We start from the raw sequence: 121,896 nt of genomic DNA on the forward strand, positions 1-121,896 counted from the left end.
AAAAAAAACTCAAAAATTGAAAGAGACCGCCCCTGCCCAAGCAGCATTCCGCCACAGCCAGGCCGGACGCCCCCGGCACCGTCCAAGCCAGACCACGGACCCGCTGCCACCGACCGGGTCGGAACACCAGCCAGGCCAAAACCAACGCCCGTAATGGACCCTCTGCCAGCACCACCTAGGCCGGAACACGCCGCCAACTTTCGAATCGGAACACGCCACCGACCGCCCAGGTCGGAACATGCCGCCAACTCCCGAGTCGGAACACGCCACCGAACGCTACTCCTCCTACAGATCGACGTCCACCCGGCCGACGGAATGGTTGGCCCGAAGGCCACTCCCAGGTTCGGGCCAACCCCAGACCTCGGGGGTGGCCGCGCGGCCTCCCCAAGGACCGGGGATAGCCGCGCGGCCACCCCCTAGTGGTCGGGGGTGGCCGCGCAGGGCCAAGGGTGGCCATCAGGCCAGCCCTAGATGGATCTAGGGTTGGCCCGAAGGCCACCCCCAGACCCCGGGGATGGCCGCGCGGCCGCCCCATGGATCGGGGGTAGCCGCGCGGCCACCCCCCAGTGGCCGGGGGTGGCCGCGCGGCCATCCCCAGCCAACTTTGGGTCCAAGAAGTTCGTCTTCTCCTTCCCGTACAGGGACTACCCACCACGTTCATCTTCTCCTTCGAGTTCTGACACCGTGGAGTCGCCGATCTAGCCGTGGAGTTGCCGCCGAGCTCGAGGTCTGGCGTGGCCGCGTGGGGCAGTGGCTGGGAGGAGGATTTTTGGTTTTTTTTTTTTTTTTTTTCTAAAGACTAAAAGAGTGAAGGAAGGAGAATGATCCGGTGTTTTTGCCTACACTTTCATTTTTTGTGTTTTTTTTGTTTCATGCTGATATGTCAACTTGCTATTGGTGGGCAAAAAGGTGGTGGTTTTTGCCACCACCAAATAGAAGTTATTCTCAGAAAAGAAAGGAAAGAAAAGAAAAGGAAGAGGGAAAAAGATGAGGGACACGTGACACCTTGTGAGTGGGTGAGAGGAGATAATGAAATCCTTACAGGCCAACCGGATTGTGACATGTGATATGTGACAGAGGGAGATTACTTTTCAATTTAAAACCCCCAACTTATGTGGATTAGAGTGGGATCCCGTTTTATTAAAATCTCTTCATTTAATAATTATCATTTAGCCCCACATATATTTAAACTACACTTTAATCAATGTAATTAATTATTCATTTAATTAGGACATACTATAATAATTATCCATCTAACTCTGTTGTATTTTATTTTCATGACATAAATATTATTACCAAGGATATAATTATTAGGGATAATTGCACCGTTGGTCCCTGTGGTATGCAATAATTACATTTTACTCCCTGGGTCGATTTTTCGTCCACCATTTTGACGGAATCTGTTAGCCCTACACATCAGCGCCACGTGTCGCCAATAAGATGGCGACACGTGTCCATCTTAATAAAAAAAATATAAATTTATTTAAAAATAAATAAATAAACTTAAAAAAAAAAGAAAGAAAAGGGCAGGCCAGCCACCTCCAGCCCATTGGGGGTGGCCGTACGCCACCCCCGGCCACTGGGGGTGGCTGGCCTGCCCTTTTTTTTTTTTTTTTTTTTTAAAAAAAAAAAAAATAATAAATTTATTTATTTATTTTTTATTAAGAGGGACACGTGTCGCCATCTTATTGGCAACACACGGCGCTGACTTGTAAGGTTAACAAATTCCGTCAAAATGGTAGAAGGAAAATCGACCCAGGGAGTAAAACGTAATTATTGCATACCACAGGGACCTCCCATGAACTTTTTAAACCATAGGGAGTGAAAAATAATTATGGCATACCACAAGGACCAACGGTGTAATTATCCCTAATTATTATTCCAATTTTCCTAACAGAACTAATATGGGTAGTTGGGCAGAACGGTTATAGCCCATTTTCTATTGTTTGTTAGGTTAATTGAGTAGTGAGGCCCATTTCAATAGTCAGTTGAGTAGTTAGGCCCATTTCAGTAGATTGATTTTAGTTCAATATTGGATAAATCTCTAAAAATGTATTGTAGAAGGGATCTGTCGAGAATAATTCAGAAACTTTTCTTTCTCTGGAGATTGACTATCTCGAATTAGTCACCCCTATCAGACACCAATTTCATTCATACAATTCCACAAACACATGTTTACAACTAAATTACATCAACTGCCAATCCATTGTAGAGCCATTCGATTCTGCAATGGATCGGCAACGAAGAACGTCAGAGATATTAGATGAATTGGCTCTAAAACTAAGCCAAATTGCAGAAAGTATGAACTTTTAGTAGATAATTCACGAAAGATTTCGAGTATCAAGAGAAATTTTGAGTCAATTGAACAATCTTATGGAGATTATAGAGATCGACAGCCAGGAACTTGTTGAAGCGCTGGAAGGATAAAAAGAAACAAGTGCAACAGTATAGTGATAACATGAAGCAGCAATATTACTTCCCCTCTTGATAGCATGGAACGCACAGAATGATGGAGCAGCAGTTATTCTTGTTGCAAATGACAAGATTGAACCATTGATTATCATGGACATTCTTGAAGAAGAGAATGTTGATGCTGCTTATCTACACATCCTTGATTGAGCCAAGTCTTTCCAACATCTTGATGAGCTTAGGAGTCAAAAACCAGGAAAAGAAGAATTAGGTCCTGCCCCCCAAAGCGTCCACTTCTCTGGTTATTTTGTGGCTGATGATGGAGGTGTCATTCAAGATGATAAAACCATTTTCTTGAACCAGAATGTAGAGCAGTTGTTGAATAAGGGGAAGTAGATGATTGGATCTTGATGATGAAGCGCCTCTGTAAGATTTTTTCATGAAAGCCGTACCTTGCTATGCTTCCAACCATTTTTGGAAATCCACTTTGGTTTAATGATGATGAGTTGGTGGAGGGTCTTGTTCGTGACATTGACTTTTGCAATCATAATTTGAAGGCGGCAGCAACATGGAAAGTTGATGGAACAGGATCAATAACTAGAGTTCCTTTCTCTATGTACCTTCTTCCTGCTGAAAAAAGTCCCTTTGAAATCGAGAGAGATTCACATCAGCTATGGTAATAAAGGAAATGAGGAACTACTTTATATCTATGGCTTTGTCATTGTAAAAGTTGCACAACAAATGTTTGACAGAATGTCAAACTCAGCATATGATCCAATAGTCATTAATAGGAATTCGGATGACTATCTCATGGAGGTAATCCGGAATATTCCTTTCACGGACTTGAAGGCCCAATTTCTGGAAGCACAGAAGGCTGAACTAAGATGTCGTTTACAAAGAAGTTTGTTGGATCATGGTTTCTTTTCGGAATGCACAGCAAAAAGAATAGGGAATGATAAGTGTGACTGTGTGAGGATCGAGTTTTAGTTCTCCACACAAAGACGATGGATCTCGAAGAGAATTTCGAAACACGTGACTTTGAGATTGAACTACTTAAAGGAGCCCGCATTGCTGAAACCCAGGTATTCGTGTCAGTCTCAATTTGCATGTTCCCGGACCAAACTCAGTCTAACGCTGTCATTGACGACGTGTCGTGCATGATCGGCTGCAACTGTTCCAGTTATCCAGCTTCATCTTCATCGCCACCAAGAAAGGCGCCGTGGTGGGTCGACTCACTTTCAGCGGCTTTGATTCCGTGAAGAAGAATCTGGGATGGGTTAAGGAGCTGAATCTGATAGTGAAGACGAAGCAGAAGGCGGAGATTCAGCTTTGAGTCCGCTTGAGTTCAGTACTTGTCTGATAGTGGTGTGGTTTTGGATCAACGGCTACGAGAGATTATGTAACGGTTTTGGTGAAGACGAAGTAGTGCATCTGTTTGTTTACTTCCAAGAGAAAATTGTTCTGCAAGTATAGGCTGTATAGCTATGTTGGAAGAGGGAAAGGTAAAGAGATGTGTATGGGTAGTTGGGCTGAACGATTGTAGCCCATTTTCTATTGTTACGTTTGTTGAGTAGTGACTAGTGAGACCCATTTCAAGAATTAGTCGAGTAGTTAGGCCCATTTAGTAGATTGATTTTAGTTAAATTGTATAAATTTATAAAAGGATGTGTTATTTGTAGTTTGTACACACTTTTTTTTACACTCACATTTAGTGTGAAATCTATATATATGAGATAGTTCCACATGCATAGGTCCTACACTAGCTAAATATAAGAATGCATACAAATATTATTTATTTTCCTAAAAATGTATTGTATAAGGGATCTTTGATGAATAATACATAAATTTTCCTCCCTTACTTTCTTGTGAGATGAACCAGTCACCCTTATCACAAATTTCATTCAATTTTAAAAAACAAAATCACCAATTTCATTTATACAATTCCACAAACACGTGCTTTACAACCAAATTACTTTCATCAATTTCATAAAAAAATTAAAGAGGCTTGTTACAAATAATAGTAAAACGCACCTTAAAAGTTGATTTACAAGAAAAAATTTATAGATTCATTATAAAAATTGCACTTAAACCGTAAACGATACTTAAGATTGTAACATACCACATCACTCTGCATCTGATATTCACAACGACTCACTCTACTCTATTGACATTGATCCGATAATAAACTATTTATCTTAATGTCTTTACTCACTTTTCAGTATGCAATGACTTAACATTATACTTATACATTATGCCAAAACATTACATTTTAATCCAGCCTATAATAACCCCCTTCCCATTCGATCCCATATTACAAGACATCTCCACCGAAGGTTGGCACTAAGGCAGACATTCCAAGGACGCAAACGACCAGGAAAAACCAGTGCTTAGATATTTTGCCCCAGCAAATATACTTCCAATTTGCAAACTGGTCACAAATTATAATTGTTTAAAACTTCAACGCAATCAACCGCCAACATCACCGATTAACCAGAGGTGATGAAGATGATACCCACGTGGTAGCGGGTTAATCGGCTATGTGGATTTTAAATTTATAAGTTTACCACTCGCAATAGTATGTATCGATTGTACTATAGTAAGGGTGATCGAACCACAGAGATTATTGGTTGTTTTTGCGTAATAGAATATCTAAAGGAACGTATCTAACTTAACTTAAGAGTAAAAATAAAAGTAAGGGTTGTAGAATTGAAGCTACAACAATAAAGGGAATGAATGAAAACGGAAAATGAAAACAAACTAAGAGAAAACTTAGGGTATTGATCTTGTCCAATCTTCAACCAATGAAATGCTTAAAGTCTATATGGATCTTCTTAACATGCATGATATGAGCGCATAACGAGCGTCAACCATTACGACGACCTCGATGTGAAAACACTTTCGTTAAGACGAAGTTATAAAGCACCTAGTTTTACATTAATCTACTCCACGTAAATATTAGCCTATAATTGAAAAACGTTTACACTACGAAAGGTATGGAGTGATTAATGCTCCCTAGCTTACTACTCTACAACACATCCTAATAAGTATACAAGATATACGAAAATCCTAACTAGGCCACAATCATAAGGTATCTAGTTTCACATCGGTCTATTCCATGTAAAGATTAAACTATAATGGAAAGACATTCTACACTACCAAATATATGAAATGATCGCTGTTCCCTAGCATACCCTATAAGATGACTCTAATAGGTAATCATACATCAAGTCATATAGAACCATTGCAAAAGACATCATTCTTATTTCTAAAAATGTTGATTTTACTCAAGAAATCTAAGAAAACTCATAGACAAGTTTAACTCTTTTTAATGAATAAATAGATTGGAATCTTGATAACAATCATCAAACATCTCAAGAAAATCCTAAGAACATCAAGAACACTTCATGGTTTTTGGATTGAATTTTGATCAAATCCTAAGAACTAATTTAGCTAGACATGAATTGAATATAATCTAAGCATGAATTTAAAGGAAAGCAGTAAAGAAACAAGAAAGAAATGAATCAAAAACAACTATATTAAAACTATGAAATTCGGATTACAAAAAGGGAGAAAAACCTAAGCTAAAACATGAAGAACAAAGAGGAAAAAGAAGAAGAAATTGCTCTTTGGAATTAAGCCCAGAAAACGTGCATCAAAGTAAACTAAAACATGGGAAATTAAAGTGATTAACCTGAGAAAATCCGAACAAACCCCAAAAGATGCATCATTAACCTAAAACCCTAATCTCATATATATAGAGATTTAATTTACAAGGGATTCATCAAGGATCAATTCTAGCCGCACAAACAGAGCTGGTCGCCGTCCATTTCTATCCATTAAACCCAACTTTTGATTTGGATCGCACAAAGATTTGAAAATATCTTGACCTTCTGGAAGATGCGAAGTCGATCGATCAAAAATTTTGTGCTCTGAGAATCGATCGATCGCATCTGGATCGATCGAAGTTAAGTCGACAGAAAGTCGATCGATCGAATTATTAGCTGTACAAATAATCGATCAATCGAAATGCCTTGGACAGTTTTTCATCTTTTCAGGATCAGCCTCGAACTCTGAAAATGACCAAATTGCCCTTGATGTATTTTCAGGTCTAATTCAAATATTTTGAATTAGATTTCAATTAAGACCTGAAAATAATACAAAACAATAAACTACAACAAAACGTTATATATACAACGAGAACTAGGTATAACAAATGCAAGTTAAGGGGTCTTGAATCGAATAATTCAAGACTTATCACCACGTTATTCAATCGCAGAGCAAGTAAAAACACCCCGATCTCCCGACAATATTCTTTATCGATCTACACTCGTATGTATGTGTTTGCAAAACCAAACACCGTTGGGTACTTAGGTTCGTCGATTTTTTTTCTCACATCTCATTAAAGGAAAAAAAAAAAAGGGAAAAGTAAGACGTTTGGAATTTGGCAACAACAAATTACGATGAAGCAATAATCAACATAATGGACACACTCAGGTTCTATCCAACTATCTGCATTACAGCAAACATAAACCTTTTTCTTTTTTTGGCCTGACAAAATCTTCAAAATCCTCGACTCGGCGAATTAGTTTTTTACTTGGAAGCAGGAAAGAACTATCACATCCTGATAGATTATCAGATTTACACCCTTCGTGTATTTAATATTCAGAACAAAGCCAAAAATGTCTACGACCAGTCAAGAATGGGCCTATAAAAACAACTAAGCTCCAAAATTACTAAAAGTGAAAGTGACAACAACTAGACTCCTCCTTTTATCGCTTTAATTTTCACGTCGGGCTGACCTTCGACGAGGAGCAGCAGTATCTTCCCTCTCCTTCTCTCTCTCTTCCTTCTCTTTCTCTTCCTCCTTTTCTCCACTGCTTCCTTGACTATTAGAAGTCTCGGCAACACCTGTATTTTTCTTTTCCACTATTGCCTGCACATAAGCGAAACAAACGTGTAAACAACTTCTCAAGGGATTTCCGTAAAAGCTGGCTGCCTAGGACAGAAAACAAAATGGCCAAATGAGAGGGGTACTATACTCACATTCTTCTTCCCACCAAAAATGACCTTCAAGAGAATCGAGAAGATGACAACCACAACAGAAACAAGAATGCCAATCGTGAGGTTTGGCTGTTTCTCTCCCTTCTCAATGAGATCCTGCAAGACAAGCTCAGATTTCAGGGCATGTTCCTAAAATCACCCATAACTGGATAGTAACGAAAGAGAAGTCCGATGACTTACAATTATCTTAAGCTTGTAGGCACTTAAAAAGGGAATATCCGCAATCTTGTAAAGGACATCAAATACATTTTTCTGCAGGAATCGAGTAAAAGTTCAGGTTAGAGCATTATAATTGTAAGAAATCCAGAAACTAGAACTATCCAACTCATTACCTGAAAGCCTGCAAGACCATCTGAACCAGCAGCTAAATCTTCAGCCTTCTGTTTCTCTTTCTCAACTTCAAATTTTGGCTTCCAAGTGGTCTCCCGGTATGACTCAGCAGTCTTCTCATCTTTTGCAATCAGGATATTGTCAAATAATATGCCATCTTGCATTGTCCAAATCTCAATTCCGATAGCAGCAACAGGCTCAAAATCAGGTTTTTCAAGTTCAAAGTAGTCAGGGTTTGGAATCTGCTGAGGCTTCCAAATACCCTTGTAGTTGGGGTTATCAATAAGTGGAGCATGCCATTTTCCCTTGTAAGCTGGGTTCCTCTTCATGGGCCTCTTCCATTCACCACAACCAGGAGCTGTCTCACACTTTGGGTTATCAATCTTTGGGGCCTCCCATTCACCATCCTCCTCATCATCCCAGTCTTCTGGTTTTGTTGCCTCAGGATCATCTATCTCCTCGGGCTCATCATCCAGCCATCCCTCGGGTTTCACAGCTTCGTCATCTTCAATTTCCATGGGTGCATCCTCATCCCAATCATCTGGTTTTACTGCATTGGGGTCTGGAATTTTCGCTCTCTCATCCCAGTCCTCGGGCTTCTTATCATCCGGATCAGGAATTGTCTTGGCAGGAATTAGCGGAGGCTCGAAATCTTCAGCTGAAAGGAAATTTGCTGCCTTCTTCTCCTCCCCATCAATCAAAATTCGCAACTCATTGTCAGGTTTCAAAATTGCAGTATACACGTGAGACAGCTTGTCTGAGGGTACAGACGTTGGGTACTTGAGGTGGTGTTCAACGTATTCGCCAGTCTTGGGATTCTTGTGCTTAAAAATGAAGTGAGCCTTGTTTGTGGCCCCACATTTGTCAGGTCCAAACATTATGGTATAAGGTGACTCATTGTCAAATTCCTTTGGTTTCCATCCAGCCTCCTGTGGTCGAAGATATTTGAGATATGCACCACCACATTCAAGCCCTTCCTGGAGCCGAGTTTCAAACTGGAGGACAACAGTTCCATCCTTTAGACTCACAGGCTCATCAAGCTCTTTAACTATTGCATACTTCCTGGCCTTCTCACTCACAAGAAGCCCGTAATCATCATGTCCCTCACTCTTTGAATGCTTCCACACACCTTGAACCCCGAAGATACAAGTCAATAAAAGTTTCTAGCCCCCCGAAAGTAACCAAATTGCTAATATCATAATTCATAGTTTGAAATTTCATCGCGACAAAAGTTCACCATGTGAGCATGATTTTTATCATATCATAGACAGATAATCGATGCACGAAAAGGAGCTGAGCAGTAATAATTACAACTAGAAGCTTAGAAGGCGCACAAAAAACAACACAATGCATGGAAAAGGATAAGCATGCAAATCCAGTACAAACTCTGGATCTGTCCAAAGATGAAAGATTTAGACAGAGCACAAAGCATTCAAAACATTAAGAGACACACATGTACGTTTGTATATACATTGTCCTGTTTGTTGTGTATGTCTGATTCCGCAACATACAAGTATACAACCACTCAAGAAGAAGATTTAGCCAGTATTAATAGCTGAACCACAAGCACGTGTTCAGCTGTAGTTGTTTCAGCAATTGAATATTTTTCATTTTTTACACATGCACAAAAAAAAATATCAAAATAAATATATGAATAAAAGAGTTGCTCTGTGCTTTTGTTATCAAGACAAAGACATTGTCAAACAACTCAAAATACAAAACACACAAAAAAGATAAATAAATAAATAACATAAGAGGTAGGGAATCATGTATGAGTACAAAAATTGATTTTGTGTGGATGATTCAATGCACATAAAAAATCAGAATAACATAAATTCAACATCCTAAAGACCAATGTCAGAGGCCTGTGCTTTAGCTTGAAGAAGGAAGAAATTTCCCATCGTGTAATTTAACGGGTGATCTACAACGAGTAAAAGACGACGAATTTGAAGTAGTATTACCTTGATAGTCTGCTTTGTCAGATGCGATCCAACGGCCTTCGAACGGCTCGTCAAATGACTCGTAAAAGATCTAAAACCAAAAATCAAATCCGATTTCAGCGAATCACAGATCTCATACTAGGATTCCTTTTTTATTTAGCGAAAGTGACAATATATAAGTAATTGAGGTATACCGTATGATCGTCAGAAGCGGAAAGCTCCTGCAATGAACAGAAGGCGATCAGAAACAGCACCGCAAGAAGTTGCCGAGGTACAAGTTTCCCCCTTCCCATTTTTTTTTCTTTCCCCGAATACAATTAATCTTCTCTATCTGAAAGATCTGTCCTTCTTCAATATTTATAATTTTATAGACGACCTTAGATCTCCGTACCCACTGGGCTTCGTGCTGTTTCAACCAATCATCTTACATGCCACGTTTTACTCTCCAATGGAATTTGGCCACGTATGCAGCCTGCGCAACCATATACCCCGCTGTCCTCCTCGCACTTCCGCACCCCATCCTCTCCTCCTAGCGGACTTTGATTGACGGACTCCTCTTGGCCCATCTCTTTTAACAGAATTGAGCCCACGTACTTCTTCTTGGGCTTTTGATTTCGGCTCAGAATGGTATCTTTCTTTATTACGCTCCAAGCTTAAAGTACGGCACGCTGATTTTACTTGTGTAGTGCTTGGGCCTATCTATATAAAAAGGCCGAGGTTTTATGTCCAAAATCTGCGCAATATATAATATATATGCCATGATGAACGAACCGAGTACATCCTCCCTCCCTCAAAGGCTCAAAGCCTAGATGAACAAGGGAAACAAGGCCATTCTCCAAGGTAAGTTTTACTGTACAGTACGAGGAAGCACTCTCCGCACTTGGAAACGTGCCGGTGCCAACACCTCAAAATCAAATCAGGACTACTCCTGCAACAGATTTTGCTTGTCTTTGTCTCTCTTAGAAAATCACCAACACTCCTCCGACCATTTCAATCAAATTCTGTCGCATGCAATTGCTTCGGGCCTCTTCTCAGACCCCTTCATATCCAGTAAGCTCCTCCTTGCCTCTCTCTCACTCCCCCACCATCATGATCTTCAATTCCCTCATGCTCTTTTCTTTCAAATCAAGAACCCCAATATCTTTGCCTGGAATTTCATGTTCAAAGCCTACTCTCGGAGCTCTTACCCGGAACAATCCATATCTCTTTACAATCTCATGCGACGACGTTTTGCGACTTTGCCCGACAACCATTCTTTCCCTTTCCTCCTCAAAGCCTGTGGCCGTCTCTCGCTTTCTCAGAAAGGTCAAGAACTCCACTCTCTGACCCTCAAACTCGCACTTGAACCAGATGTCTTCGTGCAAAACGCCCTGGTGTCCATGTACTCCCTCTGTGGCTTGCTTCAGACTGCCCGCAGAGTGTTCGATAAGGTTCCAGCTTCGGTTCGCGATGTAGTATCTTGGAATAGTATGATTTCTGGGTACCTACAGCGCGATTGTTGTTGGGAAGCCTTGAAGGTTTTTGTTGAAATGCTGGCTGATGGGTCCATGAGGCCAGATGGGGTAACTTTTGTGAGCGCTCTGACTGCTTGTGGAAGAATCGGATTTCTTGATCTGGGGCTGAAAATCCATGGATTACTTGCACGGAGTGCATTTCTTTTAGATGTCGTTTTGGGTTCCTCTTTAGTAGACATGTACGCCAAATGTGGGCAGATTGAGAACGCTAGAAAGGTTTTCGACAGAATTCCAGATAAAAATGTAGTTTGTTGGACTTCTTTGATAGGCGGTTATGCCCATTCACATTTATTCAAGGAAGCGATTGAGTTGTTCAGGGAGATGCAGGTTCATGGAGTCAAAGCTGACGCTGCGACTGTGGCTTGTGTAGCTTCTGCATGCGGGCATTCAGGTGCGCTGGATCAAGGAAGGTGGGTGCACACCCACTGTGAAAGGAGTGGCATTCACATAAACCTCTCCACAAAAAATGCTTTGATTGATATGTATTCAAAGTGCGGAGATATCGAAAGGGCTCTCCAAATTTTCCATGAGTTGACTGAGAGAGATGTATTTTCATGGACGGCGATGATTACTGGGCTTGCCATGAATGGGCAGTCTGATAAAGCATTGAAATTGTTTTCACAAATGGACATGTCCGGCGATGTTAGGCCAAATGAGGTCACATTTCTAGGAGTCTTGTCTGCATGTTGTCATGGTGGATTTGTAGATGAAGGGTTCCACTATTTTAATGACATGACTCAAAGTTACAAGCTCACGCCTCGTATTGAACATTATGGGTGTATGGTTGATCTTCTTGGCCGTGCTAACCTCTTGGCTGAAGCAGGAAAGTTTATCAGGGCAATGACCATTGAAGCTGATGTGGTTATATGGCGATCCTTACTTTTTGCATGTACATGTCATGGGAGCATAGAATTGGCAGAGCTGTCAGCCGAAAGAATCGAGGAACTGGAGCCCAGAAGGTGCGGGGGACGTGTTTTATTATCCAACATATACGCTTCAGCCTCGAGGTGGTCTGATGTGAACAAAATGAGGAAAGGTATGGCTCTTCAGAGAATCCAAAAGCTTCCTGGCTGCTCTTTCATTGAAATTGATGGTGTTGTTCATGAATTCTTTGTTGGGGATGGTTCGCATTGTCAGATAAAGTCCATATATGAGACGATTATTGGAATTAATAAGGTTATACAAGCTGAAGTTTTTGACCCATATATCTAGGATTGTCAATGACAGTTAGATATAGGTTGATTGGAATTCTAGGAAACTTTAGCTTGTAATTACCAGATGAACTTTATGGAATAATGAAATGCTACTGAAAAGTAGCACTTTAGACTAAACGAGGAAACAGTTGTTGCTTGAAATTTCGCAGCAAGGCAAAATTTCATAAGGGCAAAGTAGGGTTGTACGAGTGGATATTGAATTTACACATGCCCGGGTTTGATTAAAAGGAACTGTTTATGTATTATGAGGACCACATTTCATAAAGTAGAAGTTACTAGTTCGAATTCCATTCTTTTCTTTTTATTGAGATGTTAAAATAAAATTAAAAAAAAAGGTAGGCAACATCATATAATTACAGCATTGTTATTAATTAATGTGTTTGCGTCTGGTGGATACGCGCGTGCATTCGTGCAATATTAATTATCATCGGCACTCTAGCAGACTAGCACCCAATCATGAACCAACCACATGATGATCACATTAATTTACGACGATGGATAGACATTCACAAGGAAAAACCAAAAGATATAAATTATAAAACAGTAGTGGAAGTAGATCGACAGGTCTAGAGCTGCGCGCTTAATTGGGCTCAACCCTAACGGACTTGAGAGTCTCAAGTCGAGGGCGGTGGGCGTAGGCATCTTTACGGATGGGATCAGGGATGACCTGCTTCTCAGGATTATTGAACTCCTGCACATGGGCCACCTTCCTAAAGAAAGATTTCCTGATGAATTGCTCGGCCTCCTCCGCTACATGCTCTGGCTCCACCACCTCCGGAATCGTCTCCCTCCTCTTCTTACTGACGAACACCGACGGATTGCGCGCCAGATGATGCGTCGCGGTGTGGAGCCCCAGCCCCACGGACAGCGCTATCATCCCAATGGCCACGTACACGGGCACAAAGTCACCCTTCACGGGCTTTGGCTTGGTAGTGCTGTGTTGGTACTGATGATCATAAAGCTGGGCGTAATCTGCAGCTGGGGCATAGGTCTTCAGCTTTGGCGAGCTCGACGTCGCGTATGTTGCGCTTCCTGCTCGTAACCCACTCACCATCCCTTTCAAGTAACTCTGCACCGTCATATATATATATACGTTAATATATGTATATAGTGAGAAACGTACCAAGACTAAAAAAAAATGACAGTAGTCAGTAGAGATATATATATAGCAGCGCAGCCAGCAGAGACCACATACCGTAGACCTAAACGCCATGATCGATCGGAGAAATTTATATAGAGAATATTTAAACAAGACGTGCGACTTAGAGAGTAGTAGTGAGAACCCCAAGAGGGAATTTCTAGCTTGCTTGCTGGTGGATGCTCGGCAAGATGGATATTTAACAGCCAAAACAGCCGGTGAGAAAATTAAAGAGGAGAGGGTTCTGGAGCCACGTAGCATAGTATTGACACATGTCACGTTCCCAAAGTGTACACATATTACCATAGAAGCCTCCCGAAGCAGCACGTCATTCTCTACTTATTTTCCTTACAATTCATATATATAAATAATTTATCATTTTTGATAAATAAATCAGCCGAGGGTATCAAAGGCTAATTTGAAATGGGGCTTGTTATTTGCACTTTAAGTATACAACAGGAGCACAACACCCCTTCACATGGGATGGGTCCCAGTGTGTGGGGCTCACCCATATATGAGAGGGTGTTGTACCCCTGTTGTGCACCTAAAGTACAAATAGCATTTTTCATTTGAAAGAAGCTAACGAGATATAATATGTTGCCAGCTCATGACATAAATATTGACACAATTATTAACTTTTTTTTTTTTTTATCAAACAAAAAATTACAAAATCATGTAAATGGGTTGGGGTTTGATTTTGTAACTTTTATTTAAAAAAAAAAAATCAATAGTTGTATCTTTTTGTGGCAAAATATCATTTTTCGAAACTAATTGATTGAAAAGTGCAGCACGTATACAAAGAGCTATACTTAATCCACCCTAAACGCTTTCACCAGAAGCAGACTTAGGTCAGTTGGGTGGCTGGGCACCCCATGTAATTAAGATGGCCCATCCACCCCAAATATGGCATGTTATATGTGCTTTTTTCTATCAAATTTAATGATCTTAACTAATGGAAATAAGGTTTTTGGCACCGATCGATAGTCGAAGGAAGTTGAGCGTTACATGTGGTAATTGAAAAGGTTAAAAGTAATTAACCTCAGTTCAAAAATCATGTAATTTTTAACATCTCCAATGCCTTGGCCATTTTACATTTTTAGCTAATAAAAATGTCAAAAAAACACCTCCATCACATTATGCAAAACCAAATGCAAAATACGTTAATCGTTTATAAACAGCAATTAGCTAAAATGGTTCATGTGGCGTGACACTATTCACGAACTTATAATTATTTTATTGTTTCTCTCCTTGCCCCTTGCCTCTTGTGCTCCCATTTCTTTCAACATTAATTTCCCTTGCAGCTGTGGCTGGGAGCGACCGAAGACATAATATGGCGGCATCATCTCACCTGCTCTACCACCTCCTCTGTCCACATCCATCCAATTTGTGATTTGTGTGATTTCTCTCTTTTTTCTGCGATTTATGATTTCTCTCTCCTACATTTCTCTCATAGAGAAGCTGAATTCGGTGATGCTGGATTGGTGATGGTTGGAGAAGTGTAATGGTTATGTTGCCAACAGATGAGGGTGGAGATGGGTTTTAAAGTAGAGAATAAATTTAAATAAACTGTTGGATAAGTCGTTAGCTAAGGTTAAAAAGAAAAAAAAAATAAGTATGTTTTATTTAGTCATTTTAGATAAAAATAGAAAATGCTCTACTTCCCAAATTCTTTTTCCTAAAAGTGGTTTTCAAATGATGTCACATTTTTAAAATAGTAAATTTCATCCATGATTAACCCATCGGTTAGAAATTAGCTTTTTTTTTTTCTTTTTTTTTTTTAAGGGAAAAGTACACATAACCTCCTCAAACTACCACTCAATTGTCAATGTACCCCCTAAACTACCAATTGTGTCAATGTCCCCCCCTAAACTACCAAAAAATGTCAATGTCCCCCCTAAGACCAACAAAAAGACAAAAATGACCTTAATTTTTTTTTTGAATAAGACAAAAATGTCCTCATAAATTCAAAAAATTAAAACTAAAACTAAAAAACTAAAAAAGAAATATTTTAAAAAAATTAAATAAAAAACGAATTTTTTTTTTTAAAAAAAAAAGAACAAACTTTTTAATTTTTTTTTTAAAAAAAAATAAACAAAAAATAACTGATTTTCTTTTAAAAAAAATAAATAAAACAAATGAAAAAAGAAAAAAGAAAAACCAGTTTTTATTAAATTAAAAAAACGAAAAAGAACAATTTTTTTTTAAAAGAAAAAAAACGAAGAAACAAAAAATAACTGAAATTTATTTATTTTTTAAAAAAATAAAACAAATGAAAAAAAATACAGTTTTTATTAAATTAAAAAACGAAAAAGAACATTTTTTTAAAAGAAAAAAAAAACGAAAAAAAAAATAACTGAAATTTATTTATTTATTTTTTAAAAATAAAACAAATGAAAAAAAAACTGTTTTTATTAAATTAAAAAATCGAAAAAGAATAATTTTTTTTAAAAGAAAAAAAAATTGAAAATTATTTTTTTAAAATAAAAAATAAAAAACAGTTTTAATTTTTTTTTTGGAATAATTTTTTGTTATTTTATATTTTTTTAATATTTTTTTTTAGTTTTTATTTGATTTTAATAATTTTATGAAGGGCATTTTTGTCATTAGGGTGACATTGACATTTTTTGGTAGTTTGGGGGGTACATTGACAATGATATAGTAGTTTGAGGGGGTTATATGTACTTTTCCCTTTTTTTAAAGTATAGCATTTCTCAACAGAAATTTAAATAAACCATTATAATACTCTAACAAGCAATAGCTTGAACATTATGGTAAAACTTAGGCTCGAGTTAGGCTTATTTGCAGCACCCTATAGACCAGGGGTAGAGAGGACAAAGCCCCTTGTCCAACGTGTTTGGCTTGTAGCATTCCAATAAAATTCGTTGGAAGACGTTGGCAGTCGGTATTAAGATCCTGTTTGAGATTATGTCGAGAAATAGAGCTTTTAAAGTTAGAAAAAGCTTCCATATATTTTGAATTTTGGCCATTTTTAGAGTTTAAAAATAATAATAATAATAATAAAACTTTTGGACTTTTGGACTTTTTTTACCATACAGACCAACTTTTTTTTTGCCTCGCAGCTTTTTAAGTACTATGAGTACTTTTTAAACTTCCTAACGTATTTCCAAACATACTCTAAGTATCCTTAAGAAAGAACCTGGATTTACACGTTATGTGATTCATCGAAATAAAGATATAGCGAATCTGAACAGAATGTATTGCTAGCATACTTCGATCTGCTGTTTTCCAGTTCCGTCTAAACCGAATATATCTCATCCCTCCGGGGATGCAAGCTATCTAGCTCCCGCGATGAAATCATGAGTTAACTCCGTTCAACTCATGAATCAAACTACAACCAGCGTTCTTCTTGACCCTCGTAGCATTCATTTTCCTCCTAACCTGAACGACATCATCCCATTGGTCTACATTGGCATAAATGTTGGCCAAGATTGAATAGACCCCACCATCTTCAGGGTTCAACTCCATCACATGCTCGGCTGCTATCTTCGCAATCTCAACATCTCCATATATCCTACATCCTCCCAGCAATCCACCCCACACATACACATCACCCCCCATTGGCATCCTCTTTATCATCCCCACTGCTTCCTCAATCAAACCAGCCCGCCCAAGCAAATCAGCCATGCACCCATAGTGTTTGAGTTCTCGAGGGACCCCATAGATAGATTCCATCTCGTCAAAGAGCTTTTGGGCTTCACGGACCAGACCCGCATGGCTGCACCCAACCAGGACTCCTAAGAAGCTCACACCGTCGGGTTGAACTCCAGCCTCTATCATTCTGGAGAAAAAATCCAGCAATAGGTGGCAGTGACCATGCATTGCAAGCCCAACAAGCATGGCATTCCACGTAAACAAATTCTTGTCTGGGCTCGACTCAAAAACCTCGCTGGCAGTCTCAATACACCCACACTTGGCATACAGGTCCACAAGCCCGGTGGACAAGAAGGAATCTATTCGTATCCTATTTCGCTTAATGAAATGATGAATGGCCTTGCCGACTTCCAGTTCCCCCTGCTGGGCGCAAGCAGAAAGAACAGAAACCAATGCAACATTGTCAGGTTTGAGTCCTAAAGCTAGCATCTGCTGAAAGAGCTCAATAGCCTCTTTGCATTGGTTCGTCTGTGCATACCCCGTTAAGATGGTGCCCCATGACACAGTATTTCGTACGGGCATTTCGTCAAACAGTTCACGTCCTCCGGAAATCTCGCCAGCCTTGACAAAGCCATCAATCATGGCATTGTAAGAGACAACGTCCCTATACGAGCTTTCATTGAACACCTGGTATGCATTGCCAAGGCGGTCGGACACCGAGTAGACATGAATAAGAGAATTCTGGACAAACAAATCATCTGCGAACCCAAACTTGAAAGATTGGGAGTGAAGGGTTTGGGCCACGGGAAGCGAACCAAGCTGGGAGGACGCCTTGAGAGCAAAAGGGAAGGTGTGAAAGTCGGGAGGGATAGAGAGGCGGCGCATACGGGCAAAGAGGAGGAGGGCGGGGAGAGGGGAGGACAGGAGGGTGTGGGCTCTAATGATGTTGTTGTAGCAAAAGGTTGATGGGTGTTGAATGGAATGGAAGACTGAGATTGCATATCTCGAAAAACTCACAGAGGAGGCGGCGGTGGAGTTGCGGTTGAGGGTGGTGGTGAAGGCGTAGAGAATGGAGGTTAAAATAGGACAAGAGTGGAGGGAGAGAAGGCCAGTGGCGATGGTGTGGCCATGCAACTGGTGGAGCTGTTTGATGGTTTTGCATTGCTTGATTAGATTTTTCGTTGAGTGGATATTGGGGATGAGCATTCATTCATGCCCAGTGAGAGTCTCCTCTCACTAGCGGGATTGCGAGCAGGGGCGGCTCAAGCCTTAGGCAGGCCCCAACTAAAATAATTATACAATAAAGATTTTCTTTCGAGTAGTGCTACACATCATCCTCTTGTCCACCTTTCATCCTCTCAAAATTGATGTAACTCTTAAAATCACCATTGGATCAAAATTCAATAATGATCTATCATAAATTCAATGGTGATTTTAAGAGCCACATCAAATTTGGGAGGACAAAAGGAGAACAAGGGGATGATGTGTAACATTACTCTTTTCTAAAAGACCCCCCCTTAAAAAAAAAACACTAACATAATACAAAGTTAATAAAATACTTTCTAATTGAGACCCCAATCACTAATCGAACAATAAAGCTTCATTCCAAACAAAATTTGAAGGATCTAATATTGTAAAAAGCTAATAAATTGTAATATCCCAAAAAGTAATTATAAGAGTTACCACAGTTGAATTACACGAATAAGACAAGTGAAACTAATAATAAAAAAAGAAACACTTAAAAAGTGAGAAAAACCTTAAAATTGGGGAAAAAATTCCTAATGCTATAGTTGGCGTTCGAACGAAATGTTTCAAAGGCAATACAAAACGTTTTTTTTTTTTTCGCTAGAAGCGTTCGAACAGTGTAGGCTGTGTAGCAAACAATGGAAGTTTGAATGGGACAAAACATCTCGTTCGAACAATGCATGTTCTAATAGGAACGTTCGAACAATGGCTTATGCAATCTGAACGCACGTCGTATTTGACATGGTAACTAGAATTAGAAACACGATTTTTGGCCTATTTTTCACATTTCTGGCTCTCTCTTCACAATTTTCTCTCTTCTCTCACCTAGGGTTTAAGCTCAAACCTTAAGTAATGATTCAAGGGAGATTCTAAAACCAAATCTATTCACGGGAACATGGTTCTTAGTGTTAGAACATCGATTTTATCGATCGATTTGAAGCAAATCCTTGAACTCTATATTATCCTTACTTTTGATTGATTTTTTGGGGTTTATGTTTAATTCCTCAATTTTTTTTAGGGCTTTTGTAGTTTGTGGATTTCAAAGTGTTCCTTTAGCAACATGTAGGAGTTTTGTTGTACGAAACTTCAGTTTTCTCCATAAATCAAGGTAAGACCCCAATCACTAAATTTTCTCTAAGTTTTGTAAATTAGGATGTTGGTGTCTAACGCTAGAATTTCTCTACGTGTTAATATTATTAATTAATGAGACGTCAAATAAAACTTCAGAATTTATACGAGTTATTATGGATAGATGACACTTGTACCATTCAAGTATTATTGAGTTGTGTAGAGTTGAATTAGGTTGCGGATTGTGAATAATAGTGGTTTTGCAATGTGAAACAAGCAATTGGCATTGCAAAGCTTGGGTTAAGAGTTGTTTCTCTAAGGTCAAGCAGATATTGTAAGTATATTACTTACTGAGTAAAGATACTCTATTTTAAATGCTTTTATGCTTTAATGTTTAATGAGTATTTTACTTGTTAAACGAAATAATGAGTTTTCAAAAGAGTTTCCAAAATATGATATGACTGTTTAACCCGAGCCAGTGATATGTTATGATAATATATTATTACATGATTACTTTTGATGATTTTTTAATTGTCTTGAGATATGCTTTAATGGATAATTTACATATATTTGCTTTGGTCTACGAATGATGAAGAATGTTCGTTGAATTGTATTAAAGATAAAAGTAAGAGTAATGTTTCTTACACAACTTTCTCACAACTTTTGCACAACTCTAACTACTTTTTGTTATGATCAACCGTTGGATTTGTTTTCCAACATGTGGGTCCTAAATATTCAATGGCTGATTTTAAAAAAAAGTTGTTAGAGTTGTGTAAAAGTTGTACAAAAATTGTGTAACAAACATTACTCTAAAAGTAAAGGAAATAATAATTTTATAGCATGTATCACGAATATGTACATGAGAATGAGAAATAATAAAAAGAATAGGGAAATAAGACGATAATGTATAAAGGATTAATGAGCAGGGAAAAAGTTCTAGGTGGGAACAAGTCTCACGACTCTCACCCGTTCAACAAAAGAGTTGGACGAGCACGAAGAAAATTCCCGGTGGGAGAAGAAAGTACCCGGTGGGAGCAAGTCCCATCCATCGGTGAATAAAGATGATAAGGACAATTTCTGCAATTTTATTTAAAAAAATCATTTTTTTTTCTTGCCAAATTGAGGGACCACATGGCACATGCACCTTAAAGCAAACAAAAACGTATGCTAGGTGTCTAGCCCACTTAGTTTCTTTTCATGTTTGATAACAACTTCGGCACGTCAACTAATTATGTCTTAAATGGATCCGGATCCTCTAAAGTTTTCTATCCAAATCCTATGGAATTCGGGTAGGAGAATGAGAAAGGAGGATCAGGGCCCGAGATGCCTAGAACAGCCCAAGGTGCAGGGCCAACTTTTTCAGGGTATCTCGGGCCTGAATACCCTTCTCTCATTCCTTGTTGAATTCCATAAAATTCGAACAAAAATTTAGAAGATTATATCAACATGACTTGGTCATGTCTAAGTCTCATTATTCTTTTATTAAAAATATGATGGCCGTTTTGTGATCCCTTTATTGTCATAGGATAATCAATGTTAGTAGCTTATGCATAAATAAATAATTAAGGGTCCATTCAATAAAAGGTTGAAAATGATTAGTCTATTTAGGGTGCGTTTGAAATTGCGATTTCATATATAAAAAATAAGATTTTAAACTAAATCGTAAAAAATGAATCGTTTGGAATTGCGTTTTTAAAAAATTGCAATTTAAAAACGCAAAAAATCTGTTTTTTCAAATCGTAAGCATGGGGTGCTCTTTTGGAAACACAGAATTTTAAAGGTTAGCCTACAATTTTAAAGACTAAATTACGATTTTGCTAAACACTTAACTACATTCTTAAAAATCACTTTTTGAAATCACACATTTTAAAATTGTACTTTTTAAAACCACAAATTCAACTAGACTTTAGACAGTTATTATCCACTACGTAATCAAAATCTCTATTGATCATCTCTCTCATAAAATTATGTGCTAAATACCCTATTGGTATCTGAGTTTTAGGCTTTTTTAAATTTAGTACCTGAGTTTTCATTTATTTCATAGGTGGTATCTGAGTTAGGGGTAAAAACTCATTTGGTACCTCTGTTACATTTTCCGTCCAAATATTAACGGCTCACCACATATCAACCGCTAAGGTTGACACATGGCACTATATAAAAAAAATTAAAAATATTTAAAAATAATAATTATTTAAAAAAATAAATAAATAAAGAAGAAGAAGAGGGGTGGTTGAGCCACCCCATTGGCCGGTCTGGCGTGGGCCACAGGTCGAACCACCCCCAAAGGCCAAAACTCATAAATAAATAAATTAGAGGGTTTGTCCATTGGGTACATTTTCCGTCCAAATATTAACGGCCCGCCACATATCAACCGCTAAGGTTGACACATGGCACTATATAAAAAAATTAAAAATATTTAAAAATAATAATTATTTAAAAAAATAAATAAATAAATTTTGAAAAAAGGAAGAAAAAAAAAAAAAAAAAAAAAAAGAAGAAGAAGAAGAAGAAGAAGAAGAAGAGGGGTGATTGAGCCACCCCATTGGCCGGTCTGGGGTGGGCCACAGGTCGAACCACCCCCAAAGGCCAAAACCCATAAATAAATAAATAAAAAATTACAGGGTTTGTCCATTGGGTACATTTTCCGTCCAAATATTAACGGCCCGCCACATATCAACCGCTAAGGTTGACACATGGCACTATATAAAAAAATAAAAAATATTTAAAAATAATAATTATTTAAAAAATAAATAAAAAAATTTTGAAAAAAAAAAAAAAAAAAAAAAAAAAAAAAAAAAAAGAAGAAGAAGAAGAAGAAGAAGAAGAAGAAGAAGAGGGGTGGTTGAGCCACCCCATTGGCCGGTCTGGGGTGGGCCACAGGTCGAACCACCCCCAATGGCCAAAATCCATAAATAAATAAATAAAAAATTATAGGGTTTGTCCATTGGGTACATTTTCCGTCCAAATGTTAACGGCTCGCCACATATCAACCGTTAAGGTTGACACATGGCACTATATAAAAAAAATTAAAAATATTTAAAAATAATAATTATTTAAAAAAATAAATAAATAAATTTTGAAAAAAAGGGAAGAAGAAGAAGAAGAGGAGGGGTGGTTGAGCCACCCCATTGGCCGGTCTGGGGTGAGCCACAGGTCGAACCACCCCCAAGGGCCAAAACCCATAAATAAATAAATAAAAAATTATAGGGTTTGTCCATTGGGGTGGCCGTGGGCCAAAACTCATAAATTTTTCTCTCTTTTTTTTTCAATTTTTTTATTTTTAATTAATTTTTAACGATTTTTTTTATTTAGTGCCACATGTCAACCTCAGCGGTTGACACGTGACATCCGTTAATATTTGGACAGAAAATGTAACAGAGGTACTAAACGGATTTTTACCTCTAACTCAGGTACCACTTATGAAACAAATGAAAATTCATGTACTAAATTTAAAAAAGCCTAAAACTCAAGTACTAATAGGGTATTTAACCCTAAAATTATTTAGCTTAACATGAAAGGCTCCCCACTAGCCAGCTCGCGGGATGGCATCACTCTGAGTCTCCGAGTGTCTTCGTCTTCCTCTTGTTTTGCAGGTGTCTGACCGTCATTCAGACCAATCATACAAAAATCTTCATCAGCAATAACTATTGGGGTTATCCCACATTGGTTGTAGAAGGGGTTGGTGGTCAGTTTATAAGCGTGAGAGAAAGTCTCACCTCATGAGCTAGCATTTAGGGTTGAGAGAGACCCAAGACCATCCAATATTGGTATCAAAGCCCAGGTTTACCAACAAGTCTCAGGCCCAACAGTCCGCGGAAGAAACGAATTATTTCTGCTCCAACCCAAGGCCCGATGTGTGAGGGGGAGATTGTTTGGGTTATCCCACATCGGTTGTGAAAGGGGTTGGTGGTCAGTTTATAAGTGTGAAAAAAAGCCTTGCCTCATGAGCTAATTTTTGAGGTTGAGAGAGGCTCAAAGCCACCTAACAATTACCAACTTGATAACCCACCTTGCATCGGACTGCTAAAGGTTTGTTTGGTTTGAATATTATTTAATATTCTAATCGGGTTTTTGAATAAAACCCGGAAACCCACATCCAACCCGAATAAAAACCTGGATTTAAATATTCTAATTTTCAAATTCCCTTATTCAAATGCCATGATTATTTCAATCATTATCAACATTAATTTTCATAACACCAATCATTATACACAATTTTTCATATAATCCAATCATTTTCAATCACTTCTTACCATTAAAAAATATTTGTTTCCAATCTAAAAAATTCAACACCCAAACACAAATTCAAAAAGAATCTGAATTCTATTCAACATCCAAACAAATTTTTTTTGCCTCGAAATTCATTAACAGTTTCATAATATTATTCTTATTCAAAAAATTTAACAACCAAACAGACCATAAATGATTTCACGAAAGAGGTGCATGCGCATGGGAAAAGAAGCTTTGGGGCGGAAAAGAAGACAAAATCAAATAATAATCTCAAAGAGGTTAAAGTAGATCCACAATCTGCTAATCAATACTTATGGCTTATCTTAGGTCTTCTTAAAAGTTTGGACTATTCTCTAGTCATCGTAGACGATGTAGAGCCTTTCCACATTTAGCTCTCCCACTTAAATGGATTTTAGTGCCTTTGGGCTCAGATTGTAAGGAGCATGTAGCATCTATGCAGGGGCAGGGGTAATTTAAGAAGTGGACGGTGCAAAGTGATTGTACCCTGTTAAAGAGAAAGTGCAAATCCATTTTTGTTGTTATAACTGCTTTAACTAACTTTTCAACTGTTTATCATTTGGAGGAGCCATCCACGGTCCACCTGCTTTTTATCTGCATGGAATGACTAGGCACGCTCTCTCTTTTTCAATAGAGTATTAATAATGAAATTTTGTAAAGAAGAGGAATACTAATATTCTTTAGCGGAAGATAAGCACTTAATTACCTAATAAGAGAAGGAAAATGTTAGATTTACGATACCAATACAACAACTGTACAACAATCTCTCACATGAGAGTGGGTCCCACATACTGGGGCCCACCCTCATGTGAGGGGTTGTTATACAGTTGTTGTATTGGTATTGTACAAGAATCAAATCCCATAAGAGAATAATGCTTAGGGGACCATTTTAAATCTGCTAATATGTTCTCTTTCTTTCTTTTTCTTTTTTCTTTTTCTTTTTTTAATTTTATAATTCCTAATGTTGCAACCTAAGACTCTTAGCAGAGGTAGGTTATCAGAAAAATACCAACTGTCAAGTCCTCAGAGCACTGTCAGTTCTTTGGCTCCTATAATGTGGTGGAAGCAGAAAAAGAAGAAGAAAGAAGGAGGAGAAGATGAAGAAGAAGAAGATGATGATGATGATGATAATGATGATGATGATGGTGATGAAGACATGTACAGTTCTCTTCATTCGTGGATAGCGGCACCCTCTTCCTCTTCTTATGGGATCTGAGGGAGAAAAAAAGGCAAGTCATACAGGCAAAGGGAAGGCAAAGCCTTTCTTCCAGGTTTGTTATTTCACTAGCGGAATTGCGTCTCTACTGCCGGTACGTAGTACTTCACCTATGCCCGGCCTGGCATCTTCAGTGTACAAATTACTATTTACGCTTGTGTTCATTCGATGATATGCAGTTTATTCCTGCTCTTTAATTAGTAATTCAAAGGTTCAAACTCCAACAGGAAGTTAATGACTTGTTATTGATACGGGACAAGACAAGTTTATTGGGTCATGTACTTTTATTTTAGTTCTATTGGTTACTAGTATTTAGTTTTCAAAAGTTTGTTATTTTGTAATTCAATAATAGGTTTGGCCTAAACTATTTATGTGAACTATTGCACTTCAATGAAGACAAATTTGATGGATTAAACAAATTTTATTTGAGGTAGTTTGAGTCTATTTAAGTGAACTATTGTACTTCAATGAAGACAAATTTGATGGATTAAACAAATTTTATTTGAGGTAGTTTGAGTCTATTTAAGTGAACTATTGTACTTCAATGAAGACAAATTTGATGGATTAAACAAATTTTATTTGAGGTAGTTTGAGTCTATTTAAGTGAACTATTGTACTTCATGAAGACAAATTTGAGTGTGCATCCTCTTCTGTCGTGGTGGTGGTGTAACTTCACCAAATTCCCTTTCTCTCTTCTTCTCGGTGGTAAAATTCAACCAAATTCTCCTTCTCTTTGGATAAGTGTAACTCAATCCCTTCTCTTTTTCCCCTTCCCTAGTTCTTCTCCCAAATTCCCTAAGTCCCACATGACTTATGGTTCTCTTATATAAAAGGGTCAATCCAAAATTTCTAGTTCAAATTATGTTTCCAACTTTTTAAGGGCTTCCTTAACTGGTCAAGTACTCTACTTAATTAGCAGGGCAAAGCTGCAGTGTCAGAGCCAACAAATCAATTGTGAGCTAGGGAAAAAAGATTTTATGAAATCAATCAAACAAACAGTTGCTTCTTGAGCAATTGAGGTGCTAACATAAACAATCATGAGTAGTTAATTATGAGGTTTTTGTTTTAGTTTAGTCCACACAGCTGCTGGTGCATCTCAATGCACGTGTTTGTATTTAGAATTTCTATAAATGTATCCATAGGTACATCTATTGACTATTGTATACTTTTCGTGTACAAAGACTTGGTGCCATTTCCTTTCAATAAATTATTATTCATAAACATACCCTTGATTGAATGCGGACACAGATCATTCGAAGGCAGTTGAATAGAAGCAACGCAGCATATGGAGGTAGACATGCTAGCATTTAGGTTGAAAATTTCATGTCCTAAAAACAGAAATGCTTCAAACCTTGACTTGAAAAATTCAAGAGCTTTGGGGCGTAGTTCAAAGGAATTTAAAGGAACCGATGGAATTAATCAATCTCCATTCAATCATTCAACAGACGACAAAAGAAGCTTGACGCTAGATATGATGAGAATAATCAGAATATAGTCCACCAAACAACTCCTTACAGCCCAACCACAAGTGGTGGAAGGCATGATCGAATCTATTCTTCCCATAATTGCAATACACATAGGATGATATTCCCATATATGTTTCACTCACGGTAAAAGGTCTGTCTACTCATCACTTCCGATCTCAGTTTAAATGCCAGTAACCAACAGGCAATTTAGTGGATAGAAGATAATTCTGCAACTTGTAAAGTCTACAATGAAAATAAATTTGAAATTTATGCATAACTTAAATATAGAAGATAAGCAAACAGAAAACTCAGATCATTTGTATTTGCCTCTTGAAATAAAGTAAAAAAAAATGCATATAAAAAGAAAGAGGAATTGGATATATTCTCTCTCACCTCGCAGTCAGACATCAAAATGTTTCTCAACAATTAGTTCAGATAAGCGTGGGGAAAAAACTTTCTGATCACCAAATCATGTCCCCCGTACGCTGATGGGAATACCATATATCAATAAAAGGATGATATAACCTACTTGATCAGTAATCTTATTCTTTTTATCGTCACCATTTACTACCCTGGAATCAGCTTAATTATCATTTCGGCATAACTGCAGCACTCCCTAACCAAGATCTAGACTCTTCTTCATAGTTTCATAAACCAAATAGGTAATGCTTGCTGCTGGCACAACTTTGAGGAGATTCGGAAAGAGTCCTTTGTAGAAACCTCTGTAACCTTCATGCTGAAGGGTTCTCCAAAATACATCAGACATCCCCTTATAAGCAGCAGCATCATTAGAACGTTGAACTTGCATTCTGAAAAGCAATAATAAACTCAGCTGGACATGGAGTATGGATTAAGATACAGCAACACTTGTTCAGATGAACCGAAGGAACCAAAAAAAGAAAAAAGAAAATAAAATAAAATCATATGTACGCAAGAAAGAAGAATTACTTCTAATCATAAATAGCATACCTCGTTCGGATAACCTGCAATGGATAAACACATGTTGCTCCAAGTGCTCCTGAAATTGTCCCACAACCCAGTTGCACGAGGGCACCGGGTTCTATAGGACAGTAAAAGTTTTTAGAAAGCAATTTCCTCTAAACATCTATAAGTTAAAGAAATTAAAAGCTAAAAGGGAAGAAAATGAAAAAAGTGAAACCAGATAAATGAACAGACAGGAGATCATACCACCATCATGAAGAATATACGTCTTTGACATTTCTTTCAATGTCTCATATGCAGCAAGGTCAATGCCAGCATAAGGGATGATCCCCAAAACAGATGGTACAAGACCTTTATAGAAGGCCCGAGGCCTCTCTTGAACCCATATATCTTTTGTCAGTTTCCCCAGCTTTGGAACCTTCCCACCTTCACATGCACAAGTCTGCAAGCGAGTTTTGACGAGATCCAGGGGATAGATAGCAAATTGTGCAATTGCACCTGCCATACCACCAGCAAGAAGTCTTCCAGCAGCACCAATATCACCCTTGTCTACACCAGCACCATCTCCAATGATGCTCTTTAACATTTCATAAGCATAAAACTTGATGGCACTTTCAGGGGCTACTTTCACAACATTCAACCCATTACCTCGGAAAAACCCCAAGAAGCCATCCTCCTTCCATATCTTCTTTATAGCTGGAACAATACAAGCACGAGTTGTCTGGACTTGCAACACCACCTTCAGGCGATCAAGAGGAGCAGTTGCAGTACGAGAAGCGGCTCCTGCTATTCCACCTGCAATAAAATATTTGCTTCTATGAACATGCTTACTGATGCCCTCAGGAATGACAGCCTGTTCTCCAATATCTACAAGGCATACCCTTTCCCAGTGATGATAAATATTCTCAATAGTAACTTCATGCGGATAGAGCAGAAGAAAATCTCTCCATTCTTCAAAAGTTATGATTCCACTATTGTCCTTATCAATGTGCTCCACAAAGCGGGCAAGTTCTTCATCATCAATCTCTATCCCTGCAGAACAGAAACTGCCAAGGCTTATAAGATGAAACAAATTGGTAAATTAGAAATCAAGGACCAGGGAAAGCAGCCACTGTAACCATGAAAAAGAATTGAATGAGAAATCATACTAATAGCACGGCTACAAATTTTGATGCCTTCAACGAAAGTTTGAAAGAGAGAACCTAATCACATATGGCATACGGAAAGCATATAAAGAGAGCTCAGACAACGCATGATGAAAGTACAAGAACATGCAAATGCGAAAGCTTGGTATCCCGGGACTACAAAACATATATACAAGAAGTTTTTGGCAAATTCCAGTTCCTAAGAGTTGTTCTTGGAGCTGGAAAAACTTATGCATCTCAGAGAAGTTGCCAAGAAGTTGTTGAGTTTCAAAGTGGGATCGGGCCATAATATTTCTCTTTGGTTTGATGCATGGCACCCGGATGGTAGACTGATTGACATTTATGGTTTTCAGGCTGTCTATGATTCTGGCCTTAGTCTGAATGCTTGTGTCTCCATTGTTCTACATGAAGGTTCCTGGAATTGGCCCCCTGCTAGATCAAATGATCTGGTGGCTATTCAGGTTAGACTTCCGGATGTTAAAATTGGAGAAGCGGATGTTGCTATTTGGAAGTCCAAGAGTGGTGTTTACTCTTGTGGAGAAACATGGCATTTTCTTAGACCTAAGTTTCTTGTGGTCCCTTGGTGGAAGGTTGTTTGGCATCCCATGGCTATTCCCCGGCATGCTTTCGTATTGTGGCTGGTTTTTAGACAGGCCATTGCAACTAAGGAGAAAATGTGTGGCTGGGGATTTATAGGGCATACCTTATGTAGGTTCTGTTTTCATGTGCAAGAATCGATTGATCATTTTTTTTCCAATGTGGTTTCAGCCGTCATATTTGGAGAAACCTTATGGCGGATTGCTTAAGTCCTAGTCCTATTGTTAGCTGGGATGATATTGTGTTGTGGGCTTGTAGTCTTAAGGGTAAGGGGCTGCACACCACTCTTTGCAAGCTTAGTTTGGCTGCAGCTGTTTACCACATTTGGAAGTTGAGAAATGAGCTTTGTTTTGGAAATTCCCCCTTGACAGAGGAAGCCTTGATTGCTCAGATCAAATGGGATGTTAGGACTAAGGTGTTGACCCGAAAATTTAAGAGATCTCCTCTTGATAGGCAGCTTTCGGATTTATGGATGTTGTAGCCTTGATGTAGTTTGACTCAGTTTGGTGCTTGTTTTGGCTGTTTGATATAAGGTGTTTTGTGGGTCTTCTCCTTTTTCTGGAGGTGTATTTGTTTTGTGTTTGGTTATAAAAGCTTTGATTCATCCAAAAAAAAAAAAACAAAAAAAAACAATATACACCACCACGGATAACAGGGGAACACTGAAGGCAGACATTTTGTCATCCTCAATTCAAAAGTTCTTTTTACCAAGCAAGTCCTATTCAAGGTCATCCTGTGCATTACATTTTTAATGACCATAACCTTGCCAATTACATATTTTTCATTTTCCTTCCAGTGAGAGTAAGTTATTGCCATCCGTCAATCTTAACATCCTCGCCCCAACTACACATCCTTTCTTCCTCTATTTTGTTTTTAAGTATGTAAAGGCAAATATGAAAAAAAATTAGTGGAATTGCGGGCTAAGAAGAAACAAGCTAGCTCTAATTATATACGAAAAAGGTGAAAAAAAAAAAAAAAAAAAAAAAAAGAGTAGAGAAATTGAATAAGAGTACCAGCCTGAACAAGCGCATCCCAGAGCTCCTCGGGATGAATGCAGCCATTGTGTTCGACATCGATGGCCTGAAAGATTCGATAGAGGTCGAGCTCCTTATCATCCATGTAGCGACGGAACTCGGGGTAATCAACCCTGCCGTCCCTGTCGGCATCGCAGACCTTGAAGAGATCCTTGGCATACTTGTAGTGGGCGGGTACGTGGAGCGCGGACAGTCCAGCCTCGATCTGCGCATAGTCCAGGTATCCCTGATTGGCAGCGTCGAAGAAGTTGAAGAGGCTTCGGATTCTGAGATCCCTTTCGTCCATGGTCTCCTCCAATGCGAGGAGGACGTGATCCATGGATACGGGTCCTCCTCCGGGTTTCTTCACGGGATTGTTGTGGGTGTCGCCACTACTGACTTTCGCGTCCATCTTCGGAAACCCCACGTGCTCTACGGCCCCGGACATGTCCCCTTGAAGAGAAGGCCGAGGAGCGAGGAGGGTGTAAATTTGCCCCCTTTTGTTATTAAACCTTAAACTTATTATGGCCGGGAGCGGTGGCCTGCTTTCTATTTCAGTTCCGGACAACACAAGGAAATAGGAAGAAAGATCTTTTTGGCGTAATGGAATTTGTGGCACGTGCAACTTATTATGAGGATGGAGGAGGGGGATGGTGGCAGAATGGGGGACCTCAACGTCAGACGCAGGTCGGAAAACTCAACACCGTTTGTACTTTGGATTTTCTACGTGTCTTTATCTCGATCAAATCCTGTTCTATTTCTCTTATTTATTTTACTCTTTTTTGGACCTCCATGACAAAACGTGGTTCAAGCCGAATGGGATCTCGGATATTCCTCCTTTGTCTGCTGCCCCTTACCTCCCTCCTTACCTACCTTCCTCCTTTTTACAAGTTCCCCCACCTATTATCTGTACGAGTAATGCTAAAAACGTCTTCTTATCTTCTCAAAAATTTTGACGTGATTTTCTTTGCGATTCATAATTGACAACATTTAATTTTTTTTTTCCCATGATGATCATAAAAACTTCATAAGTTACAAGTATATTTCTTTTGCCAGACACACAATACAACCTAATTTTAACAATTGATTTGGTAAAGATATTTCTTTCTCTGCCCGAAGAAATTATACTCTAGCGGAGCAGTAATTGATTAACCATTAACCCATCCATCATTGTCAATCAGACTGCCACTTTACCCATTGTCGTTTGTCTTCCACGTCCTTCTAAATGCTCCTACCTCATTTATTGACTTCGGAAATGAAATGGAGTGCGCAGTGAAGGCATGGGCTTTGGCAATTGGTCCGACTCTATGTGCAACCAAAATGTAGAAGATCCGCCCAACCAAAATGTAGAATCTGCTTTTTAAAAAAAATATTATTTGCGGAAGCAGACGTGGATTATAATTTTAATATTAGTGTATGAAAATGTAGTTACTATTTATATATAATATTTAGTGCATATATATATATATATATATATATATATAATTAAATTTACTAAATGACGTTACTTCATATGCAAATAGAGAACGATTTTTTAATATTTTTTCTCTTGACTAACTATAAATAGATGGTACATAAAGCTAAATAATGATGTATGAAAAGAAAATTTTATTAAAAAAATATATTAGTAAGAACAAGAATATTTAAAAATAATAATTACATTGCGCGAATACGGACATACAAATATTAATAATAATTTCATTTGCATCCGTATTCTGCCCCCTAAACTCATAGTGACCCGGCCCGTCAACGAGGAATGCGTTGGGACCCGCTTAGACCTTTGCAACCGCGAAGCATCTGATAGAGGAGCTGAAACTCCCTTGCAGTTGTCGTGCGGCTGAGAGCTCTTGCCTGTCTTTATCCCTGATTTTGTATTTTCAATTTCGATCTTCCAGAGGGATAGAAGAAATGGGGAGCAAAGAACGTGCAAAGGAGAGAAGAGAAAAGAGGCTGCAAGAGATTTCCCTTCTCAGGACCATTCCCTATTCGGATCACCAGAGGTTTGGTTTTTCACATTTTATCCACCAATCTCTTTTCAATCCTTCTGGATGCTTTTGCTTTTGGATATTGTCCAATTTCTTGTACAAATTGCAGTCGTTCAGTGCTATCCGCAAACCCACGAACATTTTCTTTGTAATATTATTTGCTTTACATCTTCCCCATCCCTGTGCAAGTAAAGCATCTCCCTTTGGGTGTATTTATAGGTGGTGGTCCTCAGAAACCATTGCGGTGGTGACCGGTGGTAATAGAGGAATTGGATTTGAGATCTCAAGACAGCTTGCAGTACATGGATTGACAGTCATACTGACATCAAGGGACAGTAATGTTGGCCTTGAAGCAACCAGGGTCTTACAGGAAGGCGCTCTCAATGTTCTCTTCCATCAACTCGATGTCTTGGATCCTTCATCTATTAAACAATTTTCTGAGTGGCTACAACAAAACTATGGGGGTTTAGATATTCTGGTAAGCTTCCAATGCCATATCTGTTGCTGCGTTACGGATATGTTTAGACTTTAGGACCAGATGCTCCGATCTTATCTTGCAATTCTTTGTAAAATGTCTTAAGTTTGCTTTAGCTTTGGCAAACGGAAAGGGGCCTTAGATTTAATTGCACTTTTGGTTTAAACATGTAGAATGCTCTGCATGGATATTGTACAGAAACAAAATTTTAAAAGACCCAGTAGTATATGGTTCAATTTCTTTCTTGCTTTCTTTCTTTTTTCAATTTCCCTATGGTAGCTAATATGATGTAATTATCAATATGTATACATTTTACATAGTAGCCTCTATAATGCAAAAAGATATTTTGCAGGTAAATAATGCTGGTGTTAATTTCAATCTCGGGTCTGATAATTCTGTCGAATATGCCCAGAAGGTTGTTGCGACCAATTATTTTGGCACTAAAAATATGATTCAAGCTATGATCCCATTGATGAAACCTTCTACTGCCAGTGGTCGAATTGTTAATGTGAGCTCACGACTAGGGAGATTAAATGGCAGACGGAACGTAAGTAAAGAAATTCTTTTTGTCCTTACTATCAGTTTTTCTCAATCTCGGCTAAACTGTGCTTGCTTATTGTTCCTGTAAAGAGATGCATGTTCTATCTTTCAAATCGGACAGCTTACAACTCAATGTAGATGCTTGTTGTGCCATGTGGTTGATATTAGCTGTCTAATTGGTAGCAGATGAAACAGGCTGCGAGTGTAAGAATCCTTGCACTCTCATACACCCATAGTTACTGCCTAATTCTGTGCCAAAAACTTTTTCTTTCTTCTTCCTTCATATCATTTTTTACCCGAATGATTCTGGCACTGAAGTTTCTGAGTTTTCTTAGCTTATTCTTTGACAATGTATATATTCTGTTGAACTCCTCCAATCCTTTTTTTTTTTTCTTTTGGTAAAAGACTTTCAAAGGTCATGTACCATTTGGTGAATGGGGGTGCTGTATCTTAAGTAGGGTCAAAATGTCCAAGCTCCATATCAATCTACTCATGGTTTGCCACTTTGCCCGACTGAAAGAGATATCAATCTATTCTTTTCTTCTTTGGTTGAGACCTACAGAGACTTGAAGACATGACTCTCAGACAACAACTAAGCAATATTGACACACTCTCAGAGGATCTGGTTGATGGGACTGTATCTACTTTTTTACAACAAGTAGAAGGTGGCACTTGGACATCAACTGGCTGGCCTCAAACATTTACTGACTACGCAATATCAAAACTTGCAGTTAATGCTTACACCAGGCTAATGGCGAAGATACTCTCTGACAGGCTAGAAGGTCACAAGATTTATATCAACTGCTACTGCCCAGGCTGGGTGAAGACTGCTATGACAGGTTTTGCTGGGAACATTTCAGCTGAGGAAGGAGCTGATACTGGAGTATGGCTTGCCTTGCTTCCCGACCAGGCAGTAACAGGGAAATTCTTTGCAGAGAGACGTGAGATAAACTTCTAAAGGAATTAGGCTGAAGACTGCTACAGGGTTTGAGAACCAGTTATGTTTTCTCCTTGAGCTGGTAAATATCCAAAAAGCCAAAAGAGAGTTTGAAGCTGTTAAAGAAAATGTTTTGCTTCTCAAGGATTTCTTGAAATTTGTTGATGAATAGACCCAGGAACTGTCACTTTTGGTATAGAGATGAATATGATGAATAGCCTAATGTGTTTGATCTCTGAATGGGAATGTCAAGCACTTTTGGGTTACTCCTGCCGAAGTCAGAGTATGTTTATTGACATCTATGAGCATATCAATGCCACAAACTTACCCAAGTGGTTGGGATTTAAGGCTATCTTGCGAGGTGGCTTCCTCTTGGTTACTTCGTGTCTTCAATTATCTCATTCAAATGTACCTGTAATGATAGTGGAATTTTTTTTTATTCTTTTGAATTTTAAGCAATGTCTGTCTTTTCATAGGAAGACTCATTTTTTTTTTTTGGTAGTGAGATCATTATATCGGATGTTGTTGCTGCACTAATTACATTAATAGAGGAAATTTATGATTTGCAGCTTCATCATGATTTTTTTTTTTTAATTAAAATGATAATTACTAGTGTAAGAGCCATTATTGACCATGATCCGACTGGAAAAAAATGTTGCATGAGTCATGATAACCAATGCCAACATGTACTAGACACAAGACGAAAAAGAAAAAGATCTACATATAGTTTACTGAAGGGCTACATCTCAAAGGTTAAAAATTTATGATCTCTAGCAGTCATATAGTAGTTTACTAAATAACATACTCTAATCAATTTTAACATTTACTAAATAACATACTCTAATCAATTTTAACTTCAATCTCTACAAACTAGAGCTGCTTAAGAATTGTAAAACCATGTGTTGACAGCTTAAAGATGCTACAAATAAGAATTTTTTTTTTTTTTATTTATTTATTTTTTTTTTTTTAACAGGTCCCCACCTTCGGTGAGACTAATCCCATGTAGGCAGCTAGCGCAGCTACCCACCACCACAACTCTCCACTTAAATCACTAGTTTTATCCCAGGGGGAATCGAACCCGAGACCGTGCGCCTCACCACACAGTCCCTTAATCGCCCTTACCACTAGGTCACCTCGTGGGTGGGTTAGAAGAAGAAAAAATATGCCTCAGACAGAATCATGTTATTGAGACACAACAGTTTTACTCCAGTGATTTGTTTAATCTGCATTATTTGCTGGTCTGGTTTAAACAAAACCAATGTACTCAATTTGAAGTATTATAAAACAAATGGATAATTGCACCGTTGGTTCCTGTGGTATACCATAATTATTTTTCACTCCCTATGGTTTAAAAAGTTCATGGGAGGTCCTCGTGATATACAATAATTACAAATCGATCCCTAGCGTCAAATTCTATTAAAATTTTTAACAGATTCCGTCAAATGCCACGTCAGCGCCACGTGTCGCCAATTAGATGGCGACACGTGTGGTGCACGGCCACCCCCAGTGGCGGGGGGTGGCCGCGCGCCACCCCAGGCGGCCTCTGGGGGTGGCGCGCGGCCACCCCCTTTCCCCATTTTTGATTTTTCTTTTTTTTTTTTGTTTTTTTTTTTTTGAATTTTTTTTTTAAAAAAAAAATTAAGTATTTTTATTTATTTTTTAATAAATTTATATTATTTTATTAAGATTGGACATGTCAGCGCCACGTGCCACCAATAAGATGACGACACGTGGCATTTGACGGAATCTGTTAAAAATTTTAACAGAATTTGACGCCAGGGATCGATTTGTAATTATTGCATATCACAAGGACCTCCCATGAACTTTTTAAACCATAGGGAGTGAAAAATAATTATGGTATACCACAGGGACCAACGGTACAATTATCCCTACAACAAATTAGATTGCAGATTGCTATACAATTAATTTTCAAGTTTCTCTTAAAATGATATTTTTTTTCCCTTTTCTAAATAAATGCAAGACAGTAAAGTTAGCAAGTTTCTGAGCTCGTATTTTGGTTTCATAGCCAATTACTTTAAGACAATTAAAGAAACTAAATCTCTACAGGTGCACGAAATATGCTTGAGCTATTGTTTGCCTAAAGAAAAAAAGAAAGAATTTCATATATTGAATATTATCAATTCAATACATTTTTTTTAACTATACAACATCATCAGACAAAAGAGCATATTTGATTATAATTATAAATCTGTTAACATGACTTAATGATTCCTGCCTAAAATCCAATAAACAAATGGCACATACACCTACTATAATAAACATTCCCATGCAATACTAAATTTTGCTTGACTTCATATCATTACCATCTATTTCTCCTCTGTAGTGGTTAACTGTTTCTGCAGTATCCTTATCTGGTTATTTTGCGAAAAACAGTTTGCCTGTAAAAGAAACCCAACATCTCACAACCTTTTTCATTTTAATAGTAAAGCCATAATATGTAAAGGAAACAATAGAACAAACAATGTTATTAGAACAGTGAAATCAACCTCTAGTTCTTTTACATCTTTTATCAGGATGTCCCGATATCCAACAAGGATTCGTCCTATTGCGAGTGGTTATTTATTATTGATATATTTTGGTAAACAAAAGACCACATCAACTCCGCAACTTCACAAAAAATTGCGAACACATGCCAACGTCACAAGGCTGCCAATACCAAACCCGTTGGTTTACTGTAGCCCCTGCCCATCCTAGAGCACGTGTGGTCGGACATATCCATGGATTTTATCGATGGGTTGCCTTCTTCCTACGGCAGAACAACCATCTTTGTAGTTGTAGGCCGCCTCTCCAAAATATGCCTCAGACAGAATCATGTTATTGGGACACAATAGTTTTACTACAGTGATTTGTTCAATCTGCATCATTTGCTGGTCTGGTTTAAACAAAACCAATATACTCAATTTGAAGTATTATAAAAACAAATTAGATTGCAAATTGCTATACAATTAATTTTCAAGTTTCTCTTAAAATGATATTTTTTTTCCCTTTTCCAAATAAATGCAAGACAGTAAAGTTAGCAAGTTTCGGAGATCTTATTTTGGTTTCATAGTCAGTTACTTTAAGACAATTAAAGAAACTAAATCTCTACAGGTGCACGAAATATGCTTGAGCTAATGTTTGCCTGAAGAAAAAAGAAAGAATTTCATATATTGAATATTATCAACTCAATACTTTTTTTTAACTATACAACATCATCAGACAAAAGAGCATATTTGATTATAATTATAAATCTGTTAACATGACTTAATGATTCCTGCCTAAAATCCAAGAAACAAATGGCACATACACCTACTATAATAAACATCCCCATGCAATACTAAATTTTGCTTGACTTCATATCATTACCATCAATTTCTCCTCTGTAGTGGCTAACTGTTTCTGCAGTATCCTTATCTGGTTATTTTGCGAAAAACAGTTTGCCTGTAAAAGAAACCCAACATCTCACAACCTTTTTCATTTTAATAGTAAAGCCATAATATGTAAAGGAAACAATAGAACAAACAATGTTATTAGAACAGCGAAATCAACCTCTAGTTCTTTTACATCTTTTATCAGGATGTCCTGATATCCTACAAGGATTCGTCCTATTGCGAGTGGTTATTTATTATTGATATATTTTGGTAAACAAAATACCACATCAACTCCGCAACTTCACAAAAAATTGCGAATACATGCCAACGTCACAAGGCTGCCAATACCAAACCCGTTGGTTTACTGTAGCCCCTGCCCATCCTAGAGCACGTGTGGTCGGACATATTCATGGATTTTATCGATGGGTTGCCTTCTTCCTACGGCAGAACAACCATCTTTGTGGTTGTTGGCCGCCTCTCCAAAATATGCCTCAGACAGAATCATGTTATTGGGACACAATAGTTTTACTACAGTGATTTGTTCAATCTGCATCATTTGCTGGTCTGGTTTAAACAAAACCAATATACTCAATTTGAAGTATTATAAAAACAAATTAGATTGCAAATTGCTATACAATTAATTTTCAAGTTTCTCTTAAAATGATATTTTTTTTTTCCCTTTTTCCAAATAAATGCAAGACAGTAAAGTTAGCAAGTTTCTGAGATCTTATTTTGGTTTCATAGTCAGTTACTTTAAGACAATTAAAGAAACTAAATCTCTACAGGTGCACGAAATATGCTTGAGCTAATGTTTGCCTGAAGAAAAAAGAAAGAATTTCATATATTGAATATTATCAACTCAATACTTTTTTTTAACTGTACAACATCATCAGACAAAATAGCATATTTGATTACAATTATAAATCTGTTAACATGACTTAATGATTCCTGCCTAAAATCCAAGAAACAAATGGCACATACACCTACTATAATAAACATCCCCATGCAATAATAAATTTTGCTTGACTTCATATCATTACCATCTATTTCTCCTCTGTAGTGGCTAACTGTTTCTGCAGTATCCTTATCTGGTTATTTTGCGAAAAACAGTTTGCCTGTAAAAAAAACCCAACATCTCACAACCTTTTTCATTTTAATAGTAAAGCCATAATATGTAAAGGAAACAATAGAACAAACAATGTATTAGAACAGCGAAATCGACCTCTAGTTCTTTTACATCTTTTATCAGGATGTCCCGATATCCTACAAGGATTCGTCCTATTGCGAGTGGTTATTTATTATTGATATATTTTGGTAAACAAAAGACCACATCAACTCCGCAACTTCACAAAAAATTGCGAATACATGCCAACGTCACAAGGCTGCCAATACCAAACCCGTTGGTTTACTGTAGCCCCTGCCCATCCTAGAGCACGTGTGGTCGGACATATCCATGGATTTTATCGATGGGTTGCCTTCTTCCTACGGCAGAACAACCATCTTTGTGGTTGTAGGCCGCCTCTCCAAAATATATCTCAGACAGAATCATGTTATTGGGACACAATAGTTTTACTACAGTGATTTGTTCAATCTGCATCATTTGCTGGTCTGGTTTAAACAAAACCAATATACTCAATTTGAAGTATTATAAAAACAAATTAGATTGCAAATTGCTATACAATTAATTTTCAAGTTTCTCTTAAAATGATATTTTTTTCCCCTTTTCTAAATAAATGCAAGACAGTAAAGTTAGCAAGTTTCTGAGCTCTTATTTTGGTTTCATAGCCAATTACTTTAAGACAATTAAAGAAACTAAATCTCTACAGGTGCACGAAATATGCTTGAGCTATTGTTTGCCTAAAGAAAAAAAGAAAGAATTTCATATATTGAATATTATCAATTCAATACATTTTTTTTAACTATACAACATTTTTTTTTTTATAAGTAAAAAAGATCAGCCGCGTGAATATTATCAAAGATCGGTCAAAAGATCAGCTGAGTGAATCTGAAGGTCGCGTGTTGGTTTGACGCTGCCAATCTCACAAGCCTTTACCTAGGCTATGAAACGGAGTAAGCAAAGTGACTCACCCACTGAGGAAGGATTAGGAGAGATGTTTACAAACATAAGTGTCTTTGACTCCCCACCTAAACAAAGGCCGGTTAACCAATGATTTTAAAAGATTAGAACATCTCAGTTGATCATATCCAACAAGAAGAGTATCAAGAAAAGAGTACTGAGGAATCATACTATGTTCCTTTGCTTCTACTTTTTTTGTTTCAACATATTTTCTCAACCAAAATCTATCCACCTATATTAATTGGGTCCAAAAGAGTTTCATTAAAACAAAGTTTGGAGTTCATCTTTTCAAGACAGATTATATTGGTTTCTAAAATCTTTTGCGCAGGGAAATTGCTAAATCAGGTGAGTAATTAAATTCCAACTTTCATCTCAACCTACAACCTGGACTTGAATCATAAAACCAACTAGTGATTCCCATTCAGTGACTCTAAATGTGATAATGAAGACAGAAATGTCACCATATCTTGAAAGAAGTGAAATCTATTTTGTAAATAGAGGCAACACTAAATGGCATAGGCTTTTTTATTTTTCTACTTCACCATTTTCAATGATGATGGGTGAATTTCTTCTATAAAATGAGACACTCCAGGTCATCCATAGTAAAGCTAGGAAATTAAAGAAGACCCTAAAAATTGAATCTAGATAATCTTCGTAAATCTCTAAATAACTTACCTGAATAAGACAAGTAAGCTTTGAGTTCCTAAAGGGTATGTGGCCTTCCTTCTTTGCTAATGCAAGTATAACATCACTCAGGGATGATAAACTTTTATTAATGGCATGTTGCAATTGCAAAAGAGAAATGTTTGATTTTTGAAACTACTTAATGAAAAACATAAAAAAGATAAAGAGATCAGATTAGTTTGGCTAAAATGCTTGAGTTTCTTTCATTCGGTCCCCAGTTGCTCCACTCTTAGAAGACGCCCACTCCCAGCAAGATCAATAAGATTCAAAACTCCTTGTACTTGTTGTTTAGTGCTCTAGTACATAGATAGAAATTAAGAAAAATAAGTTTCAATAATACAAAATCTGAGAAAAAGAAGAGAGGATCTAAAACATTCTAGTGGAGGTTACAAGAAGCAAGTAAATGTTTGTACCTCATGAACACCAAATATTCGTAGCGTGAAAACAAAATGACTTCTTGATGATTGCTCATTCATCTGAGTCTTGCCTACAGACATAAAAGTATAAAAGTAAAATATTTATAATAATAAATCATTTAATCAAAGTTAGATAGCTATTTAATTTTACTTGTAATGTTCTAGGCTTTGACCTCCAATCTGATTTTGGAAAGAAGATCACAACACACGTAGGAAAATTGTAAAAAATACGAAACAAGAAACAAAAAAGAACAATCGGAGAACACAATGCAAAGAAAGAAGCGAGAGAGATCGGAAAAGGGGGGAAATGCAAAACCAAAAACATACATACCAGAAAGTCCATTTTGATATGTGCCTGCTGAACGATTCATAAACCAGCCATGAGACTTTTCATCAGTAAATCCAGGTATTCTCTCCATCCCATGCTCATATCCACCGAGATAATTCGGTCCATAGCCGCGGCAGGGGCTCCGCCGCCCGAACCGCTTGAAAGGCGAGGGCGAGCAGCGTGGAAGCCAGGAGTAGCGACGGTCCTGGTACGGCGGAGCGGTCGCTGGCGCAGGCACAGGTGGTGGCGCGTCGTCGTTAGCGAAGGGGTTGGGAGACTGTTCGACAGCGTCAGGGGACATGTTCATCGCCTCAGCCGAAGCCCTGAGTTGGATTTAGGAGTTTGTGAATAAATGAGAATGGAATTCGAGCACTTCTGGGTTATAGGAAATGGGAGTGATTCCACGCTACTTTTCATAACACCAATCATTATACACAACTTTTTGTACCTCCAATCATTTCATACCATTAAAAAACACTATAAGCTCGTCAAATAAATAAAAAAGTAAATTAATAAAAAAAGAAGAAGCCATAATAAAGGAATTATAAGCATAAGAGAAATGCTTGACATCCCAACATTTTTTATCTAGAATTTGGTTCCAACCTGATGTGTCACAATCCAATGAAATTGTGGCACATTAAGATCTCAAAGGATTAAGATCTCATATGATTAAGATCTCATAGGATTAAGATTTCATAGGATTAAGATCGCATATGATTAAGATCTCATAGGATTGTGACACATCAGGTTATAACCAAATTATGGAAGAAAAAAAAAATGTTTGGATGTCTAGTATTCCTCTTAGATTGAAAATATGTCAGAAATATATTTTCTCAAATTCGGACGTTTACTATGCCAAAATCGCCCCGCAATAAAAGACCGCAATTCTGCACGAATTTGGAATCTTTTTCCTACTTGGTTGAAGTTTCAATCTCCTACTTGGACAAGAAGACTCAAGAGACGATTTTTATGAAATTCCAAGAGCTTCTAGGCCTCTCCTAATCTGTAAAAATAGATCTCTAAACATTGAAGAAAAACACACTGCTACCTAGAGCAAATTCAGAGAAAACTTCTTGAAGGCTTTAAGAGTTGAAGAGAAGTAATCATGGCAGGAGACCATTGTAGCAGCGTTATGAGCGGCTAAAAACCTTTGTAGGGTATTGATGTAGCCCTATCCAAGCATAATGGTTGGATTGTATTTTAATTTAGAGAATTTTAGTTTATGCATGTTGATTGTATAATTATGAGAATTACTACAATTTGATATTGTTCTTCATCTTTTAATGCAATTGTTCTTCAATTCATAATTAATATTGGTAAAATTCTTCTCTTATCTTATAAAGATTTTTACCTTTATTGAACTCAAATCATTCTTATTTTCTGTGATTATGAGAATGATGATTATACAACGGGTTTAATTGACATATGATTAAGAGGATTATATAGGCTATGCCTAGGGAAGACGAATCGTACTACATCCTAGTTTAGTATAATTTAGGTAGACGATTCGTACCAACCGAAGATGGGTTATACTTCTCAATTGATTGTATGTATCCTATTAAAGACGTAGCTAATCCATGCCTATGGAAGACGGGTCGTACCGCATCTTAGTGGTTAGGTGGTTGGTCCGTGCCAACTAAAGATGGATTATACTTATTCTTTAATATGGTAACTTCTTGTTTATTTATAGCATGCATAAAATGAATTTCTCTAATTAAATATGATTAACCATTGATGTGCGGATAGCGGTGAAGTCAATACTCTACTCTCTCTCTCTCTCTCTCTCTCTCTCTTATATTTCAATTCTCTTTTACGTTTATTGTATGCACTTTAGTTAATTACAAATTCAACAATCTTTTCTTTAGTTATTTTTACTCTTTACAAACTTGATAGCAATACCCCTGCAGTCCTTGAGGTTCGACACCCTCTCTATAGCCTTATCCTACAAGGATTCGTCCTATTGCGAGTGATTATTTATTATTGATATATTTTAGTAAACAAAAAACCACATCAACTCCGCAACGTCATAAAAAATTGCGAATACATGCCAACATCACAAGGCTGCCAATACCAAACCCGCTGGTTTACTGCAGCCCCTGCCCATCCCCAAGCACGTGTGGTCGGACATATCCATGGATTTTATCGATGGGTTGCCTTCTTCCTACGGCAGAACCACCATCTTTGTGGTTGTAGGCCGCCTCTCCAAAATATGCCTCAGACAGAATCATGTTATTGAGACACAATAGTTTTACTACAGTGATTTGTTCAATCTGCATTATCTGCTGGTCTGGTTTAAACAAAACCAATGTACTCAATTTGAAGTATTATAAAAACAAATTAGATTGCAAATTGCTATACAATTAATTTTCAAGTTTCTCTTAAAATGATATCTTTTTCCCTTTTCTAAATAAATACAAGACAATAAAGTTAGCAAGTTTCTGAGCTCTTATTTTGGTTTCATAGTCAGTTACTTTAAGACAATTAAAGAAACTAAATCTCTACAGGTGCACGAAATATGCTTGAGGTATTGTTTGCCTGAAGAAAAAAGAAAGAATTTCATATATTGAATATTATCAACTCAATACTTTTTTTTAACTATACAACATCATCAGACAAAAGAACATATTTGATTATAATTATAAATCTGTTAACATGACTTAATGATTCCTGCCTAAAATCCAAGAAACAAATGACACATACACCTACTATAATAAACATCCCCATGCAATACTAAATTTTGGTTGACTTCATATCATTACCATCGATTTCTCCTCTGTAGTGGTTAGCTGTTTCTGCAGTATCCTTATCTGGTTATTTTGCGAAAAACAGTTTGCCTGTAAAAGAAACCCAACATCTCACAACCTTTTTCATTTTAATAGTAAAGCCATAACATGTAAAGGAAACAATAGAACAAACAATGTTATTAGAACAGCGAAATCAACCTCTAGTTCTTTTACATCTTTTATCAGGATGTCCCGATATCTTACAAGGATTCGTCCTATCGCGAGTGGTTATTTATTATTAATATATTTTGGTAAACAAAATACCACATTAACTCTACAACTTCATAAAAAATTACGAATACATGCCAACGTCACAAGGCTGCCAATACCAAACCCGCTGGTTTACTGCAGCCCCTGCCCATCCCCGAGCACGTATGGTCGGACATATCCATGAATTTTATCAATGGGTTGCCTTCTTCCTATCAAGTCGAGCAAAGCAGCAGTACATTAGCTTAAAACTATCAAGTGAGGGTCAAAGTGTAATTTCGGCATTCTCAATTGTGAAAATCAGATATAAAAGTTTGTGGATTAAATTCCTCCGGACCTCCCAGTCCTCAACTTTCCTTGTGCCTCTCTGACACATCCTATCATGTCTTCAGAGTTCAGAGCAAAAAACAATGGCTTCTGCAATCAACCCAATATCCTTCTCTCTCCTCATTCTTGTCTTCTTTCCTTGGACATCAGAATCAAAATCTAGAGACCCAACTCCGGCTGCGTGGCCTCACCAATTCCACTCAGTGGTGTTCATGAACAACAGCGGCACCCTCCAAGTGGTGGACCTTTGGTACGACTGGCCCAAGGGCCGCAACTTCAACATAATCCAGAACCAGCTGGGGAAGCTGACTTTCGACTTGGAGTGGGACAATGGCACCTCCTTCATCTACACTCGGGATTCCAACCAGGAGTGCAGGGTTATGCATTTCCCTGTGGGAATTCTCCGCCCCAACTGGCTCCAAGGCGCAACCTACCTCGGCCAGCGCCACGCTAATGGTTTCCTCTGCAACGTGTGGGAGAAAGGTCGACTTCATCTGGTACTACAAGGATGTCCTCTCTAAAAGACCTGTTCACTGGGTCTTCTACACAGGTACAACCGTACAGTATTCATACCCTTAAATCACACACCACATCTCTGTGTATATATATTGCCTAAAGTCATCATTTCAATCTCAATCAATCAAACATGATCTTATTCTTTTCAATATAATAGGGTAATTTCAATATTGGGTCCTGGTTAACATTGATTATGATTTTGTGAGAAATTCGTTTCCAATATTATGGAGTGCAGGATACAGTGGTCATGTCATGACATTTGAGGTGGGAGCAGTGCTTGAGGATGCCGAGTGGCAAGCCCCTCTTTACTGTTTTAGTGCTGCCGCTGGTGAGGAAGAAGAGAGGATGAGCCCTCTGCTTGAACCCGTGGCTGGTGGTGCTTCTCATGGAAGCTTCATGAGAGGGCCGGATATCAGTACAGTGTAAATTGTGTATTAATGTAATCCCAATTTGAGACATTTAGAAAACTGTTAGTCTGATATCATAAAATAGCATATATCCTAATCCTGTCTAAGCTTCTTTTCTTTTCTTGACGTGTTGAATAATTTTTTTGTGGTGTGTAATTAATAACCCTACTATGATAGTAAGACCCTAATGATAGTAAAAAGTTAGCCAACGATATGTAATTAATAACCCAACTATGGAAAAATTCTTTAGTTTTAAGAAATTAAAATCATCAGGCGATAATAGTTTGCAAAAAAAAAAAAATTTGTCTTAATTTTGAAAATTTTATCAAATATGATATTTATTTGATGGGTTAGATTTATTTTAAAAATCAAAAGTTTTAATTTTTTAATTTTTTTTTTTAAAAAAAGGGTTTTACAAATAGAATAAAATACTTGAATTGACATACTGTATTATATAAACAGACTAAAATTCTTTTCCAAATGCATATATCATTTACATAATTTTATTAATAATATTTGTTACAATTACTTCTACATAAAGAAGTTTTTGAAAACTAAAATTGATAAAATCTTATTTAGATAGATAATGTCAATTGAAAATGAGATGTTAGAAAAATTTAAATATAAAAATTTATAACCCACTTAAACTTTTAGCCTAAAGCTTCAAAATTTATCATTGGGTATATTATTACATTTGTTTCTTTGTTGGGCTACGGATTAGATTATTGGACATTTTTAGGTTTGTGGCCCTTATTACACCTTTATGCTGCACCATAGGTGGTACCCCTTATCAAACCGCGTTAACTGACAACTACTTTTCTTAGTTTTTACCAAGAATATATAAGGTCACGTCATTTATTTGATGCATTTTTTTTTAATTTCTGTTTACTATCACTGATGAGGTTAATTTGGAGCTCTTTGTTAGGTTGTCAAACCCTATATTTTTATTTGTAGTAGGAGAATGTTAAACATCTCAAATTTTGTTCCCAAATAATGTGTTAGAATTTCATGGGTTTTGTCATTTTTGAGATTGTGACGTATCGTTTAAAAATTAACTTTTTTAAAAAAAAAATTGAGATGTACAGCATTTATCTTTTCCTAATAAATGGAGGTTACGTGACAAAGCGATAGCGAAAACTCTAACACTAGCCGACGGCCAAAACTTGATTTCCGATACTCTTTTGTACTCTTATCGCACACCCACGAAGGCCACGAGGTCGAAACGTGAAACCCCAACTCTCTCCCTCCACCCGATTGATCGGATTACCTTTTTTGGTATTCTTTGAATCTCAATTATTCATTAGGAGAATTCCTAAAATGAAGCTGCTCTCTTTTGCTTTGTTTTAGCTGCAAAAACCCTAAAACAAGATCAAGATGAAGATGAAGATGGCAGTGGATGCTTGGCGGTGGTGATACCAATAGAGTACGAGTTAAAAACAGAAAGAAAGAGATGGGTACGGGAAGTCGAGCGCGGGGATTGGTGGTAAAGACCCTGCTACTGATTGGAGGCGCGGTTTTGCTCAAGCGGCTCACCAAGTCCACCACTCGCTGGGACCATGCTCGCATCGTTGGTAACTCCCTCACTGGCCAAAAGGTACCCGCTACTGATATTTCCCTCCTCGTCTCCCACCCATCTCTTCCATTTTCAATCATATTGTTCATTCAGCAATTTTTGTGATCTGTTAAATGGGGGTAATGTGTTTGAATTTTATGATAGTTTTCCATGGAGCAAGCATCCAGAGCTCCTGACAATTACTTCAATTTCAGGTACTACCGTAGCCGTAGGCCTCCTATCCTATTATAATTCATGTTCCTATTTTGTTGCACAGTAACCACAAACTTTCTCAAGCTATCAGATTTTTCCATCAAACCCATTGCTGAGCTTCTTATCGATAACCAATCAAGCATCTCTAGGCATGGGTTCTTTCTAAAACATTCAAAGGACCCTTTTTGTTCTAGTGGATTACCTTTTGTCTTTTGTCTCTGGCAATCTGCAGAATGCTTACGTGCCCAGCAGCAGAGATAGTAGATGGCTCAAAGGTTTTATATTTTGAACAAGTGAGTATATAACTCGCTGCCTATTTGCTTATCGAAGAAAAAAATTAGAAGCTTTCAATGGCTTTCTGTTCATTATCTTTAGACTTTATATATATACTGTCAATTGCTTTGTGCCATAAAATAGCTTTATGATGGTGTTATTTCTGTTGTTAGGCATTCTGGAGGACTCCTCAGAAGCCCTTTCGGCAGGTATGCTAGTGTACCCTATCAGCTTTCAAACTTGCTGCATTTGTTATGCATGAATCTTAAGTGAAAGAAATGGTTTCCTCGGGCATTGTCTCCTTCATTCTTTTTTCTTTTCTTTTTTTCTTTTGTTTGCGCGCGCTTTCATGAAAGTTCAACTTCAATGACGTTCCTGTAAATAGAGTTCTCAGTTCAGGTTGAATTTGCCTGTATTCTTTCTCCAGATTGGAACCTTATGGCCCAAGCCTTGTTATTTTCTTCAAGAAACATTTTTAAATTGATAAATTCTAAATTCTAACCTTTACTGATTGCAGAGATTCTACATGGTCAAGCCCTGTCCTAAAGAGTTGAAATGTGATGTTGAGGTTGGCATATACTCTGTTTTCCAGTTTAGTTTTGAAGAGCATAATTTTCCTTTGCATTTTTTGGGATTTGGGTAACTCTCCAATATTTTTAACTTTGCTCAATGGGCAGGTAAGTTCATATGCCATTAGAGACGTGGAGGAGTACAAGAACTTCTGTGATCGCCCAAAGGACCAGCGCCCACTGCCTGAAGAAGTTCTTGGGGTAAGCCTTTCGTCACATCAAAATCATGGTCTTAGTTACTTAGATCCATATAATATGAAAAATATTTCTGCATATGACTTTGTAGACTTTGTATGTTATCTTTTGCTTGAATTTGCAGTTTAAAAGTTCTGGTATAGAAAATTGTAATTTGAAGGAGTGGCAAAGCCTATGTACATGTGGTGCACAACAACGAAGTCTTAAAAGAGGTCCCGGAACAAGTTTTATAAATTAATAAGGAGGTGCAACATGGATTGAGGTGGGTGGATGGGTTTCGAGCAGAAAATGTTTTAAATTGATAGGTATGACCTCAAAATTGAAGACTGTTAGTAACAATCTGTGATGTTTGACCCCAGTTACCCTACAAACGTCCAATGAGTCAGTTCTTTAAGACACAGGTTGGCAGGTGGTGGCATTGTGGTGAGTTAGTATCCCCTAGGATTCAGAAGTAACTCACTAGATACGGGTTCTGATGTTTCCTGACTTATTGACTATCACATACATGACTTACCTGGCTGCTATGTTGTTTGCTGATAAGCATAAGGTGATGTCTTAATATACCTAGATAGGGTGTTGGATGCTTAGCTATCTTTTTCCTTCTTTAAATATTTCAAGCGAGAATGAATTGGAAGGAAGTTTTCTGATATCATAAGTTTTCAGTTTATTTGGAAAAGTAGTTGTATAATTTTTCTGTGGCATGCCTCGCTAGATTTGTTCTTGCTAAACCTGTTATTTTATGTGAGACGAATCTGATGGTATATTCTGCTTCTTAGTTGAATGATAGCATGGGCTAACTTACCCTAGGTCTAAGAACAGCGTAGAGCCGTACAGCCTATTAGTCAAGCCCATATAATAACCGGTATGCTTGTTTTTAGGCTAATGCTTCAGCTTGGGAACATTCGATAACTTGGATTCTTGATGTATTGTCCTGCACTAATCGCATTAATCTTGTCAGTAAGGTTTCATGCCTGAGTGTGAGACTACATATATTCATTTGAATGCTTTCAAATTGTTACTTTTTGGGAGTTCACATTCTCCAAATGTCCTCTACTTGTGCAGGACATTGGGGAACATTTAACAACAATATATCTAAAACGCTGTGAGCGTGGAAAACGCTGCTTATATGAAGGTTCAACTCCACCTGGCGGGTTTCCTAATTCATGGGTAATGGTCTGTTGACCCGATTTGCCTTCTCTGTTTTTTTTTTTTTTCTATTTATTTATTTATTTTTCTGCTTACACTCCCCTTGTCAGCTGTCTGCAGTAAAAGCTGCGAGTGGGAAGTTATTTCTCCTCAATATTGATCAGTCCAATTACAAATATTCAATGATAGGTTCTTCCTTTTTCTTTTCTTTTTTTTCTGTCTCTTTCTTCATGACAGAACGGGGCAACCTACTGTACTTCGGAGCTTGCAATCTTGAAGAATAACGAGATACATTCATGGGACAGGGGCTATGATATTGATGGAAATCAAGTCAGTTTTTGTAGTCTTAAATTTGCATTTATTGATTTACCTTGATGAATATTTAAAAGTACTACTTTGGATTGAGATTAAGGCAGAAACCTTTAATGGGAATGCATTTGTTCACTCGCTACAGGTTTGGGGAGCAAAGGAAGGTCCTTACGAGTTCAAGCCTGTACCTGCCTCTAGTTTCAATGACATGGTTTCTCCTTTAGATTTCCCTCCTCAGCAATCGGTGGAGAAACGAATACAGGGTTCATTTGTTTTGCAAGACTGATCATTTGTCACATATAGCAATTATATGTAAATCTCTTAGCATTCTTAAATTCTTATCAAATAATGAATCATTCAGTTACCACCTTAAAACTTTCACAATTTTGTTTCGTGGAATATTCACCAATTGATGGGCAATAAACATGGTGTGGGACTGAATAATGGGTTGGTTGAGGAATACATCCGTTTAATGTGATCATCAATCCATGTAAGATTTGGTTTCTTTGAATAGCAGGTATGTGCATGCGGTGGTCTTTTCGTATGATGGACGATTTCTTAACCTGTGGATTATTGTATTGCTTTATTTACTAGCTTGAGTTGGGATCGTCCTCCCTTCTCCAGGAAACATCTTCTACCTCCCAATTGAGGACAAAAACTTCAATGGCTTTTGTTTGCTTGTGTGCTCAAAACGGAGAGGAAATTACTTTTTCAGCAATTAGGATCGTGATGGGAAAATGTAAAGTGGAATCTGAAGGAAGTTTGAGAAATAAAATGAAAAATTACAGGAAAATTTTGTCAACCCTAGTCACATAGGATGACTGACAGCTCAACCTGTTCAGCTAAAGGTGCTATTGAGGTAGAAGTATAATCCTGCAAGTGCCACAATTCCCACCACAGCTGCGATCGGGAGCGCCCGCCCATTTGCCAGGCCAAAAATATCACGCAGTAAGGAAAAGTGTTGTGTTGAATTATGCACAAGGAAGAAAATGGGAAAGAAGACATATTTATAATTCTACTGAAATAAGCAAGGATTATGTTTACCCAATTGCTTAGTCTCTCTTAAGTTGTTCATTCCGTGCCTTACGAACATCTGTGTCATTAGCATTTTTCACCACAGCAGGTTCATACGGCCTAAATCTCCGCTTAGGAGCACCACAGACCGTAAAGCACAATTGATCAGGATGCGTATTATTACAGGTCAAGACTTAGCGCGATCAACATTTTCATGACTTCTTTCTTTTTAAAAATTACTTCATTTCTTCTTCTATTTGAAGCAGTAAATGCACTGTGTAATGTGGATCACTCTCTCTCTTGCGGCCTTCACGTGACACCCTAAAAGTTAGTCTCATTTTAGGTGGGTGAATTGCCACGTGGATTATAAAGTTGTCCATAGGTGTAAGCTAGTCGATCTCACATTGGGTGGGTAGATCATCACATTGCGTGAATTGATTATAAAGGTGCTCATTAAATGCAATATTGAACTTTATAAGTAATTCTGAAGAGGTTCAATTGTAACTTAACTAATCTATTTAGAATAATATCTAAATGTGACTAGACTATTCCTAAGTAGTGACACTATATATGTTACTCCTCATTCTCTATTCGGTCATTCTATTATCCTCTAAGATCCCCTCCGTAAGTTCCATTCCATTATCCTCCTTCTAATGGATTCGATTTGATATTTCTTTTACACACTGTTGTTTGGATGATTCGTGGTTTAATAGGACTGTTAGTTTAGGTGACTTCGTTAATTATTGTGACTAGCTCATAACCCGCGCTATGCGTGGGATTCTTCATTATAATTTAGTTTCAGAATTTAAGCATATTTAGTCTTTTTATTATAGGTTAAAAAATGCATGTAAAAAAAAAATTATCACATATTTTTCAGTAAGACCCTTAATTTTATTTTAACCCCAAAAAAGCAAAACTTTTTAAAATATTTAAAGAAAAGAAAAGAAAATAAAGAAAGAAAATCTAAATTCTAAATATTACAGCATATGTGCTGTAGTTTTTTCAATGGTCAAGATGGTACTGTAATTTTTGTTTATAGCACCTAAGCCAAATCCTACAAAATAAAACAAAATTTTTCACTAAACATTTAATAAATCAAAAAAAAATCTTCTCACATCGCATTCAATGCTTAATCAAATAATTTTTTGCCTTATTTTGTTTTTAAAAGCAGGAAAAAAAAACAATTCAAAAAGAAAAAGAAAAAGAGTGAATCATACCAAAAAAAAATTTAAAATATATTAAAAAATAAGAAACTTTAATTTTATTTTAATCCATATAAATTAAAACATATTAAAATATTTGTTTCCATATCAATAGTTTAAAATGAAAATAAGTATAAAAAAAGAAGAAAAAAAAAAAAAAACTGGAGACAGTGGCGGGCTCGTGAGTGTTCGACAGTGGCTGGCTCGTGAGTGGTCGATAGTGGCGGGCTCGTGTGTCGTCGATGGTGGCAGGTTCATGGTGGGGTTTAGGAGAGGAGATGGAGAGAGAGAGAGGGAGGGAAAGATTTGGGGGGAAAATGGGTTTTGGGGACAAAAAATTGGTATAGAAGACGCACTGCTCTTTTTCAAAATCATATATTTGCTTCTTTTTTTCTTTTTCTTTTTTTAAATGAAAAAAAATATATATATTAAAAGGGAAAAGGCCCTTTCCACGTAGGAAAGGGCCGGGCAGGGGAAGGCGCGTCCCTTGCCTATTGGCCTTGTTTGCCAAGCACCAGAACGTTACACAGTAATGCGGGATACTGTTCATGTCCTTTTTCTTTTTCTTTTTTTTTTTCACTTTTTCATATTTTTTTAATACCAATCAACATCAAAACATTCCCATTTTTTTTTTCACTTTTTATATCATATCAATAATTTTTTATCACTATTCAAATAAAAAAATTCACTATAATATATATATTTTTTTTTTTTTTCACTTTTCTATACAAATTCTTTTTATTTTATATCACATCATCACTTTTTATTAATTCTAAAATTAAAAACCCACTACTCTGTTCTGTACATGTCTTTACCAAACAAGCTCATCATTACTCCTCAACGATAGATTAAAGAAAGAAAGAAAGAGAAGAGGCTATTGTTGTCATGTCACCCTGAAGCTGCACCATCCCATCATGTAAATCCTTCAGTTGTTGGATGTGGTCTGCCATTGTAGCTGTGCGGGTTTGCATAAGCTCAAGAGTGGAATTTTTATTTTTTTGTTGGGTAGAATAGGAAGCAATGGGTGTAGATCGATTGGCTCTTGATACCAATTGTAACAGGTATAATTCGAGTTTAGGTGTTTAGAGTGGATTTAAGATGAAAATGAGTAGAAATGTTTACTAGAATTTCATCGAAGCAACAGAAAAGCATGGATATGGCAAGTTTGAGGCTGCCTTCCCTCCATAGTTAGCTTAACAATTCATCATATACCTAACCCTTTCCATAATAGGTCTTATATACTAACCTTTACAACATGATCCCTTGAACGCACAAAATAAGGTATAAAACGACAAGGATAAAACGACACCGAACAAAACATAAAACGCACTACATATACTTCTCCTCAACGCACCGTTTAGGACACCCAGAATGGGGTTTAGGCGTTTAGCTTGATCGCATCGCATCACCCTCAGGAACTGTCCCTTTCTGCCACGTGTAAGGACTGAACTCAGAAACTCCACCCTTCTAGACTACTCCTCAACTCTCGTCCTCTCTCTCTCTCTCTCTCTCCCAGAAACTTCAAAGCTTCAAACTTTTGTTCTTCTATAGATCAATCCATGACACCCTCCCTCTCTCCATCTCCTCCCTCAACCCCACTGAGCGCCACCGTCGACCACCCACGAGGCCGCCACCGGTACGTCCAACTCCATCTCCGGATCTCCGGCCATAAGTCACCGTGCGTTCTCCATCTCCGGTTCGACTCCGACGAACCAACCAGCGTACTACCACGAGCAGCCCCAGCAGACCACCAATGCCAGCCAAAGATGCCATTGAAGGTCTGTGTGCATGTGTCTGGAATTGATTTTCTATTTTGAGGGTTTTTTTCTTTTTCTTTGAGGCTTTTATTTTCTTTTCTGTTTTGATTTTGGGTACCATGTTTCTCTTTTTTACTGTGCTCGATCTGCAAGAACCGCTACTCTCTCTAGACTCAGTGCTTGAATGTTATGTGCCTGGGTATTTGAGAATGTAATTTCTAAGGATACCATGATAAAAGACAATAAAAATAATATCTTTAGCACTTCGAGGGGCTAAATCCTCCTTTTCACTCTAACACGCGGTTAAGAGATGAACCTTTTGATAATTTTCTGGTTACTTTCATCGAAGTTAACTAACTACCCACTAACCCATTACACTGAAAAGGATAACCGCTAACCATCCACTAACCCATTACATAACTAGCCAATGATAACTACCCATTAACCCCATTACATAACTGACCACTAACAATTAAAGGCACATACTAAACACTTACTAATAAATTACAATAATAATATTAGGCCCATAACAAACTCATCTGCTTCAGAAGACCTTGCCCACAAGGTCGGTAAATTAAAATTTGCAAGCACACCCCTTAGCAGTCCCAATCTGCCAAATAGCTTCTGGAAGTATTCTACTGGGACATAGAAAAGAAATTGATGATCGGCAGTCACACACAAAGCAACCATTGAGCTGTTGGTAACATCACGGCAGATGTGGAATCCCTACTCATGTCTGAGTTGACAGTAACACCAGATGGCTTTCGCTCAAACAAGTCCCATATTCTTTCAATCTCTTGTTCACTAATTGTGATAAAATGAATTGCAGAGGACCCACTTGTTTTCTTCCCACTTTGCTCATAGAATGAAGCCACTAATGAAGTAAAAGAGCTCCCAAAATGAATTAAGTACAAAGCTTCAAGTACCTCATATGATGGTACAATTTCTGTGAAACCATAATCATGAAGGTCCCACAAGTGTACAGCCTTGTCTCTTCCAGCATTAAGCAAAATTTGTCCATCTTCAGATATAGCCATAAATTTGTCCACTCTTATTAAGGTGTCAGCAGCTGCCAACACGTAACCCCAGCATGCACGAGGCCCGTGTCTCCCATCAACAAATAGGGAGCACATATTGTGGAGCACATTTTTGTCTTTTACAAAGAATAAACATCTTTTCATGGAGTAGGTGGCTAGAATCTGTAACTCTCCCTTCCTCACATGTGTTCCTCTGTCCAAGACCCTCGTGCTGGCAGAGAGCAGCTCCCTCATGCTTAAAGTCTGGTTTTTCTTGTCTTGACCTGCAACAGAACCTCCTCTCCGATAAAGAGGGCGATACCACAACACACATGCTCCAGGGACTTTTGATAAGAAGTAGATGATAACTAGAAGCCAATTTCTCGAGCCTTCTCCTTTGATCCAGGATATGGTCATGGCAAGGCCACGATATTCCACAAAAGACACAAAAGAAAACCCAAATAAGTTGTAAAAGTAACATACTGAATTCTTTCATAACAAATCCAAAATCCATCAGCTGCATAAGTCTCTTCACAAGCCCAGCAACATCTGTCTCCATGCTCCTTATCATCTTCCTCTTCTAAACCTTCCTCATTCTCATCAAAGAAAACTATAAGAACTACCGAAGCAGCAGAGGACACGTTCAACGAATCAATCCTCTTGAAAGCACAAAGTGGAACAAGAAACAGCACCAACACAACCAAAATCATCAGTTGACTCCAATCCCCATTTCCCAACCACTGATCGGATACCTCCACATGGTGAACCAACCCCGACATGACATCCCCCAATACAATTAAATACACTACCGTCACACCTACATTGTTAACAGTCAGGCAGTTTTCTGATAACAACATCGCTGGCCTTCCCATTGCATATTGCACAACCTCACCGTACACAGCGGCCTTACATAACACCGAAAGCCTCACCAACAAGTTGGCACTAATATCCATTGAAATTATCAAAACAAACTCCAGAACCAATCCAAGAACCTTCATTGCAACCGGGAGGGCCTTAATCTCAGCCCCAATAATTGAAGTGCTTAAATTAAACACAGCCCCAGAATTTTCAGACCCAGTTTTAGACCCCCCATCACTAAGAGGATAACAGAGACTCTTAGCAAGACAGGGACTCTTACCTCTCGGAACTAACGACATGGTCCATCGGTCTTGTGTGCCGCTGTGGTTCCAAGGACCCACCAACGCAGCGACGACAGCTGACTGGAGTACGGGGTTCTGGGTTAGTTCCCGGGATGGAGGCATAGGCCTGGGCTTCTCTTTGTCGCGGAATTGAGGTGGAATCTGCTGATGAGTGTTTTGGCGGTGCTTCCGCGCCAACTGCGCAGCCTGGGTTGCAGCCACTATGGTTAGCTCACCTCCCATTTCAAGATCGTGCAGGTAACACAAAATCTTCCCAAGATCCGAGGTCGGAGTGGCCAATACTTGAATCCCTTTGCCCGCCATTGTCAACACCCCAACTGTGCTCTCCGGGGTAAACTGGGTTTCAGCACCGCGGAGGGGATCAACGGCGTCAGAGCCACCATGCCTTAAGAGCGGTTTTTCCTATGCGTTTCCCGTTTTCTTCGCAGCTTCCCCCATTGGGTCCTTCACACATCCCTCTGTAATCCCTTCCTTCTCCCTATATTGATTGAGCACCGCAAGAATACCTTCCACCTTTTGCTCCAGCCCATTGTCCACGAGCGCAAGCCACGCCCTCATGAAAGGAAAATATATTTTGTTCGCTGAAATGTTGACACTCAAGCTTTGGTACTGGTTGCGTCTCTTGACCATGCGGTTTCCGCCATTCACCGAATTGATACCCACTGGAAAGTTAAAGCCAATCAAGCCTTCAACGTTCAGGACATAGTCTCCCAATGAGATAATTTTCCAACGCCATCTGTGCTTTGAGGTTCCAAAAAACTACATTAGCTTCGGCGCTGCAGACACGCTTGCGAAGGGGCATAGATCAAATTTCCGGTGCTTATGAACAAATTGTTCATTATGCTCTAATTGGTCCTCCGATACTTTAATATCTGTTTTCACCCCAATTGCATCTTCTTCAAGTACCGTAACAAGCTGGAACTCTCCAATCTGCAGGGCTTTTTCTCTAGACACTTCAATAATTTCTGTAGGATGAACATCTGAGCGGGCATCGGTTGCGAGGGCTGCTTCTAACTCTTGGACCTCGTCATTTTGTGGTTGCTCTTGCTCTTCTTCTTCTTTAAGGGCTTCTTCCACATTAGTGAGCAAAATTTCCTGCCTCTCCATACTCTCCGTCATTTGCTCTGTACTCTCCTTTAATTTTGCAAGAGTAATCTTAATCATCTCCAATTGTTTCCTGATTTCTTCCTCTATTGCTTGATTCTGATTGTTTGCGGCTGCAAGAACGTGGTTCATGGTCGCAGGAACGCGGCTCTGATACCACTTGTTAAGTGCCTGGGCATTTAAGAATGTAATTTCTAAGGATACCATGATAAAAGACAATAAAAATAATATCTTTAGCACTTTGAGGGGCTAAATCCTCCTTTTCACTCTAACACGCGGTTAAGAGATGAACCTTTTGATAATTTTCTAGTTACTTTCATCGATAAGAGCATTCCTAGTAGCCTCACCAAATTTTACTCACCAAAATAACTAAAAATTACTTTTTTCTATTCTGGTGAGCCACTTTATTAAAATTCCCCCAGCAGCCTCACCATTTTAACTAGTCAATATTCACTATTCCATTTAAATAATAATTTTTTCATATTTATTTATTTTTTCTTTATATAATCTTTTTACAAAAATCATTCATATTCATGAAATAAGGACATTATCGTGTGAGAGATGGGAGATGAGAGAAGAAAATGAGAGAAAAAATGAAAAAAGTGTGCTAATCATGTGAGAGAGAAAGGTGAAACAAAATTTGGTGAGTGGGTTGTTGAGTGAAAATGTCTCATCTAATTTGGTTAGTAATTTTAGTCATCAATTTTTTTTGGTTAAAATGGTGAGGCTGCTGGGAGTGGTTTTTCAGGATTTTCATCAAATTGGCTCACTAAAATAGCTAAAAAACTATTTTGGTGAGGCTACTAGGAATGCTCTAACAAAGCTGAATTAAATACAAGAGACAATAGAAGTTAACTAACTACCCACTAACCCATTACACTGAAAAGGATAACCGCTAACCATCCACTAACCCATTACATAACTAGCCAATGATAACTACCCATTATCCCCATTACATAACTGACCACTAACAATTAAAGGCACATACTAAACACTTACTAATAAATTACAATAATAATATTAGGCCCATAACATTGAATCGGTTTAAGACTCAGCTCTAGACCCATCTTTTCTCTTGTGAAGATTTCCACTCTTCTTTACTAAAGTAGTAAAGTTTCCATCCCAACCTTTCTTGAACAGCAAAGTAAGTCAAGGAAATAAGCCAGTGGTGGTTCTATGGTCCAACGAGCACAAGCATGATTTTTGGTGATGGGAGAGAACAGAGTAGGAAAATGGAAAAAGTCAGAGGGGTTTGTGAGTTGGGTTAGGCTGAACCATGATTGCTAACTACGCCTGTGACTGTGAGTCACAAACAAAAAAGAGATTAGCTGGTTTTTTTTTTTGTTTTCTGTGAATTGAACGGCAAAGTAACAATGTTCGTGTCAAGTGCAATTAGATGATTGATGAAAAAAATGGGTTTTGTGCTTCGCTTCATTGCTAATGAATTAAACATGTATATGGGTCTTTGTATGCTGATGACTATGTGATGATTTCAGTATTATTGGTTTTATTGAGAGAAATTGGTAAATCTTTAATATACACATTTGATTACTAAGTTAATTTTCTGTAGGTTAGGGAAATTTTGTTAAAAGGTCGAGAAACTTCTTTTTGTGTATCACAAATGGCCTCAAATTTTGGTGTTCTGATTTGATATAGCCGGAAAGCTTTGAAGTTGTTTTTTAGTGGTTTTGATTTTATGGGTAGATTAAAGTTGATTGTTGAATTTTTCATGGAGATCAAAATTGGTGGGGATAATTTTTCAGGATTGGATGTTGTTTTAGGGATTCCGATTTTATATAAATTGATTGAGTGATTTTCTTGGATGGAAATTGAGTGGGTGATTGATTGGTAATTGGGATTGTTTGTTATTTTAATAATGTTATGATTGATTCAAAGATAAATGAAGGGTTTGGAGTAGTTGTTTTTGGTGGGTTAATTTCTTTGAGTTGGTTTTTTTTTTTTGTTAAGTTTCTTTGAGTTGATTATTGTGACCAAATGATGAGATTCTCTTGGTTGATATGCTGGTTCTTGTTGTGGTTAATTTTCTAACATTCAAAAGGATAACCGATTGAGGTAAATTGTCGCTATTCACATGAGTTGTGTAGTTTTGATTATATATGCTTGCTTTTTATTAATAATTTAAAAGAACTAATTGAACAAATTACCCGGACTTGGATTTATTTGGACAAAAGATATTACTCGGACATGAAAAATGGATATTTTTCTTGGACAACAGACGGTGGATATGTTTACCTAAACACGAACTTGGATATTACTTGGATAACAAACGTATTTACCTGGACAACGGACATATTTATCTGGACATTTCACATTAATGGACGTGATTTGGACACAGGACACCGGACAATGAAAACTTTACTTGGGCAAAGGATTTAATAACTATTATTAAGGGACCAATAAATATTAATAAAAATGTATTCATGCTGGACAATTTTATTATTGGATATTTGTGGAATAGGAACTATTGGACTAAGTCTAGATTTATTTTGACATTTACAATTTCCCGTGTATTTATTGTACTAAGTTTAGAGTTCTAATGCATGGTATATGTTAATTGGTTTATTTTGTGAATTGTTGGGTTGTAATTGGATAAAAGAGAGAGGAAGCCAAAGGTTGTCCCAATATCTCAATCTTGGAGACTTGGACACTAGCATCTTTTTAGTTTAGGTATATGTCCATTAAGGTGTGCAAAAACCCTCTTAAGCACACATCTGCTCCGCAATCCGCATCCAAAGATTATGCGAAGCCAAATGCTTCAGATGTAGGAATGATATCTGATGATCTCCAACATGGTATGATTTAGGGGAATTAACTATTAAATGCAATGCATGTTCTATCTGTTTGGAAAGCTTGCTGTTTTTTTGATATTCAACAGCAAGCTTTCCAAACAGATAGAACATGCATTGCATTTAATAGTTAATTCCCCTAAATCATACCATGTTGGAGATCATCAGATATCATTCCTACATCTGAAGCATTTGGCTTCGCATAATCTTTGGATGCGGATTGCGGAGCAGATGTGTGCTTAAGAGGGTTTTTGCACACCTTAATGGACATATGACCTAAACTAAAAAGATGCTAGTGTCCAAGTCTCCAAGATTGAGATATTGGGACAACCTTTGGCTTCCTCTCTCTTTTATCCAATTCCAACCCAACAATTCACAAAATAAACCAATTAACATATACCATGCATTAGAACTCTAAACTAAGTAGTACAATAAATACACGGGAAATTGTAAATGTCAAAATAAATCTAGACTTAGTCCAATAGTTCCTATTCCACAAATATCCAATAATAAAATTGTCCAGCATGAATACATTTTTATTAATATTTATTGGTCCCTTAATAATAGTTATTAAATCCTTTGCCCAAGTAAAGTTTTCATTGTCCTGTGTCCAAATCACGTCCATTAATGTGAAATGTCCAGATAAATATGTCCGTTGTCCAGGTAAATACGTTTGTTATCCAAGTAATATCCAAGTTCGTGTTCAGGTAAACATATCTACCGTCTGTTGTCCAGGAAAAATGTCCATTTTTCATGTCCGAGTAATATCTTTTGTCCAAATAAATCCAAGTTCGGGTAATTTGTTCAATTAGTTCTTTTAAATTATTAATAAAAAGCAAGCATATATAATCAAAACTACACAACTCATGTGAATAGCGACAATTTACCTCAATCGGTTATCCTTTTGAATTTTAGAAAATTAACCACAACAAGAACCAGCATATCAACCAAGAGAATCTCATCATTTGGTCACAATAATCAACTCAAAGAAACTTAACAAAAAAAAAAAAACCAACTCAAAGAAATTAACCCACCAAAAACAACTACTCCAAACCCTTCATTTATCTTTGAATCAATCATAACATTATTAAAATAACAAACAATCCCAATTACCAATCAATCACCCACTCAATTTCCATCCAAGAAAATCACTCAATCAATTTATATAAAATCGGAATCCCTAAAACAACATCCAATCCTGAAATTATCCCCACCAATTTTGATCTCCATGAAAAATTCAACAATCAACTTTAATCTACCCATAAAATCAAAACCACTAAAAAACAACTTCAAAGCTTTCCGGCTATATCAAATCAGAACACCAAAATTTGAGGCCATTTGTGATACACAAAAAGAAGTTTCTCGACCTTTTAACAAAATTTCCCTAACCTACAGAAAATTAACTTAGTAATCAAATGTGTATATTAAAGATTTACCAATTTCTCTCAATAAAACCAATAATACTGAAATCATCACATAGTCATCAGCATACAAAGACCCATATACATGTTTAATTCATTAGCAATGAAGCGAAGCACAAAACCCATTTTTTTCATCAATCATCTAATTGCACTTGACACGAACATTGTTACTTTGCCGTTCAATTCACAGAAAAAAAAAAAAAAAAAAACCAGCTAATCTCTTTTTTGTTTGTGACTCACAGTCACAGGCGTAGTTAGCAATCATGGTTCAGCCTAACCCAACTCACAAACCCCTCTGAGTTTTTCCATTTTCCTACTCTGTTCTCTCCCATCACCAAAAATCATGCTTGTGCTCATAGAACCACCACTGGCTTATTTCCTTGACTTACTTTGACTTTTGGTTCACAAAAATTGTGGAAAGGAAAATGATTACAGAATTATTTACATTAACCATTTTTCATTTCTCGTTCTTTCCAAGAGCCAAAATTAGGTATATACTTTTCCTGCAATCTTTTTGTTCCTCAGTAAATAAAGCAACTTCAGTAAAATAAAAAAAATACTAATGGAGATATATGATCCTTGTCTATCCTCTTCAAAGCAGTCATTGTGCCTATAGGAAAATTGTGTGCTCTAATCTATATGTTTTCGCTCTAAAGCAGTATAAATGTCTAACATATGTCAAATTGGAGTAACATCACCTTCCCCTTTCAATCCACATGCCCATTTATAAAGAACACCTAGTCTGTAATGGTGTAATTCTTAGCCCTAAATTAGCATGTAATTCTTAGCTCTTGTAATGGTGTAATCGTTTTTCAGTATCAATACAAACCGATTCTCTCTTTTCATTCACAAATCTCTCTCTCAATTCCACAGTTTCATCACAAAATCCCCAATTCCGTAGCAGACTTGTTACACTCACTAGTATGGAAATATCCGGACCAGCTCGGCGTTTAAAAGTCAAGGTATTTGTCTTTTGTGTTTTCTTATTGTGTTTTGCATACTCTTAGTTGATGAATATATTACTGACTCATGCACGAATTGCCGTGGTGGCAGGATATGAGCGACAAGGTGGTAGATAGCAATCCTTATAGTAGGCTAATGGCACTTTAGAGGATGGGAATTGTAGAGAACTATGAAAGAATACGGGACTTCATGCTTGCCATAGTTGTCTATATTTATATCCTCTTTCAACGTTTCTTTTGTTGCTATAGAATGGAAGTCTATTGTACAATATTACATATATATTTTTATGATATGCATATGTTGCACATGTGAATTGATATGTATGTCATGTTGGTCATTATTTCCTAGGGAGGAATATATGGCGCTATCGGGTGTTTTAGAAAACTAATTCAGAAATTTAGGCTAGTGAAAGGATGAGGTTCTTAATAGAACTGAATCTCTGGCATGTTTTACATGAGTGGCTTGGTTTACTGTTTTAGGTATGCCACTGATAAAACATAGGAATTATGGAAGTTGAAACCGTGCTCTTTACCGAGCATTCATTGATCATATATAGAGTTTGATTACAGAGTTTAAGCTAAACACTAACTCTAGTCTAGCAACCGGTTTCTACCTCTAAATACATTCAAACTATAACACTTGGAATCTTTATCATAGGAATTATGGAAGTTGAAACCGTGCTCTTTACCGAGCATTCATTGATCATATATAGAGTTTGATTACAGAAATTAAGCTAAACACTAACTCTAGTCTAGCAACCGGTTTCTACCTCTAAATACATTCAAACTATAACACTTGGAATCTTTATCTAGTTATGAGACTATTGCATTAGGACTCTATAACATGTCTCGGCTTTTGGAATTTGGATAGAATTAGAGAACTTCTTAGTAGAGTCCCGGTTGGACACTTCCACAGATTGAGCTGCACAAGACTCCTGCTGAGACTTTGAGTCTTGTGCGAGAGGTGTTCTAATACCCTCCCGCAAGCTCAACGGGGGAGATCGCACGTTGAGCTTGAAACAGAGTTGTTGAAACTTGGCCGAAACAAGTGGTTTTGTAAGGACATCGGCAAGCTGATCGGAGCTAGGAACAAACCGAACCACCAATGACTTATCAGCAACGCGATCTCGAACAAAGTGGAAATCAATTTCCACATGCTTGGTACGTGCATGGAATACCGGATTAACGGACATGTAGGTGGCACCAATATTATCACACCAAAGAGTTGGGGGTGAGGAGGTCCGAACACCAAGTTCTTGAAGGAGTGCCTGGATCCATAAGAGTTCAGCTGTGGTGTTTGCAACAGCCTTATTCTCAGCTTCTGTAGAGGACCGAGAGACAGTGGGTTGCTTGTGGGAGCTCCAAGATACCAAATTTGAACCAAGAAAAACACAATATGCACCGGTGGAATGACGATCGTCTGGACATCCAGCCCAATCAGCATCCGAGTAAGCTTGAAGAACATTGGAAGATGAGTGATGAAGAAGAAGCCCATGAGACAGTGTATACTGCAAGTATCTGAGAATTCTTTTAACGGCCTGCCAATGTGGTTTAAGTGGTCGATGCATGAATTGGCACACGCGGTTTACAGCAAAGCTTAAGTCTGGTCTTGTGAGAGATAGATATTGTAGGGAGCCGACTGTACTGCGATAGAGAGACGGATCTTCCATTGGGTCCCCTGAAAAGGCAGAGAGGACGGACGAGGAAGCCATTGGAGAAGTAATAGGCTTTGCTTCATGCATGTTTGTCTTCTTTAAAAGATCCATAATATAGCGCCGTTGAGAGAGAAGAAGACCTGAGTTCAGTTTGTGAACTTCAACACCAAGAAAATAGTGTAAATCACCCAAATCCTTAACCGCAAATTCAGCATTAAGGAGGTGAAGTAAGTCCGGGATGGCAGCTGGATCTGAAGCTGTGATGATGATCTCATCAACGTAAATAAGCAGGAAGACGGTGACTGACTGTGTTTTGTAGAGAAACAGAGACGAGTCGGCCTTGGACCCGACAAAACCAAGTTGGATGAGCTTTGTACTTAACCTGGAAAACCAGGCTCTAGGCGCCTGTTTGAGGCCATATATAGCCTTGTGAAGCTTGCATACATGATGAGGAAAGTTAGGATTGGTAAATCCCGGTGGCTGAACCATATGAACCTCCTCGGACAAAAGACCATGAAGAAAAGCATTTTGTATATCGATCTGTTTCATTGACCAACCAGCAGAATATGCAAGGGACAGCACTGTTCGGATCGTAGTGGGCTTAACAACTGGACTATAAGTTTCTCCATAGTCCACACCTGCTTGTTGATGGAATCCTTTGGCTACCAGCCAGGCTTTGTGTCTCTCAATGGAACCATCGGCCTTCCTTTTTAGTTTGAACACCCATTTGCAACCTACTGAATTTTGGGAGCCATGTGGAGGTACAAGAGACCATGTCTGGTTATGTAGAAGAGCATTAAACTCAAGTTGCATTGCATTTCTCCATTCTGGAATACTTACAGCATTTGAGAAACAGGTCGGTTCCTGAGTGGCTGAGGCATGTTGTGTTAATAAACCCCGAGGAGCAGGGTATCGGACAGTGCCATCTGTGAGCTATCGTGGCTGAACTATATTGTTCATAGACCTGGTATGCATGGGATGTACTCGGGCAGGAGGAGTTTCCTCATAGGAACTGGAACAAGAGCCGTGTGGTTTTGCAAAATTGGAAGAAGAGGAATTGGAAGAAGAAGGTGGTGATGCAGGAGGTTGTGGTGAAGATGGAGCGGGTGGAGGGACAAGAGTAGGAGGAAAATTAGGAGCTTGAACAGAAGTGAAAGTAGGAGGAGTTGCAGAATCTTGAGAAGCATAAGGAAATCGGGATTCATGGAAGATGACATCCCGAGAGATGTAAACTCGGCCAGATTCTATGTGAAGGCATTTATAGCCTTTGTGATGTTGACTGTATCCAAGAAAAACGCATTCTGTGGAGCGTTGGGAGAATTTATGAGTGTTGTAGGGTCTGAGATTTGGAAAACACGCGCACCCAAAAACTTTAAGAAACTTGTAATCAGGGACTTGATGAAATAGTTTTTCAAAGGGGGACTGATTATTGAGCAATGGAGTTGGCATTCGGTTGATGAGATAACAGGAGGTGAGGCAAGCATCCTCCCAGAATTTTTGAGGGAGCGAACTCTCGGCCAGTAGGGCTAGAGTGGTGTCAATTAAGTGGCGATGCTTGCGTTCGGCACACCCTTGCTGTTGGTGTGTATGAGGGCAAGAGATACGATGTGTGATGCCTTGAGATTGAAAATAAGAGTGAAGGTTACGATATTCACCCCCCCAGTCCGATTGTACACTGATTATTTTTGTGTTTAAGAGTCGTTCAACCATAACTTGAAATTTAAGGAAGACAGACATGACATCTAATTTGGCTTGTAGAGGAAAAACCCAAGTAAAACGACTAAAGGCATCAATGAAAGAAACATAAAACCGACTTCCGTTTATTGATAATGTTGGAGAAGGTCCCCATACATCGGAGTAAATTAATTGTAAAGGACTACAAATTGAAGTACTAGAAGAACTAAATGGCTGCTGATGACCCTTGGCTTGTGCACATGCAGAGCAGGGGGAGGAAGCCTTATTTGAAGAAACTGGAAGGTGGAACTTAGAAAGAACATGCTGAACTGTGCGAAAAGCAGGATGACCCAAGCGCTTGTGCCATGAAGCTGTAGACGTGCGTTCACCGACAAAGGCTTGTTTTATTGACGAAGAACTGGCTGACGGAAGAAGGGGATAGAGGCCATCTTTAGTTGGCCCTTGGTGGAGGATGGCCCTGGTTTGAATGTCCTTAATCAAGAAATAAGATGAGTGAAATTCAAAAAAGACAGAGTTGTCAAAGGCAAATTTTTGAACTGAAAGAAGATTTTTAGAGATGGATGGAACACGAAGGAGTTGGTTAAGAATAAATTTACGCCGAGAAAAGATGAATGATGCAGAACCAACATGAGAGATAGGCAAACCTGTTCCATCCCCTACTCGGATCTGATCCTGGCCGTGATATTCCTCACGAGACAAGTTGAGGTGTTGTAGCTCGTTAGTGACATGATGTGTAGCACCGGAGTCCGGATACCAAACATCCTCTGCTGGCAGTGCTGGGGTTGAGTAGTAGGCCTGTGGAGAAGGGAGAGGTTGCTGTTCTGGAATAGACTCCTGGCGATGGTAGCAACGAAAAGCAGTGTGGCCAATTTTCCTGCAAATTTGGCAGGTAGGACGGGAACCAGTAGCAGCATCAGGAGAAAAGTAGGATCCACGTCCACGGTTGTTGGGAGAATAGCCATGACCACGGTTGAAGGGTCGTCCTCCACGGCCACGATAGCCCCTGCCTCGAGGGGGGAAGGAGCGATTTGTAAAATTTGCAGCAGCCGGAGGAAGATCAAGGGCAGAGGTCTGCTGGTCCAAACGCATCTCGTGGGCCAGTAGATGACCATAAAGTTCATCAATGGATAAGGGATCAACCCTGGTGGTGACAGAGGTCACATATGGGTCATATTCAGAGCCAAGACCCTTGAGGAGAAAAGAAACACTCTCAAAGTCATTGAGAGGTTGTCCGGCAGCAGCGAGAGTGTCACTAAGAGTCTTGATGGTTTGGAAGTATTCTGTAATAGAGCTGCTACCTTTCTTTACTGTGGCAAGCTGAAAATATATTTGCATGACTCTAGCACGGGCTTGAGATGCAAACATGGAAAGCAGAGTGGACCAGAGAACAGCCGAGGTGGCGCTTCCAACTGCATGAACCACGTAGGGTTCGGTTAATGTGGATATAAGGATGCTGAGTATCATCTGATCACGCTGGTTCCACGCAAGAAATTCTGGGTTGACAATTGTGGCAGGCGCTCCATCATCAATTGAAGGATTCGGAATCGTTTGAGGCGGAGGCTGAGATGACCCATCAAGAAAGCCGTAGGTGTCCTGTCCTTTGATGTAGGCGAGAGTCTGAGTTTTCCATGCCATAAAGTTTCCTTTGGAGAGTTTGATATGAAGATTCGGATTCATGTTAGGTACGGTAAAGACAACCGGTTGCGGTTGGGGAGGTGGTAGATGAGTTTGAGTGGCTATGGAAGCCACCGAACTGGCAGAAGCACTGGATTCTGAATCGGAATGAGCCATAGCTCAAGACGTGTGTCTTTGAGATGGCTCTGATACCATGATAAAACATAGGAATTATGGAAGTTGAAACCGTGCTCTTTACCGAGCATTCATTGATCATATATAGAGTTTGATTACAGAGTTTAAGCTAAACACTAACTCTAGTCTAGCAACCGGTTTCTACCTCTAAATACATTCAAACTATAACACTTGGAATCTTTATCTAGTTATGAGACTATTGCATTAGGACTCTATAACATGTCTCGGCTTTTGGATAGAATTAGAGAACTTCTTAGTAGAGTCCTGGTTGGACACCTCCACAGATTGAGCTGCACAAGACTCCTGCTGAGACTTCGAGTCTTGTGCGAGAGGTGTTCTAATAGCCACTTTCTCAAATATATGCATAAGATACAATTAATGTAATGTTAAAATGATGGGAGCCCAACCTAACTGTGTTTATATTATAATCTGGGTTTAAAATCCAATATGGAGGTTATATTCAATATATATATATATATATATGAATTCAATGTAATATTTATTGTTTCACTTATCTCGCTGGTAGTAATGGTAGTGTGGCTAAATGCTCAGCATGGCCCACTGGGTGAAATTATTTGGAATTTAGATACTCTGATTTGTAGGCAGCTTTAGAGTGGCAATAGCAAACCTAAGTCTGGTTGAGTCAAGTTGTTTTTGGCCCTCTTCCCCCATATGCCCAACTTATATATTTATTTTTAACGTGTAAAATACTTTACAATCGTCAACACCTTCAGTAGGGTTGCTCTGATTTTCGTTTATTGATCACAGGGTATAGGTGGTGTAGGAAGTGTTGCAGCTGAGATGCTGACAAGGTGTGGTATAGGTCGCCTTTTATTATATGATTATGACAAAGTGGAGTTAGCAAACATGAATAGGTTGTTCTTTCGTCCGGAACAGGTATTTGTCATAAATCTTATTCTTAATTCCATGTTTTAAATTTTCATCATATAGTTTCCTCATTTTTGGATATTATATGCTTCAAAAGTTAAGTGGCAATGGTTTTGAACTTCCATCTTCCTAACTGTTATATGGACCAAAGATGATTATATTTTTTTAGCATAAGAAAGTTCTTTTAGTGAAGGAACACATAATCTTGCCAATTATGGATGTAATGCGATTTGTCTTTTCAGGCGGGTATGACAAAGATAGATGCTGCTGTGCAGACCCTCTCAGATATAAATCCTGATGTTGTCCTTGAGGTAAACACTTTTATTGGATCTTTATTACTAAGTGACTTTGTTACATATGTCAAGTAGTTATATTTTGAATTCTCTATCTGCGAATTTGAGGAATAGTTCATCATTGCTAGCATGGGATCCTTGAATGAACTTATGGATTCAAACACATCTATTACAAATTGGCCATGCTTAGTCCATCCAATTTTTTTTTTTTATAAGACTTAGTCCATCTAATTTATTGAAGCTCATAATTGAAGTTTTATCATGAACTTAGGCTTTGAACTCATCTATTAATAGTTGGCCATCCTTAACATGTCATAATTATAACCCAAATGGTTTGCATTTGATTAACTTTGGCTAGCTTTCCTAATCTTGATTCTCGCATATGATATGTTAATTTGAAATTGCCATTCTTAGATAGGATAAGTATGCAGATGCATAAAACAATCCTTGAGATTTTGGATTTACCAATATAGCAAGAGTTGCTATGTAGGAAAATCTACCTAAAACACTTCTGCAATCAAGGCACTACACCCTTGCTTTGTTTTTTCTCATGCTCCTCTCTCTTGTTTAAATACTATAGAAACTTTGAACAATATATTGTTGAATCATTGATAAACTCCTCTAATAATTTTCAGAGAATCAAATTCATGGTTTTTCCTATCACCAGTATTGTATATGCAAATTTAAGATTTTCTAAGTGGCATAGAAATAGTTTGGAGTTTATTCTCGGGGAGTTGGCTGGGTCTCGTAAGCAGCTCTTAATTGATGATTCCAAGACTATCCTAAGTTTTAGTCTGGCTTCATCCTTTATGAATAAGCTGTGACCATATCCATGCTAAATCAAATAATTAGTGACCCTTATCAGATCTTACACTTAACAGCTCCTTTTACAGAAAAAATTGATTTCAAGAAGCCTGCAAAACCAAGAAATATGATTTGACATAAACTCGCGACTACACTAATCCACCTCCTTGTTTTGTGTTCGTCAATGCTCATGTTCAACACTTTCCTTTCCTTTATTTTGATCTATAGTCTGATGTCCTTTGAGTACCGCATGTGCTGCATATATAGGCTGAACTCTGCTTTCTTTCTTTCTTTTTTTCTTTTTATTCTTATTTTCTGTATTTGTTGTTTGATATAATGTATACTACCATAAAACGATGAGTTTAGCTTGGAATAAAAACTTGGAACTTCATAACTTCAATTCTCTTACATACGACAAAGAAGTCATAGAACTTACATGAGGAGACTAGATCAAATTTTGGAGAAAGTTATGAGATGGAAATATATTTATAATATGTATAGTTTCTCCTGTAGTGACACAGTTAAAAAAATATCCTTGACCATGTTCTATTAGGGCTTCCCTCATTCTGATAAGTTCATCTTGTGTTTTAGAGCTTTACACTGAACATCACAACAGTGCAAGGTTTTGAAACTTTTATGTCAAGTTTGAAAAATAAGTCATTTCGTCCAACTAAAGAAGGTATTGGAGTGGACCTGGTGTTAAGCCGTGTGGATAATTATGAAGCAAGGATGGTTGTTAATCAGGTAATCAGATTTTAACACAAGTGTCTTATTATTGTTTGAAATTCAAAGGTCTTGTCTCTCTCTCTCTCTCTCTCTCTCTCTCTCTCTCTCTCTCTCTCTCTCTCTCTCTCTCTCTCTCTCTCTCATATTTTCATATCTAACTTTATAATTAGTTATACAGGCTTGCAATGAATTGAATCAGACATGGATGAAGGGTAAGCAGAATTATGGGCTAATGCAAGATTGCAAGTTTCGTATGTGTGGATGTACATTGATTTGCTTTATAAGGAAATTTACTTGAAAGACATAAATTTTGCCAGGTGTATCTCAGGATGCTGTTTCAGGTCATATTCAGTTATTGATACCCGGTGAAAGTGCCTGTTTTGCATGTGCACCTCCCCTGGTATGTTCTTTCATTTATTTGAACTTGGATGAGAGTGCAGGAAGCCTATCGTTTCTCTTTTCCTAATAAACGGAGGTTACGTGGCAAAGCGATAGCGAAAACTCGAACACTAGCCGATGGGCAAAACTTGATTTCCGATACTCTTTTGTACACATCGCACACCCACAAGGTCGAAACGTGAAACCCCAACTCTCTCCCTCCACCCGATTGATCGGATTACCTCTTTTGGTATTCTTTGAATCTCAATTATTCATTAGGAGAATTCCTAAAATGAAGCTGCTCTCTTTTGCTTTGTTTTAGCTGCAAAAACCCTAAAACAAGATGAAGATGAAGATGAAGATGGCAGTGGATGCTTGGCGGTGGTGATACCGATAGAGTAGGAGTTAAAAACAGAAAGAAAGAGATGGGTACGGGAAGTCGAGCGCGGGGACTGGTAGTAAAGACCCTGCTACTGATTGGAGGCGCGGTTTTGCTCAAGCGGCTCACCAAGTCCACCACTCGCTGGGACCATGCTCGCATCGTTGGTAACTCCCTCACTGGCCAAAAGGTACCCACTACTAACATTCCCCTCCTCGTCGCCCACCCATCTCTTCCATTTTCAATCATATTATTCATTCAGCAATTTTTGTGATCTGTTAAATGGGGGTAATGTGTTTGAATTTTATGATAGTTTTCCATGGAGCAAGCATCCAGAGCTCCTGACAATTTTTTCAATTTCAGGTACTACCGTAGCCATAGGCCTTCTATCGTATTATAATTCATGTTCCTATTTTGTTGCACAGTAACCACAAACTTTCTCAAGCTATCAGATTTTTCCATCAAACTCATTGCTGAGCTTCTTATCGATAACCAATCAAGCATCTCTAGGCATGGGTTCTTTCTAAAACATTCAAAGGACCCTTTTTGTTCCAGTGGATTACCTTTTGTCTTTTGTCTCTGGCAATCTGCAGAATGCTTATAGTAGATGGCTCAAAGGTTTTCTATTTTGAACAAGTGAGTATATAACTCGCTGCCTATGTGCTTATCGAAGAAACAAATTTGAAGTTTTCAATGGCTTTCTGTTCATTATCTTTAGACTTTATATATATACTGTCAGTTGCTTTGTGCCATAAAATAGCTTTATGATGGTGTTATTTTCTGTTGTTAGGCATTCTGGAGGACTCCTCAGAAGCCCTTTCGGCAGGTATGCTAGTGTACCCTATCAGCATTCAAACTTGCTGCATTTGTTATGCATGAATCTTAAGTAAAAGAAATGGTTTCCTCGGGTATCGTCTCCTTCATTCTTTTTTCTTTTTTCATTCTTCTGTGTGTGCACGCGTTTTCATGAAAGTTCAATTTCAATGATGTTCCTGTAAATAGAGTTCTCAGTTCAGGTTGAATTTGCCTGCATTCTTTCTCCAGATTGGAACCTTATGGCCCAAGCCTTGTTATGTTCTTTAAGAAACATTTTTAAATTGATAAATTCTAACCTCTACTGATTGCAGAGATTCTACATGGTCAAGCCTTGTCCTAAAGAGTTGAAATGTGATGTTGAGGTTGGCATATACTCTGTTTTCCAGTTTAGTTTTGAAGAGCATAAGTTTCCTTTGCATTTTTTGGGATTTGGGTAACTCTCCAATATGTTTAACTTTGCTCAATGGGCAGGTAAGTTCATATGCCATTTGAGACGTGGAGGAGTACAAGAACTTCTGTGATCGCCCAAAGGACCAGCGCCCACTGCCCGAAGAAGTTCTTGGGGTAAGCCTTTAGTCACATCAAAATCATGGTCTTAGTTACTTAGATCCATATAATATGAAAAATATTTCTGCATATGACTTTGTATGTTATCTTTTGCTTGAATTTGCAGTTTAAAAGTTCTGGTATAGAAAATTGTAATTTGAAGGAGTGGCAAAGCCTATGTACATGTGGTGCACAACAACGAAGTCTTAAAAGAGGTCCCGGAACAAGTTTTATAAATTAATGAGGTGCAACATGGATTGAGGTGGGTGGATGGGTTTTGAGCAGAAAATGTTTTAAATTAATAGGTATGACCTCAGAATTGAAGACTCTTAGTAACGATCTGTGATGTTTGACCCCAGTTACCCTACAAACGTACAATGAGTCAGTTCTTTAAGATACAGGTTGGCAGGTGGTGGCATTGTGGTGAGTTAGTATCCCCTAGGATTCAGAAGTAACTCACTAGATACGGGTTCTGATGTTTCCTGACTTATTGACTATAACATACATGACTTACCTGGCTGCTATGCTGTTTGCTGATAAGCATAAGGTGATGTCTTAATATACCTAGATAGGGTGTTGGATGCTTAGCTGTCTTTTTCCTTCTTTAAATATTTCAAGCGAGAATGAATTGGAAGGAAATTTTCTGATATCATAAGTTTTCTGTTTATTTTGAAAGTAGTTGTATAATTTTTCCGTGGCATGCCTCGCTAGATTTGTTCTTGCTAAACCTGTAATTTTATGTGAGACGAATCTGATGGTATATTCTGCTTCTTAGTTGAATGATGGCGTGGGCTAACTTACCCTAGGCTTAAGAACAGCGCAGAGCTGTACAGCCTATTAGTCAAGCCCATATAATAATCGGTATGCTTGTTTTTAGGCTAATGCTTCAGCTTGGGAACACTCGTTAAGGGAGTTGCTTCTTCTTGAGTTTTGAGCTTCTGGGTTCTATTCTTTTTTATTATCTCATTACTTAATCCGGATCCCGGGTACTGAAAGCAAAAAGATCTGAGTTAAGGGGGTTTTGTATTCTATTTTATTATCTCATTCCTTGAAAGAGCTCAAACATCTACGAGTTATATGAGCGGGGTTAAGGGAGATCCCCCCGAGGGGGAAAAGCGTAGCGAAGGGGGGTAACGATCCTTCTATCCAATAGGATGTTGTTGCTCTTGCCCTAGAGGTTGTTCCGTCTGACCCCCCGCAAAAAAAGTACTCAATAGATGAGGGAGCCTTTAGAGTAATACTAATGTCGTTTTGGATTCTGGATGTATTGTCCTGCACTAATCGCATTAATCTTGTCAGTAAGGTTTCATGCCTGAGTGTGAGACTGCATATATTCATTTGAATGCTTTCAAATTGTTACTTTTTGGGAGATCACATTCTCCAAATGTCCTCTACTTGTGCAGGACATTGGGGAGCATTTAACAACAATATATCTAAAACGCTGTGAGCGTGGAAAACGCTGCTTATATGAAGGTTCAACTTCACCTGGCGGGTTTCCTAATTCATGGGTAATGGTCTGTTGACCCTATTTGCCTTCTCTGTTTTTTTTTCTATTTATTTATTTATTTTTCTGCTTACACTCCCCTTGTCAGCTGCCTGCAGTAAAAACTGCGAGTGGGAAGTTATTTCTCCTCAATATTGACCGTAATTATCCCAATACCATAGTTGTATATGATCTCATTTGTAATTATTTTCATTTTGTTGTTTTTTAAATTTGAACTTTTTTCTCAATCATAACAGGTGACTGTAGTAAGCATGCAACGTGTTCTAATTGGTGAGAATCTTGGTGGCTGTGCATTTGTGTGTGGATCATTGAGCTTCTTGGACAAAATCTCATGCGGGCTTGCCTTGTATGTTCTTTAATCGTTCCAAAGTAAGTCATCTGAATCTTCATTTTCTGCAACAGCTTAACATAAAGGATTCTTTTATATGATACTAGGTACTTTGTTGAGAGTATCTGCACTCCCATGATTGTTCAACTATTACGGTCCTGTTGATTTCGGAGTAAAATATTTTTTGGAAGACATTTTTTTCTTTCTTTCTTTTTTGTGTGTTTGGTGTGGCATAAAATAGTGGTCAACATGAAAATGTTTTCCATGTGAGTTTAATTAGTGAAGCGGTTGGATATTTTATTACATAAACAATCTTGGAAGCTCATGTAGCTTTATTTAAGTGATCTAGCAGATTTAGAAAATTTACTTGAAACATTACTTATGCGGGTTTGGAAGTTTGATACTGGTTTTTCCGGACATGTAGTTTCTTCTAATTGCCAGATTAATTCCTCTGTTAATTGTTGTCTTCTGAATTTGTAATTTGCAGACTTCATCAGTAGCATTATTAACACTTTCTTTTTCCTCGTTTTTTCTTTTTTCTTTTTTCTTTTTCTTCCTCTCCAGAGGACCAGAACTTCATTTGACCAATCCAATACATGTCTATATTTCAGTTACAAGGATTGGTTTGGGTCTCATACCACCATTTTGTTCACTAGTTGGGGTGGCAGTTACATACACCATGAAACTCCATACCCCCTTTTCGAAACCCATAATGGAGCCACTGTTGGAATAGAGTTTGAAAAAAACAATTTCCTTAAGAGAACTCTTACTGTAAGATGTTGGAGCATTTGCTGTTGGTTTGATTATTTCCCTGGAAAAATGCTTTATAGTGAAGCAATTACATAGGATGCAGATCTGGTTCACAAAGCATGTGAATTCCTTCTTCTTCATTGAATTTAATTCTTTCATTGAAGTCATTGTTGTCATGCCCGCTGGACTTGGTTATGTATATAATCATGATGTTTTGTATTCATTGATGAAAATTTCATTCATTGTGTGTTTTGAAATTTGAATGTATCCTCCCAATTATAAGGAAGACATTTTGTTCTAGATTTAAGAATCGAAACTTTTGGGTTTTATTTGATGATGTGATCAATGAGATTGACTTGAGTTGAGCACCATCGCGCTAAAAGATGGTTATCTTGAGATTCAATTCTTGCAATATTTGCTGGCTATCTAAGTTTTGTCGTGCACCTATCTTGTTGAGCAAAATAAGATTGGAGTATAATTCTGACCACAATTAGTATGCACAAAAAAAATCAGACTGCAGAAGGTAAGATTGATAGATACAAGGCAAGATTGATTACAAAGGCTAAAACTAGAAAAATGCATTTGATTATAATGGAGTTCACCCACTTTGGATACTGCAAGGTTGATCATTTCTCTTTAGCACATTATCATTGGAAGAATTATATATATCAAATGAATGTGAGGATGATATTTATTAATAGCTACTTGGGAGAAGTATATATGCTGAACGGAATTGGATTCCCATAAATTTGTTGTCCGAATTGCTAGACTGGGGTAGTAAATGCAAGAGAGCTCAAAATTTACTCGGACATGTGGGTCCTATAGGAGCTCTTTCACATTATTCATGAAGCACGTTCATCTCCTTGTCTTAAAATCGTCCAAGTCTGTTGAGGTGACTACTCACACTGCCAATATCGAGGTGATCACGTGACTCTACTCAATTGAAAAAACATTACCCACCAACTCCACCTCACGTGACTCTACTCAATTGAAAAAACATTACTTACCAACTCCTCTTCTGGTGTATTATTTATTCATTTCCCATATATTTCATTGGAATGCCTTTACCCAAACAATTAAAGCACGTCAATCAATACACGTGAAAACATTGAAGATTGGAATGCCTTTGGTTAATGATTTATGATCTCTAGTGCAAACATTGATTAATTTAAAATAAACTGCTTTTTTTGAGTAGGTAATGAAACAATTCTTCGAAGCTCAATTAAGGGTTCGTAGTAGTAATGGTGAAGAAAAAATATATATTATGTCACAACACATTGGGTTCGGGAGAATTGCTACGCTTATCATATACGGATCCCACTTAGCAAGACCAGATGCCAATATGGGTCGTCTCAATTGCTCTCTTTATGGGCCTACAAAGGGCATCGGCCCAAAACCCAATGGGTGTAATATTTGAAAGAGTGCAAACCTTTACTAGTTAGATGTGGAATAATAATTGGTTTTAGTTTATTTGGTAATATCTCGAATCCTTATTATTGTTTTTAAACTAAATGGTTGGAAATGTCATATAAACATTTAACAGAATTTGACGCCAGGGATCGATTTGTAATTATTGCATACCACGAGGACCTCCCATGAACTTTTTAAATCATAGGGAGTGAAAAATAATTATGGCATACTACAGGGACCAATGATGCAATTATCTCATAAGCTTACTCACATGTTTCTGCGTATTCATAAAACACATTTTTTTTCCTTGACTACCACGTCATTGTTATATTAGAGTAGTGTAATATAAATATAAAAAAATTATTTTCTTAAAACTCACTTGATATTTGAGTCTTGAGAGGAAACAAATAAGACAAGAATTACTTCCTCTACCATTACTCCACTTAAAAAACGCATAACAGTTGAAAAAAGTAAAAGGTATAATACATTGATATCCCAAAATACAACTCATTATTATCTTGTTCACGTGACAACTTCTTTTTTCTTTTTTTCTTTTTAAAAAAAAAAAAAAAAAAAAAAAAAAAAAAAAAACTGAAGCTAGCTGAGAGGAAAAGTTACCACGTGGATAAGGTGATTATGTTAAAGAATAATGCTAGAGTTCCTTCTAGTATATTTCATTATATGCAGACATGGCATCTTGTTTTTATTAATAAAAATATGAGAGATAAATCAAGATGTAGTTTTTATTTATTAAAAACAAGATATCATATCAATATAGAAGGACCATAAAAGGACACTAGAATGAACTCTAGCATTCCTCATCTCAAAAAGTAAACTAGATGTCCGTAGTAGTGTAAAAGTCATAATAAACGTCTCTTTCCTTTTTCTCTTCAAGCATCTTCTGCAAGCTCTCATTTCTTTAATATTAATAAGGAATTAATCATTTTGACTGACTGTTTTGACATATATTATAAGTAAAAAAGCAGTAGGAACTATAATGAACAGTGCAGTAGCAATAAATGCGAGAATATTTACTTCCATAATCTCATCGTTTCATTTTTAATTAATTCGCAATAACTCGAGATTTCATCCCATAGAGCTGAGAAATTTTTCGCCTGTAAATTCAATATTCAATGGGATGAATTACATCTCGACGCTATCGAATCGGAGCAATATCATGAATAACAATATCTGAGCTATCAAATTGATTCATCGTCGAGAATTAACTAGTATACCATAGGAAGATCTTTTATCCATACCGAATTCAAATTTTGATTCCTGATCTAATAAATAATTCATTTACTTTCTTTACCATTCTTTTCCATTCTTTCTTTTATATAACCTACGCCCCTCCTTGACTAATTTGATACTTATTATAAAGAAATTTTGAATTTTTTTATTAAAAAAAAGTGAAAAATGAAGTTATAAAAGTAATTTATTTATTTGATATAAAAAGTGAAAAAAAATATATATTATACTCGAATTGAGATTACTATCCTAATTTAACTCGAAGTAAGATTATTCCCAACACCATTTATTTTGACAAAATCTAAGCATAGTTAAATATTTACGTTTCTTGTTGGCATAGAAAATAATTTTTTATATTTATATTTTTATTAGACAACCACAAAGGTCTCTAAATTCATTTTGATAGTACAGAAAATAATTTGCAAATTAAGTCAACCACAAAGACATGTTATTAAAAACACATGGTATTAAAAAAAAAGACAAAAATAATAATAATTATTAAAGTTGTATTATTTGCATACACACCTAGCTTGTACACACATTAAACACATATTTCACGCTAGGTGTGAGAATTTTATCCGGATCAATATTTCCTAGTGTAATCATGGGTTCAGAGTCTCCAGACCAAGAGGAACTCCAGTATTCCTATGAGATCAACTTGAAATATATGAAAATTATTGCACCCTACTAGCTAGATACGGTCTAGCTATTCATTACGTGCGTGTAAGGTCAACATGCTAATGCGAATTTGAATGTAATTATTTGTAATAAACGCAGTCACATTTTCTGCGAATTTGAATGCAATTATTTGTAATAAACGCAGTCATATTTATAAAATGTGAATATAATTTTTAAATATTTGCATTTATATTATAATTTTATTAATTGAACTTATAAAGTTATTACTATTAGTATTCACTATTCACGTATTAGGTAATGATAATTTGGAGCATCTTTTAATGAACTGTTTGGGTACAGAAATGAATAATTATTCAATCCGGGTTTTTTCTAAAACTCACCCACCCGCCCAAAAACTCGGATTTTGACCCGAATTTTGAGATTACTGGTGGGACCCAGCGCAGAAAAAGTTGACTCAAAAAAATATTAATATTAATAATTTAAATCAATTAAAATAAAAGAAATTAATATTAATAATTTAAATTAAAAAAAAAATTAAAAAAAAAAAACAGAGGGGTGGTTGCCAACTTGGGGGAGGCCGCGCGGCCTCCCTCGACTACTGGGGGTGGCCGCGCGGCCACCCCCGACACTTGGGGGAGGCCACGCGGCCTCCTCCGAGTATTGGGGGTGGCCGCGCGGCCACCCCTGACCCTTGGGGGAGGCCGCGCGGCCACCCCCGACCCTTGGGGGTGGCCGCGCGGCCTCCCCCGACCTCCTCTGGGGGTGGCGCGCGGCCACCCCCAAAGGGGTGGCTGCCAACCGGTAGCCACCCTTGCTTCATTTTTTTTTTTAAATTTTTAATTTTGATTTCAATTATTTTTTTTAAAAAAAATTATTTATTTATTTTTAATTAAATAATCAATATATAATAAATTATTATTATTTAAATTATTATTTCACACAACTTTTCAAAATACCAATCATTATACACAACTTTTTAAACTATCAATGATTTCTTACCATTAAAATATAATATTTTTCAATCTCAAAATTTAACACCCAAACACAATTTCTTACCTCGATATTTGTAAATAGAATTAGAATTCAATTCTAATTCTCAAAATTCAATACCCAAACGAACCATAGTCTTTTGGGTTTTTTCTCTATTTATGCTAGGAGTGGCTGACATGGCAATAAGAGGTGCTCTCTCGGTTCCATGTAGGTACGATGTGGGTAAACATGATGGATTTAGAAAAAGAAAATATGGTTAGCTTAGGCGTAGTTTATTCTTGAATGGGAGAGATTCTAATTGAGGATTTTTTTTTTATTATTTTTTTTAATGGTTTAATAAGTTGACAAAATCATGACGGTGCAGTGATTCGACTGTAGTATTCAAGAAAATGAGTAGATGGAGCTTTTAATATTTGTATTAATTAGAACAAAACATTTTATTAAATAAAAAAAAATAAAAATACCCTACAATACAATAACAAACGTGCTAAATTATACACTTTAGATCAGTTTAATTATTTAGAGTTACTCAAATTATTTGATTAAATCGAAGATTTTGTAGAAATCATAAATGTCACATAAAAAGCGATCTGATGCTTCGAAACACAGTTTTGAAAAGTCATCAGTCTTCTCGCATACTACTTGACAAGCCCTTTCTTTTCATTTTAGGAAGGTTCTTTGACCCTACGCTTCTTAGGCATCTCGACCCTTTCCAATCATGTCTTATCGTCGGTGGCCAAGCAGGACAAGTCCTCGACTGATTTTTTTTTTTTAGATACTTGAAAACGAGATTACAAACTAAAGCTTTGAAAAACCAAAGCTTAAACCAGAAATAAAGCATTATCTAATACATAATGTAAACATAATGTACAGAAATAAAGAAAATTCAAACTAATCAAAAGGTGGATCCTTCCCACTACTATTCGGATTGAAGGGGTTGGTGGAGGATAGGTGGGAATGCTGTCAGCTGTAACCCTAGCTGCGGCCCATTGGGCTACATAATGAACACAAAAATTTGCACTTCTATTGACCTTCCGTGCAGACCTTTACTGATTCCTTTCGCGGGTGTTCTTGAAAGTTGAATGAGGAGACAACGTTAGAGTGCTCCGTAGCTTCACGTAATTATCCAACAAACTCCAAGCCAATAACCGTACACGACGAGACCGCTTGCTGTTCCTGTACACGTGTATGACCCAGATTTGTGGCGCATTGAGGCTCATAGGGCTGATGAACATCTTGGAGCTAGGGGCTGGGATGTTCGACAATTCTTCTGTGGGTACCCCCCGAGCCCATGCCTTTTGATATGCATCTATCTGACCGAGGAATGCAGCTTTAAGCAGGGTCCTTTCAACAAAACAATGATGTCTTTTTTTTGCAGAGATACAAACCGATTTTGTTGCAGGATTCGAATGATGTCTTTTTTTTAATTAAGTTCGATGTCTTTTCAACTTTGAAATAAAGGATTTGCAGTAAATTTGCAGGGTTTTGAAAATTTTGGTGCACTCTCGGATTTTTTATATATTTTTTTTCCTTCAAGGTAATGTTAAAAAATTTAAAATAATGACAAATCATTTCATAATGATGAAATAAGTAGTTAAATAATCGCTTTAGATGGTGTTGCAGTTGCACAAATACGACTTAATAATCAACTCCAAATGAGCCAAAAATTAAAAAAAAAAAAAAATCACCATATTATTTTCTCATATTTCTTATTATGCATATTTATTGGAACAAATTATAAAGCATTCATCATTCCCTTGTCTCCAAATATAAATGGTATGCCATCGGAACAGTTATTTATACTTTGTTATTTTAAAATTCTCAACTGACAAACTTAAGCTCATTAATTTATGGGTGATTTGATCATTATATATACTTTGTTGGATATGGTCATGTTAGAATTGCAATTTTTGAACTGTTTATATTGTAGTGACTAAGTTCAATTAAAACTAATATCATCAATGAAATTGAAAAAAATTATAAATGCCGATACAAGTTTTTTTTTTTTTTTTTTTTTTTTTTTTTTTTTTTTGTGGAGACGTAAAAAATAACTACTATATAATTAATTATAATCACAAGCAAACCGTGAAAAAAAAAAAAAAAAAAAGGAAAATAAGGGAAAGAGAGAGAAGGAGAGAGGCCCAAAAGATATATTTAAAAAAAAGATGTATTTGTGAATAGTATAGCTCCACACGTAAAGTTACACTATTCACAAGTCCAAGACAAATCTATTTTGCATTTTTAGTAGATAATGGGATGGAATGCTTTTTTTATGATTTTACTTAGCTATTCGAATTAAAAGTGAGAGTTAGATAATCCACTGAGAATGCTCTACTAAAGAGAAGTAAATTATGAGAAAAGTCAACATATCCCACTCAAACTACCACTCAATTAATAATGTTTCCTCAAATTTTTAATTAGGATAATGTCTCCCCAAAACTATCAACACATTGTCAATGTATCCCTCAAAGCCAATAAAAAGACAAAAATAAATTTACAATTTATTTCAATAAAACAAAATACTCTTATAAATTTTTATTTTTATTTTTTAAAAAAAGGATTAATTTTTTTAAAAAAATAAAAAACGAAATTTTTTAAAACATTTTTTTAATTTCTTAACAAAATTAATTTTTTTTAAAAAAAAACAAAGAATTTTTAATTTTCTTTTAATTTTTAAATTTGGCCACTCTTGGGTTTTTTTTTTTTTTTTTTAATGTTTTTTTTTATTAAGGATAATTTCGTCATTTGGGTGGACATTGACAATTTTTTATAGTTTGGGAGGACATTGTCCAAATTATAAGTTTGGAGGGAAAATTGTCAATTGAGTGGTAAATTGAGGAGCCGGGTATGTGGGCTTTAACCTAAATTTTGGGATAGTCTATAATTATTTATCTGAATTTGAAATATTATAAATGATTGTTCAAGATTATTTATAGAACTCATTTGATAAAATAAAAATTGGACTGCTCAATCACTTATACGATCAAATAAATTCTATAAGTGGCCTATCACAATTATTTTCCTTGGCTAAAGTGAGGGAGCAATATCACTCTCCCCATTTTACTCTCTATTTTCAAAATCCCAGTTAAATAATGATAATAAATTAAAATAAATGCGATATTCTATTTAAGGATTGTGGTCCATCTGTTCAACTTCTAAAAATGGTAAGCTAGCTAGGATTGTGGTCCATCTAAAAGGAGCTTTGCCTCGAATGCCACGCGGCCCATGCTATTGCAAAAAGAATATTGAAAAGCAACAAAGACCAGCCACACTTCAGCTCCGTACACTCTGAAGAAGACCATTTTTCAGTGGACCCCTGGCAGCCATTAATGATCATCGCCATGCTTTGACTCCCACTGAAAAAGCTTTAACAAGTCCCGTGAAATAGCTGCAGAAATCAGTCCGTAGATGGCCCATGCAAAAGATGTGTTGAAGAGGACCACCCTGCTTTGACTCCCACTGAAAAAGCTTTAACAAGTCCCGTGAAAAAGCTGCAGAAATCAGTCCGTAGATGGCCCATGCAAAAGATGTGTTGAAGAGGACCACCCTGTCAATCCCTATAATACCCCTATCTGCCATAGTTTACAAGTAACCCGACCATTCATCTAGATCCAAGGCTTTGAGTCCAACAGCCCCTGTTCAGGAGCTTCAGAGCACTTGTAGTGAACTCACCAAAGAGACGAAATCGTGAAAATCAGACGAGCTTCATCCATTTCCTGTCTGCAACGAACTCGTCTCTGCTACAGGAAATTTGGTGAGTGCCGATTTGGCTCGTCTGCTCTGCTGAGCCAATTTCCTCTCGTCTCTTCTTACTTTTCATTTGTTTATTACCCTTCCCGCGCTCTCGATCTCCTGAAGCGAAAATTGGAGCTCCTTCGCACCTTTTCTCACAAATCACCTCTGCAAGCTTTTGAATCCCAGGTTTGTTTTGCTTTTATGGGTTTGGTTTGATTTGGTTTATGGGTTTTGATTTTGAATCTCATATTTTGATTTTAGTGTGTGGGTTTTGAATCTCTCTTCCTCTTGTCTGTGGCTGAGTTGCGTGATAATTTTTAGTTAATTGTAAACCCACCAACAGAAACTTTGTGGTTGAAGGGGTTACAAATGATTTACTGGGTTTTGGTTATGGGTTTCTTGGATATATTTGTTTCATTGGAATGTTGCGGTTGGGGAGCAAAGGTATAGGGCGAGAATGGGTGCAAATAGACGAAAAGCAATGGTGTCTTCGTTGGTGTTGCTACTCTCTCTGTCTTTGCCAATTTGGTGAATGTGGTGTGCTTAAAAACATGTTTATTGTGTTTTTGTGTTTACAGAGAGCAAAGTCTTTTCAAACAAGTACCAAACAAGCTTTTTTTCCTCTTCCGTGGATGCGATCAACTTTTTAGCTTTTATGTTTGTCCGTAACTTTGGAACATTTTATAATGAGGGAAAGAGAGAAGAGGCTTTCATTATTATTTTTTTGTTCAGTAGACCCTCTCTGAAGTTCTTTTTGGGAATATATGTCAGCAGCTAGAACTCTGAATGGATTCCCGAGTTTCTATAATCTCCTTTTAGTTATAGGATAAAAGAGGAACATGGTTTTGCATGCAGAATACATGTTTATAGTGAGAATGAAGAGTGCAATATTATTTTTTTCTATAAGAAAGAATGTAATATTATACAATCGATGACTTGAAATATATAAACCATGAAGGAGACATATGTACACTTCTAAAAATATGCAGCTGTATGATGGAACATGACATTTTATTGTTCAACCCTTGATATATCCCTATGGTTATACTCTCTTGTGGATTCATCACTTTGACATATCATTATGACATTTTATTGTTTAACCTTTGATATATCAAAAAAATATCATTCATAAAAAAAATATCATTATGGTCAGTCAGTGGCTATAGGTTAGAAATGTGAGGTTTTCTGGTATTGAAAGTTATTAAATCTCGTGATCTAAGTGTAGCGAAGAAATAAGAAACAAGAGTTAGAATTGGGGCTTAAAGAAGGTTAGAAAAGGCTGAGAGTTGGATTGTTCTGGGGTTATGAAGACTGCTGAGAACGGTAACAACATTGTGTTGGGAATTTGTTGACAGTGTTGTGTGCTTGATGGGGGGATGTTATGGGTTATTCTTTCAGTGTTCCAATTGGCAAGATTATGTGTTCCTTCACTAAAAGAATTTTCTTATGCTAAAAAAATATAATTATCTTTGGTCCATATAACAGTTAGGAAGATGGAAGTTTAAAACCATTGCCACTTTACTTTTGAAGCATATAATATCCAAAAATGAGGAAACTATATGTTGAAAATTTAAAACATGGAATTAAGAATAAGATTTATGTGGACAAATACCTGTTCCGGACGAAAGAATAACCTATTCATGTTTGCTAACTCCACTTTGTCATAATCATATAATAAAAGGCGACCTATACCACACCTTGTCAGCATCTCAGCTGCAACACTTCCTACACCACCTATACCCTATGATCAATAGAAGAAAGTTAGAGCAACCCTACTGAAGGTGTTGACGATTGTAAAGTATTTTACACGTTACAAATAAATATATAAGTTGGGCATATGGGGGAAGAGGGCCAAAAACAACTTGACTCAACCAGACTTAGGTTTGCTATTGCCACTCTAAAGCTGCCTGCAAATCAGAGTATCTAAATTCCAAATAATTTCACCCAGTGGGCCATGCTGAGCATTTAGCCACACTACCATTACTACCAGCGAGATAAGTGAAACAATAAATGTTACATTGAATTCATATATATATATATATATTGAATATAACCTCCATATTGGATTTTAAACCCAGATTATAATATAAACACAGTTAGGTTGGGCTCCCATCATTTTAACATAACATCAATTGTATCTTATGCATATATTTGAGAAAGTGGCATACCTAATACAGTAAACCAAGCCACTCATGTAAAACATGCCAGAGATTCAGTTCTATTAAGAACCTCATCCTTTCACTAGCCTAAATTTATGAATTAGTTTTCTAAAACACCCGATAGCGCCATATATTCCTCCCTAGGAAATAATGACCAACATGACATACATATCAATTCACATGTGCAACATATGCATATCATAAAAATATATATGTAATATTGTACAATAGACTTCCATTCTATAGCAACAAAAGAAACGTTGAAAGAGGATATAAATACAGACAACTATGGCAACCATGAAGTCCCGTATTCTTTCATAGTTCTCTACAATTCCCATCCTCTAATGTGCCATTAGCCTACTATAAGGATTGCTATCTACCACCTTGTCGCTCATATCCTTGACTTTTAAACGCCGAGCTGGTCCGGATCTTTCCATACTAGTGAGTGTAACAAGTCTGCTACGGAATTAGGGATTTTGTGATGAAACTTCAATGGCATCTCTTGCTGGCAGTGGTGGTCGGCTGGGGCTGCTCGTGGTAGTACGCTGGTTGGTTCGTCGGAGTCGAACCGGAGATGGAGAACGCACGGTGACTTTTGGCCGGAGATGGAGTTGGACGTACCGGTGGCGGCCTCGTGGGTGGTCGACGGTGTCACTCAGTGGGGTTGAGGGAGGAGAGGGAGGGTGTCATGGATTGATCTATAGAAGAACAAAAGTTTGAAGCTTGAAGTGTTAAGTAGTTATATTTTGAATTCTCTATCTGCGAATTTGAGGAATAGTTCATCATTGCTAGCATGGGATCCTTGAATGAACTTATGGATTCGAACACATCTATTACAAATTGGCCATGCTTAGTCCATCTAATTTATTTATTTTTGATAAGACTTAGTCCATCTAATTTATTGAAGCACATAATTGAAGTTTTATCATGAACTTAGGCTTTGAACTCATCTATTACTAGTTGGCCATCCTTAACATGTCATAATTATAAACCCAAATGGTTTGAATTTGATTAACTTTGGCTAGCTTTCCTAATCTTGATTCTCGCATATGATATGTTAATTTGAAATTGCCATTCTTAGATAGGATAAGTATGCAGATGCATAAAACAATCCTTGAGATTTTGGATTTACCAATATAGCAAGAGTTGCTATGTAGGAAAATCTACCTAAAACACTTCTGCAATCAAGGCACTACACCCTTGCTTTGTTTTTTCTCATGCTCCTCTCTCTTGTTTAAATACTATAGTAACTTTGAACAATATATTGGTGAATCATTGATAAACTCCTCTAATAATTTTCAGAGAATCAAATTCATGGTTTTTCCTATCACCAGTATTGTATATGCAAATTTAAGATTTTCTAAGTGGCATAGAAATAGTTTGGAGTTTATTCTCGGGGAGTTGGCTGGGTCTCGTAAGCAGCTCTTAATTGATGATTCCAAGACTATCCTAAGTTTTAGTCTGGCTTCATCCTTTATGAATAGGCTGTGACCATATCCATGCTAAATCAAATAATTAGTGGCCCTTATCAGATCTTACACTTAACAGCTCCTTTTACAGAAAAAATTGATTTCAAGAAGCCTGCAAAACAAAGAAATATGATTTGACATAAACTCGCGACTACACTAATCCACCTCCTTGTTTTGTGTTCGTCAATGCTCATGTTCAACACTTTCCTTTCCTTTATTTTGATCTATAGTCTGATGTCCTTTGAGTACTGCATGCGCTGCATATATAGGCTGAACTCTTCTTCTTCTTTTTTCTTTTTTTCTTTTTTTTCTTATTTTCTGTATTTGTTGTTTGATATAATGTATATTGCCATAAAACGATGAGTTTAGCTTGGAATAAAAACTTGGAACTTCATAACTTCAATTCTCTTACATACGACAAAGAAGTCATAGAACTTACATGAGGAGACTAGATCAAATTTTGGAGAAAGTTATGAGATAGAAATATATTTATAATATGTATAGTTTCTCCTGTAGTGACACAGTTAAAAAAATATCCTTGACCATGTTCTATTAGAGCTTCCCTCATTCTGATAAGTTCATCTTGTGTTTTAGAGCTTTACACTGAACATCACAACAGTGCAAAGTCATTTCGTCCAACTAAAGAAGGTATTGGAGTGGACCTGGTGTTAAGCTATGTGGATAATTATGAAGCAAGGATGGTTGTTAATCAGGTAATCAGATTTTAACACAAGTGTCTTATTATTGTTTGAAATTCAAAGGTCTTCTCTCTCTCTCTCTCTCTCTCTCTCTCTCTCTCTCTCTCTCTCAAGGATGAGATGGTTGTTAATCAGGTAATCAGATTTTAACACAAGTGTCTTATTATTGTTTGAAATTCAAAGGTCTTCTCTCTCTCTCTCTCTCTCTCTCTTATATTTTCATATCTAACTTTATAATTGGTTATACAGGCTTGCAATGAATTGAATCAGACATGGATGAAGGGTAAGCAGAATTATGGGCTAATGCAAGATTGCAAGTTTCGTATGTGTGGATGTACATTGATTTACTTTATAAGGAAATTTACTTGGAAAACATAAATTTTGCCAGGTGTATCTCAGGATGCTGTTTCAGGTCATATTCAGTTATTGATACCCGGTGAAAGTGCATGTTTTGCATGTGCACCTCCCCTGGTATGTTCTTTCATTTATTTGAACTTGGATGAGAGTGCAGGGTTCTCAATTTACTATGTGTAGATGTTATGTAAAGTATTTCCATTTGGGTGTGTTTTATTTTCGAAGTCTGTTTTTATATAGCTGGTGACTTGGATGTTGAAGGATTCTATTTTGATTATAACATCTCACTTGTCTACTATCAATAAAAATAAGAATTCTATCCTCTATAAATATAATTTTATTTTTTTCCTCCTTTTTGTGTTTTAGGTAGTAGCATCAGGAATAGATGAACACACGCTGAAGCGTGAAGGGGTTTGTGCTGCGTCTTTACCTACCACCATGGTACAAGTTATCCCTTTCCCACTATTTACCTATCAAAAAACGAAATAAAGTTTTCTCTTCCGACATTCTATCAACTGCTCTTCTTGGGTAGCTGAATCCTATTTCACGTATAACATGGTGATCAGCTGGATTGTAATTTTTCTTAATCATAAAATTCATAATTAACATTGTCATTGCGTGAAATTAAGCTAGTTTGATGGCTTAGATTGATTTCCCTATAATTCTTAAAGTGCATGAATAATGACAGTAATTACCATCTGTTAGTGGTTGATTGAGTTGTGCTGTGTATGTTATTATTCTTACTGTTGTATTTCCTTTATGGCAAATTTTGTTTGGTTTTTTAGGGATTTGCTGGGCTTGTTGTCCAGAACACTGAAATTCTTGCTGAAGTTTGGACATGTGTCCCCGTACTTGGTGGTAAGTCTTTACAAACTTCCTCTCTCTTGATGCTGACTTGCACATAGCTGAGGCAGCCTATTGTAGGTTAAGGTCGCTACCTATGTTTGTTGTAAAATCAAGCAACATACTGATCTCATACCTTGGCTTTGCTTCCTTCCAGGGATATAATTCTCTTAAAGACTTTCCCAACCATGGAAATGAAGCCGAACCCTCGGTGTTCAAATGTAGCTTGTCTAGAACGACAGGTAACAAAATTCATTTCTACCCGTGGTTTACCAAAGTTCATGTCATGAAACACACGCACATGTTATTAGTTTCCCTTCTGATGATGGAAATGATATGTTCTGTTTGCAGAAAGAGTACATTCTTGCAAAACCAGCTAGGGATGTTGCACTTGGAGCAAAGATGGAAGCTGAATCCTTATCAGTTCAAGAAGGCCCACTTCATGCTGACAATAAATGGATAGCTGAGACCCATTTATTATTAGCATGAAGTGGGCCTTCTTCAACTGATAAGGATTCAGCTTCCATCTTTGCTCCAAGTGCAACATCCCTAGCTGGTTTTGCAAGAATGTACTCTTTCTGCAAACAGAACATATCATTTCCATCATCAGAAGGGAAACTAATAACATGTGCGTGTGTTTCATGACATGAACTTTGGTAAACCACGGGTAGAAATAAATTTTGTAACCTGTCGTTCTAGACAAGCTACATTTGAACACCGAGGGTTCGGCTTCATTTCCATGGTTGGGAAAGTCTTTAAGAGAAATATATCCCTGGAAGGAAGCAAGTGCAGCTCTTGAAATTATTTTTTGTCTTGATATAATTATGAATGGAGAATTGTTTCACAATCCTTGGAAGGAAAAAAAATTAGAATGAAGAGTACTGAATTACGTAAATTTTAGAGGAAAATGTTGATGCTTATTATAATTGGGGTCAACGCATATTCTTAATTAAATGCTGAATTGTTGATTCCCTTTGCTGAGGTACCAGGTTCTTTCCCGAAACCATATGACACCAAGGTTAGCTATAATAATTTCTTCTATACATTTACTTCGATGTTCACTTGGCTTTCAAAACTCATAAACTCATTGGTTGTTGCATGTTGCTTTCATTAAATACTACCTTCACGTTATAAACACAGGCAACAAGTAAGTTTTAATGTTTTACAAGCTTACTGAAAGTTTTTAATTTTCCTACATATATCCACAAGTATGATTTTTAAGAAAGCTAGAGATGTATTTTTTTCAATGAATAAGTTATGCGGGTTTGGTATTCATATGAGGGTTGCTTGTTAGGTTTATAGAGCTAGGGTTCGATATTGTTTTGACATTGGCTCTTTTTTTTTTTATATATATATTTTAATTCCATTCATTTAAATAAGAGTATAATGTTGAATAACAACATGTGAATTTCTTTTTTCATTACTCTTAATGTTTAAATTTTCGCATTAAGTAATTTCTGAAGATATCATTACTCTTAATGTTTATAATTGAATATGCTGGTTTGTTGATGTTATCTTTTTTGTCTGCTAATTTTGCCTCTTAACATGCTAAGTTGCTAACCTTTATGTTTTGTTTGATTTTTTTTTTTTTTTTTTTTTTTTCCAATTATCTCATCAACAGAGATGCTTTGCTGGAGTTTAAGGTAAAAAGCACTTAAAGTTCTTAAATGTTAATTTGGGTACTTTTTATTTTATGAGAACTTGATAGACTTTATTTTTTAATATAGGGGATTGGGGCAAAGCTAGCAACTCATATTCTTCAAGTCCGGCCATTCGCAAGTGTAAGTAAATGAATTAGGTTGATCATTAAAAACAAAATAAAATAATTGGAGACATTTTTTTTGTTTTGCAGGTTGATGATTTGGCCGCCAAGTTGGAATACACGGATGAAGAGGTAGTTTTCTCCTCTTCTGTTGACTTTAACTTGAGATAATAAAATATTGCAATTAACAGTCGGTTTTTAATTTTATATACGGATGAAGAAGTTGCTACGATCTTAGGTAAAGAGGTCTTTGCCTCGGCTAGTAGCAACCTCTTCATCTGTATATAAAATTGAGAACCGATTATTAATTGCAATATTTTATCATCTCAATTTGAAGTCAACAAAAAAGGAGAAAACTACCTCTCCATCCATGTATTCCAACTTCGCGGCCAGATCATCAACCTGTAAAATAAAAAAAAAGTCTCTAGTTATTTTATTTTGTTTTTAATGATCAAGCTAATTCATTTACTTACACTTGCGAATGGCCGGACTTGAAGAATATGAGTTGCTAGCTTTGCTCCAATCCCCTATATTAAAAAATAAAGTCTATCAAGTTCTCATAAAATAAAAAGGATCCAAACTAACATTTAAGAACTTCAAATGCTTTTCACCTGAAGCTGCAGCAAAGCAACCCTGATGATGAGATAATTGGAAAAAAAAAAAAAAAAATCAAACAAAACACAAAGGTTAGCAACTTAGCATGTTAAGAGGCAAAATTAGCAGACAAAAAGATAACATCAACATACCAGCATATTCAATTATAAACATTAAGAGTAATGATATCTTAAGAAATTACTTAACGAGAAAATTTAAACATTAAGAGTAATGAAAAAAGAACTTCACATGATGTTATTCAACATTACACTCTTACTCAAATGAATGGAATTAAAATATAGATAGAAAAAAAAAGTCAATGTCAAAACAATATCGAACCCTAACATTATAAACCTAACAAGCAGCCCTCACATGAATACCAAACCCCCATAACTCATTCATTCAAAATAACACATCTCTAGCTTCCTTAAAAATCACACTTGCGGATATATGTAGAAAAATTAAAGACTTTCCTTAAGCTTGTAAAATATTAAAACTTACTCGTCGCCTGTGTTCATAACGTTAAGGTAGTATTTAATGAAAGCAGCCTGCAACAACCAAAGAGTTTATGAGTTGTGAAAGTCAAGTGAACATGGAAGTAAATGTATAGGAGTAATTATTATAGCTAACCATCCACGGCAACCCATTTCACCGCTGATGATCCCAACCGAAGCACCACCACAGCCGACGAGCCCAGCCATCAAAAGAGGTAAGCTCTCACAGTTTGGTTCTTCGATTTTTTGTTCTTTTCAAACTTCGTTTCAATTCCTCTACAGAGAAAAAGAACTAAATCTCTGCAACCATGCTAGTTTACCAGGATCTTCTCACAGGTAAAATTTTATCTCTATTTTTCAATTATAATCTCTTTCTTTCGGATTGGTTTCTAGGGTTTTTTTCTATGCCTCTATATAAAGTTCTTTGGATGGAATTTTGACTGGTGCTTGTTTGGACGTAAAATTTTTAAGTTTTGTTTTTTGGGCTTGATTCTATTTAAGCGTGAAAGGGTGATGTGAGCTAATTGAAGCTCAAATATTAATTAGATTCTCTACATCTTTTATCAATTATAAGCCTGAAAAAAGTATAATTAAGTGGTATTTCTGAATCTGTTCAGTAATATGGTTACTTTTGCAAATTCAGAGGTGGACCAAATTTTTATTTGTAGTAGGGGATGTTAGACATTCGAATTTTTTTTTTCAAATTATGTGTTAGAATTTCATGTGATCTATCATTTTGAAAAATATGGTACAATTTCATAAAATTGTGACACATTATTTAAAAACTAACTTTTAAAAATAAAAAAAAATAGGATGCCTATCGTTTCTCTTTCCCAAATAAACGGAGGTTACGTGGCAAAGCGATAGCGAAAACTCGAACACTAGCCGATGGGCAAAACTTGATTTCCGATACTCTTTTGTACACATCGCACACCCACAAGGTCGAAACGTGAAACCCCAACTCTCTCCCTCCACCCGATTGATCGGATTACCTCTTTTGGTATTCTTTGAATCTCAATTATTCATTAGGAGAATTCCTAAAATGAAGCTGCTCTCTTTTGCTTTGTTTTAGCTGCAAAAACCCTAAAACAAGATGAAGATGAAGATGAAGATGGCAGTGGATGCTTGGCGGTGGTGATACCAATAGAGTAGGAGTTAAAAACAGAAAGAAAGAGATGGGTACGGGAAGTCGAGCACGGGGACTGGTAGTAAAGACCCTGCTACTGATTGGAGGCGCGGTTTTGCTCAAGCGGCTCACCAAGTCCACCACTCGCTGGGACCATGCTCGCATCGTTGGTAACTCCCTCACTGGCCAAAAGGTACCCACTACTGACATTCCCCTCCTCGTCGCCCACCCATCTCTTCCATTTTCAATCATATTATTCATTCAGCAATTTTTGTGATCTGTTAAATGGGGGTAATGTGTTTGAATTTTATGATAGTTTTCCATGGAGCAAGCATCCAGAGCTCCTGACAATTACTTCAATTTCAGGTACTACCGTAGCCATAGGCCTTCTATCGTATTATAATTCATGTTCCTATTTTGTTGCACAGTAACCACAAACTTTCTCAAGCTATCAGATTTTTCCATCAAACTCATTGCTGAGCTTCTTATCGATAACCAATCAAGCATCTCTAGGCATTGGTTCTTTCTAAAACATTCAAAGGACCCTTTTTTGTTCCAGTGGATTACCTTTTGTCTTTTGTCTCTGGCAATCTGCAGAATGCTTATAGTAGATGGCTCAAAGGTTTTCTATTTTGAACAAGTGAGTATATAACTCGCTGCCTATGTGCTTATCGAAGAAACAAATTTGAAGTTTTCAATGGCTTTCTGTTCATTATCTTTAGACTTTATATATATACTGTCAGTTGCTTTGTGCCATAAAATAGCTTTATGATGGTGTTATTTTCTGTTGTTAGGCATTCTGGAGGACTCCTCAGAAGCCCTTTCGGCAGGTATGCTAGTGTACCCTATCAGCATTCAAACTTGCTGCATTTGTTATGCATGAATCGTAAGTAAAAGAAATGGTTTCCTCAGGTATCTTCTCCTTCATTCTTTTTTCTTTTTTCATTCTTTTGTGTGTGCACGCGTTTTCATGAAAGTTCAATTTCAATGATGTTCCTGTAAATAGAGTTCTCAGTTCAGGTTGAATTTGCCTGCATTCTTTCTCCAGATTGGAACCTTATGGCCCAAGCCTTGTTATGTTCTTTAAGAAACATTTTTAAATTGATAAATTCTAACCTCTACTGATTGCAGAGATTCGACATGGTCAAGCCTTGTCCTAAAGAGTTGAAATGTGATGTTGAGGTTGGCATATACTCTGTTTTCCAGTTTAGTTTTGAAGAGCATAAGTTTCCTTTGCATTTTTTGGGATTTGGGTAACTCTCCAATATGTTTAACTTTGCTCAATGGGCAGGTAAGTTCATATGCCATTTGAGACGTGGAGGAGTACAAGAACTTCTGTGATCGCCCAAAGGACCAGCGCCCACTGCCTGAAGAAGTTCTTGGGGTAAGCCTTTAGTCACATCAAAATCATGGTCTTAGTTACTTAGATCCATATAATATGAAAAATATTTCTGCATATGACTTTGTTGACTTTGTATGTTATCTTTTGCTTGAATTTGCAGTTTAAAAGTTCTGGTATAGAAAATTGTAATTTGAAGGAGTGGCAAAGCCTATGTACATGTGGTGCACAACAACGAAGTCTTAAAAGAGGTCCCGGAACAAGTTTTATAAATTAATGAGGTGCAACATGGATTGAGGTGGGTGGATGGGTTTTGAGCAGAAAATGTTTTAAATTAATAGGTATGACCTCAAAATTGAAGACTCTTAGTAACGATCTGTGATGTTTGACCCCAGTTACCCTACAAACGTACAATGAGTCAGTTCTTTAAGATACAGGTTGGCAGGTGGTGGCATTGTGGTGAGTTAGCATCCCCTAGGATTCAGAAGTAACTCACTAGATACGGGTTCTGATGTTTCCTGACTTATTGACTATAACATACATGACTTACCTGGCTGCTATGCTGTTTGCTGATAAGCATAAGGTGATGTCTTAATATACCTAGATAGGGTGTTGGATGCTTAGCTGTCTTTTTCCTTCTTTAAATATTTCAAGCGAGAATGAATTGGAAGGAAATTTTCTGATATCATAAGTTTTCTGTTTATTTTGAAAGTAGTTGTATAATTTTTCCGTGGCATGCCTCGCTAGATTTGTTCTTGCTAAACCTGTTATTTTATGTGAGACGAATCTGATGGTATATTCTGCTTCTTAGTTGAATGATGGCATGGGCTAACTTACCCTAGGCTTAAGAACAGCGCAGAGCTGTACAGCCTATTAGTCAAGCCCATATAATAATCGGTATGCTTGTTTTTCGGCTAATGCTTCAGCTTGGGAACACTCGTTAAGGGAGTTGCTTCTTCTTGAGTTTTGAGCTTCTGGGTTCTATTCTTTTTTATTATCTCATTACTTAATCCGGATCCCAGGTACTGAAAGCAAAAAGATCTGAGTTAAGGGGGTTTTGTATTCTATTTTACCTTGTAGTTTGTTATTCTATTTTATTATCTCATTCCTTGAAAGAGCTCAAACATCTACGAGTTATATGAGCGGGGTTAAGGGAGATCCTCCCCGAGGGGGAAGAGCGTAGCGAAGGGGGGTAACGATCGTTCTATCCGATAGGATGTTGTTGCTCTTGCCCTAGAGGTTGTTCCGTCTGACCCCCCCCAAAAAAAGTACTCAATAGATGAGGGAGCCTTTAGAGTAATACTAATGTCGTTTTGGATTCTTGATGTATTGTCCTGCACTAATCGCATTAATCTTGTCAGTAAGGTTTCATGCCTGAGTGTGAGACTGCATATATTCATTTGAATGCTTTCAAATTGTTACTTTTTGGGAGTTCACATTCTCCAAATGTCCTCTACTTGTGCAGGACATTGGGGAGCATTTAACAACAATATATCTAAAACGCTGTGAGCGTGGAAAACGCTGCTTATATGAAGGTTCAACTCCACCTGGCGGGTTTCCTGATTCATGGGTAATGGTCTGTTGACCCTATTTGCCTTCTCTGTTTTTTTTTTTTTCTATTTATTTATTTATTTTTCTGCTTACACTCCCCTTGTCAGCTGCCTGCAGTAAAAACTGCGAGTGGGAAGTTATTTCTCCTCAATATTGATCAGTCCAATTACAAATATTCAATGATAGGTTCTTCCTTTTTTTTTTTCCTTTTTTTTTCATGACAGAACGGGGCAACCTACGGTACTTCGGAGCTTGCAATCTTGAAGAATAACGAGATACATTCATGGGACAGGGGCTATGATATAGATGGAAATCAAGTCAGTTTTTGTAGTCTTAATTTGCATTTATTGATTTACCTTGATGAATATTTAAAAGTACTACTTTGGATTGAGATTAAGGCAGAAACCTTTAATGGGAATGCTTTTTTTGTTCCCTCGCTACAGGTTTGGGGAGCAAAGGAAGGTCCTTACGAGTTCAAGCCTGTACCTGCCTCTAGTTTCAATGACATGTTTTCTCCTTTAGATTTCCCTCCTCAGCAATCGATGGAGAAACGAATACAGGGTTCATTTGTTTTGCAAGACTGATCACTTGTCACATATAGCAATTATATGTAAATCTTTCAGCATTCATAAATTCTTATCAAATAATGAATCATTGTCAGTTACCACCTTATACTTTCACAATTTTGTTTCATGGAATATTCACCAATTGATAGGCAATAAACACGGTGTGGGACTGAATAATGGGTTGGTTGAGGAAAACATCCGTTTAATGTGATCATCAATCCATGTTAGATTTGGTTTCTTTGAATAGCAGGTATGTGCATGCGGTGGTCTTTTCGTATGATGGACGATTTCTTAACCTGTGGATTATTGTATTGCTTTATTTACTAGCTTGAGTTGGGATCGTTTTCCCTTCTCCAGGAAACATCTTCTACCTCCCAATTGAGGACAAAAACTTCAATGGCTTTTGTTTGCTTGTGTGCTCAAAACGGAGAGGAAATTACTTTTTCAGCAATTAGGATCGTGATGGGAAAATGTAAAGTGGAATCTGAAGGAAGTTTGAGAAATAAAATGAAAAATTACAGGAAAATTTTGTCAACCCTAGTCACATAGGATGACTGACAGCTCAACCTATTCAGCTAAAAGTGCTATTGAGGTAGAAGTATAATCCCGCAAGTGCCACAATTCCCACCACAGCTGCGATCGGGAGCGCCCGCCTATTTGCCAGGCCAAAAACATCACGCAGTAAGGAAAAGTGTTATGTTGAAGTATGCACAAGGAAGAAAAGGGGAAAGAAGACATATTTATAATTCTACTGAAATAAGAAAGGATTATGCTTACCCAATTGCTTCGTCTCTCTTAAGTTGTTCTTTCCGTGCCTTGCGAACATCTGTGTCATTAGCATTTTTCACCACAGCAGGTTCATACGACCTAAATCTCCGCTTAGGAGCACCACAGACTGTAAAGAACAATTGCAACTACTGATCAGGATGCGTATTATCACAACACTTAGCGTGATCAACATTTTCATGACTTCTTTCTTCTTAGAAATTACTTCATTTCTTCTTCTATTTTGAAGCAGTAAATGCACAGTGAAATGTGGATCACTCTTTCTTGTTGCCTTCATGTGACACCCTAAAAGTTGGTCTCATTTAGGTGGGTAAATTGCCGCATGGAGTTGATGGATTATGAAGTTGCTCACAGGTGCAAGCTAGTCTCACTTTTGGTGGGTGGATCATCACATTGAGTGAATTGATTATAAATGTGCTCATTAATGCTAAGTCTTACATTAATTCTTTACTAGGTGATACTGAGCTTTATAAGTAATCTTAAATGTTCAATCGTAACTTAACTAATCTTTTTAAAATAATAGTTAAATGTGATTAGACCTTTCCTAAGTAGTGACACTCTATGTCAAAAATAACATGCACATTTGTCATTGCACACACAAAGCAAAACATAGGTGTACTACCTGTAACGACTTAAGGAAAACATTAGTCATATATGCGCTATCACACTCTAAAATGATTAGTCAAGTTGCAATTAGAGGTCCTTAGGATCGTTTCCAAAGCCTAACCTCACCTAGTAAGAAACCATTGTAGGACTTAACACCCTGAGCTTCTTTTAATCGACTCACTCTATATGGGTTATAAATATTCTCAATGTGGGACTAGATGCCACGTTATGCAGTGTTCCAATATTATAGGTTGCTCTAATACCATTTATAACGATAAAGAAAAAGCGCTAGCCACATCTGCGCTATCACTCTAAAAGAACTAGTCAAATTATAATTGAAGCTCCCTAGTCCTTAAAAATGTACGTTTTTAAAGCCTAATCTCATCTAATAAGGAACTAATGCAGGACTTATCACCCATGAACACCTTTTAATCCACCTACTCTAAAAGAACTAGTCAAGTTACAATTGAAGCTCCCTAGTCCTTGAAATCGTTTTTAAAGCCTAATCTCATTTAATAAAGAACTAATGTAGGACTTATCACCCATGAACACCTTTTAATCCACCAACTCTAAGTGAAATTGCTGAAAATATTTTGCACAATTTGTAGTTGTGGTGCTTGTCAGATTTGGGTTCCGGGTGGTTCTTTTGTCTTTATACATAGTCCTATTGTGAGATTGAGGTGTTACACTACCACCATCCTGTGGATATGACCCTGAACTGTACCTATTTCCGTTTGAACAATTTACAGAGGTGGTCATAAACATGATAAAGTAAATGGCTTGTTTTGTTAACCAATTCTAAGAAATGAACACAAATTATTACAGATTATTAAAAAATAGATAGAGAGAAAGAGACATAATTGCCTCTTTAAGCATGCATTATCTATCTAGATATAGGTGTTGTACTAGAAAGACATTAATTGTCAGAAGACCTAAGGATATCTCAAAGGGTTAGTAATGATGAACCAGCTAGCTTCATTTGTCAAAGGAGCAGCATATATAGTATACCCATTTCTCCATATATATGTTGAACGGTAATTGTAAAGGAGAAGAAGATTGAAATACAGAAGGGGTGAAAATGATTTACCAGGACAGAAGTACTTATCAGATAGTTTCTCAAAGGGAGTTCTGTCATTGTAAATATACCTGCATCAGCAAAATTGGAATATGATTAGCCAAATAACATTCAAATCCAAGTTGAAAGAAATTAAAGCAGTGCTGTAAAAAGAAGCTAGAGAGGTTATATACCCGCAATCGCGGCAAATATAGGATTGCTTGGAAGCGACACGCATGGAGAATCTGGGAGCAGGAGAAGCAGGAGTGTTCTTCTGGTGAGGAACAAGCAAGAGGTTAAGTGATGGAGAGAAGAAGGAAGACTTTAGAGCAAAACGATCGGAGGGTCTTCGCAAACCAGCATTGCCGATTGTAGCCAAAGAAGACGCTGGTAAAGACTTGTTTAATATTGTGTGAGGTCTGGAGGGCATGGCCATTTTCTATTTAATTAGCTTTTTCTTTTTTCTCGATCTTCGATCTCTTCTTTCAGTTCCTCTCAAAGATCAAAGATGTAGTAGTTACTAGTTAGTAGAGTGAGAGGTAGTAGGAAGGGAGAAGAAGATAAGACAGTGGAAGACGTACGCTAGATCGAAACAACAACATATGTGGAAGCGTGGCTTTCATACTCCCCACACAAGTCCCCTTTACCCACTTTTACTGCCTTTCTTATCTTCTTTGGACAATTTCTTGCGTGGCTTCCTTATGCCGCCCCAGTCTCACCAGTTTATTTGGCGTTTCACATACACAAATTTATGCCCAATTATGGATTAAAGAAAGAAAGAGGCCAGGGGCAAAACAACTGTTTAATTATTCTACCCGGCCAATAGAAAGAGAAAGAAAGTCTGATCAGTGATGAGACTTTTTTGATGATGTGTTTTGCTTTTTTGTTTGAAGTATCGCGACGTGGGATAAATCATAAAAAATAAAATAAAAAAATTATTGTTGAAATAGGTGTTATTTCGATAAAAGAAATGATCCTTACACTCATTTTTCACAACAGTCCCACAACAAGCTGACGTGGCTGATAATATTTTATTATTTTTTTGTTTTGTTTTCATTTATTTTTGTAAAAAAATAATAAAATATTACCAGCCACGTCAGCTTGTTATGGGACTGTTGTGAGAAATAAGTGTAAGAATTATTTCTCTTTCGATAATTTTGGGATAAAGGGTTGTTATTGAAATTGTCAGGATCAGCTTAGCAGGAAAAAAAAAAAAAAAAAAAATACCATGAGCAAATATATCTTTAAACTTGCCCTTCATGAAGCAGTTGTTCCCAACTTCCATCAAGAACAATGTACATAGCCATGTTCTCCGCCAACGTTCACTATGCACTGTGCGATGATCACTTTGGGTAAAAGAGTACGTGTGTTTCCCTCAGTTCACACAAATTTTGGGTTGCCACGTGTCGGTGAGACCTCTCAATACTCTTGCATAAGATGAGATGGATCATGGATGTGCTCGACTCTTGAGACCAGTTGAAAAAAAAACTGATTACACAAACTTTCTTTGCCATACTTATTTCATTCTAATTGCTGTATGCCTCTATTTCATCCACTATTTTTCTTCTTTAATTTTAAAAATCCTATGATCCAGATCATGGTCCTTAATTTATTTTGATTTAACGGTTATAATTAAATAATCATTATTTATAAATTTAATTCAACGATCAAGATTAAGAGTCTTTTAATATCAAAATGTCATATTTTAATGACTGTCGAATTAGCATTTATTTTTTTGTTAATTTTTAAATTAACTTTTACATTGAAACTGCTAAATTGACACTAGATAACCCACTGCAAATCAATTTTAAACACACTAAAAATTTCTCTTCTTTTATCTCTCAAAAATCTTGTGTAGTTTTAAAAAATTCACATCTCTTACCTTGCTAGGATAAAACCTATGATAATATTCTAATTTGGTTTTCGTTCCATGCAAAATGCATTCAAACTTCAAAAGTTTTTTTTGGCCTCTATTGTATCATGGAGAAGTGTTTGCTATAACTCAATACATAGCAATTAATCAAAATTGGTTAGGACAAATAATTTCTTAAGATAATAGACTCTGTAACACATTTTAAGACTTTTTTTTTTTTTTTTTTTTATAGATTTTTGTACCAACAAATATGTCAAATCGTCCTTCTCTCTGTCCTTTGCCTTTATCTTTCTTTCTTTTTTCTTTTTTTTTTTTTTTTGGGAGGGGGGTTAATTACCTCCCAAAAAAAAAAAAACTATAAATAAGCCTCCCAAAAACAAACTATCACTTATTTATACACATTGCTCATGAACTACCTCATGACTCAAATCTATCTTCTCCCTCCTCCTCTCCCTTTTGTGTAGACATGTAAAAAAAAAAAAAAAAAATTCATGAACTACCATTCTCTTTTTCTTTTTCTTTTTTTTTTTTTTTTTTTATTTTTTTTATTTTTATTTTTTAAAAAATCCTACCCTTGTCAAAATCGTTAAAAGAATGTGAAATAACAAACACACCCTAAGTTTAAAGACTAAATTTACTTAAATACCCCTAAAGTTATAAAGAAAAGATATTTAAAAAAAAAAAAAAAAAAAAAAACAGAGAGAAGAAGAAGAAGAAGACGACACGGGCATCTAACCACCCCTAAGGATGGCAGAGCTTGATCTAGGACATAAAATCACATTATTACCATATATGTAGTCAAGATCCCATTTGATATTTTCAATTGGATGCCTGATCTGGTAGCACCAAAAAAAGAAAAGCATGATGAGAATGTTATATGCTCATAGATGCTTAGAGAGACAGATACAGCTAAAAACCAATGTGCAGCCAAATTGAACTCATTAACACAGCCTTATATCACAAAACAGAGAAAAATCATTAGTCTTAAGACCATCAAGAGAGAATTTACCGAGATGCCAAATTTTTTTATGACAGTCAAAGTCACTATATTCTACAAGATGCAGTTAAGCAAACGAATTGGACAAATATCAGTCCTGATTTAAAAGTTGCTTTCTTCCCTTAAGGGTAGGTGATGACATAAAACACAAAATGACAGCAAATTCAAGAAGAAACTAACCACTTAGCAGACAACAAATGCTGCCCACCTAAAACACCATGAAGGCATTTATACTACATTTTTGTCAAATAAAAAATTAAACTTAATGAACGAGCACCTCGATTACAACAACAGGCTCTGAGAAGATCAAGAGGGTGAGCCAAGGGGCATAACGCCAAGAATTCTGGTTAGAGTTGAATACGCGATATCATTAGCTGCTACCAAGGTTTCAGGTCACCCACTGGACCTGCAGTCCAGTTTAAGATCTTCTCACCCGGCTTCAAGTAAATATTCTTGTCGTGCGGCAACTTTCGTGCCAATCCATTCAGAACTTGATGGAAAGCATCTCCTGATTGAGCAGGTTGTGGAAACAACATTGCTTGCTTCATTGAAGGGTTAGCAAGCAATCTTTGCTTCCTCAATATTACATCTAATGGGATTGAGGTGAGAATGGTGTCCAAGTCCGGAACATCCTTCTCAGCTATAAAAACCCCAATTTCTTCCCATGGGATTGCATCAGCAAAAGGTAGAACAATGTCATCTGCTATGATAACGGGGATGCAACCAAATATCACTGCTTCTACCAATCTCGGGCTCCATGGTGCCCAGCCAAGGGGGCACAAACAAAAGACAGCTCGTTGCATGTCCTCATAATATGTGGTTGGGTGCTCTGTGGAAATGTCAAAAAGTGGATTGTCCTTAAAGTTCTCCCACACTGCTGCACGTGCACCTCTGTAAAATTGTAGAATGAGGTTAGATTCAGGAATACTTAACCAAAAAAGGAAGATAGATTTAGACATGCATTGGCCTGAACGATCTAAATCTATTTTATGTTTGGATTATTGGACAAAACATGGAACATGCATGTACCATTCTTTTCTGCATAATATAAAACTTATTGCCTTATGATTTCTTTCCCCTTTTGACATACAGTTTTTACCATAACTTTTGAGAACAACCATTCTACATTTTGAATGTGTTAATGTTTCTAATATCATAATATGGCAAAAATCTGCTGGTCAAAATCCTGTCCTAATTCTAAAAATTACCACAATGAATCCTTAGACTTTCAATCTAATTGAAAGGATGCATTTAAGGCCTCAAATTCTAAGCAAAGAAAAGGAAAAACCTTGGATGCTTAAACAACCTCTTGTTGCATGTAAGTTTAGTACGAAATACCTTGCATAATAACCACCTTCTGGATCATTTCCCACATCATAAAACAATCCTCGGAAGTAGACAAAGATAGACCTAGGAGTTTTCTCAGGAATCAGGTGGGTTTGCATTTTCTGAGGAGGAGCATATGGAGGAATTATAATTGAGCCCTCTTTTAAGCAAACATGATTCTGTTGTCCAAAAGTCTGAACCAATGTAGCACGTTGGAGCAAGGGAAGAATTCCTCTTTCAATTGCCTTCTCTTCCTGCAACAATTTAAAGTGAACAGGGAGTCATCAAATACAAAATAATGACAAGGAGAAAACTAAGTTGTCAACAGACAGCAATTTTAACAATAAATGATAACATTTAGATGCATCATAAATAGTTAAGCTCTAATAGACTCTTCAGGAATCCACAAGATCAGGCCAAAAGAAACATGGAACACTACTTACCTGATAATGGAAGCATGCTGCAAAGTCATGAGGCACTACAAAAAAGTGATCAGCCCCCTCTGTCCGATTCCAGTAAGGCCAGTTAGAAGAAATGAGCTGTATCGCACTTCTCATCATCCGAGGTGACTTAAAAGGCAAAGGAAGGCCATTTGGTGTCAAGTCGCAAGTTGTGTATACAGGGGTGTAAAACCAATCAGCTTCTTCAGGATTTAGGGTTCGAACAGGGCTAGATAAAAGAAATCGATGCATAAAGATCTCAGCTGCAAACATGTGGGTGAGGCATCTCGGATCCTTTTGCAGAATTTTCTTGTTGTATTTACTTGGAAGCTCATACACAAAAACCTTCAACCTTCCCACTGGATCGTCCTCCAAGACATCACCAGCACTACCTACACTCAATGCAACCAAAACTTAATTATAAGATCTCACATTTTGAATACTATAGCAAGTAAATACCAAAAAGTTTCCAAACATTTTCATGGTTTGCAATTTAAATGGGACAATTGCAACACAGCACAAGAGGATAGCAAAAATTGTCACAATGCATTATACTTTGCAAGTTTGTTGGGAGCTACATTCTAGTTAAAAGAAACCTGCTATTATGTGATATATAACTTACGTCTGTTCTTCACGATGATGAAAGTAAGTCCTTGACAACACAAACTAAATTTGACAACAATATAAATCAAACAAATATTCACAGACTAGGATTTAGCTAACCAATTTATCTTTGTATTCTTGAAACAGGATGAAATAGCACTTCCCTCATAAGAATTGGGGTGGAGGATGAAATTGTAGATTCAAAACCCACTTATATAAGTACATGTGCAACCGACCCAAAAAGAAAAGGCTCAAAGCACACAAAATGAAGTACATAAGACTGATTGAACATCTTGCAATTTTAATTAATTAATAAGAACTAATGCCTACAGCAACAGAAGAAGATTGATCCCTCACTACTATCTTCTGACAACAAAAATTGGGTTTTCCAGTCTACTTTACCTAGCATCATACTTCCACAAAAATTAATAGGCCATTTTTCCTTACAACTTCAACCCACAATAACTTGGCCTTCTCTTTGTAAAAACTCACATAGTGATATAAACCCTTTCTGGTAGAGACACGTCTTAAACCACATAAATCCTTCATAGTGCAATCAACAATGCTTAAATTATTATTCAAATGGTCTCTGTCCGCATCAAGCCTCAGTATTTCCAACTTCTTACTTCTTTTTACTGCATTACACGTGTCATATTGCAACTCCTTATTCTCTATCTTTGTATGAACTTGGTTTCATGGGTAAATGTGTCCATATCACAGAATTTATCCCAAACAGTACGCTTCTAGTGCATCTTTCCAAGTTCTTAACTTTTAACATCTTCAGCAAACAATATACATCTTCGTAAATATCCCAATATCTCTCATTCTAAATAAGCATTGATCATAGATTCACCCAGACCATGACCACATTACGACTTCAAGTCTCGACAGGATGAGGATAGAGTAACAAAAGCATATGTGGAACACAAATCGAGTTCCAAACAAGCTTGAGTTGAGCCAAATAGTACCAGAACATGTGCCCGGTTAGATATCATCCCCCTTTCAGATTTCTGTATACTACTTGGACCTTTTTCCAAGTTTTCTAGCAAACCAAATGCTACATTGAACTTAAATCTAGAGCGGATCCCAAAAATCTTCCAAACCTAAAGCAGATATCAGGACAAAGAAAAACCCCAACACCCCATTAATCAAAACCCGAAATTCAAACGATTACACCTGTAAACCACAGTTAAATTTAAAACCCCTAATCAATTGAATTGCCAAATGAAAAACGAAAATATAGAATAGGTGAACCCAAAAAGAGAGATAAAATTCAGCAAAAATGAACAAAAGGGACAAAAGATCAAAGAAATCCCACCTGAAATTCGTTCAGTGGGTTGAGTCCGGCCCTGCTCCACCGCACCAATCCTCAACACATAGGCGGCATAAAGAAGCCCAACAAAACCCCACTTCCAACCTTTCATTTTCTGTTCTTTTTTATTTTTTCACTAAAACAAATATCTTAACTTTCTTTTTGACAAAAGAACCGAAGAATAAAGAAACGTAAGGAAAGGGAGAAGGGTGCTTCAGGGTATAACCCAAAGAAGATTAGAAGAAAGGAGACAATTGGGACGTCATAGGAGTAGAAGAAGATGGGTTTTGTTTCAGCAGCTGAGTGAGATCGATAGGGAAATGAAGGGTGGATTTGCTTCAAAAAAAACAAAGCTTAGCGCTTTTGTTTTTGTGTCTCCGTCTCCGGGGGTTGATGGCGAGTCCTTCTCATACCACACCAGTCCCCCAACTCTGCAGTTCAACCTTCAACCAGCTGCCTTTGTCTTTTTTTGTTCTTTCTTTCTTTTTGTGTTAATATTTTATTAACATAATGAATGTTATTTTTTCTTTTTTTCTTTCTCAACGTACCAAACCAAATGTCTACAGAGCGAGGGATTAATCTACCTCTTTACGGTAATTGGAGATAGCTGAATTATCTGCCATTTTATCATTTCTCTCAACTCTCAGATTCTACACCTATTGACTATTGTAATTGACATTGTAATTTGTACATGTCCCCCTGAAATACGGACGATGGTGTCTGGATCCGAATGCCTGCTATAGATTGCATTAGGGTTTCATTCTTGCACAACAGGTTGTGCACAAGTATTGTGTACCCATCTTTTTCCTTGCGTTTACAAAACAAAGACAAGAGAGGGTAGATTGACTTAGTCAACGAAGGAAAAGGCCGGTGCATTGCCAAGCCTGCAGCAAGCCCAACACATGTGTTTTCGTTAAAGCCCAAAGACAACATGTGTCCAAAGGCCCACAATACAGGTATCATGTCTCGGGTTAAAGTTTTCATCGGCTCATTGACAGGAATCATGTCTCATGGATTTGGCAAAGTGGGTCCTAAAAGGCCCCATAAATCTGAATGAGATGAAACCCAACATGCGTGGCTTTTCGGGTTGTGTTAGGCAACCCTACAATAAGTTTCAAATTTTTAATGCAATCAGATCAATGCAAAAAAAGCATACCAATAAAAGGGAATGCGTTAAATGAATGACACCGCCCTCACAAACGCCAAAAAAAGAGGCCGTTAGTTAAGACGGTTTATGATGCCGTACCAGAGATGGCAAAAAAGGAACACGAATCTTAAAAGATCATTCAATCTTTTTCATATTGAAAACGACATTAGAAAGAGGCACTTAAAATGATGCGAAAGTGCAGTTTCTCCCAAAATCATAGAGGAGTCATTATTATTTTTATTATTATTATTTAGAAACATAGAGGAGTCATTAAGGCTTCTGGATTTTGCAAGATGTTTGGTGAAACGAATTAAATGACAAATGGAAGTGATGGTCGCATCGCCAGCGATGGCATGGAAAAATTTGAGATCTCAAATTTCTTTTGACAATTTAAGATCTCAAATTCTTAAATCCTAGCCTTTCTGTGGATCTAACAGCTCATATTGTGTCAGCTGTCAACATGAAATAAATACTAAAATAATCCAAAATAAACTCACAAATATAGAGACGAAAATGCCCTTCAGCATAAAAAATTCAAAAACAACCAGTTGGCCAGGATCTGCCCATTCCTTGGCCATAATGGCCGGATCTGGCCGTTCCCCGACCATAACAGCCGAATCTCGGCTGACTAGTCGAGATCTGGCCCTTTTCCGACAAAACGGCCGAATCACCGTCACCGGCCAGGTCCGGCCCTTTTCAGGCAGAACGGCCGAATCACCGTCGACGTCATAGCTGAAGGGCAGTGGGACTCGAAGGGCATTTTCGTCTCTATATTTATGAGTTTGTTTTGAATTCATTTAGCATTTATTTCATGTTGAATGTGAACCGTTTGATCTAAAGGATGGCTAGGATTTAAGAATTTGAAATCTCAAATGTCAAAGGAAATTTGAGGGAATCCTGATCCAGGATTGTTTAAAAACAAAAGATTCAGAGAAGGTAGACAGTCCAAATTGAGAGGGTAAAAACTAAATAAAAAGTAATTTGTATTGCGCGAGTGTTTAACACGGGCTAATCTGATTCTTGCAATACTCAACACACATGGTTAAATGTGGACCACATAAATTTTCACAGTATCCACGCATGGAAGCCGGATCCATAAACAACGCAAACAATACTAATAACTCAAGCGTTGCCAAAAACCAAAACACATTATGTCTCTCACCTATCCTCTGGTCCGTAGCCGCCATGGGGGCTCCCCTGCCCAAACCGCTTGAAAGGCAGGGAGCGGTGTGGAGGCGGGGAGTAGCGACGGTTGCGGTACGGCAGCGCAGGCATAGGTGGCGGCGCGTCTTCGTTGGCGAAGGGCTTGGGAGACTGTTCGACAGTGTCGAGGGGGCAGTTGAGGGGCATGTTCATCACCTCTGCCATGAACGAAGCCCTAGAAATTTCAGATTTTGTTGGAAATGAAAGGGTAGAGTTGGATTTAGGAGTTTGTGAAGGTTTCTGATTTGATAGGGATCATAGGGTGGAATTAGAGAATTTAGATTGTGGGGCGAGGGATCAGGATCCCCTCAAATTTCCTTTGACATTTAATATCTCAAATTCTTAAATCCTAGCCATCCTTTAGATCAAACAGTTAACATTCAACATGAAATAAATGCTAAATGAATTCAAAACAATCTCGTAAATATAGCGACAAAAATGCCCTTCGAGTCTCACTACCCTTCAGCTATGACGTCGATGGTGATTCGGCCATTCTATTGGAAAAAGGCCAGATCCTGGCCAGTCGGTCGGAATCCGATCGTTCTGGCCAAGGAAGGGCCTGATCCCGGCCAGTCGGCTTGGATGGATCAAGATCCTCTCAAATTTCCTTTAACATTTAAGATCTCAAATTCTTAAATCCTAGTCATCCTTTAGATCAAACAATTCACATTCAACATAAAATAAATGCTAAATGAATTCAAAACAAACTCATAAATATAGAGACGAAAATGCCCTTCGAGTCCCATTGCCCTTCAGCTATGACGTGGACTATGATCCAACCGTTCTGCCGGAAAAGGGCCGGACCCGGCCGGCGACTATGATCTAGCCGTTCTGCCTGAAATGGGCCAGATCCCGGCCAGCCGGCCGTTATGGCTGGGGAACGGGCAGATCTCGGCCAACCGACTGTTTTTGAATTTTTTTATGCTGAAGGGCATTTTCGTCTCTATATTTGTGAGTTTATTTTGGATTATTTTAGCATTTATTTCATGTTGACGGCTAGCACAATATGAGCTATTAGATCCAAAGAAATGCTAGGATTTAAGAATTTGAGATCTCAAATTGTCAAAGGAAATTTGAGGGGATCCCAATCGGTCTAGATTCGAATGCCTGCTAGATTGCGTTATGATGTTACAAAACAAAGACTGGAGAAGGTAGATTGACTTAGTCAACGAAAGAAAAGGCTAGTGCATTGCCAAGCCCGCAGCAAGCCCAACACGTGTATTTTCGTTAAAGCCCAAAGACAACATGTGTCCAAAGGCCCACAATACAGGTATCATGTCCCGGGTTAAAGTTTTCATCGGCCCATTGACGGGAACCATGTTTGATGGATTTGGCAAAGTGGGTCTAAAAGGCCCCATAAATTTGAATAAGATGAAGCCCAACATGCGTGGCTTTTCGGGTTGTGCTGAGCCGATGGGCTGGGCAACCCTACAATAAGTTCCAAATTTTCAATACAATCGTATCGGTTCAAAAAAACATACAAATAATAGAGAGTGTGTCAAATGAATGACACCGTCCTCACAAACGCCAAGAAAAAAAAAAAAAACTGTCATTTAAGACAATTTGTGATGCCGTATCAGAGACGGCAAGAGAAGGAACACGAACCTTAAAAGATTATTCAATCTTTTTCGTATTAAAAACGACGTTAGGAAGAGGCACTTAAATGGACACGAAAGCGCAGTTTCTCCCAAAATCATAAAGGAGTCATTATTATTTTCATTTCTGAGAAACATAGAGGAGTCAAGCTTCTAGGTTTTGCAAGATGTTTGGTGAAACGAAATTGACAATTGGAAGCAATGGTCGCATCGCCAGCGATGGCATGGAAAAAGCCAAAAAGGCTCACACATCCGCTTAATTATAACTGCATCCGCTTTTGGGGTGGCATATGAATGACAGACAACGACCCGCGCTCAACCCTGTTTGGCCCGTGAGTCGTTAATTTACCAAGGTAAAATAAGAGAGAAGTGAAGAGTTTGTGATGATAGCCGAAGCTCTACTGCCTGTACATGTACGTCCATAGCAACCAAGGTGTCCTCACGGACCTCACTGACGTAAAGCATTTAACAAAAGTTTTTGTAACTACCTACCCTCACATCTAATAATAACTCACTAGCTAGCTACCTCACTCACTACCCAAACGTATTAAATTCGACGTAAAGACTCTGCCACCAACTGACAAAGACACAATTTAATTGGGTAAGAGAGGAAGAGGGGCCACGGCCCACACGCACCGCCCTAGCTAGAAACTCTCTCTTGACTCTTGAGTCTTGCCCATTGCCATGGTTAACTTCGTAGCTTTCTAGTGTGCCACCGCCAGCCACTACATTCTTCAGCTCGCTGTTTGTTACTTCTCTCTGGCTCTCTCTCTCTCTGTGTGCAATGTGTTGAGAGCTTGGTGAGCAAAAGAAAAAAGAGTTGAAGCTTGAACGTACGTACGTGATGAACTCCAACATAATTGAGTCTAAAGAAACCGTTGAAGAGCAATATGAGAAAGATGAAGGCATGAAAAGCAATGAGACTGAGCTAACCAAAATTCTTCTGATGAGAGCCTTCGTCGAAAGGCAGGATCCCTCCTCCAAGGTCTCCATCCTCCTTTCTGTTGTCTTATTTTACGTTGCTTTTCAATTTTATTTTATTTTATTTTATTTTATTTTTCTTTTGGTAAAAAAAGATTTATTACATGCTATAAGAAGATCGAAATACATGCAAAATCTTTCAATTCACTCCATGCATCATAAGTGGTTGGATCACCCTTTAAGTTCTTTATTATGCCAGTGTTTTCTAACGTGACCAAAATATCTGCAGTGACGTATTAATCAAGTAATGGCTCTTACGAGTAAATTTTTTGCCTCAGAGCGAGACTAGTTTGATAAATAATAATCTATTTATTGTGTTTTCTGATATGCATCATTAGTTTTGCCTGGAATTTGGATATATAAGGAAGATTAGTTTTTCTTTGTTTTTTTTTAGGGTTTAGGGAGCTGACATTTTGTTGTGCGAGCAGGAAGTAGATGATCAGACGATTAGAAGGTTCCTTCGAGCTCGTGACTTAAATATAAAGAAAGCTTCTGCCCTGTTCCTCAAGTTCTTGAAATGGAGACAAACATTTGTTCCAAATGGTTCAATTTCTGCATCAGAGGTTCCAAATGAAATTGCTCAGAACAAGATGTTTCTGCAAGGAATCGATAAGGAAGGACGACCCATAATGGTTGTCCTTGGTGCTAGACATTTTCAAAACAAAGGGGGTATAGAAGAATTCAAGCGTATGTTTCTCCCTTCCTTTCTCGTTAATTGCTTATATGAGCAATTTTTTTTTTATCATATAACGCTTAAATTTCCTATGGCTCTGGCTCAAACAGAGACTTCATTAGAATTCAATCCTTTTGGAGCTTCAATAATTAGGCAATGTAGTTTTTTAAAAAGCAATATAGAGGGGAAAAGAAAATGCTTGACGATCGGGGAGATAAGATACTTGGAGAGTGTCACAATGGATGTTCCAAGAGATTTTTTTTTGGTTTTGGTGGATAAATAATTGGAGTCCTAGATTGTTTCTTTCGCTGGAATTCTTCAGAGCTGAAGAATTTCATCGGTTGCTTGTTGAGTTGAAGTCCTGCAATTTTTTATGAAGAAAATGGCTGATTTAGCAAAGTTTACTCTGTCCAAAAGAGGTTGTGTACTTCAAGCACTTCTTTGGAAGTAGCTTTACTTAAAATCGTGATGTATGTTCATCCGCGAATAGCAGGCGATACATGGCTGGCCCTTGGCGGATGATCTTGATTCAATGAAGATTCCCTCTCAGTTCCTCCTTAGTGATTAACCAAGAGAGGAATTCGGCTCCCATGATGAAAATGACTAGTCAATTTGGAGCTTCCATATAATCACTTATAAAACCCAATTTCACCTATACAGTAAGTAATGTATGACTTAGCACTCATGAGTTTCTTTTATAAACCATTCACTCTATGTCAGCTACTCATCTTCCCGAATCCCAATATGTAGGGGTGTGCACGGGGCGAATTTCCGCCCTTTTTGCCCCCGCCCCGCACCCCTGCGGGTGCAAGAAATCAGACCCGTACCTCGAACAAAATATGCTGTGTCCGTGCGAGGCGAGGGTAGCGCGGGATGGGGTGATGCGGGGTGGTTTGTGCGGGTTTTCTGCTACTAGCTGCAAAACCACACCACCACGGGCCACAACGACAAGATTCCACGAACACAAACACCGTGAAACACCCCTTACACCACCCACCAACACAAACCCAGAAATCCTAAACACAAACACAAACACAAACTAGATCTACCACAGAAACAACAAACAAATTAAAAATTGGGAGCTAATGAAATGGACAAACTAGATCTACCACGGGACGTGCATCAACCGTCGACGTGATCAACGTTCGTTGATTTCCGATCTTCATCAGACAAAGGGAGGGAATCCGGGGGTGAAGAATCAAAGATTGATGAAGAAGAAGAAGAGACGAAGGGGTGCGGAGCCGAAGATAATGAAGGAAAAAATGAAGGGGGTGCGGCGCTATTCTAGGGTCAGGCAACTTAGGGTTCCGGTTTTTAACATATATATGTATATATATTATTCAAATGGGGCGGGGCGGGTCCCCTTTTTTTTACACACCAAGACCCGCAATCCGCCCTGCCCCACGCGGATCCCCCATATTTTGACCCGCACCCGTTGAAAAAACCATAAAATTGGTATTTCTAGGGGCGGGGCGGGTCATGCGGGTCCTGCCCACCCCTACCAATATGGGGATCAGGGTGTTATAATCTTCCCTCTTAAACCTCTGACATCTTAGTTAGGGCCATATCATGCAGTACTCCAGAACTACATTGCATTATTAAGTAGCTCCGATACCATTTGTAGCGATTCAGGAAAAGCATTAGTCATATCTGTACTATCACCCAAAAAGACTAGTCAATTTGGAGCTTCTTTAAAATCACTTATAAAGTCCAAATTCACTTAGTTTTTAAGTAATGTGTGACTTAGCACCCAATAAGTATCTTTTATTTATGTGGACTACTCATCTTTTCAATATGGCACCAGAGTGTTACAAGACAACCCATTTCACTCATTTGCAAATCAATTGGGTCGAGATTGGTTGCCTTGACATTGGAGGATCGAAAATGAATCCCAGTCGGCTGTTGTGGCTACGGTTACTTCGGTGGTTTTTAATGTTTGTAAGATGGTGAAAATCCAATCCACTAACCGAGGGTGGCAGCCTGGGGATCAAGATCTGGGTAACCAGACAACGGGTGTCCAAGTCCACGACCGTAGCAGAAGTCGGATAATCTTTCATATTTAAATTGTACTCACACCATTTTCAGTTCCTACAGAGAAAAAAAAAAGATAGTGGTCGGATGTGGATTGAAACAAAAGTCATCACATAGTATGTCTTGATTAATCACCTTCTTAAATCTGGTGAACAAAACCGATTTTATGATAGCTTCCACCAGTGGGGGGAAAGTTTATTTTTTTAACATAGTAATATCGAAGTTGAATTGGTCTTTTAGCTCACACAGGTTATCCTCGGTGGTACAGGTTTTGTAGTCTACGGACTCGACAAAGTATGTTCAAGGTATCTCTTTCCCTGTCAAGGATTCACTTTCCATTTGCTCATACATATGCACACACGCATGCATTAGCATATCACCAAGAAGCTGCATTTGAAACTCAGTAGTAAATGCTGTCGCTATAGATTGTAAAAGATTAACCTTGATGTGTCAGGATGCCCCCTGGACAAGAGAAGTTCGTTGCCATTGGTGATCTTCAAGGATGGGGGTATTCAAATACTGACATCCGTGGATACCTTGGAGCTCTATCCATTTTGCAGGTTAAGTGCTTCACACTACTAGCAAAGATGATAACTTGCAAACTCTGCTAATAAAAGATCTAGTACCTATCAAAAGAAACTGAGAAACTCAAATCTTCAACAGCTAAATACAATTTCTCTTAATTATTTTGTTGCAAACACAACGAACAAATAAACTTTAGTCATTTCAGCGAAAAAAACATTACATTCGATTGGCTTGTAACACTGTTTATGGCAATGCAGGACTTCTACCCAGAAAGACTAGGGAAGCTTTTTCTCGTCCACGCGCCTTATGTATTCATGGCGGTATGGAAAATTGTGTACCCTTTTATCGATGAAAATACCAAGAAGAAGGTTAGGTTTTGAATTTGTACCTTCATTGGGTAAAAAATGTGATATATGTTGTTCATGTGGACCATCCAAGCATAGAATGTATCACGTATCTGAGCATTTGCACTCCAGAGACAAATACTTGGGCTAATTCCCTATGTTGCATGACTGCGCAGATATTATTTGTAGAGAACACAAGGTTGACATCAACTCTGCTTGAAGAAATTGACGTGAGCCAGCTCCCAGAGATATATGGCGGCCAACTGGCATTAGCACCAATCCAGGACAGCTAATGAAACAACCTGCATGGAGAAGACATAAAATGAATAAATTGCCCTTGTTTCTTTGCATATCTGAAAAAACAAAAAAGAATAAGTAATATTTTTGTACTAGTAATTTTCTATCCTTCTTGGAAAGTGAAAATAAGAGTCAAATTTTTTATCTTTACATGCTTGTGAAAAAAAGTAAAGTTAGAAATATTAAGAGATGATTTGTGCATTGTAGGGGCCTAATTTGCAGTGAGAATCTTAATGATGTTTAACAATAACTAATAAGCTTTATCTGGGAACAATAAGGAGATGGTACTATCTAAGATTTTCGTTTTCATTACTATAATTAGATGAATAGCAACAAAAAGATAAAACAATACAAAATGACTTAGCAATCACTATGAGAAAAAAAAGTTTCAAAGAAAAATTATTAAAAATTTGCAGCTTGCAAAGATCAACGTACCTCATGGATAGTACAGGTAGTGTGGTTTCACCTCAATCCAATAGCATTGCCATTTAACCTGAGCACCTCCAATCATATGATTAGGCTTTAAAAAATTTCACGTTGCTTGACCATCTAACTCTCACTTTAGTCTATATAGCCAAAACCTAATGGCTGTATGAGTGACCCAATGGCGTTGACCAAGGTTTCATCCCCTGGCTAAGAACATGTTGTCATCAATTCTAAAGAATTTTCAATTACATATGATTCAAGTCTAAGGCTCATAGAAAATCTCTTCAGAAATTTCAGATGCTTTTAGAAAGCTGATTGTAAAACAGTATTGATTTTTCACGTCTACCGGTATTGATTGTAAAACAGTATTGACTTTTCACGTCTACCAGGCAATCAGCCCATTCGCAACTGTTGGTTATGCACTCCAAAACTTATGAATGTCCTGAAAAGGACCTATATATTGGCTATTTGGGGGTTGAGTGGTTGACTACCAATAATCTCCACAAGAACATAAACCACCTTCAAACCGGTGAAAACGGATCCGATCCCTCACAGTTATCACTCTGTTTAATACTGCAGAAACCACTTTTATCCAACAATGACAGTCATGACAAATTCGCAAGTTTTTAAAAATTGTAAATTCTGTTCCAGGACTAGTTTTTAGGATCCCATAGGCCAATGCCAACTTTTCACTATGAAAATTCAAATTTTCCTCCTTTTCCTCTTCAGAGACATCCATCAAAACCAACTCTGTCACAGAGGTAAATCCCTCGAGCTTGATCCGTTTGATCAATCCCTCCAACACTCTATATATTGCTTCCGTTTCAGGGTGTGACCGATCACCTGCCTTGAATTGGTGAATGACACCCACCAACTCAACCCAACTCTTTCCACGATTTTTGCGAACCCCCGTCTTCTTCATCATTTCTCTAACTCTCTCTGCAGTATCCCATCTCTTTACAGAGCAATAGATATTAGACAGCAACACATAGTCTCCACTTCTGAGTCGGGATATCTTTGCAATCGCAATTTCACCTACTCCTGGCTTCTTGTAAGTTTTACAGGCACTAAGAAGTACCCTCCATATAACAATGTCTGGTTCCATTGGCATTGAATCAATTATGGCATAAGCCTCTTCTAGAAGCCCCGCTCGACCCAAGAGATCAACCATGGCTCCATAATGCTGAAGTTGTGGCTCAATTGAGTAACAATTTCTCATTAAATCGAAGTACTTGCAACCCTGTTCAACCAAACCACAGTGGCTACATGCTGTTAAAATCGCAATGAAAGTTATCGAGTCAGGCAAAACATTTTCCAGCTCCATCTTTGAAAATAATGCAAGTGCATCGGAACCAAGACCGTGACTTGCTAGCCCATTAATCATTGCATTCCAAACAGACACATCATTGCGCCTGATGCTATCAAAAACTTCTTTTGCAGTTTGGATTCTACCACACTTGGCGTACATGTCTACTAGTGCAGCACTCAGTATAGAATTCAGTTCAATATTTTTCTCAATCATCAGAGCATGCACCCACTGAGCATTTTTTAGAGATCCAAACCGTGCACACCCACTCATTATAGAAGCAAACGTAGGTGCATCAGGTTCTACATTCGAGCTCAGCATGTCCCTGAAAAATCTCAATGCCTCCTGGAAACGCGCATTCTTAACAAAACCTCCAATGATTGAGTTCCATGTCACCGCATCTCGGGTGGGCATTTTGTAAAATACCTTCTTGGCAAAATCACATTCTCCATTTTTCATAAGACTTTCAATAATTATATTCACGGAGACCAAATCAAAATCCCAACAAAAAACTTGATCGAGAATTTGACGAGCCAGATTCATACGATCACAACGTGCATAAGTTGATATTAAACAAGCTACAAGAGAAGGATAGTTCCCATACCCAAACATAATGATTCTTGCATGTGTCTCAGTTGCAGCTCTGGAATTCAAGGAGAGTTTGCAGGCTTCAAGAAAACGGTAGTGGGTTTGATGGTCTGAAAGAAGGGCGAGTGGATAATCAATATGCAAATCAAAGCTACAATCCAACACTTGGTGGCAAGCTACAAGCTTATTCAAACTCACCACCACTTTCATTCAAAGTATATGAGGAATGAATAAGAAAAACAAAACCTTGATCCTTTTAAATTACAATAACAAGAGAGTTTTACAAAAGGGTGCATTGATATCTATATGCACTACAAAGCAAAAGATCACCTACACCTGATAGAAAACGTGAAAGAAAAGAGAGCAAAGTATGAGGGCTTAAGGGGAACCTTCGAATGCAGAATGGAAATCTGAAGGGAAAGTTAGAGAGTTGGAGCTGATGGGTGTCCATGAATATGAATGACAAGTGAGCCTCTTTGCCCAGTAGTGTCTCTGCTTTGTAAACATGATTCATTCACGTCTTCTCTTCTTTCTCTGATTCTCTCCCAGAGAGCACCAGACTGCAGTAATCATGCCACCGGGATTCGCTAGCCTGCCTTCCAGTACTGGGCTGGATGTCCATTCCTCGGCCCAATCTTCCTAAACTCCCATCTTTATTTTCTCTTTAAGGCCCCAAATGTATTACCATGGGAATATGGAATATAAAAATCTCGATTTTAGGTACAAGCCGGAATACTATCAGATCGAGTTTGGAACTCCAAAAGGCTTGTCTTTTTGGGCCAACGGCCAATCTCACTGCTACGGGCTTAAAAGCCTAGCTACTTTCGATGTTGGCCGAATCTATTGCTCCAATTAATTCCCTACACCTATTGTACTCCTCTTTTTTTATTAATGCAACCTAAACTTGCTCAGAAAATAAAGAAAGAGATAATAATATAAACGAGAACAAGAAAAGGACAAACAAAGTAAAAGGAAAAGTACTGTTGATGTAAGCCAACCTGACTGCCTGAGGCCTGAGAGGGTTCAGCGGCCCAGCGACTGACTCATTCAGTCAGGAGGGGACGAATTGTGGAGCATCCAGCAGGGGCATAACGTGTCATACTGCCATTTGCTTCCACTAGTACGTCCGTTTGACCAAAGTTTAAGTACTCTGAAAAGAAGCTAAAAAAGTATAAAAAAAAAAATTAAAAAAAAAAATTATTCTTTGGTTTCTTTCTCTATCTAAGATTGCAAGTCTTTCAGCTAGGTTTCAGACCCAGAACGTTTCTTGGACAAGCCATACCTTCGCCCAACAGAGCCACGACACGTGCCCAGAACACAAAAGGTCTTCAATCTAACAGCCTCGCATGCTGGTAAGACTGATAAGGGCAGATGGATGCAGAAGCAGCTGATTGTCACACCATAATCTTAAAAGTTATAGCATGGGGGTGTATGGACGTAGGGTGTCTCTGAAAGTACAAAATTCAGCCTTTTCAGAGAGAGCTTAGGGAAACAGACTCCGCTGAAACACCTGACGGTCTCTGTACTTTCCTGCCTTCTTTTATTTTTTTTTATGTTGCCAAAAGCCAAGGGATGGTGTGTATTACTTAAATGTCTTTCTGCGCTCAATTATTAATCTCTCCTCAAGTAAATGACTAAAAAGTCACCCCTTTTGGAACTTGCCTTAATTAACTAAAACCTGTCAACAACGAAAACATCGTATTAATTATATCCTTATTCTATTTACTGTATATGCATAACGCAAAACATTCTTTCCTTTTCAATGGAAACAGTGAACCTCCGATTTTTGTCTGAGCGATCGATGCTGTGTCGGTAAATTTCGTTCAAAAGCTCCTCAATTAAGTTGACCTTTTTCCACTTAAAAGATAACCATCGATCTACTAATTACCTTTTACTTTCTAAAATCATTTTCCATTATTTCTGTGTTCGAATTTTTCAACTTTATTGTGTTATTTTGAAGTGACCCAAGAAACAGGAGGGAGAAAAAATAAACGCCAATTAATAAAGTGATAATATTTATGAGTGGCACATGAATCAATATGAGTCCGTATTAATGAAGCATATTCCATGGCTAAGCAAGCAATGATTTTAGTGTAAGACTTAAGTGCAGTAAAAAAAATTATTATATATGGGTTATGAAAAAATTAAAATTAAATATGAACGTACTGTTAAAAAATAATTAACATACATGCTGTATTTTTTTTTTTTTTTATAGAACTTAAACCAAATCCAACAAAAAAAAATATTTACATCCCAAGTTAATGGTTACGTAGTCTATATAAGATTTATAATCACCACAAGGATTGTAATATATAGGCTTTTGTTTGTTAATTTGTTTTGAGAGTTTTTTTTTTTTTAAAAAAAATGTTCTCATATGATTTATACGGTAAAATTATTTTTTATGTTTTTATGCGTGCTTCATATTTGAATTACTTGTGCTTCATAATTTAATTACCTGCTAATATTTTTATTTTTAGAAAACAATTTCAGAGACAAAAATTTTAACAAACGAACAATAATCTTTTGAAACCTTACATGGATATATATATATATATATATATGATAGTCCAAATTTTTCCATCAAAGGATGTGTAAGGAATTATTATAGGAAATACAGGAAAAAATAAAAATAAAGAAAAAGAAATACATCTGACATGGGGAAACTGATTGGTATTGGTGACCATTGAGAGTAGCTAGCCGTAAGAGACTAAAAAGAGAGGGAGGGGAATGACTGGTTCTGACTAGTTTCGTTTGGACTGTCAAGTTTGAATAGAACCACATCAACCTAAAACTCAAAACTAGTCTTTTCATTTCCTTGGGATAAAAACCCAAATACTCCATATTGATCATCAGGCAGTGGAGGAAAGGGGTGGTTTAGGAAAACTGAAAAAAAAATACCTGTCTTTATAGGAAGCTGCCACCTCTGCAAAACAGTTCTCAGTTCTCACAAAAGGGACAAGAGTGATCAGAGAGAGAGTGTTTAAAGTAATAGCTTGTAGATTCTGAGGTGCTCCATCGATGGATCCCGACCCCTTCACGGCGAGTTTGTTCAAGTGGGACCCGCGAGGGATGGTCCCACCTCCGAACAGGCTGCTGGAAGCGGTGGCGCCACCACCACAACCAGCAGCAGTAGCTACGACAGCGGTATACCAGGTGCGGCCGAGGGAGCTGGGAGGCCTGGAGGACTTGTTCCAGGCTTACGGGATCCGATACTACACGGCGGAGAGGATAGCAGAGCTTGGGTTCACGGTGAGCACGCTGTTGGACATGAAGGAAGAGGAGCTGGACGACATGATGAACAGCCTCTCTCAGATATTCAGGTGGAATCTCCTCGTGGGGGAGAGGTACGGTATCAAAGCTGCAGTTAGAGCCGAGCGAAGACGCCTTGATGAGGAGGAGTCTCGCCGGCGCCACCCGCTCTCCGCCGACACCACCACCAACGCTCTTGATGCTCTCTCCCAAGAAGGTTATATACATTTAATCACCACATTTGCTCTCATTTTTCCTTTTATTCCATTGCTTTTAGTTTCATAACGCCAAGGAGTTTCAAACCTTTAGGCTTGAAAATAAGAAATCAAGGGAAATTATCAACGTGAGTCGTGACTTCTTGGTTTAAAATCAAAGTATGTGTTTTTTTTTTTAGCTAAAGTTTAAGCAAGTGACATTTACTTAAAGAAACAGATTGAATGACAGCTGGAAGAAGTATAATCATATTATCTTGATTGACACTTAAGTCCGTACAGTCTTAGTTTTCAAGTTAACCAAGGTAGGAGAACTTAATATCGAATCTTGGCACTTTTTTTTCTTTTTTTTTCTTTTTTTTTTTTCATTGATGAGATGAATAATCGCAACACTGTTATATTAGCATGACTTGATTCTTTGCATGGGTACGTGAGAAGTTATGTTATATATATTGTTTTTACCATTTATGTTGCATGGTATGGACAGGGCTTTCCGAAGAGCCGGTGCAACATGAAAAGGAGGCTGTAGGAAGCGGCGGAGGTGGGACGTGGGAGGCGGTCGGGGTGGGCGAGAGGAGGAAACAGCAGCGGAGGAAGGGCCAGAGGAAACTTGTGGACGTTTACCATGATGACAACGAGGGCGCGGAAGACGATGACATTAATGGTAATGGCGGTGGAGGTGAGAGACAGCGGGAGCACCCCTTCATTGTGACAGAGCCCGGTGAGGTGGCACGTGGAAAAAAGAACGGCCTTGATTACCTCTTCCATCTCTACGAGCAGTGCCGTGATTTCTTGATCCAGGTCCAGAACATTGCCAAGGAGCGCGGTGAAAAATGCCCTACCAAGGTACGTACCCCATTTCAAACGTATATATACATATACGCTAGCTGACTAGCTTAGTAGCTTTTAGACCCTTTAGACACTCTCCTCCTATATATAGTTGCATCAGGACCGCTAGCCCCGTATCTGGTACATGGCGCTTTTTGGACGGTCTAGATACGACACTTTGACTAGCTACATCCTAAGATTAAGATTAAAAGATTAAGATTAAAAAAGAAAATGTGACAAGTCAGGTACGTAGGCTGGTAATGTGGGCTCAAGACCAGAGGGGTACTTTAACAATTCTGTGCCCTTTTTGCCAGTCCCAACTGCGAGGTGGCGTGTCCTTGTGACAGCTGGTACTTTGTTAACGAGCAATAGGAACCCCCTCTTTTACCTCCCGGATTTTATTGTGCATCCTCTCTTTTTTTCCAAGTACAGCCTCCATAAAAGCTGACCTTTGCGTGGTTTTGATTTTATTCATGAATTTGATGAAGCACTAATTGATAAGAAACAAAGGACTCACCACAGCTAAAACTATTCTTCTTTATTTTATGATTGAGACTCACGGTCATTTTCTGTCCAAAGAATAGGAAGCAAATATACGTAGTAGCGGGCTTTGAGCAAGAGGGCGCCTCAAGTGGGCTTCGATCTTGCTATTACCTCTTTTCAAATAAGAGGAAGTAGAACTAAGAACGAGGAGGGATCTCTATCCTAATAAAATATAGGGATACCTTTGGTACGTACGTAGGAATGAAATAGTTATTCACTTATTCTCATCAAATATTTATTTCGTCGTTTGATCGTGTCCTTTGGCTTCATGAAAGCTAGTGATTATTATTTGTCCTTTTCAACTCTATCTTAATACTATCAGTGTCTTCCCTCTTTTGTGATTTAGGTTTACATGTACAAATGCTTGTTTCAAAAATTTAAATTAATAAAAAATTATGAACTAATATATTATTTATTTTATAGTTTTTGACGAATAGGAATATTTTATAGCCATTAGACAATTGATGGCCTTTAACTATTTGAAATGAAATGAAATCATTGGATTCATCTCATTTCTGTTTGATCATGGAGTATCAATCAACTTAGGGGTGTAATTATTTGTCAACACTCATGCCCTGAAATCTATGTTGGAAGGAGCTTAATTAATGCAATATTATCTCGGACTGACATTAATCTTAGGCATCTAGCACCAACATCCCCCATGTCTGTTCATTTTCAAGTGGGATTATAACACGGTTAATTAGGAACTAGTGATCAGAAAGCCCTACGCTATATATATATATATGTATATACATCATGTGTTTGTGATGATCACAAGAAAAGATTAATTATTGATTTGTCATGTACATGTACGGCGCCGTATACAGGTGACAAATCAAGTGTTCAGGTATGCGAAGAAGGCTGGAGCGAGCTACATTAACAAGCCGAAAATGCGACACTATGTGCATTGCTACGCGCTGCACTGCGTCGACGAGGAAGCATCCAATGCACTGAGAAGAGCTTTCAAGGAAAGAGGAGAAAATGTCGGGGCGTGGAGGCAGGCATGCTACAAGCCTCTGGTGGACATTGCAGCACGCCAAGGGTGGGACATTGACGCCATTTTCAATGCACATCCCCGTCTATCCATTTGGTATGTTCCAACCAAACTCCGTCAACTTTGTCACGCTGAGCGAAACAATGCCGCAGCTTCCAGCTCTGTGTCTGTGTCTGGTGGGGGTGGGGCTGATGATCACATGCCCTTCTATATAAAACACACTGCCTCAGCTGACTAATTTCCCTATATATATATATATATAATATTCTGTGCCAGAGGCCCCGGCCATGATTTATATATAGGTAGGTCGACATCAGAGCATTTCTATGACTGTACTAGATGATGATGATGGTGTGCTAATCGTTCATGGGAACTACTGCTAGTGCTTCTTTAGAAGCTTGCTATTTTAACTAACTATATATTCTACCAAAGGACGAAGAATATATAATTATCGAGTTTTTGCTTATTATATATATTTGTACCTGGTTTTAGATTTTG

At 37.6% G+C, this 121,896-nt stretch overlaps 12 protein-coding genes and 4 pseudogenes across 16 annotated transcripts; 9 read left to right on the forward strand and 7 right to left on the reverse strand.

Moving 5' to 3' along the window:
* Window positions 1-6,849: 6,849 nt before the first annotated feature.
* On the reverse strand, window positions 6,850-10,092 carry LOC133874654 (calnexin homolog 1-like). The gene is made up of 6 exons (XM_062312529.1): window positions 9,935-10,092; window positions 9,762-9,831; window positions 7,803-8,929; window positions 7,651-7,722; window positions 7,453-7,566; window positions 6,850-7,342 (listed from the first exon to the last, which is right to left on the reverse strand). The coding sequence occupies exons 1-6, from the start codon at window positions 10,031-10,033 to the stop codon at window positions 7,187-7,189; spliced, it is 1,638 nt and encodes a 545-aa protein (XP_062168513.1). The 5' UTR covers window positions 10,034-10,092; the 3' UTR covers window positions 6,850-7,186.
* Window positions 10,093-10,510: 418 nt separating this feature from the next.
* On the forward strand, window positions 10,511-12,753 carry LOC133874653 (pentatricopeptide repeat-containing protein At1g08070, chloroplastic-like). Its single transcript, XM_062312528.1, has one exon. It carries the CDS (start codon window positions 10,550-10,552, stop codon window positions 12,464-12,466), a length of 1,917 nt encoding a protein of 638 aa, XP_062168512.1. The 5' UTR covers window positions 10,511-10,549; the 3' UTR covers window positions 12,467-12,753.
* Window positions 12,754-12,925: 172 nt separating this feature from the next.
* LOC133875830 (uncharacterized) lies at window positions 12,926-13,793 on the reverse strand. Its single transcript, XM_062314070.1, has 2 exons — window positions 13,664-13,793; window positions 12,926-13,537 (listed from the first exon to the last, which is right to left on the reverse strand). Exons 1-2 carry the CDS (start codon window positions 13,679-13,681, stop codon window positions 13,049-13,051), a joined length of 507 nt encoding a protein of 168 aa, XP_062170054.1. The 5' UTR covers window positions 13,682-13,793; the 3' UTR covers window positions 12,926-13,048.
* Window positions 13,794-16,757: 2,964 nt separating this feature from the next.
* Window positions 16,758-18,485, reverse strand: LOC133875623 (pentatricopeptide repeat-containing protein At5g61800). Its single transcript, XM_062313812.1, is given in 2 exon segments — window positions 16,758-16,932; window positions 16,934-18,485. Coding segments are annotated over 2 exon segments (1,524 nt in total). The 5' UTR covers window positions 18,425-18,485; the 3' UTR covers window positions 16,758-16,899.
* An 8,333-nt stretch (window positions 18,486-26,818) lies between these two features.
* Window positions 26,819-30,868, reverse strand: LOC133876519 (calcium-dependent mitochondrial ATP-magnesium/phosphate carrier protein 2-like). The gene is made up of 4 exons (XM_062314806.1): window positions 30,159-30,868; window positions 27,650-28,435; window positions 27,431-27,521; window positions 26,819-27,270 (listed from the first exon to the last, which is right to left on the reverse strand). Exons 1-4 carry the CDS (start codon window positions 30,604-30,606, stop codon window positions 27,078-27,080), a joined length of 1,518 nt encoding a protein of 505 aa, XP_062170790.1. The 5' UTR covers window positions 30,607-30,868; the 3' UTR covers window positions 26,819-27,077.
* Window positions 30,869-31,932: 1,064 nt separating this feature from the next.
* LOC133874648 (uncharacterized) lies at window positions 31,933-34,669 on the forward strand. Its single transcript, XM_062312523.1, has 4 exons — window positions 31,933-32,158; window positions 32,363-32,621; window positions 32,971-33,165; window positions 33,721-34,669. Exons 1-4 carry the CDS (start codon window positions 32,067-32,069, stop codon window positions 34,114-34,116), a joined length of 942 nt encoding a protein of 313 aa, XP_062168507.1. The 5' UTR covers window positions 31,933-32,066; the 3' UTR covers window positions 34,117-34,669.
* A 9,520-nt stretch (window positions 34,670-44,189) lies between these two features.
* LOC133875577 (uncharacterized protein At4g14100-like) lies at window positions 44,190-46,676 on the forward strand (annotated as a pseudogene).
* Window positions 46,334-50,030, forward strand: LOC133875576 (chromophore lyase CRL, chloroplastic). Of its 2 annotated transcripts, none has more exons than XM_062313750.1 (9): window positions 46,334-46,805; window positions 46,929-46,978; window positions 47,209-47,269; window positions 47,423-47,458; window positions 47,767-47,817; window positions 47,927-48,019; window positions 49,076-49,186; window positions 49,397-49,489; window positions 49,614-50,030. In XM_062313750.1, exons 1-9 carry the CDS (start codon window positions 46,608-46,610, stop codon window positions 49,752-49,754), a joined length of 834 nt encoding a protein of 277 aa, XP_062169734.1. In that variant the 5' UTR covers window positions 46,334-46,607; the 3' UTR covers window positions 49,755-50,030. The 2 variants fall into 2 exon arrangements, with proteins under 2 accessions (XP_062169734.1, XP_062169735.1); XM_062313751.1 differs by having other exon boundaries at window positions 46,335-46,805; window positions 49,076-49,180.
* Window positions 50,031-53,300: 3,270 nt separating this feature from the next.
* LOC133875044 (ubiquitin-like modifier-activating enzyme 5) lies at window positions 53,301-88,516 on the forward strand (annotated as a pseudogene).
* On the forward strand, window positions 70,233-74,281 carry LOC133876551 (chromophore lyase CRL, chloroplastic-like; annotated as a pseudogene).
* A 628-nt stretch (window positions 88,517-89,144) lies between the features above and the next one.
* Window positions 89,145-95,560, forward strand: LOC133876550 (chromophore lyase CRL, chloroplastic-like; annotated as a pseudogene).
* A 326-nt stretch (window positions 95,561-95,886) lies between these two features.
* On the reverse strand, window positions 95,887-98,601 carry LOC133876552 (uncharacterized). The gene is made up of 4 exons (XM_062314853.1): window positions 98,100-98,601; window positions 97,939-97,997; window positions 96,237-96,354; window positions 95,887-96,112 (listed from the first exon to the last, which is right to left on the reverse strand). The coding sequence occupies exons 1-4, from the start codon at window positions 98,339-98,341 to the stop codon at window positions 96,031-96,033; spliced, it is 501 nt and encodes a 166-aa protein (XP_062170837.1). The 5' UTR covers window positions 98,342-98,601; the 3' UTR covers window positions 95,887-96,030.
* Window positions 98,602-100,782: 2,181 nt separating this feature from the next.
* LOC133875566 (probable beta-1,4-xylosyltransferase IRX10L) lies at window positions 100,783-104,936 on the reverse strand. Its single transcript, XM_062313738.1, has 4 exons — window positions 104,463-104,936; window positions 102,545-102,933; window positions 102,114-102,355; window positions 100,783-101,666 (listed from the first exon to the last, which is right to left on the reverse strand). Exons 1-4 carry the CDS (start codon window positions 104,566-104,568, stop codon window positions 101,153-101,155), a joined length of 1,251 nt encoding a protein of 416 aa, XP_062169722.1. The 5' UTR covers window positions 104,569-104,936; the 3' UTR covers window positions 100,783-101,152.
* A 4,083-nt stretch (window positions 104,937-109,019) lies between these two features.
* Window positions 109,020-113,402, forward strand: LOC133874602 (uncharacterized). 2 transcript variants are annotated; one of them, XM_062312463.1, is made up of 6 exons: window positions 109,020-109,386; window positions 109,811-110,069; window positions 112,355-112,391; window positions 112,541-112,646; window positions 112,869-112,931; window positions 113,132-113,402. In XM_062312463.1, exons 1-6 carry the CDS (start codon window positions 109,246-109,248, stop codon window positions 113,246-113,248), a joined length of 723 nt encoding a protein of 240 aa, XP_062168447.1. In that variant the 5' UTR covers window positions 109,020-109,245; the 3' UTR covers window positions 113,249-113,402. The 2 variants fall into 2 exon arrangements, with proteins under 2 accessions (XP_062168447.1, XP_062168446.1); XM_062312462.1 differs by having other exon boundaries at window positions 109,025-109,386; window positions 112,869-112,979.
* On the reverse strand, window positions 112,742-117,107 carry LOC133874601 (pentatricopeptide repeat-containing protein At5g50990). Of its 3 annotated transcripts, none has more exons than XM_062312460.1 (4): window positions 116,855-117,107; window positions 116,571-116,722; window positions 113,688-115,682; window positions 112,742-113,257 (listed from the first exon to the last, which is right to left on the reverse strand). In XM_062312460.1, exon 3 carries the CDS (start codon window positions 115,594-115,596, stop codon window positions 114,166-114,168), a length of 1,431 nt encoding a protein of 476 aa, XP_062168444.1. In that variant the 5' UTR covers window positions 115,597-115,682; window positions 116,571-116,722; window positions 116,855-117,107; the 3' UTR covers window positions 112,742-113,257; window positions 113,688-114,165. The 3 variants fall into 3 exon arrangements, with proteins under 3 accessions (XP_062168444.1, XP_062168445.1, XP_062168443.1); XM_062312461.1 differs by having other exon boundaries at window positions 116,828-117,107; XM_062312459.1 differs by lacking the exons at window positions 116,571-116,722; window positions 116,855-117,107 and adding an exon at window positions 115,962-116,496.
* A 1,377-nt stretch (window positions 117,108-118,484) lies between these two features.
* Window positions 118,485-121,636, forward strand: LOC133875045 (floricaula/leafy homolog). Its single transcript, XM_062313031.1, has 3 exons — window positions 118,485-119,038; window positions 119,521-119,879; window positions 121,232-121,636. The coding sequence occupies exons 1-3, from the start codon at window positions 118,591-118,593 to the stop codon at window positions 121,634-121,636; spliced, it is 1,212 nt and encodes a 403-aa protein (XP_062169015.1). The 5' UTR covers window positions 118,485-118,590.
* Window positions 121,637-121,896: the final 260 nt, after the last annotated feature.

Source organism: Alnus glutinosa, chromosome 8 (assembly GCF_958979055.1).
Source record: "Alnus glutinosa chromosome 8, dhAlnGlut1.1, whole genome shotgun sequence".
In the NCBI taxonomy this organism is placed as follows: Eukaryota; Viridiplantae; Streptophyta; class Magnoliopsida; order Fagales; family Betulaceae; genus Alnus; species Alnus glutinosa.

Bases quoted from the DNA above. Each gene is read 5' to 3' on its own strand.
- LOC133874654 (XM_062312529.1), bottom strand. From the start codon at position 10,033: ATGGGAAGGGGGAAACTTGTACCTCGGCAACTTCTTGCGGTGCTGTTT. The intron at 9,832-9,934 runs GTATACCTCAAT...TTTTGGTTTTAG, and splicing joins CCGCTTCTGACGATCATACG to ATCTTTTACGAGTCATTTGA. The intron at 7,723-7,802 runs GTAATGAGTTGG...CGATTCCTGCAG, and splicing joins ATGGTCTTGCAGGCTTTCAG to AAAAATGTATTTGATGTCCT.
- LOC133874653 (XM_062312528.1), top strand. From the start codon at position 10,550: ATGAACAAGGGAAACAAGGCCATTCTCCAAGGTAAGTTTTACTGTACA.
- LOC133876519 (XM_062314806.1), bottom strand. From the start codon at position 30,606: ATGTCCGGGGCCGTAGAGCACGTGGGGTTTCCGAAGATGGACGCGAAA. The intron at 27,522-27,649 runs GTATGATCTCCT...ACTGTCCTATAG, and splicing joins GTATATTCTTCATGATGGTG to AACCCGGTGCCCTCGTGCAA. The intron at 27,271-27,430 runs GTATGCTATTTA...ATTGCTTTTCAG, and splicing joins TTGCAGGTTATCCGAACGAG to AATGCAAGTTCAACGTTCTA.
- LOC133874648 (XM_062312523.1), top strand. From the start codon at position 32,067: ATGGGGAGCAAAGAACGTGCAAAGGAGAGAAGAGAAAAGAGGCTGCAA. The intron at 32,622-32,970 runs GTAAGCTTCCAA...GATATTTTGCAG, and splicing joins ATGGGGGTTTAGATATTCTG to GTAAATAATGCTGGTGTTAA. The intron at 33,166-33,720 runs GTAAGTAAAGAA...TGAGACCTACAG, and splicing joins GATTAAATGGCAGACGGAAC to AGACTTGAAGACATGACTCT.
- LOC133875576 (XM_062313750.1), top strand. From the start codon at position 46,608: ATGCTTGGCGGTGGTGATACCAATAGAGTACGAGTTAAAAACAGAAAG. The intron at 46,979-47,208 runs GTACTACCGTAG...GGCAATCTGCAG, and splicing joins GACAATTACTTCAATTTCAG to AATGCTTACGTGCCCAGCAG. The intron at 48,020-49,075 runs GTAAGCCTTTCG...CTACTTGTGCAG, and splicing joins TGCCTGAAGAAGTTCTTGGG to GACATTGGGGAACATTTAAC.
- LOC133876552 (XM_062314853.1), bottom strand. From the start codon at position 98,341: ATGGCCATGCCCTCCAGACCTCACACAATATTAAACAAGTCTTTACCA. The intron at 97,998-98,099 runs GTATATAACCTC...TTGCTGATGCAG, and splicing joins TATATTTGCCGCGATTGCGG to GTATATTTACAATGACAGAA. The intron at 96,355-97,938 runs GTAAATCATTTT...TGTTCTTTACAG, and splicing joins TGATAAGTACTTCTGTCCTG to TCTGTGGTGCTCCTAAGCGG.
- LOC133875566 (XM_062313738.1), bottom strand. From the start codon at position 104,568: ATGAAAGGTTGGAAGTGGGGTTTTGTTGGGCTTCTTTATGCCGCCTAT. The intron at 102,934-104,462 runs GTGGGATTTCTT...CATTGAGTGTAG, and splicing joins ACCCACTGAACGAATTTCAG to GTAGTGCTGGTGATGTCTTG. The intron at 101,667-102,113 runs GTATTTCGTACT...ACAATTTTACAG, and splicing joins GAAGGTGGTTATTATGCAAG to AGGTGCACGTGCAGCAGTGT.
- LOC133874602 (XM_062312462.1), top strand. From the start codon at position 109,246: ATGAACTCCAACATAATTGAGTCTAAAGAAACCGTTGAAGAGCAATAT. The intron at 109,387-109,810 runs GTCTCCATCCTC...TTGTGCGAGCAG, and splicing joins GGCAGGATCCCTCCTCCAAG to GAAGTAGATGATCAGACGAT. The intron at 112,647-112,868 runs GTTAAGTGCTTC...ATGGCAATGCAG, and splicing joins GAGCTCTATCCATTTTGCAG to GACTTCTACCCAGAAAGACT.
- LOC133874601 (XM_062312459.1), bottom strand. From the start codon at position 116,079: ATGTTTACAAAGCAGAGACACTACTGGGCAAAGAGGCTCACTTGTCAT. The intron at 115,683-115,961 runs GTTCCCCTTAAG...CCCTTCTTTCAG, and splicing joins TTTCCATTCTGCATTCGAAG to ACCATCAAACCCACTACCGT.
- LOC133875045 (XM_062313031.1), top strand. From the start codon at position 118,591: ATGGATCCCGACCCCTTCACGGCGAGTTTGTTCAAGTGGGACCCGCGA. The intron at 119,039-119,520 runs GTTATATACATT...TGGTATGGACAG, and splicing joins TGATGCTCTCTCCCAAGAAG to GGCTTTCCGAAGAGCCGGTG. The intron at 119,880-121,231 runs GTACGTACCCCA...CGCCGTATACAG, and splicing joins GTGAAAAATGCCCTACCAAG to GTGACAAATCAAGTGTTCAG.